Source organism: Falco biarmicus, chromosome 7 (assembly GCF_023638135.1).
Source record: "Falco biarmicus isolate bFalBia1 chromosome 7, bFalBia1.pri, whole genome shotgun sequence".
Classification (NCBI taxonomy): domain Eukaryota; kingdom Metazoa; phylum Chordata; class Aves; order Falconiformes; family Falconidae; genus Falco; species Falco biarmicus.
This window is the reverse complement of record NC_079294.1, coordinates 61,553,687-61,678,208: the sequence shown is the minus strand read 5'-3', so window position 1 is coordinate 61,678,208 and position 124,522 is coordinate 61,553,687. Positions and strand designations below refer to the sequence as shown.

The 124,522-nt window shown below is 49.9% G+C and overlaps 4 protein-coding genes and 1 non-coding gene across 7 annotated transcripts; 3 read left to right on the top strand and 2 right to left on the bottom strand.

Moving 5' to 3' along the window:
- Positions 1-12,296: 12,296 nt before the first annotated feature.
- On the top strand, positions 12,297-53,554 carry ABHD2 (abhydrolase domain containing 2, acylglycerol lipase). The gene is made up of 11 exons (XM_056345537.1): positions 12,297-12,393; positions 22,500-22,586; positions 23,393-23,593; positions 33,331-33,506; positions 35,062-35,229; positions 37,994-38,177; positions 41,834-41,926; positions 43,629-43,739; positions 44,966-45,035; positions 45,936-46,020; positions 47,079-53,554. The coding sequence occupies exons 3-11, from the start codon at positions 23,400-23,402 to the stop codon at positions 47,273-47,275; spliced, it is 1,278 nt and encodes a 425-aa protein (XP_056201512.1). The 5' UTR covers positions 12,297-12,393; positions 22,500-22,586; positions 23,393-23,399; the 3' UTR covers positions 47,276-53,554.
- Positions 53,555-53,668: 114 nt separating this feature from the next.
- RLBP1 (retinaldehyde binding protein 1) lies at positions 53,669-62,465 on the bottom strand. The gene is made up of 8 exons (XM_056345538.1): positions 62,165-62,465; positions 61,270-61,313; positions 60,866-60,994; positions 60,375-60,576; positions 59,095-59,273; positions 58,254-58,412; positions 57,515-57,625; positions 53,669-57,406 (listed from the first exon to the last, which is right to left on the bottom strand). The coding sequence occupies exons 2-8, from the start codon at positions 61,279-61,281 to the stop codon at positions 57,248-57,250; spliced, it is 951 nt and encodes a 316-aa protein (XP_056201513.1). The 5' UTR covers positions 61,282-61,313; positions 62,165-62,465; the 3' UTR covers positions 53,669-57,247.
- A 2,000-nt stretch (positions 62,466-64,465) lies between these two features.
- Positions 64,466-89,954, top strand: FANCI (FA complementation group I). Of its 2 annotated transcripts, none has more exons than XM_056346473.1 (37): positions 64,466-64,626; positions 64,748-64,820; positions 65,387-65,517; positions 65,930-66,086; positions 66,164-66,221; positions 66,654-66,695; positions 67,182-67,305; positions 68,167-68,252; positions 68,429-68,561; positions 68,793-68,885; positions 69,382-69,518; positions 70,341-70,521; positions 71,099-71,186; positions 72,353-72,483; positions 73,140-73,210; positions 74,126-74,240; positions 74,615-74,737; positions 75,851-75,919; positions 77,186-77,287; positions 78,123-78,305; positions 78,400-78,521; positions 78,911-79,075; positions 79,636-79,815; positions 81,144-81,307; positions 81,711-81,787; positions 82,247-82,363; positions 83,066-83,117; positions 83,724-83,851; positions 83,985-84,053; positions 84,177-84,264; positions 84,568-84,749; positions 85,371-85,427; positions 85,510-85,569; positions 86,275-86,358; positions 87,415-87,510; positions 88,039-88,164; positions 89,002-89,954. In XM_056346473.1, exons 1-37 carry the CDS (start codon positions 64,543-64,545, stop codon positions 89,065-89,067), a joined length of 4,014 nt encoding a protein of 1,337 aa, XP_056202448.1. In that variant the 5' UTR covers positions 64,466-64,542; the 3' UTR covers positions 89,068-89,954. The 2 variants fall into 2 exon arrangements, with proteins under 2 accessions (XP_056202448.1, XP_056202447.1); XM_056346472.1 differs by having other exon boundaries at positions 84,565-84,749.
- On the bottom strand, positions 88,669-100,150 carry POLG (DNA polymerase gamma, catalytic subunit). 2 transcript variants are annotated; one of them, XM_056346474.1, is made up of 23 exons: positions 99,473-100,150; positions 98,541-99,147; positions 98,033-98,228; positions 97,413-97,580; positions 96,974-97,120; positions 96,684-96,763; positions 96,029-96,211; positions 95,729-95,889; positions 95,429-95,552; positions 95,134-95,358; positions 94,898-95,018; positions 94,635-94,706; positions 94,400-94,558; positions 93,988-94,148; positions 93,816-93,869; positions 93,599-93,716; positions 93,006-93,141; positions 92,657-92,903; positions 92,442-92,564; positions 91,967-92,138; positions 91,504-91,712; positions 90,297-90,457; positions 88,669-89,506 (listed from the first exon to the last, which is right to left on the bottom strand). In XM_056346474.1, the coding sequence occupies exons 1-23, from the start codon at positions 99,591-99,593 to the stop codon at positions 89,445-89,447; spliced, it is 3,807 nt and encodes a 1,268-aa protein (XP_056202449.1). In that variant the 5' UTR covers positions 99,594-100,150; the 3' UTR covers positions 88,669-89,444. The 2 variants fall into 2 exon arrangements, with proteins under 2 accessions (XP_056202449.1, XP_056202450.1); XM_056346475.1 differs by lacking the exons at positions 88,669-89,506; positions 90,297-90,457 and having other exon boundaries at positions 91,570-91,786; positions 99,473-99,608.
- TRNAR-UCG (transfer RNA arginine (anticodon UCG)) lies at positions 99,651-99,723 on the top strand. The gene has a single exon. It is a non-coding gene; the product is annotated as a tRNA-Arg (tRNA).
- Positions 100,151-124,522: the final 24,372 nt, after the last annotated feature.

Here is a 124,522-nt window from a genome sequence, read left to right as displayed (position 1 = left end):
TGCTACATTTCTGGCTTTGGCAATGCGGCCACCTCAGCCAACAGCAAGCTGGGCAGCCCAGCCTAGTGCCATGCACTTTGACCAGGCTTTCCATCTCCTTTTCCACCTCCACTCCAGCATCCTGCTAATGCTTTTCTTGGACATGGTCAACCAGTGCCCCAACTGGTTGAGAGCACCCCAGGGAAAGACTCACTGGCAGGTCCAGCTGTCCCAGTGTGCCGGCGATTTGCTTGGTGGTGGTGGTGTTGCCAGAGCACCAGGGCATGAGGAACACAGGGAGCAGGACATGGATTTCCACCCAGATCCACCACCCTCGCTGGTGGTGTTTCCTTAGATTAATAGCAGCATAAAGGAAACTCCAGGCAGAGTTTAACTCCAGTGTAGCAAGAAACAGCAGCTGGAAAGGCGGGAGCAGACAAGACACAGTACTTGCTTTCGAATAACCCTTCAACCTCAGAGTAATTACTGCTGTGGTGTTCAGAGGAAAACAAGGTCAGGAGGAAGAAAGAACAGGGCAAGATTCCCAGGCCTGTGCACAAGCAACTAGGACAAGGGTGTTTGTTCAGCCTCTTCGAGGGGCTGCTGCCTGGACTGGTCTCGGAGAGGATACAAGACCCAGAGGGAGCAGCAGAAAAATCATCAGCCTCTCTAAAAACAGAAAGCAAAATGTTTTTCTTCTGTCCCCAGGGGCATGAATGCCGATGTCCCGAGGAACGTGCATGGGAAAGGATATTAAAAAGCAACTGGTGGAAGCCAGGCGGAGCTGTGCTTTCCATAGGGATAGCACTTCCTGGAGGCATCAGTGGCTCTTTGAATGGAGACCTGGGATGGAGCAGAATGAGAAACTGGAGTTGGGAAAAGCCTGTGCAGTCCCAGCTGGAGGAGGGAAGATCTGGCTATGGGAGACACAGAAGAGAGAGGAGCAACCTGTCAAGGACAGGAAAGCAGCAAGGAAAGGAGACAGCCCCCACCCAGGCGAACACCACACCCCGGGTTCATACAGCCGCCAAGTTTTCACAAGGGATGGCTCTACTTGAAAGAGTTGGGTAGGTCGAAGGTCAGGCATAATTTCACTCCCTTCTGCAGGGACTACTTAGGCCTTGTTATAGCAGGATTTACCACTGGGTTTGGTTTCTTCTGCACAGAGATCTGCAGGCTTTGTTGTGCCGTAACCCTTTCTGAGCCGTGCAGATAGCTGATATCCTGGTTTCCATAGCTGAAGTGGGGCTGCGCAATCTCTGACGCAATCCCCTTTATTTCCAAGCTCATACAAAGGTGTTTTCCTGTGAACAAGGGCGGTGAACAATACACAGCCTGCCCCTTGCTCAAGCATAAAGCCCCCATCTGCCCTAAAACTGGCCAGGGTGTGTCTCATGGCGGATGATTTTGCAGTGATGGCTCGGGTATCGTGATGGTTTCGTGCTCCTTCACTCCCTCTCAAGACACTCACCTCTGACCCACGGGATCTCTCCCTCCACCATCAGGTAGCAATGACACCCCCTCACACCCAGCAAAGTCCTGCTCAGCCCCTGCATGGATTTTTTTTGGTGGTAGCCGCTATTGTTTCAGCTATCTGTTCTATAAAGGAGTTCACATGCTTTAAGGTTTATCTCAAAAGAAAGGCAGCCTTTACACCCCAGAGGGATTCCCCACCCGAAACCCTCCCACAACCCTCTCTGAAACATGGTTTTCCTCCCTCACCCCAGCACTGACAACCCCCAAAAAAACAACCCTGGCAGAGGCAGCCAGCCCCATTCCTCACAGGCACGGCTCTTTCCTAGAGCCCAAAGTTGTGATTTAGGCCACAGCACAGGTCCTGGGAAGGTTTCCTGCCCTGTAGGATCAAGCCTCCCATCCTGCCACACGTGCCAACCACTCTGAGTGGGAAGGAGAAGCGATCTGCAGCACAGCCACAGATTAAGCCCCAGTCTGCTCCTAATCCCTCTAACAGGATAACCAAGTGCTCAGTGCCAGCATCTCTAACCTCCTGCAGCCCTGGCCAGCGTCACTGCCTGCTGTGTGCCAGCTCGTGGTTTCTAACGGCTGCAGAACACATCCACTGGCCAGGACAATCCTTGCACGCAGCTGGGCTTCTCTGTTTATTTTCTAGAGAAAAAAAAAGCTTTCCACACTCTCTGCCCGTTCCACCAAAAGGGCGACAGTTTCTTTAAACTCAGGCTTTACGTTTAGGGATGCTAATGTTTAGGTACCAGGAACTTTAGGACTATCTGAAGAAACCTAGATATTGAATATCCTCTGGGCATGGAAACCTCATACAGCTACCGAGTGCCCTTCAGGGTATGTAAAACTTTGTAATTTAAAAGAAGGCTGCAAAGGGCAGCACCAGCCCCCAGTTTTGCTCCATTCCCACTGCTGATCATGTCAAGAGCTCAGATGAGATTCCATTCAGTTTAACTTCAAGTCCTTTGCTCTAACCTCAATAAACAAGATTATATCCAGCTTAAAGCTGTTGTGTCTGTGTAAGGTGCTTAATGTAAGCACCTTTATATAACCCCCTTCTCTGAACTGGAATGCTTTGCAGTCTTTAGGAATTTATCTATGCATATCTCCAACAGAAAAGGTGTTGCCTTCATCTTCATTTGACAGATGGGAAACCAAGGGCTGGAGGGGCTTGAGGGAAGGACATGTGTCCCTTTATTTTGTCCATCTAAAAGGTAGACACGCAGGCCTGGCCTCTTACACACACCTCCTCAGCAGCCAGCAGTAACAGCAAGATTTCCAAAGGTCATTCACATCTACTACAGGAGGAATCACCCTGGGAAATAGCTGTCTCCCCACTGACAGTGGATCAGCACTGACCACTGGCCAGGACTAAACCGCTGCGTTGTGGTGGTTCCCCGCAGTGCCCATCTCCAAGGGCTGCCCAGGACGGATGGAGCAGAGCCCCCATCCCAGGCTTGCCTTTGCCCCTCTCTAGCCTGTGGGTTGGAAGCACCCATCCGGTGACAGGAGCTGACACCCCGTCGTACACTGTGATGCAGAATCGAAACCGCTCACGGATTAGCAGCAGAGAGCAGCCTGACCATGCCCCAGCACTGAGCAGATGCTGTAGGCAGATAAGCTGTGGCTCTTTTGTTCTTTTTCAGGAAGCTCTTGGCAAGCTCCTGCCTTGACACAAAGCACTAAATTGTGTACTTGATAACTTTATCGTCGAGGTTCCTCTGATAACCCAGGTTTCTGTGGCAAAGGACAGACCCTTGTCATGTTATCAAGCTCACAAGACCCCTCCTTACTCAAGCCATCAATTTGGCGTGTGTGTTTCTGGCATACACTTGGTGGAAGGTCCTCCACGACCTGTAGGGCTCAAAGGCAAGCTTGCAGCCTGATTAAACATCAGGGGCCTGATGGCACTAATGCTATATGAATATGTAACAACACTAATGAACTCTAACGAGCTGGGCTACGGGGCTTTGCAAGGAGCCCAGAACCTGTCTTACCGGCTGGTGAAGAAGAGGCAGTTTGCTCATTACGGCAGGCTCCCCTCCCGCCCATCCGTGCCAGGGAGAGGCTCTGCCCAGGTGGGGGCCCTATTAATTTGTGAAGTTGCCTTTTGATCTCTGTATCTCAAAGCATAATGAGAAGATTTGAACTCTTCCTGTCCCTCCCCCTCTGTGCCTCCCACATGCTCTGATCCCCCAGAGCCTGGCAAGCAAGGGGAGATCTGCACACAGCTCTGGGATTTGTTTCTTCCTGAAGAGAAGCATATTTGGGGCCTTTTAAGGCACACGTCAGTAGCCACATCTATGGCTGGTTGTAGCAGGAAGGCACAGGTCCCTGCACACCTCCCTCTCTCTCGCGTGATCCCGTGGGGGCATCCAGGGTGATCCCGTGGGGGCATCCAGGGTGATCACACCTCAGAGACAGTTCCTTATTCCCTTGGTTCCTGCAGCCTAAAGTGGCTCTTGGAGGCCACCTGGAGCCAGTTGTACCACTGTGTGGGGTGGCTGGGGACCACCGATGCAGGACATTGGCTCCTGAGGGACCTCTGCTCTGGGAGAAAGGTCCTGGTGCCCAGTGCCTTCAGGGGCAGCTGCTGCAGGAGCTCCTCTGCTGGCAGAGCCACACATCCCGCCCACCCTGAGACCCGTCAGAGCCTCCCCCCTAGTGATTCAGTTTCTCTCTCATCCTGGGCAGATCCTGCACCGCTGGCACACTGGTTGAAGCTCCTCCACCGCTTCCTGCCCCTTGGGCTGCAGCCTCCAGAGCTGCAGCAGAAACCACAGCAGGAGCTTGTTGGGCACCACAGTCCGTGTCCAGGAGAGAGGCTCAGCTGCTCAGTTACTCCTCTCCCCATGACTCCTCCTTTCCTCAAAAGGAAACGAAAACAAGCTCCCAACCAGATGTGTCGCCATCTGTGAGAGCCATTGACACAGCACAACCGGGGCTGTTGCCTGGTCAGGTGTCCAGACCCACCACAGAGGTGTGCACGTAGCCAGCCCCATAGGCAGCATGCACCTAAGGGGCCACAAGGCTGGAGCAGGGGATGCCGTGGGACTGCCAGCGTGGCTGTGTCCTCCCCGAGCACTCTGCCTGAGGCTGCACTACCTCCTGTCTCAGCAGCAACAACTCCCAGGCAAGAAGCCAGCTGATAGCTCTGCACACCCACTGACGTCTCCATGCAGTTTCCATACACACCATTTGGAGTGGTGAAGACCTCCTTAGCAGGAACAGGAGTGTCCTGAGGGACAGGGGTATCCACCCGTCCCCTGGCTGCTTCACAAATTTCCTCCAAAGGAAATTTCCTACAGCTTAGTTTTGTATCAAACCCTTGTAAAGTCTCCCAAGTGTTTTTCCCTCCCTGCCAGGAAGTTTACACTAATGGGTTTTTAAGACATCCATTCTGTTAGTCATACCCCATATGTCCTCTGCATTCACTCCTCCTTCTCAGTGGGATCTCCCATCACGCCAATTACCTTGTCCAGCCTCTGCCAGAGCCTTTATTACAGCATGAGCCAATTTGTCTTCTGCCACCAAACCCCCACCAGGCATTTCATGATTCACTGTTCCCTCTCACCTCCTTGCCCTGCCCCACAGCCCTGTCGATACTGGATGCAAATCCCACCTATTCTGCATCTTCCCAGTGGCTCCTGGAGAGTTAAACAGCCACAGCTCCAGTGCTGAGCCCCCAGTTGTCCCCAGGGGACAATGAGCTGCTGCCCTGACAGCCCCTGCCCCGTAGGATCCAGTAGCAGTAAAACCAGTGGCCCTTGCCGGAGACATGCAGAGTAGATACAGTGAGTGAGAACACGTGGGCTTTGCATCCTCCCAGAGCATTTCCTTTGGTCCATGTTCTAGTCCAGACTTGTTTGTGCCTCCTGGACATGTTCCTCAGGGACCTACGGACGCAGCCCCCAGCAACCCCCTTTGGCACACATGGTGGGTCCAGGGCAGTTACTGTGGGCTTGTGTGGTAACCTGTGTCCAGTTTAGGATGCTCCCTTCCAGTCCTTGCTATACCATCTCAGGCTCGAGGTGGAAAGTAGGAGGTCACCTACATCAGGACCGTGGGTCATTTCTGTGAGCAGGGTTGGCTTCACAGGCACAGCATGCTGTATGGATGCTGCTCACCCAAAAGAACACCAGAACCTCCCCATGACCCAGAGATAGGTACAGTCCCTTTAGGGCAGATGTGAAATGGGGCTCCTTTGTAGTCTTCCTCCTCCTTTGTCATGTCTGTATCTTCTCATTTTTGGTAGGTTGTCTTCTGCAAGACCTAGGAATGTAAGAAAACTTCTGCCTATGCTCCTCCTCTTCTAGCTATGCCTGCACATTTGCCTCACCTGCTGCTCGAAGCCAGACAGAGCAGATTTGCCAGCAGTGAGGACAGTGGCCCCACCACCGCAGCTTTGGGGTGGCAGGGCTGTGTTTTGCAGAGCACGTGCAGCCCCACCCGGGAGGCACGTTCGCTCTGGCTGCCTGTGGTTAGCTGGCAAGCTTTCCAGGGAATAGTGATCTGCTCAGAGAGCTGCTTGTTTGGGAGCATGTTGTGTTTTTGCCTGGTCTTGCAGCTGCCTGTCAGCTACTGTACAAACACAGTCCTGTCTCCCAGCTTGCCTGTTCTGCCTCTCCTCAGCTCTGCTCCTGCTGGGCTCAGGATTAGCCACACCTCAGCTGGGTAAACAGGAGCTGATCTTGCCCCATTAGCCAAGGGCTTTTCAGCCTCAGCCACTGTAAGCAAGAAGTGCTCCTTGATTTTCCCCAAAGCAAATCTCCCTTTTCATCATTCAGCAGGTCTGAAGCCCTTAACTGGACACAGCAGCTGATGTGATCCTCTGCACTGGTTTCATCTTCTGGTTTTTTTCTTTATTCTTCTCTGCTTTTATTCCACTCAGCTTCCTTATCTTCTGATCTGTTCCTCATTTTCTCATTCCTTTTCCCCACTCCTGTCTCTGTCCCCTCCTTTTTGCTTTCTCACCCATCTGAGAAAAACCATCCTTTCTGCATGTCACTTTCTGGGTGCTAACTAATGAGCTAGACGGGGCTGCTATTTTAGTCTGAAAAAGCCTTGGAGGTTGTTAGCAACTACAGCCAGCACCTTAGTCTTCAGCTCAAAGGCAGCGTTTCCTGAATTTTTTTACCTGCCTTTGAAGGGACGCTGAGCAGGGAGGGAGGAGGACACCCATTCCCTGCAGCACAGCACCCTCTAGCCTCCGCCGGGGCAGCAGCTCTTTGCTGATCTGGAAGGAGGACCTTCACCACCATCATTCAGCCCTGCATCCTCCCAGTCCTGCAACACTCCATACATGTCCAGCCCTGAGTAACTCCAGCAGAATCCTCCTGCAGCATTACTGCCAAACCCAAGGATGGATTTCATGGGAACTTCGGGGACCAGGATCGTAAAGCTAGTCTGTTCTGAGCAGATGAGATAAATCAGGTGGCATTTCCAAAAGGCTGAGACACCAGCTTTGCAAGGTGGAGCCTGTGGTGAGCCAAGGTAGTGTCAGCCTGGAGAAGCGATCATTAGACACGTCAGCAGCCCTGTTTATTTCCTCCAGCCCATGCAATAATTTGCCTCGGTGGTGGTACAGGCAGAGTTTTCAAAGGGGTAGTGCTGCAAAGCCCAGTTAGGTCAGCTGGAGGAGTGGCATGGGGTCAGTGACGGCAATAGATCTGCAGTTGCTGTGTTCTCCTGGGAGGCTGATCTGCAGCCTGCCAGGTCCTTGTGCGTGGAAGAGGGTGATCACCTCCGGCTCACCTCTGGACGTGGCAGCAGACCTTCCCTGCTTGGCTGTGATTGCCAGTGCATCTCCAGGAAAGCATCTGGCAGATGGGGATACTCTGGATTAGCCTTTCATCCCGGCCATCCACTGCTCCTTGCTGCCTCCTCCCCACCTGCCTACCCCCTGACCACACTCCTGTGGTCCCCACCAGCCTCATCACAACCCACCCACCTCCCCACACCAGCATCAAGCCTGTTACACCCCTGCTTTCCTTCTACACCTTCAGGAAACAGAGCTCTGGCTGTCTGCACCCTAACACCATCACCCTTTCCCCCAAAGCACAACATAACCATCTCCTTTGTACTCACTCTCATCCAAACACAGTTGTGTGCTCCCTACCTCCCAGACCCACCCCAATTCCCACTATTTTGGCACAAGGTCGTAGCTTTCACCTCCATTCACTTAATTTCTATAAATATTGCTCTCTAGGAAGACTCTCCTCCCCATTCCTTAGGTGATAATCCCACTGTTCAGTTCACTAAGCATTTCAGTTTGCAGGATTGCAACCGTTCGTTCTCCTCATGCATCACTACTTCTATGGCAAATTTTCCAGAGAAAGTATTTCACAAGCAGCTACTGAAAAAAACGTGGCTTTAGCAGTCTCCCTGGCTGGCTTTCTGGGGCTGGATAATCATAGTCTTTCCAAACTACAGCCTCAGGAACACAGTATAATGGCAAATGTCAGACATACCACTCAGAATTAAACACAAGACAAACAGTTTCCTTTATTCCATATGACCTTGGAAATGCTCCAGAAGCTCATACATCCTTCTGGCTTTACTACATTCATTGTTCCAATCCATCCTGCTTTCCACCAGAGGTACCTCCTCTCCCTACTCTTGCTGCCTGCCAGATACCTGCTGCTCTCGTGCAGCCTCCCCTGCACATAACTGCCCTGCTAGTGCAGATGGCTTTAGGGACAGGTGCCACATCAAAGCACCACTTGGCTCCTGCAGCTGTGTCTTGATTTACCAAAATGTGTGATAAAGGGGCAGAAATGACTGTGAGTAAACAAGAGGTGGGATTTGAGGTAGCTTCAGGCAACAGGTCTGCTCAGCCTGACAGCTTTTGGTGCAGGAGGTAGGAATTTCACATAACTCAACTCCCTGAAAAATTCAGGAGTGTGGCGGCACAGATTCATCTCAGGGAGATACAGACGGATCCTTCCCCTAGAGTACTGAGCCTGCTTGTGGAGCAAGGCAGTGTCCAAGTGCCATGGAGCATCCAGAGGCAGGACCAGCAGCACTGATGATGCCAGGGAGTAGTTTTCAAAGCCTCTTCCTCTAGCCAGCAGCTGTGGCTGGACATGTGGTAAAAGGAGTGAGCTGGCTGTTGGGAATCCATGGACAGAGGTGGAGGAGCACAGCCTGGTAAAGTGCTCAGCTCAGTGGCATTTCTCTTCTAACCTAAAGAATTTGGGAATGCAATAGCCCATCTGCTCTGAAATAATCAGTGAAGCTCCCTATATTAGCAGTCAGAGCCCTCGGGTTTGGTAGAAAAACAAGAGTCAGGAAGTCTCTAGCAATTGCCTTCAGCAATGAGACCAGGGCCTCTCGTCTACAGGGCAGAAAAAGGTGAACAGCAGTAACTCAGCAGGGCTGAGGTTAGTCAGTTAAGTTCTATAATTAGGAAATAAATAGCATACTAAATAAACCCAGAGCAGAAGCTTTTAAGGAGGGTGACAGAGCTGGAAGTTGGCAAGGAACAGCTGAATGAGATGGAAAAATACTGAGCAGGTGGGCCACGTGCCACCTCCCTGGCTGGTTTGTATGATGCAGCCGTTCTCCCATCCCTGGCACTTGTCTCCTTCATCGTCAGCTCCTCAGGACAGAGGCTGGTCTATTTAGAGATCTGCAAAGTGCTCATTATGCTTTTAGACACCATTTTCAGAAAATACGTAAGAGTCCAAAGAGCACTGTGCATCCAGATCCAACAGGCTCCCAAAGAGCACGGCTCTGCAGCCTGCAAGCCAGTGCCTACTGGCACTGCAGGGAAGACAGAGCAGGCAAAGAGGAAAAAGCATTGCCTTTATTTCCATCTGCAAAGCTTTTTTGTGCTCGCATGTCCCTGACAGGCACTTCACTTGTTTTCAGCTGGCAATCAGACCCTGTCATAAAAGATGTTTTCCTTTTTGGTCCTGCTACACTAGCAGAGATCAACACCCTGATGCTTCCTGCAGCAAAAAGGTTTCCTCAGAGGTTCAAAGTCCCCACCAGTCCTTCAGGGCACGGTGAGTTTGCTGAGCATGAGGAAAGCTGGGCCAGGGGAAATGAAGCAGAAAAAGAGTTTCAGTTTTTTGTGGCAGCAACAGCCAGAAGAGACAGGGATGTGAAGAAAAGGTGACTATCACCATGGTGTTGCATGGGGGTGTCTCAGGCTGGCTCAGCACCGTATCGAGTTCTCTCTGCCTGCTACCTTTCCAGTTGCTGGGTTTAAAAAGGTAAAATTATCATCAGCCTTTTTTTGGCTTCATTGTACAGAGGTAAGTGCCTGCCCAAAGCACAAGGCAAAGCTGTGTTTTTCCTGTGCCTACAGTTTCCAGCACATATATTTGACTTCTTTTGCAGTAGTCATGCTACTCAAAGAGGGATCCTCCTGTCTCCAAGGCATTAGGGTGTTCCTGGACACCCCCATCCCACTTCTCTGCAGTAACCTCAGACCAAAACATCCACTGGGCTCGAGTTGCCAAATCCCTCCCTACAAGGCTGGGAATGAAGCTTAGTTCTTCCCAGCACCCTTCCTTTATGGGATGGTTTGGGCTACTGCTCAGATGACATTTCCTGAGCGTGAGCTGTTTGCTGCGAGCGGTACAGTGTCGCTTCTGGCTCTGGGCCAGAGCACTCCACCTACTGCACACACCACCGCTCCCAACACCAACCAACCCTGTGGTGCTCATCGTCACACCGGTAGAAGCGTCAGCTTCACACACACTCAGAGGGAGGGCAACTTCCTTTACAAGCCACAGCGCGCAAGCTGTTTTGATAGCCCAAAGCTGGGTTTGGATTCACAAAACACTCTTGCTTCCTCCGGCCATCTTTGCTCCCACACCAGTAGGTGTGGCTGAAACCCCCCAACATTGTCCAGAGTAAAATGCCAACTGAAACTAACTTGCACTGGTTCCTCCTGCCCTTTCTGGAGACACATCACCTTTTCCATCACATCCTTTCTTCTTGCAATAAGCACAGCTCAGGAGTTTGGCTCCCGTTGCCACAGCCACCTGTGAATTCGTGCCACCACCTCTTCAGTATTAGTCCCCTCTGGTCCTCGGCTCTCATTCCTCATGGATGTATCTGAGCACCCCTGGTGTGAAAGAGCACCCTGCGTTTCACTTCTCCTCAGCAAGAAGGGGGCAGCTAAGAGTTTGGTTTGCTTTGCTTTGTTTTGTGATGGTGTGCTTAAAAAAGCTCTCTTCTAATAGCTGAGCTTCTCTCAGGTCTGGGAAGTATCCAACAGCCTCGGGATTTAAAATAAAAGCCTTGCCTGGAGGCTCAGCTCCAGTTTGTGGTGTGTTTTCTTGCCTGGATCTGTTTTCCTGCCTGGATCGATGGTAAGGAACCAAGGTATACCTGGAATCAACTGGACTGCAATTTTCTGTAATCAAATTCAAACACATTCTTCAAATAGTTAGTTAAGAGGTTGATACCGGAAGTTTATCTACTAAGCCTATCTCGTAGCTTGATCACAGGCATAACTCAGCTGCCTTCAGACATACCAAACCTCAGCCCATCTGAGTCACTGACAAGTTTAGCAACCACCGTAAGCCCTGGGTATTTTCACAAGGTTAATTAAAAGCTGAAGATAAGGAATACGGCTCTCATGTTTGAGTGGTGTGGGATCACATCTGTAGCAAGTGAGGAGGACCGCTCACTGTGGGGCTGCTGCTGTTTCTGTTCCACCAGCATCATTCCAGCAGCTCCCTCTCTGCCCTTCCTCAGAGCTCTCTTCTGCATCGTGACTTAGTCTATAGCAGTTAGTCATCTCTCCAGATACATAACTCTCTGGAAAATGTGACTTGCTCCTTGAGAGCTTTCTCTACGTAGGAAGCTCCAGCTCCCAGTAAACAGAGGAAACAAAATGTCTGAAATCAGGGAAAGGATTTTTCCATCCAGTTATATAAAGCAGCCATTAACATAGCTAGGAACAGTTGATGTCACCAGCAATGCAACACGTGGCTCTTCTGGGAGGCTACAAGAAAACCAAGTTTATAAACATCGCATTGCAGACATTTTTTATTTGATTATTCATTTTCCTCCAGTGCCTTCCAGATGTGGCAGGCTCCATCGACCTCCAGATTTTGCTGTCCCTGTCACACAACCCACTTGGTGGGAAAACACCTGGGGGGCACTGCTGTACCCCTGCGGGGCTGGGGAAGGGCCCTTTGCTGCTGCGGGCCAAGCCCAGGAGGCCACCCCAGCGCCAGGTCTGCCACACGGAGGTGGCCTGGGGGCCACGGGAAGCAAAACCAGCATGCTGAAGGCCCAGCCACCACTTAAGACACCGTTCCTATGCAATCTGGTACCGCAGTGTAACGCTGTGTGACCAGCATGCAGCACCTGGGAACGCTCAGATGGATCAGCAGCAGCCTGTGCCGCACTGGAGGGGTTTTAGCCCATCTGTCCCTCACGATCACCAAGCTCCAGGGCACCGAGGCGCACCTCAGCTGGAGCAGATCCCCAGGCTGCCCCCCCCGACCCCGCGGCAGGGGTGTCGGCTCCCGCAGCAGGAGGGGGCAGCGGCGAGGCTGATGCTTCACCCTCGCGTCACCTCACCCCTCCGCCCTGCCCCGGCCGCGCTCTCTCATGGCGGCGGCAACCGCGGCTCCCCACAGGCGCCGGGAGCCCCGCCCCGCCCGCGGACGCCAATCACCGCCCCCCACCTGACTGACAGGTGTCCAGGCCAACAGAACCCCAGAGTCCAGCCCCGCTGCGTCTCCACCAGCCAATGGCACCAGTGAAGGCCGGCTGGAGCTCCCTTCCACCCTCAGCTCGTCTTTCAGCCAATCGGCGCGCAGGCTCTGGCGGAAGCGGCACGGCGGGCTGCCAATGGGAGGGCGAGGGCGGTTACTAGGCGGCCGCAGGTAGCGGGGCTGGTGCAGACGGTTCGGAGCGGTGGTCGGAGCTGTTGGTGGCCCCGCGGCTGAGCCGGGCCTGCAGGTGAGGTGGTGGCTCGGGAGCCCCTTCCCCGCATGGCTGAGGGAGTGACGGCCAGGCCTCCCTCCCTCCCTGCCTCTCAGCCTCTCAGCGGTACGGGGCCCGAGGGGGCGTGGGGCGTCCGCTGGCCGTTCCCCCGCGGCCGGCTCTGGCAGGCGCTGGGCGGTCTGAGCTGCTCCTCTCTCTCCGGTCTTAGGCTCCTCCGTGCCTGCCCCGCCGCCTCCTTTCTGTTTATTTTCTGCGGCAGGCATGTCCGATGTGTGTATTCCCTGGGGTGGGGGTGGCCCTGCGGTGGGATTTGGCCTGGTTGTGGTGGTCTGGGTGCGGCGCCTCTCCCGCCGGGGCCGGGCGGTGTGGTGGCGGCCTCACCGTCGCTTTGTGGCGGTGTGAGGTTGTGCAGGGCAAGGAAAGCGGTGGTGCCGACGCAGGGAGAGACGGCTGAGGTGGGAAGCAATCGGGAGCTGAGCGCGGAGCAGCGGTCCTGAGTGCGATAGCTGTGTGAGTTAGAGCCGGGTGGGTTCTAGCTGAGATGTCCATCAGGTCACACTGCTCCCCCTAAATGATGCTTTTCTCCTCTGTTACTCCTGCTCCAAGGTCCTGACACTGCTGCTAACGTTTTATAACAATTTTAGACTTCCTTTGGTTGGTGAGTGCTATATACACCTGCTTGTCAGCCTGTGTGACAGGACTCTGCTCCGTTCTGCAGTTTCATATATAACAGTCTATCGCAGTTGATGTTTTACAGCTGGTAAATCCCTTACCTGATGCTTAACTTCTTTAAGGAGGTATGTTAGCAGCAGCTAACAGTTACGGCTGGAGGGGTTGCATTCTTACACAGGTCTTTTCAGAGAATTCATAACAGTTTCCTCTTACTGTTGATGTACCGTTGTCACTGGTGTGGCAAGTAATAAAAATTCCTGTCTGCCTCTTATAGATTGCTGTTTGGCTTCTGCAACGCTGGTGCCTCCTTCTGTAACAAATGTTTGTGGCTTATTAAACAGCGAACTGGTACAGTGTGTTCATCTTAACATGCCTTGTCAATGATGATCATGCTCAGCCATGTTCGTAATGCTTGGGTTGACAAGTTGTAGTCTTCTACAAACACCGTATCAGTGGAACACAGTTCAGCCATTTGTGTCTGTCATATCTCATTTCCAGACCTTTGATAATGTGCATTTCCTGTGCAGGGAGTCTTGTTATTGACAGCTAGTCTCCGGTTGTTCTGTTGGTGTGTCTGTTTCACCTTCTTTCCTAGATGCTTGCTTAGTTCCCATATCAAAGAAGTTTGCATAAATTCTCTTGTCTCTTCTTGGATTAGTGGGTATGCAGTGTTTCTTATTATCCTAGCCATCATTTATTTCAGTCTCAAAGCCAAGAGTAAACAGGAAAGATCTTAAAGAACTTTAGAGTTAATGTTTGGGGGGTTCTATTCTTCTGTCTTATTTTTTAAGAATGCTTTTATTTCAGCTTTTTCGTGGGAGGTTCTCTGTGTTACTGAGTGATTTACTTGCATAGAGGATGAGGCTCACCTAAGATTGTGCCAGAATATCTTCTCTAGGGGTGGAAGAGATGTGGAGGTTTGGGATAAAACCTACCATCTTGCAAAACTGTTTCTGAAGAAGTTAAACTTAAAAAATAATTTGTTCTTCTTGTAAAAGCCTTTTTTCTATTCAGGGAATGAATAGCAGCTTAGGCTCTTAGTGTTTCATAAAGCTGCATTATTAAACTTGTCATGTGAAAGCCCAGAGATTAACATGCTGAAATAGTCACTGTTCTGAGATGTGGTACTAGGAAGGAAAGATGACAAAATACCATCATTTGTCCTTGACAAAGACATATGGAGAGGTTATCCAAATCTACTCAGTTCCAACTGTACATCTAGATGTAACTTGATGTACTATAGAAAATGGTGGCTTTAGGGCAGTGATTCAAACAGTCTGTAGTTGTAGTTTGACCTCGCTTGATAATGGAAATGTTGTGGGCGCTGCTGGATTCACATTGCTCTGTTACTCCCCTTTCTTGCTCTGTATCTCTGGCCTCTTCATCCTCACTTTAATGCCACCAGCTCTGGCAGTGCCAGAACTTAGGTTAACAAAGAGGATTTAGTAAAGTCTGTAGTAGGGGTGTACATGCCAGGGTCTGTGCTGCTAATTCCTGTTGAAAGGTGCAGGCATCAGCCTGAAACTGGTGTTTTTGACTTCTCAGCTAAAGCCTAAATCATCATAGTTCTGCTAGTGTATTGGAGACTTCATCTACACTTTCGAGTTTCTCTGGCAGACCATATTTCATGAGGTGTTAAACCTCTGAATTGCTATTCTTAATGTGCACTATAGATCAACTGAACTTCTGGGCAAGTATTTGCCCTTCACCCTAAATAGCTTGCAAAGATTAAGCTTAGATACAGTTAAAAAAATCTGATCAAACTCAGTTGATTGAGTTCAGTACCAAACAATTGATTTAACTTTAGTGTGCTAGGGCAGTCTGTCCTTATGGAGAAGCAAAATTCCACTTGCCCAACGTGTGGGTGGCGGTGATGCTAATACTCAGGCAGCTATCTTAGCCTCTCCTAGCTCTGGGAAGGCTTGTGTGCCTGAGGGTTTGTCTTTTCTCCAGCTACATCAGTTGACTTGATAATAAAGATTGTTTCATACTGCCAGCCTTACCCTGCCAGCATCAGCCAGCAGTAGTTCAGAATGCTTTGCAGAGCAGTTCTGTACAAACCAGGTCCTTGAAACATCTTTTTGCTTGTGCTCTGTTAGAGGTAATGGCAGTGGAAGGAAGCATCATACTTGGCAATGTGCAGACTTTCATCTGTATTTGTAGGTCGACCAAGAAGTGTAGTTGCCTAGCACTTACTCTACTGTTGAAAAATACTTGAGTTTCCCATCATCATGGGTTGTCTGGCTAAAATAAATGGCAATGGCAACTTCCTCTAATATGGACTGAGCTTCTGCAGACACAAAATCCTTCTGAGACTTCTGATGTACTAGTTACTAATCTTTGAGCTACAGCCCTGTTCAGGGTATCGAGTACTCCAATAGCATAATATGGGCTCCTGATGGAAAGGGTCAGCTAGGACAAGTGACTGCCTAGTAGTGGGGAGTTCACTGTTCCGCAGTGTGTCCTGCTTCTAAACTTATTTATATCTCTTTGAAGATGCTTTTGTGTAGAGATGCAGGTTCCAGAAATGTTGTGCTGAGGGTGTTCAAGCTGGCTGTCTCTTAACTGGAACACCCAGTTCTGTGGAGTGTTGCTTGTGCATATGTGAATATGAAAGATTGTACAAAGTGAGCTAAACAGACGCACAGTCACTTACAGGGGACACCCTTGGAAGAAGGAGAAAAGATTCTGACACATGTGCCTGTAATATCCCTAACCTCCCACTCAGATTCAGCAGGAGAGTGGGCAGTGTAGCTCCTTGGACTTTGAGTTGCTGGTGACTGCTCTAGTGCTCCAAAACCTCTGTTTGTTTTAATTGTCATTCTGGTAAAACTTGAGTATTCTGCAGTAGTGGTAGCTGTGTGTTGGTCACGTCCTGTCTCTTTGTATTTTGTTCTTTTGTCCTGAAGTGTTGCTGCTTCATTTCAATATAATTTTGTGAATTAAACTTCTCTAGCATGAGCCTTTTATCTTAATGGACATACTCTAAGGGAATGACTCTGCAAATCTTCTGTACTGCTGTGGAACAGAGCTGCCCATCAGGGGGGCAGTGGGAGCAGGAATAAACAAGGTCTTTAAAGACCTAAGAGTGAAGTGGCACCTCAGCTTTTGATCATGTTCAGATATAGGTGTTTTCAGACTGCTTGAACTGGACCAGTCTTGAACAAAGTTTACTTAGCTTTCTTAACTTGGGCTTTGGTGATAGTCTTTCCCTGCTGTGCAGCTAGTTGGTGTGGAGCATGCTTCCCATGTATTAGGGTGTGCACCCTGTAGCTGAGCAAACAGCTCTGAGGTGCTTGGACTTCGGACTTCGTGATACTGTGGGGACAGAGGGGTTGGAGTCTAAAGGTAAATGAGGCTTTAACAATATGATGGTACATTTCAAAATACAGTAAAGGAATAGAGCAGACTCCTTTGGGGGGGTTAGTCTGTAATGCAGTTTTTATTACCTCATTTTGCTATGTGTGGCTTCATGTTAGTAGCATTCCCTCAGCTGCTGATCATGGATTGTGGAGTTTTCTGCAATATGTTTATCCTGCTTCTTCCCTTGAGCTTAATGCTGCCTGCTGACAGTAAGCAAGTGACATCTGCTAATGCTGTAAGACTGGAAAGGTGTCAGCCCGTATTTCTTCTCTCTCAGTGCCTAAAAGTACACTTGACCTCTTCTAGGAGTAGCTGAAGCTCTGCCCTGTAGTTCCTTAGGGCAGAGGTTAGGGTGTGACAAAGTCCTGTCTCTGCAGTAATTGAATAATTGCTTGTTTAAATAACATGAGCCTTTCATTTAAGATAAGATGTGATTAGTTGATCTCTGTGGAGTCATCAGAGCCATGTCTTAGTTTAATCTTGTACATCAGGTGTGTGTGATAAAAGCTAGTGCAGTGTTTTTTCCATCAGAGACAAGCAGGAACCAGATAAGGTGACATACAGAGAGTCTATGTAGCAGCCTTATTAGATAATATACAAAAGCTGCCTGTCATGCAGTGGAACCATTTTGATCAGTTAAAATGATACTATGAAGAAACAAAAGCAGTTCATGTAGTTGGAAGGAAGTGAAATTCAAGGCTCATTTGACTGACTGTCAATTAACCTTCTCGGGGAAGTGAAAGACTTGTGAGTCTTTGGCCCTGTTGGCTATAGACTTATTCTTGGGTGCTTTCTTAAGCAAGCTGCCTTGGTGTGTATACCCAGCCCTCCTAGGTGCTTGGCTTGTGCTCTGGAGGTGTAGGACTTTCTCAAAGACAAAAAAAAGAAAAAAGCTCTAGTTAAAGGCACCTGTCTTTCTGGCTGTACTGATGGTGCCTTGTGCTGTGAACTTTGTCCCTGTAACCTCACAGTACCTCTAAATTTAGTGTATGAGCCAAGTATTGTATCTGATGAAAAGGTCAAATTCCATTAAAGGCAGCAGTCAAATTCTTGTTAGAACATGGTGTAAACAGTACGTGCTGCTTTGTATACTCGCCAGCCAGCCGAACCCTGGCCTGGGTGCTGGTTCTCGCACAAGGTGGAGGGATTTGCATCAAGGACTTCCATGTGCTGTCCAAGTAATGTTCTTTTAAACATCCTTGTGATCGGATGTGTCAGTGTGCCCTCTATTTGGAGATAAAATGTCAGATGTCTGACAACAAAACTGTGATGGGCTTTGCCAGACTCCTGATGACTCTGGTGGAGGACTGCACTTCTCATGGCCACATCTAAACTGAACCTTAAGAGCTTGAAGTGCTCAGCTAATTCTTAATTATACCCTCTACGCTTTGAGGTCTGAGACTTAGTTGGCTCTTAAACGGCCAGAAGTACTGAGTGATACATCAAGATGATCTCAGCATTTGCTTCTGACATGTTCTCTTCTGAGCTACCACTAAAGATAATAGGAGGTTCTGCATGGGGTAAGCTTGGGCTGGTTAGATGCCAGTCTCAAGATAAGTGGTGTAATGCCTTGCTTTGTGTGTTAAGCTGAGGCATAGTACTGGTGTGGCCCTAAAATATAACTATAATTTTTTGGAGATCTTAAAGTACCAGTTTAAGCTTAACGCTTTTCTGTAAAAATAAAATCTCCTTTTATGAAAGTGCCTGGTAAAAGGCAGGATACAGGACTGTGCAATAAATCTTGTGGTTTTCTTCTTGATTCCTTTTGCACAGGTTCCTGTACTCGTGTAGCTTGTGTGACCTCAGACTGTCCTTCAGCGCTTTATAAAAACTTGATCTGGCAGCCTTTCCCATTCACACACCTTGCTTCAGAGCCTTTCCCAGGTGTATATGTTCCCTATGTACATTTTCATCTGGATGGTGTCTAAACAATCTTTCTCTGCATTTAAACCATTGGAAGCTCAGCAGTGTGACACATTTCTGTACATTTCTTGGAGTGAGATTTGAATAATATGCTGGCATAAAACTTGGCTTTGTTTAAAAACCTTTGTAGTGCTCTGACTTTCTGCCCTTTTCTTAATAAAGTTCCCTTCTCCACGATGTGGTTCTAAGTATCTTACCTGGTAGTGACAGGCCTGTAACTTCTGGTTTTGCGGTGTAACTTTCAGAAGAGGCATTAGCTTTGGTTGATATTAAAAGTGCTTAATTTCCTGGAAACATTCCCTAAAGAACTAATTTCAGTGGAATAGCCTTCTTTCTTCCCCCTTCAAAGAGGTGTGTGTGTGGGAGGAACTTATTTCTGATCTGAATCTGCCTGGGCACAACTCTTTAAAGTAGGATGTCTTGCTTTCCTCTTGTCTAGCAGAATTGCGTCAGTTTTGTTCCTCAAGCAGGCACCACAGATAACTTATCAGATGTTTCTTGGACTGGTTTTATTTAACAAAGTCTGTCTGCTTAATGTGTCTAGAAACAGCCTGTGGCTCTTCTGAATCTTAGTGGGGAAGAGTGCTATGCAACTTGGTAGAAGCTGTAAAAGGACAGGAAAGGGGACTTTTAAAGGCTTTCAGTGCTGGTCAGGCATGCTCCAGTGTTGTGGTGTCCGGCTGAGCTCTCACAGCACTAGTGTGCCAAAAGATGACTGGTGGGAGGGCATCTAGGAGGATTTTCTATCGAACTTAACGTTTCTGGAAATGTGATTCCTTCAAGATTCTTCAGTGAATGTAATGGGGCATAAAATCTCTTGCTAGTGGAGCTGCTATTAAAGAGGCTGCTTTTACTGATGTCTGGGCAGTTGCACACAGCTGCATCTTTGCTTTAGCCCAAAGCATTTCATAATACCTCAGTGAAGTGAGTCTGCCAGGCTTTCAGTTGCTCATTAGAAGGCCTGAGGGAAGGGTCCTATGGGAGTGGCTTCCTTTAATGTCTTTGCTTTTTTTAATGTTGGCTTTCCAGTATGCTGAGTCAGGCCCAGCCTCGGCATGGGTGGGGAGCTGTAATACCTGGTACTTAGCAAATCCTGTGTGTGCCCCATTGAGTCACAGGGTGAAGTGACTTCTGTCCCTGGAAGTCTCCTCTCCCTGGGAAACCTGGAACAGAAATGTATACAGGTCTCAGATTTGTTGTCAATTGTGAAATCATTTACTATACAAGTCAATATCTTGATGATAGCTTTCCCAAAACCCAGTGCCTTTGAAAGGGTACATAAGAAATTTGCTGTAACTCTACTGGTGTTGGTTGTATCTTTTATTCCTGTCTGGAAAGGGGAAACATGGGGGGTATGTGTGTGTGTCTCATACTTGCACAGGTGAGGTACGCTCTTAACAGTAATGCTGAAGTGTTTCCTGTAACAGGATTTTCATCTTTTTATTCTGTGATGAAAGGGCAAATAAAAAGGCTTTACAAATCCAGCACTTGCTTTCTAGTGGTTGATTTTAGTTAGTCTTCAGTCACAAATGGGATGCAAGAATATTGCTTGAAAAGACTCAATCTTTGGGGTTGTCATGGCTTTATTTTAAAAAAGAATTGTACACTTAAGGTGCTTCAAATAACATCCTTGGCTCTAAGAGCTTCAGCTTCTTTGTGTTCCTCAATGTGGTTCTCAAACCCTGTGATGGATGAAAAGGCAGCCCTGACTGCTTCCACTGATATACTTACTGCCTTTTGCTAATTTTGTCTAGCCTGCTAAAAGTTAATCTTGTGTTCTGTGTGCAGAAAAGGCCAAATGTTTGTCTGTTTATATTAATGCTGACCCATTTAGAGGAGATACTAGATTAAAATTTGACTGGCTCAACACTGTGGTTGTCTGTCCTTTTTCGTCAACAGACAAGTTTATTGGGTCATTACAAAAAGGGTTTAACAAAACAGAAGCAAGGTGACCTCATCCCTGCTTTTAAATAGGGAGGCATTTGTCCTATGTGATTAGAGGCAGAGCTCTCAAATACATTTCAGTAAACTAAACCCTTAAAATCTTAGAGCACAGTGCTTTGGCTCAGCCCCTGCAAATCTGCTTTGGCTGAGATCAGGTCTGCTTAGGTCTTCAGAAATAACATATTCTAGAGGAAGTACCTGAAGTGCCACAGCTGGATCCACAGGGCATGGAGTTTATCAATCTAGTCTTCATGTACTCGATCATTACTTAGTTAATCACTGCAGACCAGACAGCTGTGCAACTGCAGCAACAGTGCCAACTTTGTTAGCTATGCACAGACTGATCTGAGCTTTTACATAAAGATTCTGACAAAACCATGAACCTCTAGCACATCTGAAGTGTGTAAATTCATTGAATGTGTATTTAGACTGTGTAAAATGGAAAAATACTAGTTCACAGTTGTTAAAGCATAATCCTGCCTACCAACAGCTGACTTTTCTGAAAGTAACTCCAAGTTAGTGTACTTTCTTTTAAGGTAGTGACAGGCTAAAATGAGATGTAGAAGTATCAGAAAAGATGTGGTGTGTCTGTAATCTGAAGATTATGTAGGAGAGGAGAGAAGCTCTCTCTTGGAGATAAAGCTTAGTTGGATCAGTTATATTGAGTCATGAGTACAAAATGCTAATGACTAACTGTGCCCAGTTTTCTTTTTTTACTAATTCACTAATAATGTGAAAGCTGTAAACAAACTAGCTTCAAATCCCAGTGGCAGGAAGGCCTTGGGTAACTTTTCTACTAGTATCTGTATTTTCTAAACAAAACAATGAAACAGAGATGCCAGCATAATTTCTGGGATTTCCAGCTGGGGAAGATTTGCTCAAGCAAGCACTTGGTTGTCTTGGAGTTCAGGAATTTGGTCTACTCTTCTGCCAGTTGTACCTTCCCTGAAGAAGCAATTGCTGTAGCTTGCCTGTTGTCTCCTACACAGCTGGCAGTAGTGTTGGTGAAAGTCTACTAAGTATGGAAGTGAGGTAACATATTACAACTTGGCACTGTACTCAAACTCTTCACTGAGACACATAATACCAATGTAATCTTCTGATTAGAAGAATAAATGGCTTTTTGTAACCCACTCCTTTCCCTTCTACTGTGAAGCTCAGAACTGGAAAATAGAAGCTTCAAAGTAGTCCAGTATTAAGTCTGCTCTCCTGCAATGCACATGATTATGGTGGCAAAAACTTGCAGCTTTCCAGCTGTTGATCAGTAGCTGTCAGACTTGTTTTCTTCCAAGGGGTTTTGGTGCAACTGCATTGAGTACAGAAAGTACTTCTGCAGTTTTGCCTTCCTGCTAGGAAGAAGGGTAAGGCTTTAGTATGGCCTGTCCTGTTGGGGTGTTTTCAAAGGTAGAAGCAACAGCCATGGTAGAGAGTAGACTGTTCTGGGGCTTTTTCCTGGAAGCTCCAATTCCCCAGTGGTTTGCTGTGTCTGTAGGGAATCCAGTTCTAATTGTAAATGCCATTTAATGTTTTTATGGTTACAGACTGAAAGCTATCTCTCTTCTAGTGCCATCATCAAATTCTTGCAACAAGCCTTGTGCATGTGCACTAGTGTTAATTAGGTGGCTGTATCTAAGCCTCCTGGTGGCTCTCAGTCTTGTTGAAGTGTGATGTGTTGTAATGTCTCAAAAAGCAAGTGTGGGAATGAGCAGAGACTTGTTTACAAGCTTCCATCTGTAGGAGTGAGCTGCCTTGCTAAGCCTTGTAGAAGTAGCAGGAAACTTCTTTCAGACTGGCTTCACACTTCAGTAACAGTGTTCCCTCTAGCCTTTTAAACATGAAGGGGTTTGGGTAGCTTTTGTAACTGGGGGCAATGTCAATGTCTTGCAAAGATAGTGACTGTGATCTTCTGGAAGTTCATAGCTTGGCTTTCCTCTGAAGTTGTGCTAGTTCTCATTATTGCTTCTGTGTGTCTCTGCTCATGAAGGTGTATTTCCATACTGCAGATGAATTAATATGCTCTAGGCAACTGATCTAGTCTGGAAACTGTCCACAAGCAAAAGATTTCTGATGCAAATGGATCACAGTTGAAGCGGTTGTGACTGAATACACAAAACTGCAATATCTGTGATGGGACCTTTGCATAGTTTGTGCTCTTCCCTGGCAGCTGGGAGATGCAGCCTTATCAAGTAATAATCAATTTGCTTTTCCTCTCCTCATAGGGTAACTCGGGTAGCACGTGGATCCAGGTGGTGACAATTCTGCTGTGGACTGGCAATTATTTCTGGCTTGGATAAAAAGTGAAATTGGTAAGACTTGTTAGTCGGGGTTAACTTACTGGGGTTAACCATGTGACTGAGGAAAAATGCAGGGAAAAATCTGCCCCTTCAGCATGAATGATATGTCCCTGTAATAACTGCAGCCAGCTGTTAGAAATGTATCTTCAAACTGACCCAGCTTCTTTTAAGAATCTGATTTCAAGAATGAAGGATACTGTTATATCTTGAGATTTTTAATTCTCTCCCCCATTTCCTTTACTGTGAAGCCCTTGAAAGACTAGATGTTAATCTAGTGCTCCTTCAGCTGCAGAACTACAGTGAATTAAAAGAAATGCTGAAGTCACTGGTACATAGTGACCACCTTGAATACCTGGAGTTAGTACTAGTATTCTCATGGAGTTGCAAAATTCAGGCTAAGGAACTAAACCAGTAGTTCTTTCAGAAACACCCACCCAAAGCTGCTGATGTGCCTTTATAGCCTGGCTCTTCATTCAGCTTCCATTTGAGCTGGGTAGTCCTTGCCAAGATCCTGTAGGTATTGACTGGCTGCAGACTGTAGGGTTTGACACCTGAGACACTGTTGCAGTTCTAGTGCAGCACTGATCAGGAATAAATTTCCTTCTCAGTTGATCATCCAGCTTCTGTTTCTTGTGGTGGTTGATCAAAGTAAACTTCCTTTCATCTTAGAAGTTGCTAGTCTGAGTTGATATGCTAGGACTTTTGTAGCAGTGTTAACTGGCAAATTTAGGTGGTTAGCACAGTCTTAACGTGGCAGTTGATATTTGTATCCAATGCTATATTGCAAAAGCTTTACTGTTTTTTTTTTTAATCTCCAGGCTCAAAATGAGTGCGATGTTGGAAACCCCTGAGCTGCCAGCAGTGTTTGATGGGGTGAAGCTAGCTGCAGTTGCTGCTGTTCTGTATGTCATTGTTCGCTGCTTGAATTTAAAAAGCCCAACTGCCCCTCCTGAACTCATTTACCAGGACTCTGCTTTGGCCCGCTTTCTACTCAAATCCTGCCCACTTTTGACCAAAGAGTAAGTAGTGTGTCTTTTCCTGTTGACCTGTGTTACAGGGAGAAGAGCTGCACTTAACCATTCTTCTGCCTAGTGTGTTTCTTAAACCTGGGTGCAAATGAATGTCAGGGTATTGTCTTAACTTGAAGCAGGTTTATTTTATTAAGCATTTCACTATTGTTGGTGTCTTGGGTACCTGGGTTTAGGACCGAGCCTTGTGCAGGGCTCTTCATAGTCGTATAGAAAAAGCCATCCGTGTCCCTCTGCTGTATGCTGATACTGTACTGTGTAGCCCGCTGTTTCTGGGAATGGGGGGGTGGGGGTGGATGCAGTCAGCACTTGTTCCTCTTCATGTACTCCCCTTTCTGTTAGGGAAGAAATCTCTTTGGGCTCACAAGAAGGAAACACTGTCGTGGTGTGGCTGTATACTTACAGTGAACACAGGGATGGCAGCTTTAGCGTGCCTACTCTTATCTGAAGTGCCTTAACTTGATTGAAGACTAATGAAATTTATTACTGGGTAGAGCACGTCATCATAACTAGTTTAATAAAGTAATGACATACTGTAGAACTCGTAAGTCTGTTGAATGCACTTTCAAAATGACCTTATGTCAACTATGTGTTTGAGCGGGTTGATCCTTGACCTTCCATTCTAGGACCTCCAGAGTTAGTGCAGCTGCCCTTACTTTCACCAATAATATGAAGCATTTGCTACAATTTCATGAGGCTTTGGAGGGACAAGGACTTTGATTATGGTATTTCTCTTCTGCAATCATTTTGAAAACTTGCAAGTCCTATTTAGGAGCCCTAAATACATCAATTATCTAGTAAGTGCTGAGTGCAGCTGCATGAACCTTCCTTTTGGATCTCAAAAGTCAAGCTGGCTTAATGATAGTCATTCTAGGGGAGATGTGAAGCTTTTAGCAGTGCTGTTAGGTGCCTTGATTACATAAGATGTAAGATCTTAGCCATAGGATCTGTAAACTCCTAGAGGAAGCAAAGCATTATCCATTTAAAATTGGAGCCCCGAGAGGGTTCCCTGCTGCCCTCTGAGTTTGGTAGTAACATAAGTGTGTGTGTTAAAGCTGAGCAATGAAATTGGATTCTTGATTATGTCTAGTGCCTTAACTGCAAAGCAGTTGCTTCCGTAAAAAATACACTAATGAGGTTCTAGTTACTTGGTGCCTTGTCATCTCAGTGTTGGCGCTCCAGATTGACATGTCCCTAGTTGCTGAAAGAGCAAGCATGAAGCTGTGCTGATTACCAGTCTTGAAGGCATATTAGTATCAGGCTAGTCTTTGAAATAGATTGTAAGTCAATTCAGAGTTGGTTTTGCTCCTGTTTCAGCTCTGTTCTTACAGCACAAGCTCCTAGGGCTACTGTATTAGAGCCATGTTTTTGACTTTCACTCAGCTGGAGAACATAGCATTCCCCAAGGAGTGAAAACACAGAACGTTGTCTAAATTGCAGTACATCTGCTGTGCATTAATTGCAGGAGTGAAGAGCTTCTTGTGGAATCCTAGTGGTGTTATGTGCAGTCTTGGGTTATTTGCTTTCTCTGGATCGACTGAGCTCAGGCTTGCCAACTTCTCTGAGAGCTGTAGCAGTGATTACCAACACATGGTTCTTGGGTAGAACACTGTCTGAAAGGCTTGTGTGACCCCAGGAAATACACTCAGCTGAAACAAACTAGAAAAAAAAGTGTCAATAGGTGGTAGTTCAGTCTTGTTAGCTCTATACCTATGCTAGGGAAGACAGGAATATAATTGCTGTCAGGGACTGAAAAGAGGTAAGTCAATGTGTATGTGGTTATTTTTTTCTATACTAGTGATGTTATCACAGACCCTTTTTTAATACAGAAATTTTAAAAAATCAAATAAATCCTGTCTTTAGGCATGAAAGTCACCTGGAGGCTGAAGGGGAACAAATATATTTCAATTCCTGCAATTATGCATGAAACAGTTTGTAGGATTAATTAGCAAAAACCTATGTGAAAACAGATTGTGCCATACTCCACTGGAAAAAATCTTGCAAGGCTTTGATTACTTGCTAATTATTCTGAGTGTTAGGAAAGCTGATTAAGCAGCTCTTTTCAAATTCTACCATGAAAGCAAAATAAGTAGCCCAGCAATCCCTCCTGCTATATCAATACTAGGTTTGTTGCAAGATCTGCTATAAGACCAGCTCTTCTGTACCATTGGGAACTGGCTTTCAGAGCTAGTTTGTTCAGCTCCCTTATGCTTAAGGGAGGAAGGGGTGAGAGAGTATTGCTGGAAAAACCGAGGTGGCAGGCAGAAAGCAGAAATAAGCAAAGTTACTTTATCTGTGCAGCTGTTCAAAAATACTTGGAAAAAACACTTTTGGATTTTTTTCCCCTTTGTGGCACCATCTTCACCTATGGACTTAATCAATATATTGTAACCATAGCATCATTCTGTAAGCCAAGTGGTGGTGGACGAATTATTTAAGAACTTTGGATATAAAATTGCCTGAGATGGCTGTGTGCCAGGTACCTTGTGCTTGCAGATGTTAGTACTGCTTTTTACAGTTCTCTAAGCTGCTAGAAGCTTTCTACGTACCTGTTAAACACTGGTAAGCAAAAGACTGTCTTCCTAGTCTTCTTTTTCTGTCTTACTTCTATTTCCCTTCCTCTACTACCCTGTGGCCAGCTCTGTACTTCGGTTTACCAAGTGGAGTAGCATAATCAGGCCATTTTTCATTCAAAGAACTGCTTATTGCATAGAAGTTCTTGCAGATCAGCACAGCTGTTGGTGCCCTCAAGCACCTGGGCCTAGCCCCTGGCTGCAGCTGTCTCTTTTTCCTGTCTTTCAGATTGGTACAGAAAGTATGCCATTTGCTCTTATTCCTGTAGAAATGCAGCATTGGCTCTTTGATTCATGGGGACAGATTTTTGGCGAGTGCTTGTGGTACTGGACTGGACATTTTTTTGGCTGATGCCAATTTCCTCTACCATCAAGAGTGCGTGTGTATCTTTATGTAGAGGCAAGGCACAAGTGTCATCCTTATTGAAAATAATTACCCTTGCTGTCTGCATGCTTTTATCTATTAGTAAAGGCAAGCTTTGCAAAGACTGAGGCAAATGACTGTCAAGCCTGTTAGTAAACACTGTCAAAGATCCAGCCTAGATCCTTCTTATCCTTTGTTTGCACGGTGACCTATACTGGATAAGCAGGCTGCCTGGTACCAGAAGACTCTTTTGCGCTGTCATTGCTGTTCTCCTAGATGCAAGGAGACAAGTAGTCAGAAAAACTGTCTTCAAGCTTTTCAGTGTTCCTTTTCTTCCACCTAATAGCAAACAGTGTTTGATTCCTGTCAACTCCTTGGTGTTTTACCCTGGGAGGAACACTTCCAGGAGAATAATAAACTAGAAGAGCAGTATTACTCCTGAAGCTTTGGCAGGTGAACATGTTGAGAGGTAGAGAAGAATGGCAGCTCCCTACTGATAAGCTGGAACATTGACCCTGGGGGGAGAAGCCCCCTCGGCAGGTATTAGTCCTTGCTGGGTGCTCTGCTGGGGCATTGGCAGCAGCCTGCTGTTCTCCAGCTGTTCCCAGCAGGGAAGATGTGCTGTAATACTTGTGCCCTGTTTTGACTAGAAGACTTCTTGTAGACGCTGAAGGCTGAGGAAGGGTGTGATGGGCACTTTACTAAATAAAAGCTGCCTAAATTGGGAAGGAGGTAGTTTAACCCAGGAGGCCAGCCTGTACTTTTAAGTAATTCTGACTTCACACAGTTTCCAGGGGCAGCAGATACTTCTCCGCTTACGTTAGCCTCTTTTTCAGAGACTCATGGGACATGGAAGCTCTTGTAAGCTGCTTTAAATTTTTGCTCTTGCATATTTGTGTCTTCATCACATAGAACAGTCTGAGCTGATGCAGAAAAACCTGTTTTCTACATATTTGGGGAGGGGGCTGAACCCTGCAGACTTGGAGGTGCTTTCTTGATTGCAACTAAAATTGCATTCTCTAGAATCAAACAAGGGTCAAGGTTTGGTTTGCAAAGCATCCTTTAAATACCTTCAAACTGCTCTGTAAAGGGGGGAAAATAACCTGTCACCTGCTGTAATACGGGTGGCTGTTCTTGGGGTGTCCCCTGACACAGACAAACTGTAGGCTCTGCTTTCTTGCCATCAGTATCCAGTGCACATCAAAGTGATGTAAGAGTTAATCTTTAAAGTGTTAATCTCCTCAGATGAAATGAAGTAATGCTCCAGAAATAAGCCTGTTGCTGAACTTCCATTGCAGTTCTTTGAGGACCTGAATGCTGATGCTTGCTAATAAAAATAGCACAGTTTTCATGTGCTTTGTGTGAGCTGCTTATACAGCTGCTGCTTTCCTAAATTCCTGCATACTGGGCATGTACATGTTCTAAAATTATAATCTGCTACCTAAGACCCACTAAAACAATCTACAATCATGTGTTGGAAGTCTTTTAAGTATTAAAATGCTAGGAGGATGTTTGTGAAATGCTTAGGAATTCTCTTGCTCTCGGGCACTGTTGTGGACCTATCAGGATCTCGGGCTGTGCTGCACAGCTGAAACACAGCATTTGGAGCTAAAACATTAGCATTTTTGAGCAGATTTATGTAACTGGCTGTGAATTCATTTAGCCAGTTAAGGCTGATGAGCTCTGTACTTGTTGTGCCATTGTAAGTCAGCTTCCATAGTGACTGTCATCCCCAGACCTGTTCTCGTCTGCCTTCTGTTGCAGAATCCTGTTACTGGAAGTTATAGGACTGGCTACTGGAAGCCATAACTAACTGTCAAATATTTATCTTTACTTAAATTGCTTGGTATCTGTGGTGCAGCTGACCAAATCAAAACAGGAAAGTGAGTCAGCTAAAAGCCTTTGGGTCTGGAGCAAACTAGGAAGCTTTTTTTTTACCTCCTAAGTTATCAGTACTTGCTTGTCTGTGGTATTGTAGTACATCATTCTTGTCCTGATGTGGACATGTATATACATTTTTAGTAAGAGGTCTTCCTGATGACTGCTCAGCTCCTGTCATTTGTAAACTGCTACAGTGGAAATGCTGCTTATAGACATGGTGTCTGTGCCTGGGTGCTCATACATCTGTGACAGCTGTTCTGGAACAGGGTACACAGAGGAATACGTAGTGACTCATCTCAGTACAGTGACATTTGCCGTGCTGGGGTAGTCTTTACAGTATACCGCTTTGGTTTATAGCAGGCGTTATAGAGAAGCTGAAGTCTGTCATGTCCTTGAACACTTTCACTGTTTCTACTTAATATCAATGCCAGAGGGAAGCCACCTGCTTTAGGAGTGAGGGCCCCTTGTTTGGCAGACATGGTTAAATTTAGCAGTAGTGATAGTTTTAGCAGAAATCTGAAGGGCAACGCTTGAATGCTCCTTAAACTGAATACTACTTAGTTGCTCAGTCTGTATGGTATCTAGCTTGTGTTTCCATGTGTTACACCCTGCTGAGCTTGTTTTGTTAAGGTAAGCCATAAGAAAAATACCCTGAGTACACGTTCTCCTGCCTACAAGGATGATTGTTTTAAAGGAGCATCTCTTTTCAGCTGTTTGCCATGAGGAATGTTGGCTTAGCTACAAAACAGTCTGTGCTGGCTATTACTATCAGCACTGGACAGTTAGGTTTTTTCCAGCTGAGTTGAGGATGAAAATGTCTCAAACGTTTTTTACATAACCTAGATTTTATTTAACCCTATTATCAGATTTGCACTTTAAGAGGGTGAAGTCTTGCACAATTCCTGGCAAGCTTTTTTCCCTCACCAGTGTGGTGTCATGCACCTTCATGATAGAGTTCTTTGTGCTCTCTTCTTTGAATAGTTTTACTAAAAGCAAGCTGAAAGTCCAGGTGTCTTGTCCTTCAAAACTGTACAGTCTTGCACTGTTATGCTCAGTACTTGGTCTTATACACTTTGTCTCACTGAAATATGTAGATAGAAGTCACTTATAGGAAGAGTTTCAAAAAAAGATTTGTGCATTGCTGAAATAGTGTCAGCAGCAATAGTCTGACAGGCAGATCATATGCCTGATTCTGCTATAGATTATAAGGATGCCTTGCAAAGTCAAACTTGGCCCTCAGCTGAGGACAGCTTTTACTGGAACGCAATGATGCAGAGGCATCACTTTGTTACTGTCAAGGCTTTATAGGGTTTTGTAGTAGTTTAGGTTGGCAACTTGTCATGGTAAATGAAGGTCTAATATTTTTAATAGCTGCTTGCTTTTGCATCAGTCTGGTAAAGTGAGTTATCTGTCTTAGCTTTTCACTGATCATGCAGGATGTATGCAATCTGGCCAACTTCTTTATCCTTCCCTGTTGAGGTCTTGTGATGTTTAGTCTCCCAGAGTCTGGATACTTAAAGAATTTTAGGGTATATATGTCACCACAAGCCTATTGCTTGAAGGCTGATGTGCAGTAGTAAAAGAAAAGTGAGAATAAAGCCCTGAAATACATGCAAGTGTTAAAACAGTTCACAAGCTGCTGCTCTATTTTTAAATGCAAACATAACATGTTTAAGTATGACTAACTGGGAGTAACAAATCTCTGCATCGGAGTACTGTCCTATGCACATTACTCATGCTGGAATGACCTTTGAATATTTTTCTAGAGGAGTGTAGTTACATGTAGACTGACTAATGCTAATGCGTCTTTGCAGGCAGTGTGACGCCTAAACAACTTACTGGAGTTAATATAGAAAATAAACTGAGCATTTATTTGCTTGGTCTATAGGCTGCTCAGAAACACAAGGTTCTGCACTCTGAAGGGAGCAAGCAGTGAATGCACCCATGTCTGTAAGGCTTCACACAGTTTTAACTTTGAGGGAAATGTGGATCCTACAGGTATAATTTGTCCATCAGTATGGATGGAATCACAGGGGATTCCTGCCTTGGTTTTACTATTTCCTTTAATGAAGAGCATACCAATGAAACTGTATATGCTGTTTGGCTATGTGTAGTGTAAAGGTTTGACTTACTGAAGATCAGTACTTCAGGTAACTTCCAGATGAGTTATCTGAAGGCAGGCCGGGTTTGTTTTTTTTCCCCAGAGGAACCAGCTGTGACCTGAGGAGGTAGGCTGTGGTAGCAGTGCACTTGGTAAGCAATATGCTTGAAGCCATTTATCTTCATTTAAATGCCAGCAGTAGTGGTGAGGCTTTGAAGACTCTTCTAATTTCCTAACAACATCCTGTGGTATATGCTGCTGCGTCTATTCTGCTGGATGACTGTGACTTATGTTTACCTACAATTCAGTGCCCAGATACAAGGAGAGGCTTGGTGCTTGCAGAGATTCCTGATATTTTTTTTATCAATGTGGTAGTGGTAATCAGTCACAGCTGTATAACTTGGTTGCTGTAGCTGGAGAAATTGCTTTCCTGTTAGCCCTTTTGGGTAAGACTTTGGTTATGTCTTTGAAAAGCACTGTATAGAAGCAGAATCACCAAAACTTTCCAATGCATGTGCTTAGCCTAAGATTAGAAACAATGCAGCAATATTGATGCCTTGAGTGTCTTCTATAATAAGCATTTGCAGATCTTTCATGTTGTATTTGACAGCTCTCCTCAAAAGCTGCTAGCAAAACCTCGGCAAAGGACTTGCGTGAAAGAAGGCAAAGAGGCAGTCAAGCATAGTCTAGTGTGGGGATGGCTGCTGACCTGGACTGGTAGTAAATGACTGGGGTGAACCTAGCTGTTTGTTCTTGTGCTAGAAGAGCAGTGTCTCTTCCATCTGGCATAATAGTTGCTGTTCAAAACCCTCTGCAGTGAGCTGTATGTGACTTGAGCAGGACCATCTGTAGCTCTTCTTGTGCAGCCTCGTTTAAATTGACTGCACAATCCTGATGGATACCTACTTTGAATTGTGAGAACATAATCTGCTCTGACAACTTTCCATCTCTACCAGCAATTGCAGAGGATGAGTTTGTATGGTCCCCATCATTGCTGGGGATCTCGGCACAGCTGGCGTGCTGCACCTTGCATCTGGCAAGACCCACGTGCAGTGCATATCTTCCAGTGCAGATGCTGGGCTGGTGATAAATAGTGCTATTAGTCTGACATAGATTCTTTGAAAAGTTTTATAGTTGAGTGATCAAATCCAGGATGCACTGAGGGCTAATTAACAAGGCTGCAAGGATGAGCTGGCAGCTTTTGCAGCCTTTATTGAAGTGGTATCTTCTTCTACGGGAATCTGTTTTGGGTCTTTGGGAAGTACATTTGCAGAAACTGAGTGAAACTGTACAATGAACTGCTGTGTTACTTTGATTGTAAGAAGTCTCCCTCATAGATGAGAGAACAGAACAGGGAGAAAGCGCATACTGCTGCCTTTGTCTTGCTAAACAAGCACAGATAGTTCTTATTTTTGTAGGAAGTCTTTCAAAAGTGTAGGGGGGAGAAGGAAGTTGTGGCCATGACACGTGAGAGCTGGCATGGGGAAGAAGGTCCAGCTGTGTGGGTAGGTAGTGTCAGAGCACAAAGGCAAGGTTTCTGTCACATTCTAGTGGATTATGGGCTTAAGCAGGAAATCTGAGTCCTGAGCTGCCTAGTTTTCTGTAAACGGGGAAGAACATGATCTCTACTTCATGTGGTGTCAAGCAGTCAAAGGGAATAACTGCAGGAAGCCCTAAAAATTGCAATAGGGAGGGAGCTGCTAATCTCTTGGGATCCCAAGGTGGTGTAAGTAGCTCTCGGGCTTCTTCTGGGTATCCTGCTCTGTGCAACAGAGACTGCAGCTCCTTAATTGGAAACATGCCCCCTGGGACTGTTCTTCTAGACAAGAAGTCAGTTGTGCTTTCCTGTTGAGAGCTGAAGTAACTATCTTTTTTCAAGGCATCAGCTCAGTCTCTCCTTTGTGGAGTGGCCAGGTGACTTCCCTGCCACCACTGTGTATGCAACAGTATGCTTCCTGTTAAACCACTTGCAGCTCTTCTTGTACTGAAAAAAACCCAGTAGCTAAGCCTTTAATGCGTTTGGGCCCATAGCTGTGTTTCCCCTATGTCCTTTTTTGAGGGCCAGGAAGCCAGGGAAAAAGACAGTCTGCTTTGTCACTTAGTTTTAATGTGCCCTTGGTAAAGATAATTGCTAGACTCCCCTCTTATGTTGAGAGGGATTTATTATTCAGTGGAGTTTAGCCAGTTCCAACAAATCCTTTTAAAACTGTCCCAGCTTTACCTAACTCTGCTTGTGAGGCAATATCACTCTGTACCATGCCTTTGCTTAACTGAGAAAAACAGTTCTGTGTAAGTGTGTCCTTGCTAGCAAGTCTTGGGGCTTTTGGTCTTCCAAAACTTGCTATGGATCCTATGATTTCTGCCACTGGCTTGTACAGTCAAGTGCTTACACAAGTTCCTGTGGTTCAACCCAGCAGGCTTCAGTGTTTCAATTAAAACAGATTTACAATGCTTTACAGGTTCTGGAGGTCAGTTTGGTTGGCTAGCAACATGCTGTCCCAATCTGAGGCACAAGGCTGCTGTGTATTTGGTGTTAAACATATGTGCATGTAACACTTCAGTATAGAAGAATGTCTGGTTTCTGACTTCTGCTGCTGTTATCAGTGCTGATTTCTCAGCTTTGAGAACTTCAGTCTCTCCTCTTGGGTAAGGCTGCAAAGGTCAACGTTGCCAGTTCAGTCAAAGCAAAAACAATTTATTTGTTACTATAGTTGGTAGTGAAGGGAAGATTTGTTGTGGGAGTGCTTATCTGTTTGCAAAGGCTTGTTAACTCAGCAGGGGTAAGCAATTAAATTACTGCCTCTTCCAGGTACATTCCACCCCTGATCTGGGGAAAGAGTGGACATATTCAGACTGCCCTTTATGGAAAAATGGGGAGAGTGAGATCGCCACATCCGTATGGACTTCGCAAGTACCTCACAATGCCAGATGGAGCAACAGCCACCTTTGATCTCTTTGAGCCACAGTCTGAACACTGCATTGGAGGTCAGTCAAACAGCTGCTGGCTGCAGCTAGCTGCTAACCTTGATTCTCTGCTCTGGGGGATGGGTGAGGACACTGCTACCTGATTTGTCAGCAAGGTTAGATGTTAAATCTGATGATGGAAGGGGGCTGTTAAGCAATACTAACCAATGTGTGGAAGTTATGAGGCCATCTTGCTGTATGCTTATCTCTGACAGCAGGAGAGACCCTATTGGATTAAGTAACTGTTTGTGGCACGGGGCGGGGAGTTATGGAATGTTTCTTCTGTTCCTTAACTTGTGCCTCAGGTGAGAGGCTGGCAAAGAGAACGTGTTGGTAAGCCTTGTTTGGAGTGTCCTTTGCCTGTTAAGACTGTGAGATCATAGACCAGAAGCTAACTGTATGATGTTCTTCATGGCCTGGTGCGTATGGAAAAGAAACTCAGCTTTCTCTCCCCTTTAGAAACAGATTCTTGGTAGACTTAACTAACAATAGATGTTTGAAGGTCTGCATGAAAACAGACTCTGTGCACAGTGTATGAAGGAGTCCAGACATGAAGAGAATTCTGTGGAAAAAGTAGAATACCATGGTGATTCCTTATGTATTCAGAGTGAATGTCAGCTTTCAAACTCACTGTTACTGCTAGTATCAGCAATGCTTAAAAATGAGTTACTGTGGCTTAACTTCACAATTACAACTTACAATAAAATCAGCTACTGCAGGGGTAAGCCCATGACTAGTACTTAGGCCCTCAGAAAAAGCAGAGGTTTTTTCCGAACTGTCAGTGAGGTCCTCATGGTATAATGCTGCATGAGAACAGTTACTGTTATCTTTATTGCTGAAGAGAATCTGAGCAGTGCTTTCCTAATGAGGGAAAACTCAGTAGATAGAGCTGCTAATGTTGGAGCTTTGCATGTAGGAGTCTGATAGCTAATTTGAAGCACATATGCTAATCCTAAATTTAATTTACTGTGGTTACTTGAATACAACAATTACTTCCTTAGTTGATGAAATATCTTGTTAAACTAGCAGTCATCTGCTTTGTGGCTAATCTAATGACATTTGATCTGCTGACACTGTTCACTAATGTCAGCTGATGAGAATATCTGTGTTTAGCAAAGCTTCATTTCAAAAATCTATTACACCCAGCTCTGGATGGGAAATGAGGGAAAAATAGCGCAGCCAGTACACTTGGTGCATGAACAAGCAGGGGGCTCCAGAGCTTACATACATTTAGCAGTCACAACAGGCTGTCAGAAGGCAGAACATGTGTAATGTCAAAAACATCCTTCAAAGGGAAGAATTTACTCTTGGTCTCTAGGCAGTGCCTGCAGAACTGTTTGGGCAGCTTTCCCTGAAGTTAGAAAACTGTTAGTCTCCTGTAACATGAATTACTTTTTTACATCTGTAGCACCAGAGCCACTAGTCTTCTGTCCCATACTGGATTTTTGGCAGAGTAGTAGGATTTTTAGCTTGCTTCTGGTAGATGGTTTCCCACGGATCTGAAATGGAAACCTTCTGAATCTCTTAATTTGCATAAAGTGACATTTACTTAACTTTCCTCTCTTTCTGTGCACAGAGGATGTCACAATGGTAATCTGCCCCGGGATTGCTAACCACAGTGAAAAGCAGTATATCCGCACTTTTGTTGACTATGCGCAAAAAAATGGGTACAGATGTGCTGTCCTGAATCACTTGGGAGCTTTACCAAATATTGAGCTCACTTCTCCACGAATGTTCACATACGGTAGGTACTTTATGGCAGCTGGGGACTTATTTTCAAGCTTGTCTTGTGGAATTTCTAGGGCTTGATCAGTCTCCTTCAGCATAACACAACTGCTGTATCTGAATGTGGATAACAAGTTTGTACTATTTCTTGGGAACTAAACTGAACTTACATGTGAGGAAGAGGGGAGCCTAATACTGGGATTCACTTCTCTGTTCTTACATGTGTATCCTAATAAAGGAGGCAGTTTTCCGGAAAGAACTACTGGGGAAAAAATCTCTGGTGGCTACTAAAGGCCTGCTCAGATGATTTTTAGAGATGCTGAAATGTCAGTTTAGTGGAGTGTGAAACAAACCTGGCTCTGAAGGATAAACACTACTTCTGAGGCTTTGTAAAATGTAATGAGAGAGGAGTTTTTACCGGCCTATGCAGAAAGTACGTTTCTGTCCTAGGAGGGACAGGTAAAGATTGGCCTCTGAAGTGCTAGTGCTTAACTGTTGTGACTTTGAGCTTCCACCTTGAGTATAAGGAAGTCTGTCTTAACCTAGAAATTAAAAGGAATAAAGGATTTGGAACTGTTAAGGGTGACTCCAGCTATTCTGAACTGCCCTGCTAGTGAGTAACATGATATTTGTAGAATGTGGCTGCCTTGCCTGTGACCTGATCTGCTTCTTGAGCCTTCATGTCCCTCATCACTGCAAATGTCTATAGGTACATCATGTTGGGAGTCGATTGTGGGTTTAGCAGACTGGTATTAGGTTTCTTTTAAAAAGATGACTAAGATACTGCTAAAAGTTTGGATTAACAGTTTGAATGTTTATCTTGAACAGCTGAATTGCCAAAACATTGTGCTTTGAGATTCTGAGTCTGGCAGGCAAATGGGTTGTAATATTATGTTGCTTGTTTTATAGTTATTAAATCCACTCCTTGGTGGAAAACATTTCAGCAATACCAAGTACCTCAGTTTGTATTAAGGCCCTAGGCTGTTAATGGATTTAGGCCTCTGTGTCTTGGGAATTAAGCTTGTCCTCCTTAAAGGATTTGGGTTTTTTATAAAAGTTGAAGGCTTTCTTCCATGGAGTTTTACTTTAGACCTTAGGGAGTTAGCCTGTAGTGCATCTCTTGAGACATACCTTTCTGAGTCTTTTATAGCCTTGGAAAGGGCAAGGAATGCCTAGCACTTTGAGTAAGACAGTAAATCACTTGGCAGAGTTGCTTATTAAGTGGAGTGCCAGCAAACCATGAGCAGACTTTACTCTGCCTCCAACCCAAATATCCCAGTGTCCTTTCAGCTTTTGCTGGATTCCTGACATATTTGTTGAGGAGCAAGTAGCCTAAATGTGGGATTTGCCAAATCCTCCTGCCTTTAAATCAGGCTTGACCTGTAGCTACTCTAGTTTCAGATTTCTGAAATAAGTACCAGCTGACCTCAAATCATTAGGGTCAAACACTAAAATATTCTGACTGCTGGGTTTTTCTAGAGGGAACTAGAGCAATGCAGTACTGGCTATCTTGAGGAGAGTTGCTCATTAAGAATGCTCACAAGTTAGTGCCCAACTGTGCTGAAATGCTCAGCCAGAAGCTTGCTGTTTCACTGAAGTAAATAGCTACCTCTGGAGCAGACTGAGCACCAGGGTTGCTAAAACCACAGTCTGTCTAGCAAGGATGATACAGTTGGGGGGGGGGGGCCACACTGGAGCAGTGCTGGGGTTCTACCCTGTGCCAACCTAACTCTTAGGGCTTATCTCCCTGGACAAGTTCCACAGGATAGAGCTGAGTTTCTGACTTTAGGCAGGAATAGCTGGAGATTTATTTCTTTTGTTCATGGGATGCCTCCTGTGTGGTTTGCAGTCTTAAATTCAATGGGAGGGTTAACAAAGTGCATAGACAGTCAATAGCAGTGTACTAATGCCATCAGTTTTGCAGCTGCTTCTCTTGATGTTTCCTTTTCCCAAAGTCAGAGGCAGGAGAAATAGCTGTAGGTACTCAGATACTGCGTGTGTGGAGGCCTTCAAGTCTGTCAAATGTTCTGAGGACTCCAGTACTGCCAGAAACTGGACCCCTTGGTGCCTGCAGCCTGTGGGTGCAAGTTGGGGTTAGCTGAGAGCAGAACAGATCTGTATAGAGGCACTTCTCTCTTGAAGAGGGGATACCTATATGTCTTCTAGGAAGCTGCAGTACCTTTACCTCTCTGGTGGTTAAAAAGGGCTAGCTGCCTCTGCTTAAATGCTTCCCTCTGATTCCAGAGAGCACCTGCTTAGTCAGGCTCTGCAACAGTCCACCGAGAGCTCTGTCCTGACAAGCCAGCTCTGCATTTCCATCCCTTCCCTACATCAGCATGGACTTAAGGATCCATAACAGTCTTGCTAAAAGCAAAGGAGCAAGCTGCTTTCCAGACACCCCACTGGAGTTTAGAAGTGGCAGACTGCCTCAGGAATGTAGTGATGTGTGCTGTTCTTAGATAGTAATGTCAAGCCCAGAGTTGTTGGACTTTTCTTAAGCTGCTTTAGAAAGGAGGAGTTCAGATTGTCAGAGTAGCTGTTGCCATGCTTTTTAAGCAAGTTAATTTCATCTTACTTTGGCACTCTGTCAGAACTAAGCATGAGCTAAGGTCCACAGGACTCGTAAAACAGATACACGAATACGTGTGAATCAGCTCTTAAAACCGTAAGGTTATTGGAAAGCCAGAAAGGGTAAGAAGCTGGACTTTAGGCACGCAACTGAAGTGTGAAGTGGTAATCTAGGTATGTTAGAAGATGACTTTTGACTCTTGCCTTTATTTTAGGTTGCACCTGGGAATTTGGTGCCATGGTTAATTACATCAAGAAGACCTACCCTCAGACCCAGCTCGTTGTTGTGGGCTTCAGCCTGGGTGGAAACATAGTGTGCAAATACCTGGGAGAGAGCCAGGCCAACCAGGAGCGAGTCCTGTGCTGCGTCAGCGTGTGCCAGGGGTACAGTGCACTGAGGTAGGTCTAAAACTTCTCTGTGCTGGTCTCTTCTGGGAGTGCAGGAGGGGGCAGATCTTTGGCAGGGTACGTGCGTGGAAGGGCAAGGTGAAGGGTGCAATGTTTTTCTTGCATTGAACTGGTCTGACTGCTCAGTCAGACTGCAGTGTGTGGGATGCCACCTTCCTGAAGGAGCAGCCAAAGCTATGTTGATTTGGAAGTACAAATAAGCTTTCTGTCAGTAATACAAACAAGTTTTCTGTACCTGGCCAGGTGCATGTTGGCAGCTTCTGGTCTGTGCATGTGAGCTGGCCTGTGTTGTTGCTACAGCATCCTAAGAGGAGGCATTCCTCATACCGTGCTGGTCTAATTAACCAGGCAGGCTGGGCAGCATGACAGATGGCTGAGATGATGCCAGGTTTGCAAGCAATAGTTTATGCTGTCTCTTCAGTCTGAGAAGTATCCCTTGGTTCCTAATAGCTTGTCTGCCTTCAGTGTGCAGTTTCATCTGGCAGCTCTTACCTGGGGAGACCAGAAAGAGACACAGCTCATACGCTGTCAGTCCGTGCTCCCCTCTTGGTGCATGTCACTGAAACAGTGTTGTGGGCTGATGAGAAGATGGAGAGGGACTTGCAACTATGTTACACAATTTGGAGGGTGAGGAGGCTTACAGCCCTGAAGTCTAAAACGTTAACCTGTGGTTCCCCACCTAAAAGCCAAGGCTATCAAGAGCTGTAACGGCTCCACCTAGTGCTAACACTTCCACTTCACTGATGGAGGATCTAGGTACAGTACTGGTGGCTTAACTAATGTGCAGTAACTTTCCATGAGTACATAGGTAATGAAGTTTAAGACAGTGTAACTGGCTAAGCTACTGCTTTCAGTTTTTACTGTTGGTACATAGCTACATCTCAGTAGCTGTCCATGACTTTACGGTAACATAACGGCACTTTTGAGCCCTGAGACTATCTGCAAGGCGAAAGAAGCTGTTGAGACGAGAGTAATTTGGGTTAAGATCCTTTGGGCAGATAAAAATGGTGAAATTGACAGCCCTGTGAGGGGTTTGCGATGGAATTTGGCTTCCCAGTGTGGTCAGGGTAGGAGGAACTCTCTTGATGCTGCTGATGCTCTGCCTGTATAGGGACCAGTTTGATATTTAGCAGTCTAAAGACACATTTAATGAGTTAACTCTTACAGGTAGAAGAAAAGCTTTTCTGGAAGCATTAGGATGTGACTAAAAGTTTGATGTGCATGTCAATAATATTGTCATACCTAACCCCTTCTGAGATCAGATGTGACTACTGCTAAAAGTGTGTGTAATCTACTGCTAGGTCCCCATGAGTTCACACCCTTAAAATCTGAACAGATGCTTTCAGGAGCAGGTTTTTTCCTGTTTTGTTTCAAGTAAAATGTTCTTAGTTGTATTAAGGTTCTGGCATGGAGCACAGAGCATCCTTTTGAAGCCAGCTCCTCAATTGCAGCTGTCAGACAAGGTTTGCAAGGATCACATCTGGCTGTGGTGCACTTGGTTCATCTGCAGTTACGCAATATTGTTTTTCTGGTCTCCAAAGTGATGGTGCAAGTAATGCTGTTCTCTAAGCTGATTTCTGTAGTAGTATGTCATGATGCAGAACAGCAGGGAACAGACAACCTGTTTAACAATACCACAGTTGAATATCCGTGTGGAAAAATAACAGCTGCTTGTCTGAGTTAATTCAAGTCTTCAGTGGGTTATGTAGATTACTGAGCTCTTGACTCCACCTGCTGGGTAAACATCTACTAGCAAATCTTCGGTCTCTTCAGTCACAAAACATCTGCTATGCCTTACTGGGCAATCAGCAGGAAGGCTTTTCAGAGCTTGTCTCCCTACCTAATATCTACTTCTGCTTTAAATGCTAATTAGCTGAAGAGCTAGGGGAAAGCAACATCAGTAAATATCTTCTAAGCAAAAGAGAAGGTAAGGAGGGCATTGTGCCCTCATTTTAAAAGGAGGAGGGATGGGGTACAAAGCCCCTCCAGGTAGAATGGTTAAGCCTTAGCCTTCCTGGGCTTGGTCTGGTAGGTTAAAATAACTGGCCTCATCCCTCTGGGCTACATGAAAGTGGATTACCTTGGTAGGCATGACCAGTTAGTTTACAATTCCATTTTATTTTTATATTAGCTTGTACAGCCTTTATAACCCAAATAACTTTAGGAGATGTGGGGGGAAAAAAGTGGTGGTGAGCAAGGTGAAGCAGGGAGCTGAAATATGAAAGCGTTTCCAGAGCATTAAGCATGAATCCCATAGATGGGCATAATAAAGTAGCAGTAATACTAGGATCTGCCAGAAGAAAATGAGACTCTTAATTTAATGAATTAACACGGAGTCTGGGGAATGTGTTCCCTGAGGCTAGATGGGGACATGTTTCTGTATTCCTTAATCTCTGCCTGCACAGGCTTGATTCTGCTGCTTGATCTTGTGGAATGCATCTACACCATAGCTACAGGCTTTGTGGAGAGGCCTCAGCTTTGAAACCTCTGCAGTCCTCAATGGAAGCAGCCTCTTCTAGTGTTGCACCCCTTCATTTTAGGAGTACTACTGTACACCACAGAAACTGCAGGGAAATATAGTAGTTTTAACTTCACATGTCTTGTAGTAACTTAGTAGGTTTGCTTAGAAAATATTTTGTGAGGAAAGAAATACACATTTTCCTGTCTTCATTCCCCTGCCCTGACATAAACATGGTAGGTGTAGTAGCCAGCTAGGCAAGAAGATATGGAAAGACTTTCATGCTTTTTTGTTTTTAATTCTGTACTCCAGCATTGCTTACTATGAGAAAACATAGCTTGCATCTGCTCTGATAGGGGACTTGCAGGTTGTGGCCTGGGAGGTCATGCTAAATCTAAATCTGCTGCAGTTCTTACGGTATGTTAATGTTTAAACGGTAGGAGTACTTCAGTAGCTGAAACTGCTCCCAGCATTCTTAAGTTGCTCAGTAAATGATAGTTTGTTTCCTCAGTAACAGCAAACCCTGCAAAGAGTAAAGCTATAACCTGCCCATGACCCTTGCATAGCAAAGGAGCGCTGGTATCTGGCAGAGCTCACAGAAGTCTGGATGACTTTAATTCTGTTTTAACAACAGATAAGCTCTAAAGTGCTGTTCTGCTTTGAGAATAGGTAAAGACTTCAACTCAGATGCCACTTGCAGCTGCAGCTAGTATTTATTCCTATAGCTCCTGCCAATGAAGCTGAAACAGTAATGGTATCTGTACATATTGGAAACATCTGCACAAATTATCTCCTCTGCAGAGCTATATACACAATAGACAACAGTTTGTTCAGCAACAGGTTTTATTCCTTTCCTTGGTAGTCCCATTTAGGTAAATTGCACTCAACTTACACAAAGGGATACTAAAACTCTTGTCAGTGTTGCAGATCTTGATTGATAGCTCTTAAATGCTCTGATCAAAACTGCTAATTGCATTGTGCAAAATGAGACTGCAGATCTGTTTTCTGATACTAACAAACTTCATCAAAGGGGAAGTAATTTCCTGGAAAAGGTTAAGCTGTGGCAAGGAGGGCCTGGAGATTTGTTTTCGTAGCCTCTAGGCTGCCATAAGGTGTTACACTGTATTAAATCTGATCTTTCAAGATCTCCATTAACAGCTTTGATTGTTCTGCACTGTGGTTTTTCTAGGGCACAGGAAACCTTTATGCAGTGGGATCAATGTAGAAGATTTTATAACTTCCTCATGGCAGACAACATGAAGAAGATCATCCTTTCTCACAGGTACTGCAGTACATCACTTACACTGATAGTACTGATTCAGTCAATTGCTATATTGGATATGTCATCATGGTCCTTTAAAATAGCACTCCTGAAAGATGATGCGCCAGTTCCTTGCTTGGTGGTCTTTAGGTGAACCAACAGAGAAGGGGAGCACATGTCAATCTCATTCATGTACTGTAAGATATACAAATAAGCTTTGGTGATCTTGTTAGAAGAAAGCAGGCTTTGTTTTCTTTTTGCCTTTTGAGAAAACTTGCTTAACAAATAAACTAGATGTTCACAGGAAAACATTGCAATTAGACTTCAAAGTGGAGTATTCTGCATCTGTTTCACTTCTAGCCAAAGAATTCCATACTCAAGAAGCCTCTTGTTCTGCCATCTATCTGAGGTAGGACTAATCTTCAAGATCTGCTGTACGGGGCTGCTGCTTATCAAATAAGCAAATAGTCAAGCTGTAGCTCTGGCTTCTAGCTGTTCCTCTAGAAAGAGCCTGTAGCCAGCAAAATACTTAATGTTGCTGTTCCTGGAGTGCAAGTGTACTTGTAGGATCCCTGTGCTGCTGTTGTGGTCCATAGTTCTTGCAAAATAAAGGAATGTGTGTGTTAAATGGGTGACATACTCAGTGTTGCTTCCTTCATCAAAGTTTTCAGGGTGCTTTTTTCTAGGGCAGTAAACATGTAAGTACCTCATCTGTGTATATTTGAAGCTGTCTGACTCAAGGGAAAAGGAGGGGAGTATCTACGACCTGTTCCGATTAAGAGCATATGTCACTTGCAAACTTCTGGTTCATTGTTTACATTCCTGTGCAGTACGAAACACTTGTAGAAGGAATTAGGGCAGCTGACATGTAGGGTGATCCACATAATTCATTCCAGATTGACAAATATTTAGACAACTTGACAAAATTTAATGTGAAGTTAGGTAGGCCCCCATTAAAAGGTACTTAAATTCATAACCCAGAAAAAGCCAGTGCTGGCTCGAAGGCAAGTCTGTTAAGTAAACTTTTTTCCATAATCACTTGTGCTCTAAGGTAACTCCCCCAAATCAAATCTAGCCTCCCTCCTACTCTCTCCTGCAGCTGCCTCTGAAAGGGAATAAAGACCCCTTTCCAACTTGTGGCTTTTGTTATGTTTGTTAGGGGAGCAGTTTGTTCTGGTAAAGAAACACATCTTCTCCTGAGGGCAATAACTAATTATGACAAGTGTCCGTGGTAAATAGCTTTCTGCTAAGGTAATGCCCCAAGTAACTTCTGCTGTGTGAGCCAACCTCGTATCTGTGCTGGGGAGACTTTAGGACCAGATGGTAAAGGAGATGCTATGCCCAGGACTGCTAGTACTCTCACCCAAGCCACCCACAAGTTTGGTCTGAAGCCAAAGGACCCTCCCTCTAACATGCAGCCTCTGTTCTAAATAATTTTACTGCTGTCTGTTCTGGGAAGATTCTTCAGAGGCCCCTCATGCAGTTTCTAGTACAACAGGAAAACATCTTTTTTTCTGTAAAGGGGCTGCTAGGGTTTCTGTTATGCCTTGCTGCAGAGGGAAGTGGATTAATAAACTGTGCTTGTTCCCAAGAAAGCCTCGTGTATATTGTAGGCCACTTCTGGTCTTATCTTGACAGACCTGGTGAACTCGGTTATCCTTGAATAGGTCATGGCTTTGCTGCCCCTGTTATTTGGATGTTTTTCTTGATGTTACTCTTTCAGGCAAGTTCTTTTTGGAGATAACGTGAAGAAGCCACAAAGCCTGTCAGATGCTGATCTGAGCAAACTCTATACAGCAACATCCCTTATGCAGATTGATGACAACGTTATGAGGTATGAAGGGCAATTCTCTGATCCTTTGCAGAAGTCTGAAAGTACCTTCTCTTTCAAGTGTTGCTCTTGCGTGCCCCTTGCTGTGCCTGTAGGAATCTGAAATACAGTGCTGACAACCTCAAATTCTTCCTTGCCTTCACATTGAACAAAATGTACCAGGAAAAAAACTTGCTATTGACAGTCAGCTTCTGTACGTAAATGCCTCCTGGGTGATTTTATCAGTAACATCTGAACCTGCAGCCCTCAATAATGTGGGAAGAGGCCAACTCTGCCTGCAAGCTCTAGCAAAAAAAGTGAGGAATGTGGAAAACAGCTCAGAACTGCTCATGGATGTCCTTAGCCCTGCTTGAATTTTCAAAAAAACCTTCTCCCCAAAAAACACTGTTCTCAATAAACATTAGGGTTGGCTGACAACATAACCTTTTTTACTTGTCGTGCTAACACCTAAATTAAGCTTTCTGCTTTACTAAGCCTGTTACTGCCTGTGCCCTTGAAAACACATAGCACTTTTTTCAGTGGCAGTGTTCATACCATGGCATGTTCTGTATCAGGCATTGACACCTTCCCAAGATGAACCTGTAAACTGTCAGTTATATACCTGTAACGCTTCTGGCAGACTGGGAGTATTGCTAGCTGCTTTGTTTTTTTTTTTAAAAGCCATGGAAGAGAAACCTTCCTACTTGTCCCTCATCCCTGAGGCTTTCCTAATTTGGGCCAACAGCTATGTCATCTCTTATGTTTTTTGGTTTTTTTTTTTACAAACAAGGCACTTGAGTATGGGTTTACTGAATTCTTAGTTTGGGATGGAGTACAAATGCTTTAGCAAGGCACTGAAATGACAGTGAATTCTAGGTGGCTTGTAGGCAGACCCTGTTACTAGTATGTTTGACATTCGTAAACTGTGGTGGTCTTGTATTTGAAAAGGCTTTCAGGTAAAGATGAACAACACTATAACTGTTTCATATGTACAATTAACTGGAGTGGAATACTTAAGAAAATGCCCTGAAGGCTGCTGTAGACTTCAGCTTGCATATTTAACTTGCCCATGCTGTCATGGGTTTAAGCGCAGAAAGCATAAAGGCATGTGCTGCCGAAGGTGAGTTTGCAGAGACACTGGGTAGAAAAAAAATTGCCAGTGAAAATTGAGGCATCATTCCTGTCGCTGCGTATGTGTCCTCATGGGTACTAGAAGCAGACTATTGCAATGAGGGTCTTCTCTATTTCAGGAAGTTCCATGGCTACAGTTCCTTGAAGGAATACTATGAAGAAGAAAGCTGCCTGCATTACTTGCACAGGGTAAGCTATTGCGATAGCGATTGCTCTTCTACCTTCATTTTCCTACTGGAGGGAAAACACTCTGTGGTTTCTTTTGTTGATACCTTGACATAGCTGTCTTAGCTGGGATTTTCAGATATAATTGAGCGCAGTATATTGGAGTGGGATTTCAATTCCTGCTACCTCTAATACTGGGGCTAAATGCTCTAGACTATAAAGAGCTTACAACTGACAAGTAGTAACATGCAAGTGATCTAGATAAAGCCGTGCATTCAGCTGAACTGCACTTGAGTGTATGAAGATAAGGTGAGAAAGGTATGGTGACGTAGAGCCTGCAGTTTTAAGGAAGAAAGGTTTGCTAGATACTGTGAAAGAGACTTAGGATGTTATCTGGCAGGCAAGATGCTTAGCAGACCAAAGTTTTGCAGAAATGGAACTGGAAGACTAATTCCTTCTTGATGTACCGAGCCAGAGGATGGAGACGTTCCAAGGGAGTTTCCTGGACTTTACCCAAGGTGTCCATAACAGAGCTGGCACTAACTGCCTGATGTGCAGAGCAATGCAGAGCAAAAAAGGGTGTAGCTATCTGAATTCTGAGAATGGGTAAGATCTGTGACTCAGTCTGTATTTGCTGTCATGCACCTCTGGCCCTTTCATACAATTGAGTTGGGGGGGGGGGGCAGTGTGTGTAACACAAAAAAATAAAGTACTGCAGAGTAGCCCATTGGTAGGAAAACCACCAGTCTTAATTTCTGACTCTGCTTTTCTGATGCTTTTCATGCTGCCATGTACCTGGAGAAACTCTGAAAAAAGATACCATAATTGAGTGAAGCTAAGATGCTTTTACCATTTGTAGACTGAAATTCAAATGCCTCTTACTAGTGATTTTTTTTTCCTTTTCTGCCATGTTTCTTGATGCAGATCTATGTTCCTCTTCTGTTGGTTAATGCTGCTGATGATCCTCTTGTGCATGAGAGTCTTCTATCAATTCCAAGAGCTCTTTCAGGTATGTTGAAGCAGTCTCCTCAGCTGTGTATGCTTGTATACCTGCAGCTTCCTTATCACATCATGATCTGATTTCAGAGCAGGTTGACTTGCTTCCTTACACCTGTAAACCTGTGGGATGTGTACTAGGCCTCTTTAAATCATCAGTTACTAGAACTAGCAAGGCTAACCTTGAGCAGGGAGAACTTGAGTCCTTTCAGGCACGTTTTGCTGTTTTGGCTTGCGTTGATAGCCAGCAGATTACGTTCTTGGATGAAAAAATGCTTCCTTGTGTCTTCATTCCTCATTGGGATTTAGTAGAAAAGTGGGTTGTTATATTGATGGTCTTCATCAAGTACACCTGAGTGGCCCCCTTTGCTGATGAAGGCAGGGAGCACATGCATAGCTGTATCATTTGGCACTGAACTAGGATCTCTCCCTTGAAAGAAGTCCTGCGAGCTGTCTATCTTGAGCTAAGAAAAAGGGCAGATGACCTCTAGAAGCTCAGAAGAGAGAGCTGGCTGCTGCTTCATCACACAGATAGCAGGTGCATAGGGCGGGAAAGCAGGGTTCGTTCTTTTCCTAGTTCAAAGCTGTGAGCAGACTATTTGTCTACAGCTGCTTACAGACAGAAGCAAGCATGGGGGCGTTCTCACTATATGTGGAACAAGGTGGCTGATCTACTGTCAGAGCTTAGGACAACTCAACATGATGCTTAACAGTTCTAATTCCAGTGTATGTGTGTTAAAGATGTTCACTCCTTCACGAATGAGTGTTCTTGTGGCGATACAGATATTGCTGTAAGGGCTCAGCCAGCAGCATTTCTTTCAGCAGCCTTCTCGTACTGGCTGGGGCTGGTTCTCATGGACTGTCCTGATCTGTGAAGCAACAAGTTTGTGCTTTGGACTTCAAAGTAGCTGTGACCTTTTGTCAGTGCACTTCTGCTTCCTACACATGACTGCTCCTTTGGTTCAGATGCTATGCCAGAGGTTGAGTTTAATTATCACAACTTAAGATGGTTTCATTCTCAGCTTGAAGATGTTAACCTTCTGGAACTTTCTGCCTCCTTTTGTTTTACAGAGAAAAAGGAGAATGTCATGCATGTGCTGCCCCTTCATGGAGGCCATCTGGGATTTTTTGAAGGGTCTGTACTATTCCCAGAACCTCTTACCTGGATGGATAAGCTTGTGGTACAGTATGCCAATGCCATCTGCCAGTGGGAAAAGACAAAGTCTCAGTGCTCGGACACAGAGCAGGCTGTATCTGGCCAGGAGTAATTGACCCAAAGACTCTGGATCACTTTAGTGTATCTCCCCCTTTGGGAACACATTGTTCCCTCACCTGCTGCTTCAGGTTTCCATTCTCTTTGGTATCCTATGGCTGGGGTCTGATCACAATGTTTTCTTCCAAAGTGGAGTTAAAGCAGAGATTAGTATCTGGTCAGAGCATCTTTGCATATATAGTCACTTGGGTTTGTAATTTACTGCTCTGCTTGAAGAGTTAGGTTGCTGACTGTGACTTGCTACAGGATTACTGAGCTAAAGACTGCTTGCTTTAATATAGCAGAAGTTTCAAATGTCACAATCTCTTCACCTGTGGGTCAAAAACTTGATTTGCAGTGTTTGTTTAGGTGTAGATGACAGGGTAACAGTTGACTGTTTTCAGCTGACCTGGTGCTGGAAAAATCCTGTACCAAGCCACAAGCCAGTGAGCAGTTCAGTCCAGGCCACTGAAATGTGGGCTGGAAAAACAGATGCTTGACTACAAATGGAGTTCCAGCCTTGCACCATCTCAAGGGAAGCCTTTTAGTTCCTAGGAATGCACTTACATAATTGAATCAGTTTTAAAATACTTTTCCATGCTTCAGCTGTCTGTGGATTGAGGTGTCTTTATGCTGGGAGTCCAAGTAGAGAAAAGCTGCAGGCTGGTAATAACAGTTAAAGTTTCTGTCTGAACATGTTCTTGCACCAAGACCAGATCAGTCACCTTCTCATGATCTTTGCCTCTTTTTAAATGTAGTCATCTTCTTAGTACTAGATTTTTTTTTTTTGTTTGACCCAGGGCTTTTTAAAGCTGGCTGTGGCTTCCAAATGGAAACCAGGGATTCGGAATCTGCAGGATCTTTGTGATGTTGATCTGCTTTAAAGAATATTTTGTAAAGAATTAGGTACTCTGTTAAGGGTTAATTTGGTTTTGGTGGTGAGGTAGGGTATTTAGATTTATTCCCCTAATATTAGGGTAAATAATACAAGAATTCTTCCCCTTAGCTTTCAAAGCATCAAATGGTTTTCAGACACATGAGTTGCCTTATATTTGGTGGGGAACTGGATGTCTCTAGCCCTGTGCAACTACAGTGATATCTTTGCATGGCTAACTACTCCCATATCGATGTAAATGTCGTAGGATTACTGGCTCCAGTAAGACACTGGGCTCTTCCTCACTTGAATTGCTTTTCCACACCCAGACATCCTCTTCTAGTTTTAATGTGCAAAGTGAAGTCTGAAAGCTGTTTGCAGGAAAGATGCCTACTCACTTGTGCTTTTCCCTCAAGTGGCTGTTATGGTCTGTGCAGAGATGGTTATTAAAGACCATAGTCTACCCCCTGGAAGGAAAGCAGTCCCATGGCAATCTGGAGACTGAAACTTTGAGGTCAAAATCTTTTAGTTTGTTCTGTCAGTGGTGTTGTCTCACTAATTCATCCTTAGGACTTCTTTATCAGTGTCAGTGAGGTTCTTTTCCTGCCACACTTCCCACTCTATTAGCACTTTACTGCTTCAGCCTTGGTCTGTGTTCCAGGCACTTCAGTTTATAGCTTAAGGGTGAAACAAGCAGCAAGACTTCAGTCTGGTAATACAGGGGAACAAGCCTTCTGGACTGTCCTGTCCCAAAACCTTCAGTAGGTTGGAGAGGTGGGTTTTTGTTTTAATAAAGCAATAATTAACTATTGTAGCAAAGGTGCATTATTGTATCAGGAAACTCCTTTCATTTGCCTTAGGCCAGACACCTTGGCCTGTTACAACAAACTGTGGGTATCTACACATTCTCCTTATTAGTAAATACAGGTTTCCTTTTTTTCTTCGAAGAAAAGATGTGACCAAGTAAAGCTATAGCAAGACTTGGCCATGGTTGTGGCTGTTCCTTTAGAACTATTTTAGGGCATCAGTTAGCAAGGATATTCTTGGCTGATGGATATCTTGTCTCTATGTTGTTATAGTCTTATTCATACTGCATCTGTATATCACTAAAATCTGTCATAAAAGACACTTCAGATTTTTGCTTAAGTAGATGTCCATGTAATAATCATTGGATATGACTTAAATACCTTCTCACTTTAACAGAAGTGGAGTGTAAACAACACTTGTAAGCATCAAATAGATACAGGATAAATTTAGACATGTAGAGGTATATGGTTTTTATCTCCAATGGGTTACAACTTTCGAAGTGTTTCAGATTTCACAGTATACTACAGCTGTAGCTTACACAGGTCATGGCTGTCTGCCTTGAGGAAACAAAACTGCCCTTCGTGTGCTTCGTGTGTCATTCCTCAATCGACCTTTACTATGCTGAGGTGAGCATCAACTTCAGATGGCTCTAGGGGAGCAGAGGTTGTCCTTGGTACCAATACTGCTGTTGAGGTGAAGAGCCAGCCATATGACCCAACATGTGGTTACCTATGAATGAAAGGTCAGCGTGCGTCTGACCTCCTTTTGAGAGTAAAGTGTCTGCCTTCCTCAACTGGAGAGCCTTATCAAAAGCAGAGGCACTCTGGCCAGCTCCCCAGGTCGCTGAAGCTCTGTCATCTTCCCCAGGACTCCAGGCTGGCAGAGCAGTTCAGTGGTTGACTGGCCCAGAACATGAGTCAGGAGGGTGAGAACTGGCTGGGTGCTGCCTGGGGAGGTTAGTGCTGAGGCTAAGCAAGTGTTTTAGCTCTGCTTTTTGACCGCATCATGCCAGTTGCTCCTGAATGCACAGCTTTGTCCTGGGAAGCTTTTCCTTGGGAAAAAAATCTTCTTTACAAAATGGAATGAAGAAAACTATTCTTGGCGGACCAGACTTTCAAATGTTTTTTTCCATTTCTGAGATATGAGGAAGCTGCCACCTTGTCCAATGTACCCTTGTTTCAAACAAATTTCACCACAGCAGGTGGCCAGTCAATGACTGGTTTTTAAGCAAGTCTTCTAAAATGAGGTGAGCAACTAGGCAGTTCTCAAAGCAGCAGGAGCTGTAGCTTTGTCTGATCAAATAGAGATTTTTTTTTTTTCCCCTCCCTTGAAAAGACTTTAAAGAATCTCCTTCCTGCCCCACAACCCAAGCCTTCATACTTCGGAAGTGCTGATGCTGTGGACTTTCTGAAACTCTTAACTACAGAAGTAATAGGGGTTTCTTGCTCATTTGAACTGTTTCTGCACTTGCATCTACAGCTGTTCAGACCACTTGTGGCTTGACAAACCAATTCTAGCCTGTTTGGGGAAGAGAAGCTTTTGTTTATAGCTTATTTGTGCAAGGTTTCTGGAGCCTGAGGTTCATCTTAACCAAGCTTCTTGTAGATGGAAGCAGTTAGGAGGAAAAACATTCCATCTCACCCAATGTGATGCTGCTTTCAAAGCAAGACTAGTGGTGTCAGACTCACAGCAGTAACTTAAAGAGATCTTAAGGATGAGGGAGAGGAGAAAGTTAAGCTGCAGTGCTCTAAAGACCTTCAAATAAGAGAATTCTATATTAAATCTTGCTGCTAAGAGTGATGGGCAACCCCAAGATGTGTGGGACTTTGTCCAATCAGAAATACTCTTCTCTCAAAAAATACTAGTCTTGTGACATGGGCAAGTGGCTTTCATCTGCCCAGCGAACTCAACCTTAAGTGGATTCTGAATTTTTAAGTCTCAGAGGTCAAGCTGTCTTTTTTTCATCTTTTGTCAAGACACGTGAGGCTGAAGTGTACACTTGTAGATCATTACAGTATAGTCTGATAGTGCAGGTCAAGATTACAGCATGATGAATCTGTCATGCTCTGTTTAGTTTCAAACTGGGCTTAGAAAAAGCATTAGCAGAGCTCTTCCACAGGTAGTCTCATGTGGTATACACCCCTCTTTCCTGTCACTGCACTTGAACATAAACCCCAAGGACTCTCAATCGGATAGCAAGTTACAAAGCTATTACTCTTTGGTTAGGCTGGTCCAACCATCACCTTTGCTAGTGTCTGGAGAGACCTGAAGATTGAAGGTGGGCAGCTGGGAATTGCTCTTACTGAATAAAAGGAACTTGTGGGTTCTGCTACATCAGATCTGCCAGCATTTGTAATGTCCCTTGGTTAGCTTCTAAATTGGAGGTGCTTTCAGATGGGTCTGGCAGTGTTGTAGTTGCACTATGAAGACTGAAGTTTGAACTTCCCTGCAGTCTTTCCTGAGTGTTTTTCTGCAGTTGCTGTATATGAAAAGATAGGTTACAAAGACAGGGCATTAATCAAAGAATGTTGGGAACTGTTAGCTCCAGTACTGAACTTAGCCAAGTTATCTGTGTGTCATCTGTTCTGGGTCTGTCACAATTTCCTAGACCACAGCCCTTTGACACGTGGTGCCTTGCCCTTCTCCTCCCTTGACATCAGCATATCTAGAGATTTCAGTTAACAGCTCTGCCAGAGCTTTTGAGGCTTTGCTTTTTAGTAAATTAATTTTCAGACGCTAGGTAGTGAGACAGTTCTGGCAATGCATACTGTAGAAGCGTGTGCTGACTTAAAGGACCTCTGTGGGCAGCCTACAACTAGCTACAGTCTATTTTGAGGCTTAAAATAACAATGTACATAAGCAGTGGAGATCACTTTCAGCTCTCTGCTCCTCTAGCAGGGATTGAGTCATAGAAGGAGGGTTTGCTTTGCTTAATATGTGACTTGTTAACTTAGAATCCCAAGGCTCTTGTGTCTGTTAATGCTCCAGCAGCATAGCTGGAGGTGGATTGCCTAACTGCCTACATCTTAAAAGACAGTGCAGAGAGTAGCAACTTCAGGATTTAATTGCCAAACAGTTTAGTGACCTGGATTGCTTCCAGGTTTTTCTAGAAATACTATGCCAGTCTGGAGCTCATTGAAATTCTTCAGTCTTCTTCCAGGAGATCAGAAAAGACCCTAGCCTTGTGCTGCATGTATAAGTCACTTTTGTGAAGAGCATCTTGTTTCTGGCTTGTCATGCTCCATATGTCCTTACTCTTTAGGTAGGTCTGTTGGTTGATTAGGTCGTGGAGCCACAGTGACTCAAAGCAGTGTCTCCTTCATGGCTTCTAGCTGAAAAGCAAACAGCCCTTCTTGGCATGAGGACTTCCTGAGTTTTCTCCAAGCTTAGAATGCCTCAGAGCAACACCAGCCCAAGGGGAGGGTGCCTTGTAATTGTACCCCTTTTATCACCTGGACCTTTTCAGCTGCTGGGGTAGCTTAGGTGTAAGTGCCATCAATGAGTTAAAGCAGTTGCCAGCTTTCCACACTGTGGTAGAAGGGTTTCTAGGGTTATCCTGAACCGTTGCATTCTGAATATCTGTATTCTTGGTTTTGCTGGTTAATCAATGAACACAAACACTGCAGTCCAGGGCAGCATTTATCAGGTTGGCTCTGCTAGTATTGAACAGCCTTTTTCACATCTATCTGATAACACACTAAAAGCTCCAACCCATCATTTGTGGGTAAAGGCTTTTCTTTCTTTCCCACCCAATGGCCTTGCCTAACCCAGGTAGTTGAAATGCAGTAAGGAGCCTGATCCTGCAGAGTGGCTCTACACAAAGCCTTTTTGCTTCTGTCTGAATGACAAGCTTGCATTGTCTCTCTGGTCATGCAAGAGCTTTGATTAGGTACAGAACTTCCTTCTAGGATCTATACTATAGTTCTGTTGGGATGTTGACCCTCATGGCTCCTGCTAACTGGGAAGTCTTTTTTTAAAAAAAAGCCAAACAAAACCCAGTTGTAGTTAATATAACCAAAGTCTACTGCCCAAGTCAGCAGCTTTCCAAAGAAGTATGATTTCTCATTGTGTTACTTGACAGCTTGATCGTAATGTCTAGTGACAGATCACTAAATATTCTTCTTGAGAAAACGTAACCTCTTTCTCTGACAATCCCAAGCTGAGGTGGTGTGCAGGGAGCCTAGGAAGAACAGACCTGTGCCCTTGTTTTGCCCATGCAGCTGTGCTAGAACAGGCTGAGTGACTTTTAGTGATCTTGGTGAGTAGTTAACTATGAAAATGTTTTCAAATTGGCAAAATTATACTTTGCAACCATCTCTAAATGCTGCCCTGCAAAAAGCTTGTATACTGAGACACTCTCCCCGCTGCCATGTTCTGAGTCAGATTCTCTGGAGCTGAGAGCTGCAGGGAAGATGATTTGCAACTAGCAATGCAATTTTTCTATATCTGCTGATGTTTACCTTTGAAATTATATATATAAAACAATGTCTGATTTTTTCTTTAATTTTTGTTTGTGTGGTGTAAAATGGAGGTCATTGCAAAACAAAATGTAATTTTGTTATCTTTGATTCAGTGAGATTTCTTTATTTAAAAATAAAGGACTTATTGAAGTCAGTGATAATGTGTAGTGTGTGCAATGTTGTTGGGTGGTGAAGGCCAGCTGTCACTTGACAGGCACAGCAGCCATGCCTTCTTATTCAGTTCCTCTGCAGCAGGGAGAGGATAATTTGATATGGGAATATATTGGGCCAACAAGGTAATATTGATTAAAATGCAACTGGGTATCTGAACATGTTCCCTCGGTTGCAAGATTCGGATTAGCTAAGAGGGGAACACAAGGAGTCATTTAGACCCAGCCTTTACACATGCGAAAGATGTTAGTTTCTGTTCACTAGTGCTGCCTAAAGCAGGACTGCCTTAGGGGAAGGCTATCCCTACATCTCTGCAGTATTACACCAAGGCAGCAGTTAGCTTGTTGACAAGACAACTTTTGCAAGTAACTCCTGTTTCTGGTGTTGCCTTTACACTTTGATGCACTAGTTTGCTGTTCTAGGGGTAAATGCAAGAACTCGGATTGTTCTAGGAAATGTGAATGAACTGGTCCTTCGAGGGAGAAGGCTCAAGTTTGTACTCCTTCTGCACTGCCGAGGTGGGGAGGATGGGAAGAGTGACAGTTGGGAGTATCTTCACCTTTCGCTTGTTGCAGCTTCTGTGCCCACCTCTCAAAGACCTGGCTCTGCTGCCCACTGAAAGCTGAAGCAAGTGTCAAGTAGATAAATGGGAAGACTGCACAGGGGCCTTATGCAGCAACACATGGGTGGTGTGCCAGCCCCTGCCACCGCTGTCATCTTCAGCTGGAGCCTTCCTTTGCCTCTGTTGTGTTTCAGAGAGCAGAACAAGGACAGAGCTGCTACAGAAAGGCTCTAGAGAGAAGGCAGTCTTAGCAATTCCTGCGATATGTAGGAGCATCCAATAGTTGCCCTGGCTCTTGAATCTGATGGGGCTGGGCTTGGTGGCTAAGCATGGGGTGTCTAGCAGGTTCTTGAGTGGAGGAGCGCATGGCTTTCTTGGCAGTTGGCAGAGGCCTTCCCTGAGGCCCAACTTTGGGAGCTAGCTGGGGGCTGACTTTATCTTCTCCCCTTTTTCCCTTGCAGCATGAGTGATGCTTGAGCCTTTTGTAGTTGCTTTGTTTCTGGCCAAAAGGTATTCAGTACTGCTCTGTTGGAGAGTGGAGTTGGTATCAGCTTAAAAAGCTTAATGCCTGCCCTGAAGATACTGAAGAAGGGCTATTTTTGCTATTGGATGAGAGAGCAGGTTGTGACAGTCCTGTGTCAGCTGCTGGGTTCTCCTGGGATTATGAGGTTGCTAGCTGGAGGAATCCTCCAGAGGCAGACCTGCAGCTGTGCCAGGACTAAGCTGAAGCAGGATACAGACAGGGTTTAACTGTGGCCCTTCCTGCAGCATGACAGAACTCTCCTCTGGGACAAGAGCTTCCCTGGAGGGTGCGCAAAGCTTTTGGCTGTGTTTCTGCAGAATCATCATGTGTTATTCTTCCCTATTTAAGAGTGAGTGGGTTTCTTAATCTTTCAGCTGCTGGCAGAAAAAACCACATAACAGCATCTCTGGCCAGGACACTGACATCTTTGAGCCTAGGGCACAGAAGAGCACTACCTGACTGATGCTAAGAGCTCACTAGTGTGTGTGGGGGGGGTTTAACTACAGACCAAGTGAGGCATGCAGACGGTAACTGGGACTGGTGAGCCATCAGGGTGACTGGGCTGGACCAGGACTGTTGCTGCTTTTCCCCTGTAATAAGAATTGCACTGTGGGAGGCAGTGTTTTGGGCTCCATTTCTAGTTTATTGGCCATTGCAATTTGCTGTTTTATCTACTTCAGAACTCCTTCCTGGCTTGGTCAGAGTCACTCCGGGGGGGGAAACAGGCCAGCATGGACCATGCTCCTTGCTCCATTTGCTGTGCTGTTCTATGCCTCCCCATCAAAACAAGCTACTGGCTGACAATTTGTCCCAGCAGTGCTGATCAGCCACAGGGACCTCCTGAGAGCTGTGACTGTCCCAGTCCAAATCCCAGAGGGCAGCAGTGTGGGGCTCCCATGTCTGTATGGGGGGTGGGGGGTGTTTGTCTTTTTTTTGTTTGTTTTTTTTTTTTTGTTTACAAGAGAGCTGCAATTGCTCTGTCTCCCAAGCAAGCTGTGCTGTTGTGTGCACTGGTTGTAGGGCTGTTGTATGTGGTTTCCCTGGGACAGCTCCAGATGCTTCCCAGGCCCTTGGAGAGTACTGCACAGTAAGGAGCCAAACGCAGCAGAGAGGTGCCTTTCGCTCTCCCTCTGGGCTGTCACGCAAGGCTGGCGCAGGCGTGGGCTGGGACTGGCCATACGTGGGCTAGCTGTGCGGCTGAGGCTGGAGAAAACAGATCTAACCCCAGTCGCCTCTGCCCAGACAGGCCCCATCCTTCCCGCAGCTTTGGAGCCGATGTCCTGTTTGGTTTGAGCCTGAGCCAGCGCCCTGATGAATGTGGCTCTTGTCAGTGCCCTCCACCTCGGCCGGCTTCGGGTGGGAGTCTGGTCTTCTGGCTGATGAAGGGCACCCGTGTGGAGCTGAGAGGGAAGTGGGGGGGGGGGGGGGGGGGGGCAGGGCATGCTGCAGGACCAGCTTGACAGAGAAGAAGGTAACTTGGGCAGAGACCAGCAACTTGCTCTTCTCCAAGCCTTACTGCTGGCCAAGGGAGGAGAAGATGGTCTGGAAATGGGTATCCGATCAGCTCTTTGGAGATGCCTGGTTCATGGGCCAGAACGGAGTGCCTTGCCTGGGACACAGCTACTTCTGCCTCCTCCTCCCCACCCAGGTCTTGCTGACTCCACATCAGCAAGGGCTAATTAGCATTATCATCGGGCACGGTTTGCTGGGCAAGGACCCTTCTCTGCCCTCCACAGTGGCTTTTGGTGGGACTTCCCTGACTGAGCTCCCTCTCCCAGTGCAGTGCTGGGGGAAACAGCTGCACTGCTGACACTTGTGAAGGATTTAGGAGAGTATATTTTGCTTGTCTTTCACTGTCCTGTGGTTAAAATCTTTTTCCTGGTCTTAGGGGTTGCTACAGCCTCCGTTCCTCCTCCCTGCCTGCCTGGCTGAGCAGGAATTAGGCAGAGCCAGCTCCCCCCGGGCCCCTGGTCGGGTTCTTGTTTGCATCTTTTGGGCTATTTTTCCTGGTTAGAGCAGTTGGCTGAGGATAGGGTCTCTGCTTGGGCAGGGGTGGCGCTCCTTCTGGGATGCAGGGAGGATGGAGACGGCTGGTTCCTTGGCCCCTGTGCCAAAGGGCAGTCTGTAACGGGGGGACAGGGATCTCCCACCAAGCACTGACACTCCTTAGAACCAGCAGTGCAACCAGTGCCTGTGACCAAAAAGCTGCATCCCTGTTCCTTGCCACATGCCACAAGGGACCCTGGAGCTCTGCTGTTAAATGCTTTATTTCTCCCTTGCTGTAGCCCTCCCTTCCCAGAGCAGACACTCTCCTGTCCTCCCCCCCGCAGTGCCAGGGCATGCTGTGGGAGAGGGCTGGTGGCCTCCTTCCTCTGCTGGCTCCCAAGGGAAGGATGCTCTGCCTGGGAGGGGCAGAGCTGCTGGGCAGCCCGCTGCCTCATTTGGGGAGAGGAGGGACAGGCATGGAGCAATACGGCCAGAATGCCTCATCACAAGCAGTCATTAAACCAGTGCTACAGTAAGGAGGTGGCTGGGGTTAGAAGGCCACCTCTGATCCTATTGTACAGGGGAGAGGAGGATCAGACCCTGGTTTAGAGAGCCGTGTCTTCAGCCTCGATGCGGGGCCCAAAGAGTTTCTCTGCTGTTGCTTTGCCATCATACTTGGGCAGGTTGCCACCAAAGTCTGCTGGCAAGATGTCAGCATCAATCTCCTGGTAGAAAGACTCCAGCTCCTCCCCATGCACAAAGACCTGGAGGGACATGGGAGCAACCCTCAGCAGTGGCCTGAGGCGACTCTTCCCAGCTGCTCTTTCACCCAGGGAAGTGCCTTTGCCTCCGGGTCCCTTTCCCAAACTCACCCTCTCCAGCAGTTTGCTCTTCAGGAACGGTTTGACCACGTTGTAGGTGGTGGTGAAGTACCAAGGCTGGTGGATGAAGTGGACAGCCTTGAAACGTGCTGGGAAGGAGTCCTAGGATCCCAAAGCCAGACATAGGTGATTACAGATGTTGCTGTCCGTGTGGAGCTGGGCAAGCAGCAATGAACACCCCAGCGCTGCCTCAGCTCTCCTCACCCAATCTCCCCTTATTTCTTTGATTGCCCCTTTCTGTCCTGACCCAGAGAATTGGATGTCCTAGCACCAGGGAAGCTGCAGAGCCTCCCAGATGGCTCATTGCTCCCACTCCATGAGAAGGACCACATCTCTGCTGTCCTTCCCTGAGGGGAGCCGAGAGCCTTTGGCCTCTGGTCCAAGAGCAGAAATCCTGGAGTGCCTGTGGGTGTCTGTCCAGCATGGACCAAGCTGGGCTGAGATGTTAGTGAGGAAAGGCCGCCATGCCATGCCATAGGATGCTGCAAGGAGTGGTGCTACTGCTTCTGGTCCAGCTTTTGAGAGGGCAGGGAGATGGGGCGGGGAAAATAGGATCCATTTTGCAGGATGAAGCCGATTCACAAGCAAGGCAAGGAGCATGTGATGGGGAACAGCCTCTCCACAATGCTTTCTCACTGTATCAGTGTGGTGGCAATCCCAAACCCTGCTAGTCCTGCTGCCTTCCTTCCCTGGGCTCTCGGCTCCCCCAGGGCCCTCTCTGCTACCTCACCTGCAGCATGTCCACCATCTTCTTGAGCTCGGAGGGTTTGATCCCTGATGCCTGCTGCATGGTGAAGCCCTTGAAGTTCTCAATGATGCAGAACCCATTGATCTGGGTCTCTTCATTTTCCAGCAGCTTCTCCAAGATAATGCAATAGGCACGAAGGATCTGATGGAGAGGAGAGACAGCAGGGTTTGGTATTAGGTCTTACTTTCCGTAGACCCCAGGAGGGTCCCAGGAAGAGTCCCATGGACCATTAGACAGGGCAGGGTCTGCTTGACTTCAGCCTGCTTGTCACAGGCAACCCCAGGACTTCAGAGCAGGGAGGGCATTTCTGGGGATGCTCAACAACCACCACATTCCCCTTTCAAGTCAGGTACATCTCAGATCTGGATCAGTGTTATGTTGCGACCAAATTCAGAGCTGAGCAGAAAATGGGGCTAGGAGAAGCTGTGAGTTACATGCCTGGAAACTTCATTGCCAAGAAGCCCTTTCTGTGCCCTGTGCCTCAGTTTCCTCCTCTGCCCTGCACATCCCTCCTTTCTGAAGTGCCTTCCTTTAATGGCGTGGTGCCTTTTTTCACCCTGTCTTACCTGGGCAGGGGGATGCACACCCCAGATTCGGCCTGCACTTTGCACCACATCAGGGGGAAGGAAGGGGGGGACCCTTTGGGATGGACCACACTCTCCCACACTCCCTCGAAAGATAAACTCAAAGGGCTGCAGTTTTCCTTCAGCCTGGATGGCTGAAGGCTGCGTGTGGACATATGTTGATGTGTTAAGGGATGCTGCGCTCAGACGTGCTGAGCAGGACCGCTCTGCTCCGGGAGCAACAGCTGAGCTGGGCTGACCTCATCAAAGGTGATCTCTTCATAATCCCAGTTCTCGATGTTGAAGAGCATCACCACCCGGCCGTACTTGTCCCTGCTGGCCAGGATGCCAGGGTAGCCAGCTTCGATGGTGCTGCGCACAGCCTCGGGGGTCAGGTTGTCGAAGAGCTCGGGGTACTGCTGGCGGAAGTTCACGTAGCCTGGAGGGAGGCAGAAATCGAGGGCAATGGCTGCTTGCCTGGCCTCGGGAAGCTGCGCGAGCCACCAGAGCCAGGATGGACTGGCAACGGTGAGAGGGTCCTGAGCCCAAGAGCTACGAACCAGCTGTGCCTGAGCTCAACATGGGTCAGGTCTCCTCCAGCAAAGCAGGGAGAAAGGAGCTCGGCACTAGATCAGCTCCAGCCCCAGCCCCAGCATGTTGTGTTACCCACCCCATGCTGGGGGCTTCCCGTGCCTGCCGCCTTTCCAAAACCCCAACAAGCAGATAAAGTAAATTTCCCCCTCATTTCCCTTCTCCTCTTCCTCCCTGTTTGGGTGACATCCTCTAGCTCCCCTGCCTTGGCACCCTGCAGGCATGAAATAAGGAACCTTGTCCTGGGAAAATGCAGGCAAACAAAACAGCTCGCCTGGGAGCCAGCACTGATAATTACAACTCATTATGCCCGAAGCTGACACAAAGAAGAGTGGAGCAGGAGCCAGGCAGGTCCTCACCAGCGGCCGCCCCCCAGGCTGCCCTCCCACTCCCCCTCCATCCCTAAGGATCACTCTCGGTGTGGGGAGGGGGTGCCACAAACCCCCCAACCTAGCCCCCAGCCCTCAAGGGGTCCCAGGAGCGCTGAGCCCACCAGGCATCATGCACAGAAGCATCAGGGTGGGTGCAGGGCTGGCTCTTTACAGGATTACAAAGGGGCATGTATAGGACATGGGGCTCTTGAGGGAGTGCAGCCCAAACCAGCTGGGTTTGCTGTACAAATGAAACAGCCTGCCACCATTAAATGCACTTTTTTCCCATTTTTCCCAGTAAATTAGCAAGGAATGGGATTGTCCTGGTGTTGCAGGATGCCTGGCATCACCCTCATTCATTTCCTTCCCCATCCCAACTCTTTCCCCTACATCCCAAGCCCCCCAGCCCTGCCTGTTTCTATTTATCTTCTCTCCTCATCCCCTTCCCATGCCAGGGTCCTGCTGTGCCAGCACCACGCGGATTAGGGGATGAGGAGGCCCCAGCACAGGACTGGGAGCTGCTGGTGGATGTGTACCCCTGTCCTCACCCAGCGTCACAGCCTGGGACCCCTCCCCACCTTTCAGCAGGTCATATGCCCTGTGGACGTCAAACTTGCGGGCACGAATGAAGCGGAGGAAGAAAGAGTCGTCCTTCCCCTGCACCTTCTCAGCCACCGCCTTGCACACCTCCTCGCCGCCCGCCCTCTCCTGCACCAGCTCCCGCAGCGCCTTCACCGCCACCTCCCTCTGCTCCTCTGTCTCGTTCAGCTCATCCTTCGCCTGGGGGGGGGCAAGCAGAGAGGGGACCCAGCTCAGTGATGCCGCACACACACCCCAAAACACCCCGGGGTTCATTTAGGCACCCTGGGTGCTGGGGGAGTGCAGTGATGCTCCTTGCAGCATCCCAGCACAGGGAGGGGAGTGTCACCCACGTCCCCTGCTTGGAGACCCTTTGCGGTAAAGTACATGCCTCCAACACAGGAGCTCAGTGATGGTCTCCTCCGGCCCCTGGGAAGGAGCAGAATCCCTGGGCTGTGCCTGCCCCACCACTCCCCATGGCCGCCCTCACCTTCTGCAGGGTGTGCGGGGGGATCTTCTCACACTTCCCGAAGACGGGGCCGTGGTCCTTGGTGGTGAGGCGCTCCAGCTTGGTGCGCAGGGCCTGCTCCTCCTCCGAAACGATGCGGAAGGTGCCCGTCTGGGGGTGAGGAGAGGATGTGGGATCTCCCCAGGCAGCCCCCCCACCCCCTGCAGGTCTCCTGGGATAGGGGACTGTGGGGAAGGGCAGAGCCTCCACGCATGCACCCAAGGGGGTGCAATGGGATGGGGGTGGGCTGTGTGCTGCCCAGGCTCCCCGCAACAGGCTGAGAGCAGCCGGAGAGGCAAGGAGTGTGCGGGGTGCACCCCATCCCGACACTGCAGGGACAGGATGCTCGGAGCGCAGGGGAAGGGTGGCATGGGGGCAGTACTCACAACCGCAGACATGTTGTCCTCTGTCCTCCGTTGGCTGCAGGACACTGGGAGAGGGAAAGAGGGATCAGCAGCAGTGGGATCCTGGTGGCTTCTGCAGGACTCCTATGCCCCATCACCTGCCCCTCTTGCTCAGGCAGGGGTGGAGGTGGGTGCCCAGAGGACACCCCCAACCCTCCCCAGTGCCATCATGCAATGCCTGCATCTCTGCCTACCTGCCGGAGGCTGAGCAGCCTTGAGAAACACTAGGGGTGTTCGCAAAAGCAGCTTAAAAATCTACGTATTGATCGTCTGACCCCTTCGTCCTTTTTTGCTGGCTCTGCCTTTCCGCTGGAGGTTGGGAGCATCTCCTGGGGACCCCTGACCCCATGAGCTCATCCAGTGCTGTTTTGTCTCAGACCACCTTCATACAGGCAGAGGCTAAGCACCCAGCCTCGGCCAGGCAGCCAGCCAGCTTGTGCTTTTATTGCCTTTAATTTCCACTGCCCTGTTATTCCCAAAGTTTTTCCGGAACCATCAAGCCCTGCTGCTCCAGCCCAGAGCCCATTGATGGCTGCAGGGCTGCACCGTGAGCTTCTCGGCATCCTTCCAACACGGTTTGGGTGAAACACCTTGTTCCTATGCATGGGAAGGAGGAAGAGGGCTGCCTTCATCCTACCTCCAGCACCTGACCCTACCCAGCTGTAGCACTGGCTCCAAGCCCAGGCTGTGCGAGGGATGCTTGGCTCCAGCTCAGCCACTTCCCAGGGGCATCCTCTTCCCCAACAGCTCCAGGGGAAGGGATGGGCATCCCCCTTTTCCAGGCACTAAAACCAGTCCCAGTCCCGGAGGTTAAGGGAAGACTGGATGATGGTCTCCAACACAGTTATTTCAGGTGGAAAAAGTCCTGGATACTCACCAGGGAGAGGAAAAGCTGAACCGTCCACAGAGGGTCAGTGCCTGGGGCTGAGATGGATGCACGAACGGCGAGGCCGGAGTGGAGCAGCACGATCACCGTGCAAAAGCTTTGTAGAGTCACCGGGTTGGGATTAGACCGTCACAAGGCATCAACTCACTGCAGCTTTGTAATTAAGTCAGCAAAACCCAGGCAAGAAACCCCATTAAAACATTACAAAAGGCAGCTGAGGAGAGGGAAGGAGGGAGTCAGGGCTCCGCCAGCCAGCCGGAGCGTGCGTGGAGGGGCAGGCTGGGATGCCGGACCCGATTAATGAAGTATAAAAGCTTCTAGTTGTGTAACTTGCTCATTAGCACGGGGCAGGGGCAGAGGCAGGGGGTGGGCAGCCTGCCATCCTGGCCTGCTCCCCCAGGGTGAGCGGGCCAGGTCTCTTCCCCAGCTTCTGCCCCCAAAAGCCTGGCAAGGTCCTACTTTGACTTGGCCGCATGGTTGCAGGGATGGGTCCACAGCAGAGGATGCTCCCACAGCTGATCTCTCCAACGCTTCCCCAATGAGGCCACCCGAACCAGCATCCCTATGGGGCCCCTTTCAGCTTTTAAAATAAAAAAACCACGGGCAGATTATTTATTTTACAGTGCCCCCAAGTGATGATTGCCTGCTTGGGAGCTTTTGGAACTGGGCACCAGTCCACCCCTGGGGCGATGCCCTGGACCCGTGAGGGAGGGGAGCCCCGGGTTGCAGCAAGGACTGCACTAAGCCTGCGTGTGGGTGCACTGGGATGGAAAAATGGGGTTTTTGGAACATTCCAGCATGCTGAGGCCACATGGGGCAGGGGAGCCCCTGCAGCCTTAACCTTTTTTGAGCCCAGAGTAGTGGGAGCCGGGTGAGAACGCGGTGAGGATAAGGCTGTGCACGGCTCTTTCCCCAAGCCCAGGAGAAGAGCTCGGGCAGGCTCATACCACAACAGGGATTTTGGGGAGGTGGTGGGGCTGGGCTAAGTACCAGCGCAGGACTGAAGGGGCTTACACAAGGCATGTTTTGTAATGCCATCGGGATTTACGGATTTGGTTTCCACAGGGCTGCCCTGCAAATGGAGCTGAGACCCCGCTGTGAGGGAGGGAGGAGGAGGGAGGCACGAGATTCCAGATGAAGGGCAGGGAGGAGCCAGGAGGGAAAGCTCGGTCCTGTGCCAAGACCCCAAGTGATGCCATCATGTCCAGGGGCACTGCATGCTGGTTTTCATGGGAGACCCCGTGCCACCTCCTCCTCCTCTTCCCACACCAGCCCTGGTGCCAGGCTCAGCTTCTTACTAGAGCTCATTGGACCTTTGCCTGCAGCCCAGTGAGCAAGACAGTGTGTGACGGGGGGACACCGTCAGCATGGGGGTTCCCAAACAGCCCCAAGAGCCCCGTATGGGGATGGCAGAAGGGACCTGTGCTCCCCAGACCACCTGGGCGTCGTGCCTATTGCAGATGAAAGTTTTGCAGACTCATGCACAACCCATGGCATCACCAAGTGGGTGGTTTTTCCTGGGAAAATTAGCCCTGGGAGGGGTGGCAGTCCCAAGGGGGACCCACCTCAAGGGGGAACCCACCCCAAAGGGGGACCCACCCCCAGGAGCTGTGGCCAGAGCCCTCAGGGATCTCGTGGCCAGGTCAGGTGATCCCCCCCTCCCCGGCCCCTGGCCCTGGGCGAACCCGCTCCCCCCAGCCCCGCAGCATCAGCTCCAGCTCCCCGGGAGCACGGGGCTTGCGAAAGCCCCCAGGCCGCGCTGGCACCGGCTCCTCCGGCTAAATCCGGGTGCTTACGGCGGGCTAAACCGCCTGGTGCACCCCGGGCCACCCCTCCTGCCCCCGGACGTAAGGGGTTTACTCGAAGGTATCCGCACCCCACGTGGGTGGCACGCGCGGGGGCCGGGTGCTGCTGCTGTAGGGTGGCCCTGAATGGGCACTTTGTGCCAGGCACCCCAGTGCCACCCCACCCCCACCCCCGGCTGCCTGCCCCACGTGCCTGCGTCCCACATGCCTGCACCCCACGTGCCTGCACCCCACGCTGTCCTGCGTCCCACGTGCCTGCACCCCACGCTGCTTTGCACTAGATACCGCCCGGCACCCCACGCCGCCCTGCACCGCATGCCGCCCTGCGCTGCACCCCGCGCCGCCCTGCACCCCACGCTGTCCGCACCCCGCGGGACTCGAACCGGCGACCCCCGGGCGGCCGGAGCAGCCGGCGGCGCGGAAGGGAAGTGAGCGCTGGGGGCGGGAGCTGTTGCCCAGGTGACGGGCGGGCACTTCCGGGCGGGAATTTCGGGGAGACGGGGCTGAGACCCGGGGGGCGGCGGCAGCCGGCAGCGCGTCCCGGGCCGGGTGCTCCGCGGCCCCATGGCCCAGCGCATCCTGGCGCTGGCGGCCGAGGAGGTCCCCGAGCGGCTGCAGGAGGCCCTGCAGAGCCTGGAGGAGGGCGAGGTGCGCGGGTGTCCCGCGGGTGGGCCCTGTGTGCGGCGGGGGCGCGCCGCCGGGCCTGTCAGGCTGGCGGAGGCGGCTTCTCAGGTGAAGTGCAGCTCACGGCGTCCCCTTCTCTTTGCAGCTGGGCGACATGGTGACAAAGCAGGCCCTGAAGGGGAGGGAGACGGCAGCTTTGCTAAGAGGGATCTTCAAAGGTGGGTGATCGCCGAGGAGGGCTGTGGCCCCAGCCCGGCTGGTTGCCGAGGGGCCGGTGGGTTACAGGCCGGCTGGGTGAGGGGGGTGGTCAGCAGCACAAGGAAGAATCACTTTTGGTAAAAACCAGCTAGTCAGGGCTGTCACAGGGAAACATGACAGCCAAAAATAGACGTGGGGAAACAGGAAATGGGACTAATGTATTTTTAATGAACTTGCTGTGAGTGGGCTTTAATTTTGGGAGCCTTTAGGTGCCTTGAAGTAGGACTGAGCTGGTCAGCTGAGACTTAATTGCCAAACTGATTCTGCTTAACATTGTGACACTTCCTGATCTCCAGCAGCAGGCTGAGTGAACCGTAGGGTGTGATAACAGAGTTGAGTGCTTCTGCTATTCTATCCAAGAGGTTCTTAATTTCTGTGCTGTTTATTTTATCTGTTTTGCCAGATAACATAGGGAGTTGTAGTCAGGTGACAGTTTAGCCCTGCTAATTCCCTGCTGTTTCGCAACACGTTGTTACTTGATTAACTTTTTTTCCATTCTTTGTTTTCCTTATTTTCTTGTTATAAGGCTCCCCCTGTTCCCAGCAAAATGGTGTTCTCAGGAGGCTTCAGGTTTACAAGCACTGCATCCCACTAGTGGAGTCAGGGGACCTGCATTTGGGCAAGGTGTCTGAAATCATAGGACTTCTGATGCTGGAGGTAGAAGCTCCTTTGGGCTGGCTTTCCTGGGCTCTGCTGGGTATCATTTAATGTGTAGATTGAGATGCTTCAGAACTAGGCCACTGAGGAAAATGAGTTGTGTCCTTTCCCTGGATCTGCCCTGGACTAAGTTAGCTCGTGTGGGAATTTGTGGTGTGTGTAAATATGATTATCTTTGGATATTTACACTTGGACTTGAAACTCCAAACCTGTAATTACATTATCTTTATTTATTGCTCTGTTCTATAAAGGACGGTATAAAATAGAGAGCTCGGGGCTGAATTTCCCTTTTAAGGGCACATTTAACTTTAAGAAATGTTGTCCTTTGCTATTTGTTGGTAATGGTTTGAACGTGTGTGTGTAATTCTGTGCACTGCCTCAGGCTCTTTCACATTTTTATATCTTCTCCCAGTCTCGCCAGCTGCCAGGCCATGCATTGGCTGAGCTTGCCACCCTGTTTGTTGATGTTATTAAAGGCGGCAGCCTGTCTAACGGGAAATCCTTGGAGTTGTTTTCCACTGTTCTCACTGCGTTGGCCAGTTCGAATGAGAGCCTAGCTTATGGGAAAGGTAACACCTCTCAGTTTCTTCATAGCCTGACCTTCCTTCCTCTGGAATCAGGTCCTAAAAGACTGTTGCTTTTTCAGGTGAACTGAATGGGGAAGACTTTAAGAAACAGCTGATAAATACCCTCTGCTCCAGCAAGTACGTACGTTGCATGGCAAAACAGTGTGCTTCATGCTATGCTTTGAAAAAGACATGATGATGAGCTGGATGTCACTGTCTGTGTCCTGTTCTATCATCTTTGAACCTGTGCCCTCTGTGACAGTGTCTTCTCTGGCTGGGAAGGCAAGGCAACACCCTGTTCCCAGATCTTGTAAGAGTTGCATGAACTGGTCTCAGGAAGTGCCTATTTGTACTCGTTTCTTAGTTTTTGTGGGGGCTGGGACAGTTCAGAACCATTGTAAGTCTGGGTGGTTAGGGTGGCAGTGGTGATTTCTGGTGGAAATCTGGCTTCTAGTCTTAATATCAGAACATAACGGAAATGGTGACATTGAATGATTTTGTAGGAGGAAGGAAGGGCTAAGCGATAATTCTGCTCGCTTTCAATTTTCTGACATATTTTTGTATTACTAGGTGGGATCCTCGGAGCGTAATACATCTTGCCAACATGTTCAGGTAATTCTTTTTCCCTTCAATGTCAACACTTTCTTGTGCTGTGGTCATGTCCATGTCCTGTCTCACATGTAGTTTGGGGCAGGTATGAATAGAAGGTCTGACCATACCAGGCACAGCCCCATGGATGGCTGGTCAGTGAACACCACATTGGATCCACTGGGATACAAAACACAGCTGAGCAGGCGTTCCCCAAAGACTGAGCATGGCATCATGTTTTTTATTCCCTGTGTGGGTGAGCTTTAGCAAATCAACAATACATTAATGAGCAAGCATAATGTGGAGAATGTCTAAGCACCGAAAGTTGAAGAATATCCTGGGACAGTGGTAGGGTATTGAGGGATCTGTGGCAACCGCTTCTGGTGAGGAATTTGGGAGCGCTCGCTGCCTGTCTGCACTAGGACCCTCTGTCTAGTTATGGGTTGAATCTGCTGTGGGATTCTGAAGGAAATCAGTAAAAGTGATTAGGCTGCATCTTTGTTTCAACAGGGATATTCCATTATCAGGAGAGGAGCTGCAGTTTGTGGTGGAAAAGATCCTCAGGATGTTCTCCAAGTTAGACCTGCAGGAAATTCCCCCTCTGGTCTATCAGCTGTTGCTGCTTTCTGCAAAGGTAAAAGCTTACAGGAGCTGGCCTCCCCCCAAGGATATACCATGAGAAAAAAACATGTATAGGATGAATTTTAGCAGGGATTCTGATTGTTCCTAAACTGTGCTGTGGGGAGCAGGACACAACAGGACATCTGCAGGGTTTTTTTTTCTCTAAATCCTGAAGCTGACTGCTGAGAGAAAGGTACAATCTTGACCTTCATTGTGAGGAAAGAAGGAAAGCTTTGGGAAATAAGGGATGAGCACAGACCTAACAGACAGCAGAGAAGATTGTTTTTTTCAGTGTTCTGAAGTGTGAGTTTGCTTACTCTCTGGTCTACACGCTGTAATAATAGCTCATGCAGTATGACTGTCTTCAGGGTCGTAGTCTGACTTGTACTAGAAATGTGTCAGCTCCTGTGCTCTTCCTGCAAGCAGTCTGCCAATCACCTTTGACAGGGTGATCTGGCTCTTGCTTGCTTCATTTGTGACTGAGACAATGCCAGAATGATCCAGCCAAAGACAAATAGTATGTGTGTTACAGGAGGTCATTTGGGTACACTGGCCAAAATGTATTGTTAGATTTAAGGTTAGGAGTTTGAAAGCCTTCCCAATTGATTATAACATAAAGGATCCTTTCTAATTAATAACAACTTCAAAAAAACCCAGAACATCTGAGAGCTTCAGCTCCTTCCAGCTTTTCAATAAGTGCGGTCAAAAGAAATATGCAAACTAGACTAGAGTCACTTCATCTGGAAATGAGCCACACAGGAGCTCTCTCCCATCCCACCTCGGTGATTTATGAAGGGAAATGAAGGATACCATAACATTTGTAATTGGTGTGGGATTAGAGTGTAGTGGCTTAATGTAATGTCCTGCCTTGCAGGGCAGTAAGAAGACTGTTTTAGAAGGAATCATCAGTTTTTTCGATCAGTTGGATAAGAGACAAAAGGAAGAACAGAGGGTTCCACAGTAAGTTCTTTCTCTGTCATCCCCTTTCTTTACTACCGGGGTATTTGTAGTTACCTTGGTCCTGCCCAGGGTTCCTTGAGTTTGAATTGTTAAACCTTGTACACGTATGTCCTTCTTGATACATAATAAATTATTTATGGCTTTGCATGGCTTTTTTTTCCTGATAAAACTTACAGATCAGTGGACCTTGAGGTCACCACAATGCCCCTAGACCAACTCCGCCATGTGGAAGGCACCGTTATTCTCCATATTGTCTCTGTTATGAACCTGGATCAGGACCTAGGAGAGGAACTAATCAGACACCTAAAGGTAGGACAGAGATGGAGCAGGCACTGTTCTTGAAGATGCTGTAGCAGGGTGTTTAAAACTGAATTGGCTATCTGTAGAAGGGATTTAATAATTTTTATGATTGCAGTCATGTTCTCTTTAATAAATGCTATGGTATGTTTGAAAAGGCATGTGACTGATAGCTTCCCTGAACTTGCAGGATGCTGCAGTTGAAGATAACAAGCTTTCTGACTGTTGCTTGCTGTTTTCTAGGCTGAGCAACAGAAGGACCCTGCTAGAGCCCTGTGTCCCTTCAGCGTGGCTCTTTTGCTATCAGTTGCAGTAAAACACAGACTGCAAGAGCAGGTATGTGGGTGATAAGCTTGCAGAGAATTTCCATGGGGATGTACACTGCGCTCCTTCTGAAGGAAATAAAGCATGGTTAGTTCATAGTCCCATCGGAATTAGACTTAAAACGGTTTCAGGATGCTTGTGGGGAGGCAGTTAGATCACTGTACACTGTAGTTTACTGAAGACTATAAAGATCCCAGAGCAATATCAGGATTTTCCAGAGTTGTGATCCCTATGGGTTGGTATTGTAGGATTGGAGAAAAGCAATGTCTTCTTTTTCTAAAGTTTTGGCTATGTGGTGGCCACCTGAAGAGCATCTGGCAGCAAGTTACGCTCCGTGAAGCACTTAATGAGGTTGGTGTATTTGTCCTGAGAAAGAAGTGAGTTAAGATTTTTGGCAGGCTATACTCGAACTTGTGGTCTGGCTGGTCCTCTTACTGGAGCATACCCAACACTGTGCGGGACCCATTTCAAAGATCATTTCCTCACACTCAATTATTTTATGTTCCAGATATTTAATTTCTTGAAAACATCAATCACAAGAAGCTGCAAGGACCTGCAGTTCCTTCAGGCCTCCAAGTTTCTGCAGGATTTGTTTCCTCAACAATATGATGTAACCACTGTAATTCTGGAAGTGGTGAAAAATAGGTGAGTTGTTGCCATGTGCTGCAGAACACTCAATGGGCTTTGCCGGGGGGAGAATTTCAGCCTTGCTGGAATGCCCTGGGATGCTAAATACTGCTGACCAGGTGCCGACAGAGAACAGCGTCAAAATCCAAAGTTTTTATCTCAGTTTCATATTGGTGAATTAAAAAAGCAACAAAATGCAGCTGTATAAATCTGCCCCCTCTACCCCAGATCTCAGCATCTGGTGGTACAAAGGACTAAATTGATCAGGATCCTATCTTTCTTACCGGTGGAGCAGCTGATGGTATGAGCCATGCTGCTGCTGTAGTTTATGTTCTGATCAAGTGATAGGTTGAGTGATAGGCTCACTGTTTTCTTCCCCAACATGGTTAGTCCTTTTAACATCCTGTGGGATAGCTGTGTGATCTGTCACCAGTTGTCCTTCAGCTTGATGAGAGGCATTCCTCTTCTGCCTTCCTCTCTGACTTGAAGATCTCAGGATCAGTAGGATATTTGTGCATCAGACTGTAGCCTGCTGTCATGTTCAGATCAGACTTGAGAGCACGTCATTTTCTATAGCAAGGAAACCTTTGGACTGGAAAGGAAGCCTGATGGTTGGAGAACCAGGACTACGAGATGTATTGTGCTGAGCACCTGTCCCTCAGCTTAAAGACAGTCATGGGGTTGTGAGGGATGTCATCTTCCCTGACATGATCAAGCATTTCTCATTGCTGCTTTGGACCCTGGAATGACTGCAGAAGATTTTACTTTAGATTGCTCTGATCTAAACCTGTTCTGTGACTTAAGTTGTTTCTTTCCTGGTCTGTTTAATGTTTTCCTTAGTGCATTTGGCTGGGACCATGTTACTCAGGGCCTGGTGGATCTTGGCTTCAGCCTAATGGAATCATATGAACCAAAAAAGCTCTTTGGAGGAAAAGCTGCTGATACCAGTTATGGCCTTTCAAAAATGCCAGCCCAGCAGGCTGGCAGACTGGGAGCAAGTATCCTGCTGGAAACGTTTAAGGTAGTGTATGTTTTGGAGAGAGTTTTTCTTGGGTGGGGAGGGAACTCCATTCTTATTCTCTCTTGGTAAATGATTTCAAAATCTTGCCTGCTGTATCCATCATGAGTGTTTTACAAACAATACTAGATTTAGTCTCCTGTTTGCCCCTGTCCAGATGGAAGAGGCGATCCTCATAAAGACCTAACCCTGATCTGTTCCAGTCACCACAATACTTGTGTAATCCCTATTACAGTTTCCAAGAAACTGCAGAGAAGGTAGAGAAATTCAGAGGTACAAAGAAAATCTCAGAGGTGGGATTGAAACCAGCATCTGCACTGAAGTGGTAAATTTGCATCCCACAGACAATTTGACCCATTATGTTCCAAGTGTACTGTGTGTGCTGGTTCTGACTGGCCTGGGATGAAATCTGAATCAACCTGTGTGAATTCAGCTGAAAGGGGACTTCTGGCAACCACTCCCAGCTAACCTGTCGGATCTGGATTTGCTTTGTACTGCATGATACCTGTGCTGTGAGGTACAGGAATATTTTAAATATATGCAGGTTTTGATTTTTGTTTATTGTTCTTTCTCATTTCAGGTTCATGAGCCCATCAGAAGTGATATTCTTGAGCAGGTCTTGAACAGAGTCCTCACAAAAGCAGCATCTCCTGTCAGCCACTACATAGGTAACAAGGAAGAGAAAGACATGTGTCCTGCTCTGTGGACACTCAGAACGTAGCTTCTCAGAACAAGTTATAGAATCATAGAATAGTTTGGGTTGGAAGGGACCTTTAAAGGTCATCTAGTCCAACCCCCCTGCAGTGAGCAGGGACATCTTCACTAGATCAGGTTGCTCAGAGCCCTATCCAGGCTGACCTTGAATGTTTCCAGGGTTGGGGAATCTACCACCTCTCTGGGCAACCCGTTCCAGTGTTTCACCACCCTCATTGTAAAATATTTCTTCTTTACGTCTAGTCTAAATCTACCTTCTTTTAGTTTAAAACCATTGTCTCTTGTCCTGTTGCAACACCCTGCTGAAAAGGTTTGTCCCCATCTTTCTTATAAATAACCCCCTTGAAGTATGGAAAGGCCATAAGGTCTCCCAGGAACCTTCTCTTCTCCAGACTGAACAACCCTAACTCTCTCAGCCTGTCTTCATAGGAAAGGTGTTCCATCCCTCTGATCATTTTTGTGGCCCTCCTCTGGACCCACTCCCACAGGTCCATGTTTTTTTTCTGTGCTGAGGATCCCAGAGCTGGATGTAGTACTCCAGGTGGGGTGTCACCAGAGCAGAGTGGAGGGACAGAATCACCTCCCTTGACCTGCTGGTCATGCTTTTGATACCACCCAGGGTGTGGTTCGCTTTCTGAAGTTCCTGCTGAAGTGACCTGAAGCCAAAAAAAATCAGTTGTTCCTTCCCCTCTTACTGAGATGTCTGCTGCAGTGATTCATTGCAGGTGAAAAATATGTTTGCAGGCAGTTGCCATGGAACAGCTGACACGCGGAAAGTTGGTATCTGTCAGTCAGTAACTTCTTACACATTCCTAGCCTTGTCCTCCTCATCCTTGGGTAGGCGCTTGAGAGTCACTGGGGCTGCTAAGGTGCCTGTGCTGCCACCTCTTCTTTTACACCTCAGTGCCCTCTGGTGGGGTGAGGCCCTTCAGCAGGGTTGTGAGCGTTTTGCACTGTGCCTGCGGCAGAAGTAGGTTTGCGATGCTCATCCTACCGCGACCTCTCTGTGTAATGGAAGTGCTTTGATTATTCTGTAATTGTTATCTCTATAAGACATCTCTTGCTCAGAATTTTCTGGCCCCTTGGCAGCAGCTGTTCTTTTTGTCCTTTTATTTTACAGACTTGCTGTCCAATATCGTTGTGTCTGCTCCTCTTGTGCTTCAGACTTCATCCTCCAAAGTCACAGAGACCTTTGACAATTTGTCCTTTCTGCCCATTGATACAGTGCAAGGGCTCCTCCGGGCAGTACAGGTAAAGCTTTGCATTTCTCCATGAATATCCTTGCTAGTTTAGTTCCAGTGACAGCTCTAGGCCACAATTATATGCATGATCTAATAACCCTCCTTGTAAAATAAACCTTCATACTCTGCTGTAGGTTGTTCAGTGTAGCGTGGGACTGTTCTTCAAGCATGGATTTGCATGTGCCCTCTAGCAGAAAGCATATGGTGTGGTCTGGAATAGTACCAAAACTGTTCCGTGCTGACCTTTCATCTGGAAGATGCCCAGATGCTGCACACTGTAGAAAACTAAGTATACAGGGTTTAGCTGAACAGCTGTAGCTGTCATGATGATTTTTCTCCTTCCAAGCTACAAGTCAGTATTTCTCTTTGCCTGGGCTGAGATATTGAGCCTGGCGTTAAACTCTTGCCTGCTTTGTCCAGTCTGGAGATAACAGTTCTTTCCCCAAACCTTTGCACTGTGTCCTCACTAACCTGCTAAGGTGTCTCGCTGCTACAGCTCTCTTGGTTTAATTTTGTATTGTTTTAACATGTTTTGGTTCTCCTACTGTACTGATGACAGTATTAGAAATGCAGGGCCAGATGGGCCTGAGGAAGATGAGCTCATATGCCCCAAGGGCTTGGCATGCCTTAGTGCTTTTCTCTCCAAACTGTTACCTTCCTTTCCAGCCTCTGCTCAAAGTCAGCATGTCAGTGAGGGACTCCCTGATACTTGTTCTCCAAAAAGCTATCTTTTCCAGGTAAGCTGGGAAGGGGATTCTTCGAAAAGATTTCTACAAATCATTTATGTTTTTGGAGCAGAAATATTTTTTGTTTATTTTGGCTGTCATCTTACTATATTCTTCCCGTAACAAGGTGGTGATGTCTCCTACCCCTTTAGCATAGGACTGGAATACAGTCACAGCTCTACTGAACTGAGACACAAATTCCAGCCCCCAGCTGAATGAGCTTTGGAAATTCAGAAAGCTGTTGGGAACTCCAAATAAGGAGGCAAAATTAAAACCAATTCCAACATGTGTCTACACAGCTGAGTACCTCCAGATGCTAGGAAGGAACCACTGATCAGAATGCTGAGCTGCCACCTTCCCTCTGATCCCTTACAAGGTGGTAGAGAAGCAGGCTTGTTGTCTTGGTAATGCTTTGAGCAAACCATCCTTCTGTCTTCATAATGTTGTGATCGTAGGCTGGATTTTGTTGGGCAGTGGCTGCCTGGCTATGAATACGGAATTCATAATTTAGGATTATTATTCAAGGCAAGGCATGTGGTCCTGGGAAAGACCCAGGGTTTCAGCGAGCAAAGCAAAACACCAGGTTTTTGCGAGGAACTTTCCAACTCTGAACTCCGTGAGACTGTCCCATTCCAGTTTTCAGGGGACATTTAATGCTTGGCTTGGGCTGGGGTTCTCCCTCAGTGTGAGCATTGCAAGGATAGAAAGGAAATCAAATGTTGTAAGAGTATTGAGCAAGGGAGTTCCCAGCAAACTGTCAAACTTAACTACTTGGGACTGCGCTGCCCTCTTGGGGAATACAGTTCCACTGGGCCCAGTCACTGTATTTGTGGACCCTTTTTCATTGCTGAGTTGATCTTGTATTTATTTCTGAGCTTCTTGCTTCCATTTTTCCTTAAGCTTCTCTTTTCTCCCTCTGACTTGCAGGCAGCTCGATGCTCGTAAAGCTGCGGTTGCTGGCTTTTTGCTTCTGTTAAGAAATTTTAAGGTTCTGGGCAGCTTGTCCTCTTCCCAGTGCAGCCAGGCCATTGGTGCCTCTCAGGTAAGTGCTGTTCTGCAGTCCCTGGTGTGCACGTATGAGGCAGTCTTGTGTCTCATATGCACTGTTTGCAACAACTCAGGAGTGGAGTGCTTCCCCAAAATGGAAATAAAACTTCAGTAAGGATTAGTCCTGGAAGGAAAAGTTTGGAAAATACAGTGTGTGAGAAGCTGGCCTAGGGATGTTGCTTCTCAGAGTCATTTTCTCTTACAGCACCAATATTGTGGGGAGCGTTCACACTGCTCCGTGATGATGATAAAGAGCCTGGCAGCACACTAAGGACTATTTCGGTGATGGTTTAGGGGACAGGACCCTTATCATCTCGCTTCTGTGTTGTGATATTTGAGAATCGTAATGTGACTAATATTCCCTCTCAGGTCCAGGCAGATGTTCATGCCTGCTATAATTCTGCAGCTAATGAGGCCTTCTGCCTTGAAATCCTGGGCAGCCTGAGGCGATGTTTGAGCCAGCAAGCGGATGTTCGTCTCATGTTATATGAGGTAAACACAGTTTCTTCAATCTCCTTTTAAACAGCCACTAGCTCTTCTGCAGTCTGGTTCTACTGTAGCCCCAGGTAAATAATGATCACATTATTGTGGAAAACAACCTATCATGTCAGTTATGTTCTTCATGGGACACATGTACCAAGGACTATATGTTGAGGTTTTTTCAATCCTTCTGCTTCTTTTTATTTTGGACCACTATAAGCCCAAAGACACGTCGATGTATCTTCCTCATCTCGTATGTTGCTTAAGAACAAAAATGTGTCAAGGTCTCTCTTCCTGCAGTGGCCTAGGAAATGGGAAGTGTGTTTGGTGCCCTGTGAATGTTATGACAGGCATTGGACAGATGCAGAGTTGCTGGGAGTTAATGATGGGCTACAGAGAAAACCTTGACCGGATAGTATGGGGAAACTTCCTTAGAGACTGCATCAGGAATCTGGCTTTTCTCCTCTTCCTTTTGCAAGTTTCTATAAAGGCTTGTCTGTCCCTTAGATTTCGTGTGACAAATGGCCTAATATAAAGAGCCATTTCTGGGTGCGTATCTTAGCTCCTGAGGTAACTGTGGGGTGCCACCTCGAGAAAAAACACCAGCTGAGGTCAGAGAGATTTTGTTTCCTTATTGACTTGGTTGGACTTGACCTTTGGTGAACTGCAAGTTTTGGGTGTGCTCGTCACTGTTGCTATAAGACTTGTGCTTGCTTTATCCGTCCACTGAGTTTTCTCAGTTTGAAGGATTTTTTTGCCTCCTACAGTTTCCCCACTGGCTTGTTTTGCCTTTGAAGCAGGATTTCACAGTTTGAAGTTGGATCTAGTGTTAGTGTTAAATAGCAGTGAAAGTCACTCTGGGCCTGATGCCACCGCTGCTAGGGAGATACAGCTTGTGAGAGGGCCCCTGTGAGGAAATTCATACGCTTTCTGATTCATACCTTCTTTCTGTGGTGCCTTTGCTTTGCCAGGTATGGGGGTTTACACTGAGCACATTGTTACTTCCTCATGGTTCCTTGCAGTGCCAAAGGGTCATTGCTGTCTTACGAGACCAACTTATTATGCATGTGGTTCGTTTTCTTTGTTGTGTAAGCCAACTTGTCCGTCCTTCCTTCCTGTCTTCAGGGTTTTTATGACGTCCTTCGGAGGAACTCCCAGCTGGCCAGCTCTATAATGGAAACGCTCTTGTCCCAGGTAAATGCTATGTGGCATGGCTGCAGAGACTAAGAATTCTGCACTGCGACCAGTATAGCAAGCAATTCAGTTTAAATATTGGGGAAATAGTTCTCGCTTACACTGGAAATATGTTTAAGCACTGTGGCACCTCTCCAAGGTGTTCAGATCCCTGCTATGTTGAGAGAGCAGACTAGGTAAACATCTGGAGACAGGTTCATATCCTATCACAGGGTGGAAGAGAAAGAATCTCTTGGAGCCCTTTCCAACCCTTCAGTTCTGAGATGTTGCGAGAAGTGTGAGCCCAGAAAAGTGCTTTGTGCACTCCCGGTTCCTTAGCAGTGCACAGCAGTTACCCTCCCATGCTTCCCCAAGGATGTGTGCTGACACAGTAATTATTATTGCTGTCCTCCCATCAGGAGAATACCCAAGTCCATGTAGGATCTGGGAGGATTAACTCATCCCCCAACACTGTTGCTCATGGCAACAAGACAATCACATTTCTTCAATCCATTGGACAGGCAGTGCTTTCTTTGAGACAAGTAATTTTCTTCCCTTTAATCATCCGTAGAGTTCATGCTGACTAATTCCAGCTTTCCCATGACAGTATAGGGTCTGAGAAAGGAACACGAACAGAGCCAAGACAGCTTTTGGGTAGCAGAGGGCACTTAATGGGAACTTGGTGTAAATGTATAAATTTTTATAGCATCATTATATATATATATATATCTCTCAATATATATCACTTTCCTTTGGTTCTGATCCTATATCAGTACTTGGAGCATATCTCCTTCCTGTGATGTGGCAAACAGCCAGGAATTGGTGCAAGCATGGTCTCTCATGCATTTGTTTTAGTGCCAAGTGTAGCCTCCATAACTGCCTGCATCCTTAGGCCAGGAGGCTGGGTGCCATAACAGGACCTAGCGCTCAGTACAGGTGGCGGGTAGCAGAAGCCATTTTTCTCACCATTTAAAGGATGTGTAACACTGCAGGTGAAGTGCAAGTGGTGCTGCATGTTGAGGCAAGACAGCAGCAAGTAGTCAGATAAACTTGTTTTAGGGCAGGGACGTGTCCTGGCTGTGAGGTACATCAGCAACTCAAGAGGGGATTTTAATCACTAATAGAGCAGGTGATGTGGCTAATGTACATGTACAGTGCCATTATTATAGTGCCAATTTTCGCTCTGTAGAATGGAGTACAAAGATTATCGTATTCCGTTTTCAAACAACCTAAGAGGCTCAGTTACCAAGTAACTGGTTATTTTTATTTCTTGTTTTTTTGTGACAGCTAAAGCAATATTACTTGCCCCAGCCAGACCTCCTGCCTCCACTGAAACTTGAGGGATGTATTATGGCTCAAGGAGATCAAATCTTTCTGCAAGAACCACTGGTGAGAGCTATACTGGCTGGCCACAGCTGCAAGCTTGTCTGTTACATAGCATTTTGGTTGTGCTGCTATGAACTGAATACCTTGTGTTTCTTCAGCCTTTTCTAGCCTGGAGCAATTCTTTTAATGACAGTAGAGCTGGGCATCTCACCCCTGCCTCAGGCTGTCTATTAGAGCTCTACTAGCATAGTGGTTTAGGGGGACCTGTGTGAAAATTGCTCTAGGAATAGTATAGTTCTGTTATCCTCTGTTGAGCTCACCCTGTGTGGTTTTTTTTCTCTCCTTCAACTTAATTCCACATAAAATAGTCTTGCAGTGTGTGTGTGTAGCACGGGGAAGAATCTGCCCTTTGGTTTTGCTCCTTTGAAATTGTTGGAGATGAGACCTCAACGATTAATTGCATTTCTGAGGGAACAAATTCAAATTAATCACTTTGTTTTCCCCTAAGGAAGCTTCCATGCTGTCCTGCAGTAGGAAACATGTCCCTCTTCCCAGAAAGAGAGCAGACACTTCAGCTAGAGTGAGAACCCTTTTGGAAATTCCCTTTCCGTCTCCTTCAGCAGCTGAGGTAGCTGTGTTGAGGGAGCAGTGGGAGTTACGTTTTTCCCATATAGACGAGCTGAGGCAAACAGCGTTGTCTGAAGCTAGAAGTGGGTCGCTGTGTATAGGATTACAGATCCCCTCATTCTGGGAGTGAGGCATATTCTTGAGACTCGCGCGAACCTCCAAAGGCAGCTATGGCTCTTTGCATCCAACTGTAGTAGTATGGCCTGTGTCCACTTCTGCCAGCAACCTGCAACTAGAAGGCTGAGTGTGACGGTGTGGCTGCTTTTTTCAGGCCCATCTGCTCTGCTGTATCCAACACTGTCTTGCCTGGTATAAGAGCACTGTGCGTCTATGCCAAGGAGCTGAAGATGACGAGGAGGAGAAGGAGGATGTGGGATTTGAGCAAAACTTTGAAGATATGCTAGAATCTGTCACACGACGAATGATCAAGAGCGAGTTGGAAGACTTTGAACTGGTAAATCAGATTTTCAGTTTGACTCAGTGGAAGAAGACACTGAGTTCTTGTCAGGTTTTGAAAAGATTTTTCACTTGTTTCCTTTACCACCTAGGATAAATCGGCAGATTTTTCTCTGTCTTCTGGTGTCGGTGTGAAGAATAACATCTATGCCATTCAGGTGATGGGAATTTGTGAGGTCCTGATTGAGTACAATTTCAGCGTAGGGAATTTCAGGTAAAACACCAAAACTTACCCTCCAGCCTTAGCTGTGCTATACTGTGCCTAGCTCTTCGGAGTGCAGCCTCATTGCAAGCACAGGATAATAGTGCCAACACAGAATCAGAATGATATTTTCTGAGTGTGAGTGCCTTGTGGCAGAGGCATTCACAGAACCATGAGGAGTGTCTTCCTTTTCAATGTTTTGTATTGTGGGAGATGGGATGTGGCATTCTGTAGAAGATCAGGTCAAAGAGGAGTGTTACTGTTAGGAAGGTGGGGAGATGTCGTAGGTCACGGTTTTACCATTTAGAAAGTGCCATTGTGTAATTTGGCAACTGAAGCTTCAAATGGGAAACTGTAAGACTGGATTTTCTCCATTAATGCTTTCTACTACTTTCTTGCAGTAAGAACAAGTTTGAGGATGTCCTAGGCCTGTTTACATGTTACAACAAACTCTCTGAAATCCTGAAGGAGAAAGCTGGAAAGAACAAATCTACCTTGGGCAACAAAACTGCACGGAGCTTCCTGTCCATGGGTTTTGTATCTACTCTGCTCACAGCTCTGTTCAGGTGAGAAGCTGTCACATCTGGAGTAGCTTTAAGGCCTATTCACAAGCTGCTTTTGTGGTGTCTGAATGCTGGCTGTCTTGGGCACTGCGTACACAGTACACAGGCATTTTCATTTCTGTACAAAGCATGTGTGGTAACAGCACTTGTTGTCTAGAAAGCATCATAGTCCAAGCAGGAAACAGAGCTGTGCAACTCCTGGTACTGACAAAGCAGCTTTTCTGGACCTTGCTTATGACTTGTAAGACCTCAGAGAGTCTCTGCTCTTCTAGTCCTGGGCTGTTCCCCAGACAACAAACTCCAGTGTTTGAGCTCCAGTCCTCTATGGAACAGAGCCAGACATCAATCCAAGCCATGTTTGTTAGTGTATTTGGAAAGGCTGGTGGAACTTTATCCTCTGAGTGGTCACTACAAGCTACCAAAACAAAGGGTCTTTTCCACCCTGAATTCAGTCAGGTAATTATTTTAGTTGTAAATGTGTATTTAGATTTTGAATCTTATAGGCCATCGCTGCATTTTATCAGTGCATCCTTAATTCTGTGACAGTGCTCTTGATTCTTCAGGGACAATGCCCAAAGCCATGAGGAGAGCCTGGCAGTTCTGCGCTCCAGCACAGAGTTCCTGCGCTATGCTGTCAGTGTAGCTCTGCAGAAGGTGCAGCAGCTGGAGGAGACAGGACAAACTGATGGACCAGATGGACAAAATCCTGAGAAGATGTTTCAGAACCTCTGCAAAATCACACGGTGGGTCACTGTGGCACATGAAGACATCAGCCCTAAAAAGCAGCAATGCATTTTGGGGATTTTGGATTCTCAGCTAGGGTTTTGAAAGAAGAATGCTGTCTATAACTGTTCCAAACAGTTATTATTACTGGGTTGAGATCATTGCCTTTCTTTGCTCCTGAGAAATCAAGTGGAGGCACTACAGTTTCTGTGCCGGAGTGAGTGATACAGCTCTAATAATGGTACTTGGCCTGGAAGAATCAAACACCATCAAACTCTCATTTTCAGCCTCTTTCTGACTTTTGGTTCATCGCTTATTGTCACAGAGGAGGTAGGATAGTTACAGGCTGGATTCTTGAGGCCTCTGGGATGCAATGAAGTTAAAATTCACTTCTAGCTACAGTATAAAACAGATAAGAGGGAAACAAGCTTTAGAAAATGTTTGTTTAGGACTTTTGCAAGATGCTTGAAGACATTCATGCATCTAATTCTTTGGAAATCCAAGAATGTTAACCACGTAAATGTCTTTTGGGATCTAGGTCATATCTGCATGGGGTCTTTTCAGATCCCAGTCAGTAGAGAGCACAAAATGCAAATTACCCCTGCCATGAATAATGCCTGTTTTGTGTCTCGCCCCAAATAATAGTGGCTATTTTTGTTGCAGTCATTAGGACTACATGTGAGCTACATGTTTTGCGTGATTGGACACTGAAGTAGAATAAGATCATCTGTGCAGGCGACAGAACTAATGAGAAGAAAGGAGAGGGAACAAAAAAGGGAAGGAGTGGGCTTAGGGGAGCAGGAGAAAGATGTTTGCCTACAAATAGAAGTGTCTCTTTTGGGCCAAACAATTTTGCTTTCTTCAAAGCTTTTCACTTTGCTTTGCCTGCCTTTACCTTTCTGATTTTATTTATGTAAAGCTCTATAGTGATAATCTGACATTTCACAGATTCAAACTGCCAAAATAAAAGCTGTTTTTGTCACTGACGGATTTGACACCAGTGGTCAGTGTTTGGGTAGTCTGAGACAAAAGGAAAGCCGGGTGGAAGAAAAGAGTGTATAAAGACAGACTTGAAATGGGATTGGAAGGTCCCTTGGCACCTGGAAAGAATTAAATTATTTAGCTGTGCAGGAAGAATGCAGTAGCTGTTTTGCTGACACTGAAACAAAATCTTCTTAAAAATAAATCTTTTCTCCCTCCACTTTCCTATAGGAAAAACCCTTCCAATTTAGTTACATTAAAAATACAATCCTAAGAGTAGAATCTGTGATTAGCCCTGTTCTAGTTCTTGCACTGTGCAGCCAGCTTAACTGGAGCATGTGATGTTAACTTCTCTCCCATCCCATAGGGTTCTGCTTTGGAAGTACACTACAATTCCTACTGTTTTTGAAGAACCAGGGAAGAAGAAGGGCAAAAGCATTTCACTTCTGTGCTTGGAAGGTTTGCTGCGGATCTTCAACACAGTGCAGCAGCTGTACACTGCCAGGATCCCCCAGTTTCTACAAGCACTAGGTAGGCACACGGTACAATTCTGCTCTGGTTTCTAGCCTTCATGTTCCTGTCCACATGGGCGCAGTTATGGACCCAGTGCCCTCTATCCATAACTAGGGAGAGGTGGTGGTCTGGTCCTTGTTTCTCAGTAACAAGGTGGGCTTAACAGCATTGATTTGCACACCCGAGGCAAGTTTCAGAGTTATCTTTACCTGCTTTTATAGACCCCTCAGTCTGTCAGCAGAGGGTATAGCATTTGTCTATTTGAAGTTTGCCTTTAACGGATTTTTGTGCTCACCATGGTTTTGCACTCTGTAGTCCTCCTCTAGCTGTGAGCAGTTGCAATCTTTCCCACTTTTGGAAATAAATCCTGTACTCTGCTCTTGGCATTTAGCTTTTTTCTGCACCTCTCTGTCTCTGCCAGATATTACTGATGGTGACGCAGAAGAAACGGATATTAATGTCACAGAGAAAGCTGCCTTCCAGATCCGACAGTTTCAGGTAGGTACCACTGTGTGCTGCAAGTGTTCCAAAGCGCTGATAATTCTGGCAGAAAATGCTGCTAGCTCTCTGTTGCTTGACCACAGCATGAGTATGTGGTAGCAGCTGTGACACTGATTCACTGACAGTTCAGAAAAGTTTCTGATCCCTAAGGAAAGCTCCTTCAGGGTGCTGTGCAGAACTGGATCAAAGTGTGCATGTATTTACAGAGCTATACGGTCCTCCAGTGCGGCATAAATGTACCCGAGTATTATGAAAGGCACATACCTGGGCTTCTGTGTAAGCACTCATCACAAAACCCAGCATTTGCTTTTTAGAAAAGTCCCCTTTTTGTATTCTTTGTCATTCTCCTTGTTGCCAGTTCCTTTATCTGCTGCAGCTTGTAGTTATTTGCTTCTTAAAATGGCCCTGCAACAAGCATGCATGCTCAGGGACTCTGTCTTTCCTTCTCGTGATCAGAGGTCCCTGGTGAACCAGTTCAGCAGTCCTGAAGATGACTTCAACTCCAAGGAAGCACAGTCACTCATCACAGTTCTCTCCACTTTGTCCAAACTCCTGGATCCGGCTTCTCAGCAGGTACTTCACGACCTTTATGGAGTGGCAGGAATGGGTGTCATGGCCATAGGTGTGGGAAGATTACCAGATTCGGTTGACATCTGAGGGCTCTGACATGTGTGCATGTTCTGCCTTCTGCAGACCACACCATGTCATTTGTTACATTGTCAAGCATTCTCCTGTCACACACCCGCAAGGATAGTTAAGAACAAGTTGTCTTTGCACCCTACTTCTGCACATTCTGGCCTGCCTTAGGGCACCCGGAGTCTGAATGACTTGTTCACCTGAGCTATGGTATGGCTTCCACATGGGAGTAGAAGCAAAAAAAGCCAGCAGACTCGTGACCAGCCCAAACTAGCTGAGTGCCTAATTCCTTCCATGCAAGGAGGCATTTTCTCAACTGCCCCGATTTTACAAGCTAGGGACTGCACTAAGAGTGTGCCAGAAGTCTGGAGTCATCATTTACCTTAAATTAAATGGAGCTGTTATTCTGTCCAAGGGAATGTATAGGTGTTCCCCTGTCCTGGATCTCAGCTTTTCACTTCTTAGTAGGTTAAGTGTCCCTTGTGGAACTTCGCAGAGCATGGCTGGGTGCCTTTCTGCCAGAAGGGGACTCTGCCCATCTTCCTTTGCTGTGATTCATTGTCTTGAATTTTATTTATTAGTAGTTTTGTGCTTCAAATTCTGTTTCAAAACCATGATCTCTTTTCTCCCCTTATACAGTTCCTTCAATTCCTGACTTGGACAGCCAAAGTTTGCAAAGAAAATGCTCTCGGTAAGTAAGCTTTGGGGAGCATGTTTAGATGTGGTGTGTCAGGTCTGATATTAGAATCTGAGATGATCTGCTCTTGTCTGTCCTGGTTTTACCTTTTCGTTACAGATAGCAGGTCCTGTTCGGTGGCAGAACGCCATGACATTGTGGTTATTAGCACAAGTATTAGGGAAGAAACTTCATCTCTCTAAATATTAGTGTTGCTGAAGAAAGAGAAGCCACTTACTTACTTACTTGACTTTTCTCCCTTGTTATTTAGCACATCTGTTGCTCAGATCTGGATTTACACTCTGGAAAGAGCGCACTGTGGCAAGAGTTTGTATTGCGCTTCCTCAGTGCCTCTGGTCATCATTTTTCTATGAGCTGAGGGCTCCCGTGAGCCGTACTTCCTCTTGCAGTATTATATGGGATGCCCGATGTTGTAAACTCAGCTTCTGTGGCTGTGGTATTTTGATAGGATTTTCACCTACTGTGTATCATTTCTGGGAATGCAGCCTGTTAAATCCGTATTGAATCTGAGTCTTTCCCTCACTGGATGTCTGATGTTCCTAAATAGCTAGGGGAGCTGTGCTCCTAGTAATGTGTTGTTTTCTTTTCCCTTCCCCACAGAGGATATCGCTTGCTGTAAGGGTTTGCTGTCTCTGCTCTTCAGTCTCCATATTCTATACAAGAGTCCTGTCAGTCTGCTGCGTGAACTCGCGCAAGACATCCATGCTTGCCTGGGAGACATAGATCAGGTATGATGCAGAAGCAGCCTAATTCTTCATCATTTAGTGCTGTCAGGGCAGAATTGAGCACATCTCCAGCACAAACTATGTGACAGCAGCTGAAGTTTTACTCATCAGAATTTGTTTTCTCTCCTCTGACCAGGACATAGAAGTGGAGAGTCAGTCCCATTTTGCCATAGTGAATGCCAAGACTGCAGCCCCTACTGTCTGTGTGAGTCCAAATATTGTGTATGGAAAAACCTGTAGTGTCCAGGGCTACTCTGCCATGAGTGGCTTGTAGGTTCCTGTTCTGCCAAACTCCAAAGACCTCTTGTTATTGATATTTCTGTCTTAGCTGCTGGTTCTGAGTCAGGCGGATAAGGTCCTTGAAGAGGTGGATTGGCTTATCAAGAAACTCACCAGTCTGGGATCAGACACATCAGGTAATAAAAGTGGTCCACTTCTTACTGTTACACCTTTTTCAAAAACAGATGAAGACAGAGAGCAAAAAGATCTTTTGGGATTTTGAGGTAGCATCATCTGAGGGCAGGTTAAACCCTCCCTTGAGCTGGTTCCACACGAACAATGTAAGACAGAGCGTGTTGTCACAAAATCCCTCCAGCGATTATTTTCCCTGTGCCACGCTGGTGCTTTGTGCACCAGACAAAGGTGGTCTTTTGTGCCTCCCACCTGCATAATTGGATTCATTAGACATACATTCACCAGGTATTCATCTCTTCTAGAAGACTCTTCTCAAGCATCAAACCAAACTCAGGCTCTGGAGAAAGGTGTAATTCTGCAGCTGGGAACTCTGCTGACAGTTTATCATGAGCTGGTACAGACAGCACTCCCTGCAGGGAGCTGTGTGGACACGCTGCTGAGAAGCCTCAGCAAGACATACGCAATTCTCACCTCCCTCATCAAACATGTGAGTGCTGCTGTGCTGACAGGGGACTGGCTAGGATCTAAAAACTTTTCCCCCATCTGCTACAGCAAGCTCACAGTGACCCCTGGCAGCAGCTGTGCTCAGGACTGGCTGTTGATCTCTTGCAGGAGTTGAGTCATTCCTTTAGCTTTCGTGCCCTCAATTTTGTGACCTTTCTGAGCAGTGATAGTTGTGCCAGTGGAGGTAAAGGAAAGCTGCTCTCCAGCTGAATTTGGCTGTGCGTGTCTTGGACTGGCTCTTTCCAGTGTACCTTGTCGGTTCCCCTGTATGCAGCAGTGTGCCATGATGGACAGCACTAGCAGGGTTCTCGCAGTGCTCCGCAATCCTGCCCTAGCCACTCATTCCTATCTAAGGCTTGAAGCATCAGACCTGGCCACTGGGAGCTCGTTTGAGACAAGGTGGTGAATACCCCAGAGGGCTCTCAGCTCTAGGAATGCAGACATGGCATCTGGGATGTAGCAGGCCACTGGGGAGGATAATTCTCGCAAATTCTGCCCTTGCCACTGTGCCATTGGATAAGCTGCTTTGAGCCCTGCCTGGAAGTACATGTTGCAGGATGGGAACAGTGTACCTAGAAGAGACTCTGTCATGTTTTCCTTGCAGTATATCCAAGCTTGTCGCAGTACCTCCAATACGATTCCCGGAAGGCTGGAAAAGCTGGTGAGTGTGAGCAAATTGCTGGAGGGGGAATGGCTCATTGCCTTAAGTTAGGAGTAACGCCAACCTCTCTGCTTCTTCGCAGGTGAAGCTCTCGGGTTCCCATTTGACCCCACAGTGTTACTCATTCATTACTTATGTACAGGTAAGGCCTACATTAACTGGCAAAATCACAGTCAATCTGAAGCTGAGTGCTGTATCAACTGCAGGATATGGGCACCTTTGGGGATTATTAATCTTCTTGACATGACTTGAGTTTCCTACAGTTCAAGCTTTACCATGTCAAATAATAGCATAAGACATTTCAGCACCATTGGGACCGAGCAAGCTGCTTTCTGCTTGAGCAGGGAAGGAAGAGTGTTTGAGGAGCTGGTTTTTAGTTGGTTTTTTTTTCCCCTCTGTTCATGTGGCGGTTTTTTGGATGACATTAGTACTGCTGTTAACCACAATGGCAAATAAAGGTCAACAACACTGCAGTCACCACAGTGTAAAATAATGTGGGTGCCAAAGACTGCAGTGCCAGAGATGGGGATTTAGCTGCTTGGAGAGGAATTGGATGCTGGAGTGAGGACCACAAGAACTGTACAAGAGGGGTAGCATATTGGGGAGGGTGTAGGGGTGTGCAGAGCTAGCATTCCTGGCGACTTCTCACACATTTCTGAATGTATAAATTACGACGTTCATTTTATTTTCCTTCTTTTTTTGAGATTACTTCCAGTTCCATCCTTCTTGTATCACTACCTTTCTGTCATCTAGCTGGTAATGCTGTTAGCTGGCCAGAGCAAAGACTTCTCTGGCTTTTCTTCCCTGCTTATCCTCTAATACCACATCTTTTGGCATCCTCCTCCAGAACATCCACAGTGAGAGCTTAAGCTTTGCAGAAGAGAAGAAAAGGAAGAAAGAGGATGAAGCTGCTGCAATCTCCACAGTCATGGTAAGATTGACTCGCTCTCTATTAGAATATGGGCTGTATTTGAACTTGGGATCATACCTCAAGGCTTGTGTTACCTGGTGGCTTCTTACAAATCACCAATGGCAAATTGTCATTTGGGCCCTTAAGTAAAAATCAAATTTAATCTGCCTTAACTTCAGAGAGAAGTATAAAAAACCTCAAACAAACAAATAAAAAACAACCAGAAAAAGCCAAGAAAAATGCCACCTTCGCTAAATGCACCCTAAAAGCTCACAGACCTGAAACAAAGATCAAGTCTGGATAGTCTGTCTTGCCTGGTATTTTATCATTTGGGGTAAGCTATGAAATTACAGAAATGGGCTAACTTACTGGAACCAATAGTGCACTCTGTTTCAGTGTTTCTTAATTTTCTTAGTACATTTAAAGATGAAGTAGTGGATTCTGCTAAAGCAAGGCAGTTGAGAATAACTGGATGATTTGGTTGGGAACAATTGAGCCAGCTGGTAGGTTCCGGGTCTTTTACGTCCTTCGTGCTCCCAGCCAGCGTTTCCTCTGTCTCATCAGTTGTCCCAGACATTCCTGTGATCTTAAGGGTTTAAAAGCCACAAGCATGATCTTCCCAGTAATTCCCTGAGTGTATAGAAATGGGCTGAAATGCTGCATGTACTTTTTTTTTACCACTGTCGCCATGGGAAACAAACATTAGTGGTGGTGAATAAACAGGACAAAAATATGGTGAAACATCAACGTGCTCGTTGCATGGAAGGTATATGCTTGTGACGCCTTTGCAGAGCTGGAGCAGAGAACTCTTGCCCTGATGGCTGTCAGGCGTATCAGGGCTGCGGACTGCAGGCAAAGTACAAAACAATAGATGGGAGAGCCTTGCTGCAGAACCATCGTGAGAGCCAACTTTAGAACCAGTAACAACACTGGCAGGGCTTGCTGGGACAGGATTGGTATGGAGCAAGGCTACTGAAGACACTTTTCTAAACTGGGAGTGTTGTGGTCTTCATGTCATGCTACAGTGTCATTGTTCACTTCCAAACCTGCTCTGTCACACTTCCTTCTGCGTTCCAGGCTAAGGTGCTTCGGGACACCAAGCCAATCCCAAACCTGATTTTTGCAATAGAGCAGTATGAGAAGTTCCTTATCCATCTCTCCAAGAAATCAAAGGTAACATAAAGCAGAGCTCTTCTGTGACCTAAACTCAGTGGAACAGTGGGATCAATGGCATGGTGGGGGGCTATTGCTGGTCCACCTTTCAAAGTTTCTGTTAATGCTCAGATTAAGAAGGTGTAAGGACTTTGCACCTCTGTCAGCCTTTGCCCAAGCTCGTGGCCCAACACTACTGAATTACCGCCATGCTGATGCCAGCAGGTGCCAATGGCAGTACTGCCGGTGACCTAACATCATGTGGTTTCTGGCTGAGCAAAAACTTGCCCACTTAACGCCAGCTGCCTAGAGACATGTACCATGATGAGGTACATCATGAGAGTGAGAGACACTGGCAATCACTTGGCTTTTAGGAAAACAAAAATGGGCCGCTGGATTGTGTGGAGGCAGGTGCTTTGTCACCTACCTTTTGCTTCAGTCCTGCATTATCACTGTGATGGGTTCTGTTCCAGTGCTGTGCAAAGGACTAGGCAGTGTAGAAAACTAAGATGCTAATAGCATTATGTCCTCTCCCGCTGGTTGCTGCAGGTGAACTTGATGCAATACATGAAGCTAAGCACCTCCCGGGACTTCCGCATCAACGCATCCATGCTAGACAGCGCGTTACGAGAGCATAACACAAGGGATGCTGAAAACGAGCCAGACAACGACCAGGTTAGAACTCATTTAGCTGCTTTTACTGATAGGTTTCCTCCTCTTCTGAGGCCAGCTGTGTTTGTGAGCTGCGCAGGCATATGTGAAGTTAGGACAGTTTGTCTTCCCTGGATTAGCTCTAACGCCTAACCTGATACAAAGGAGTAAACAGTTAGTCTGGCTAACACCCCCCTGCCTTGAGTAACCTCTATTTCCATGCACCAGTTGTCTGTATCTCTGGTCTTAGGGAAGTGAGACTGCTCTTAAGACCTTGTTGTTTGCCTTAGCAAGCAGAGTGGTCTATCAGCGTTACCTCTGAGGACCTACTGGCTTGCCGGGACCAGACCTTTGCAGCGTGGTGGTGTTTTGCACCATGGAAAGTGGTTTTGCATCCAGGCTGACTTTTGTAAATCAACACCTGGCAGAGCAAACTCTGCAGCGTATAATTCTCCTCAGACCCACCTCCTCTACCAGATAGTGCTGGCGAAAGTAGCGCAACCTGTGCTGGATAAAAAAAATAAACAATTTACTTTGCTGATTGTCCAGGTTTTTATTGGTGCTTCTGTCCATATTTTCCTGAGTGTTTCAACAACCCAAACCCCAGCACAAACGGTCCCTCTCCTGTGCCATTGATAATCTGTGGTCTTAAGTTCCAGTATTAATTGGGGTGGGGTGGGGGTTCTACAGGGAAAGTCTCAGTGGGTGAGATGAGTTGCATAGTCAGGTCATTTTGTTAAGGAGGAAAAGAGTCAAATCCTGTTCTGTACATCTGGTTTCTTGCTTTACGTAAACATTGCTTAGACTAATCACACAAAACCAATCACACCGTGTACTGCTGCTGTCTCCCACCCCCTCCAGAGCAGCACAGCGGAGCAGACAGATGAGAACCAGGAACCCAAAAAGAAGAGACAGCGAAAAAAGTAAAGCTGGGGTTGCTGCTGCCGCCTCCTCCCACAGCGCCTGTGGCAGACTCGCCTTGGTCTTGGGACAACTGCGTGTACAGAGCTGATGGCTGGTTGTTTCTCTTGCCAAGTACTCGTATGGCTTCCTCCTTTGTGCCCACGGGTGTGCAAGCAGCGCTTCTGGCCCCGTCTTGGATTTTACAGCTGGCTGCTGCCCTCGGAAGCACCTCTGCTCTTCGAAGGTGCTGCTATCAAAATCTTCCCCACCAACATCCCTTCTTACAGCAAAAAGGAAACGGAGTGACCGGGATCAGCCCTTGCCAAAATATCACCTTCTGAAAGGACAGCCAGGCCCTGGCACGCAATCTGGACAATTGTCATTCTGGCACTCTAGCGTCATTATTTCTTCTCCAGTGAACCTTTGGTTATTTCAATTAGCTGGTATATATCCAGAGCTTCTCCTGGAAGACAATGGGACAATCAGTTCCCTGCATTCTGCAGTACAAAGACTGCGTAACATAAGAGAGTGACGGTCATGATTTGCTTTAGTTCAGAGCGCATAGCACAAAAAGCCCTAAATTTATTCAAAGTTCTGCTTTGTGTGGTGGTGTGAACGCAACAGCCAGCACCAGTAGGAAGCTGGAAACACGAGCTGTTCTGCCTTGGAGTCGAAGCTGCCTGCTGGGGGCAGCTCCTGAGAAGCAGAGAGGCAACAGCTTCCTGGGGCGAGGCTGGTTTTGCTGTTGTGTTTTTGCTGACCTTGATGCAATGCACTTGTTTAATTTGCCTTGTTCTTGGTGAAAACAGAAGTGCCTTTTTTGCCCGCAGAACAAAAGTCCTGTTTCTAAAAGCACCCTTTGTCTGTAACCTTCTAATAAAAGTTCCCTAAGGGTGGGCAATATATACAAAGTTGTTGAGGTGCCTCATTTTGGAAAGGCAGCAATGCGACCTGGTGCACAGGAGGGCTCAAAGCAAAGGTGCGGGGGGGGGTAACCGAGCCAGGCCCAGCTCGTCACTCAGGTATGTGGAAGCTGCAGCACAAACTCAGAGGATCAAGAAGGGGAAGAGGGTAGAGAGGGGCTGGCACCAGGGGAGCGGCTGCGATGGGCCAGAAGCAAGGGGCTCTCGAGGTACCTCTGCCCTCGGGGAACGACTGCTCAGGCCACATGTTCCACCTAAGCTGGGGAGCCCTGTGCAGCGGGGATTGCAGCGGGGATTGCAGCGGGGTTAGCTCGCGCCGGCGTCGCTCACCTTGGGGGATGCCGTACTTCTTCTCCATCCCGGTTGGGTTTGATGGCGTCACGCAGTTCATGGTCACCTCTTTCCTTAAGCACTGGTCAACATCCACTGCGCTGAAGAAAGCCACCGACTGCGGCAGATCCTGGAGGCCGAGTTTGTAGGCGAACATGCACCTGGAAGAACGAAAGACCAGGTGGGAAGGTGCTACATCACCCTTAGCCTTGTCACACCTGGGTGTGATCAGCCGCAGCCTCACAAAGCACTGGCCAGCCAGCGGTGACAGGTCACCTCGCACCCACGTCACTCAGCAGCTGGGAGACAAGGTGCTTTTTAAGTACCACGTGGCACAAGGGTCAGGTATTGCCAAAGTGGATGTGGGAGGAACAGCGTAGGGGTACACTGAGCCTCCTCGGAAGAAAGGAAGAACCCAGCCCCTCGCAGCTGGCTAATCCAGGCAGAGCAGGTGCTGGATTTTCCCAGCAGGAAGCCCTGTGCTTGCAGGAGCCGGCACAAAGCCACAAACCAGCACAGAGAGGCTGTTTGCTGTATCCCTGCCTCAGCGCAGCAGAAAACCTCCACTTCAGCCGGCTCCCAGATAACCGAACGCCCCACAGTAGGGGAAGGGGACCTGGCAAAGCTGGCTGTGCCAGAGCCGGAGCGAAGGGACCCCGTGAGGTCAGGAGCTTTCTAGGCTGAGCTTCACTTTGCTGGGGCAGGGAAGCAGCAAGAACAGCCCCTGCTGCGGGAGGGGCAGCTGCGCTGGTGCTCGCAGCAGCAGGAGCCATGCCCCTTTGCTGTCCCCTGAGGGCGGGGGGGAGACAAGGGATGGGGACAGTTGCAGGCTCCCGGCTGCTCCATCGAGCCCAAGGGCTGCTGCCACGCCACGGCTGCAGACCCGAAGGGAGCAGGACGCAACGCGCTGGCATCTCAGCAGAGCTGAACAATTGGGACCAGCGCTGCAGGAGCCAAAAGCTGATGAGATCCCCCTCTTGCCAGCACGTTATCCCTGGAAACCAAAGCCCAGCTCCATTTATAGCCACCCGGGTCACACCTGAAGGAACTGCAACCTCCAGCACTGCCAACTGCCCTTGAGCAGAAAACGGCTCTGCACCAGCCCGCTGCGGGCAAAGCTAACGCCTCTGCTGTCACCCCAGTCCCTTGAGCCTGCCCTGTCCCACCCCAGAGGCAGTGGTGTTTGTCCCCAGGAGTCACATCTCACCGTGTGAGGAGGTTGGTGATCTGCAGGGCCAGGGCTGCCCGGTAACGATCTTGCTGCTGGACCAGGTAGCGCACCTCATCGTGGATGCTGATGCAGAAGCGCCCATTGATGTCAAACTCCTCGAAGAGCCACTTCATGGCAACGAGCATGAGGTGCAGATAGTCAACGGCCGAGCTCTGCACCACCCAGTTCACTCTGCTGGTCAGAAACTGGGGAAAGGAAACACGGACGGACGCTGAGAGAGCACTGGGGTCCAGGGCCTGGTCCCAGGACAGGAGAGCTCCTGGAAGAAGTGTTACGCTCAGGGCGGTTGGGTTTTCTTGACGGCATGCAGATCAAGAAAAGGGGCAACGGGCTTCTTGCATGGCTCCAAGAGCCTACTGGGTCTCCAGCCTATAAGGGCTGAACATGGGGTTGCCCTTTTGGAGAAGACAAGCGCAGCAGCACAGAGCCATGTCCTTACCTCCCCCTTGGCCACGGCGGGCTCCAGGGCCCTGCTGATGTGGCAGCCCAGCACCGGTGTCTGGGGGGAGGGGGATAAGGCGATGCTCTCCAGCTTGTTGAACATCTCAGACTCAGTGCCTCCAGACCACACACGGTGCTCCACCACATTCCACTTCTTCTTCCTCCGGGAGCTGGTGGGGCAGAGGGGAGGTTTGCTAGAAGTGGGGGAGGAGGCTGCTGGCCCCGTTTGAGAATCTCAAACACCCTCTCCTGGTTTTGGGGCAGCTGGATGAACCCCTGTAGCCTTCTACTGGTAACTGCTCACTGGGAGAGACCAAGAGCCCCCGGATCAAACCTACTCAGCCCTGGGGGAGCTGGAAGGGACTGAACTACCCAGCCCCATCTCCCTTCTCTGCCCACTGCATGTGGGGCTGCAGCTCCCTCCACCTCGCATCCTGATGCCACCAGAGACATGCGGGGTTGGAGCATCTCACCATTTCATGGCTTCTCTCTGGAGCTGCTGGACATCCTGGGCTGACACTGATCCATCCTCCGCCCTGTCCACAGTCAGGCCCAGCTCCCTCACCAGCCACTCTCCCTCCTCAGAGAGATGAAACCTGGAGGGGAGAGTGACCCATGCCAAGGTCCCGTGGGACACTGCCACCATCCCTGTGCCCGCTCACCCTCCACCTCCCCAGGCACCGCCTACCTCCGGACACCCTTGGTGACCGCATACATCCGCTGAGCCTTCTCACGAGCCTGCTCCTGTGTCAGCCGATGGTTGAACTGCATCAGCAGCCGCTCAGCGAAGGGCTGCCCAGCCCCGTAGATGCGCCCGTAGTTGAAGATTTTGGCGTGCTCCCGGCTGATGCCCACCGTGGTGGCCGTCTTGCTGTGCAGGTCTGTCGCGTTGCTCTTCTTCCCCTGCAGAGTCATCCAGCCGAAGGCCGTACAGCCTGCGGGAGAGCATCAGGGGTCAGACACCAAACGGGACCAGGCTCAGGGGATCATCCCACTACCCACTAAAGCCATTCCCCTGCAGCGCAGCCCCAGCTCACCGTGCATGCCAGCAAAGTGCGCCTCGCCAAGGACAGCAGCTATCCAGAGCTCCTGGGAATCCACATCCGCGCCCACCAGGGAGTAGCCGGGTGGAACCTGGACCATGGCTTTCAGCTCACTGCCCACCCGGTCGGCCTGTGGGACACAACGCCCAGCTCAGCCCGCGCCTCACCTCTTCAGCGGCAGAGGAGCAGCCTTCCTCCCGCAGCTGTGGCTGGCCAGCATGGCGCTCCCTATGCCCCTAAATTTTGCTCCGAAAGTCAAAACCAGGTTTAACGTATACATGGGGCATCACCCACTTGGTTACTCCCCCTGGGCTCCTCCGGCGTGGAAGATGGGGAGCTTAGGGAAGGTCAGAAACCAGTGCTTCAGCGTTTTCTCCTTTCACCAAATTTTGAAGCTCAGGAGCCTCTGCTGACTCCTTCCCTTCTCCCAAGCACGTCAGCAAGAGAAGGGTCCCAGCACCAGCCCTGCCCCCTCAAACCCAGCACCCAGCCTCAACTCCTACTTCCAACCCAGCCTGCTCCCACAAGCCCAAAGCACACAGAGGGTGCCCCCAAACACCCCCACAGGGACCCAAGGGTGGCCATACCCGGGCGTTGCTGGCCGTCAGCCATGTGGGCTCCACCGCCCGCCGGGTGATGGTGCCTGCGGTCACCACCTGCGGCAGGATGGCTCCGTAATCATCCTCCTCATTGTAGTCAGGGTGCCTGGGACAGAGGTGAGCGTGAGAGCATCATCCTGCGAGAGCCCTCCCGGTGTGGCACAGAGGAGACCACAGTCCCAGCTGGGGCCATTCCCCGCCATACCTGGTCACCACACGAGGCAGCTCCCCCTTCTTCAGCCACACCACCATCTGGGAACTGGGGGGAACATGCAGCAGGTGAGATGCTGAGCCCCCGACATCTGCACAACCTCCCCCAGCTGCAACGCAGCCTCTACCTGCAGGATGTCACGATTCAGCTGAAAGCAGCTGCTCACCTGATCCGCTTGTGAGCATTCCTCCAAAATGAGATCATTTTGTTAATCTCAAGGGCTCTGGTCCCGTGGGTGCGGCCCACGGCAGCCCGCAGGGTGCCATCCTCCATCTGAGGCAGGAAATCCTTGGCAAAAGGGCTTCCCACATTGTTATCGTTCCCGTCCTTTAGCAGCAAAAGAGGTGCCAGAGCTCAGTGTGCCACCACTAAATCTCAGTAAAGCTCTGTGCCTCCTGCCCCAGCTAGTGATGTATCTCCACCACCCGGTCCCATGGAACAAGATCCCAGGGGTCCCAGGAGTGCTGCAGCACTCAGGTGACAGGCAAGGTAACACAGCTGTGCAGCAGGACCAGGGGAACTGGGATGCAGGGTGACTGGGAAGCCCTCAGGAAGAGCCCCAGGAGCACCCAACTCGCCTTGTGGGGCAGCTTGAAGAACCAGCACCCAGGGATGTTGACATCATTGTAGGGACCATTGCCGTGGTGGTATGAGGGCTGGCTCCTCACTTCTGGCAGCTTAGGCAGCTCCTCCATCCCTTCTTGTGACCAGCCATGCGAGGTGATGCCAGGAACACCCTGGGCATGGTGGGAGAGGGAAGTTACGGGAAGAGTGACCAACCCACCACTCCATCCCGCAGGAAACCCCTCTCACCTGTGCCAGGCTCGGCTCTGCTCTGCCTATTTTGTCCTCCACGTCCCCCTCCAGCTGGCCCAGCTCCTCCACCTGCAGCAGAGAGGGACAGCGGAGGAAGCCAGGTCAAACGCTAATTCTCCAGCGCTTTAACACTTATTACAGGAAATTTCTTACTTCCAGCCCCTGGAGCCACACGTGGGGCTGGTTTTCACATGCACACGGGAAGAAGTGCAGCCCGTATCTCTCTCTCCCACCGAGAGACCCTCCATCCCTTTCTTCACCTTCTGCCACATTGTGCTGCTGTCCATCACCAGCAGCTCGTCCTCCACAGCAGCCTCCGGCGCCGGGGGCTGCTCCTTGCCTTTCTCCAGGCAGTGCTGCCTGTACAGGTACTCGATCACCCTGGCAGGGGAGAGGAGAGGGCTCTGTGTGTCACCACCTGGACAAGGTCCCAGGGAGCTCCCAAACCGCACCGCGGGGCAGCCCCCAGTGGGGCACCCCACTATATTCCTCTCACCTGTGTGGGCAGGGGGAGCCCTCTGTCTCCGAGGAGGCTGCCAGCAAATTGTCCTGCCGCCCTGGCACCAGGTAGCCCCAGCCATGCTTCTCTGAGTAATGAAGGGGGAAGCCATCCCAGGCCAGGCGCATCAGCTTTGGGGTCACCCTCATCTGCAGGCTGATGAGGCTGGGTCCTGGCACCCACCCCGCCTCCTCCAGGCGCGGGCACAGCTTGCGGTACCAGCTGGGGAGCAGCAGGGACGGGTCAGAGAGGGCAGGGCAAGCCCCAGGGACACCCAGGGTCCCCAACTCACCCCGGATGGCCTGGCAGGTGCTGGAGTCTCTTGGGCTGCAGCGCGACCGTCTCCTTCAGATGCTCCAAGCAGACCTGGCTTGCTGGGGCTTTCAGCTCCTCATCCTCACTGGGGGGACCAGGATCTGGTGAGGCAAGGAAGACGGGCTGTCAAAGAGCCCTCCGTGCCACCCCACTGTATGCCCCAGCAGAGGGACACAGGTCAGAGATGCTTCACCCTGCCAGCACATCCCTTCACCTGGGTGCCCACGGGAAGGCATCCCTCAAGCATCCCTCATCCCTGGGGACCAGCTGCACTCACCTTCCTGCCACTCCTGCGTGGACCCATCTGTGCCTGTCGCTGCCAGGGGGGCTTTGCTGTTCCCATCCTGATCCTTCTTCTTCGTCTTCTTCGGATTCTTCTTCTGCTTAAACTCCTGCGTGTCCCACTCAAGATCCCAGAGCCAAGGGTCATCCTTGTACCTACCAATACACTGTTGTCACACCACAGCTTTGTGATGTGCTCCCATCCCCAGCACCCACCCACAGACCCCCAAGGACCACCCAGTGTCTGGTCTCTGTCCTGCAAGCAGCTGGACCAGCACTTCCAGCCCATGGGTACCTGTCCTCATGTAGCAGCTGGCAGGCATCATTGGCCAGGTTCATCAGGGACTTCTTCATTTCCTTCTGCAGCTCCTCATAGATTCCCTGAGCATCATCCAGGTACCTCTTCCAGTTCCCATTAACTGGCAGGTAGGACACCCCCATCTCCAGCATCCCTGCAAACGTCACAGGGTGGGGACACCTAGAGCCCAAAGCAGCAAGGAATTAGAGGTCTACTGGAGGGGATTTGCCCTAGAAGCACCAGACTACGACATCAATGTATCTTCACCTATGGTTTCCCAGACTCATTCAACCCTCGATGCTCTTCCCCTAAACCCGTGAGGATCCCTGTACCTTCTGCCTGCCCTGCACAAAAACTGCTGCCCTAAAACCCTGTGCAATAACCCCTGAGTTGTATCACTGATCTGCCTCCAAGTCTGCTCGCCTCCTCCAGCCACACTGTGCTGTCTATTCCTTCTCAGCTACAGGGGCAGGGTGGTGGTGGTGGTGTCTGAAGTCTCTCCTGAAAAGGTGTTCAGGGCCCCCCAACTTCCCACCACCAGCCTAAGGACAAGAGGAGCCACATCCCATCCCCAGAGGGACCAGGATCTTCCCTGCTGCTGGCCAAGCTTGCTGCCCCCTTGGCCAACACCAGCCAGCTTGGCGTCTCTCACCTCTCCATGAAGAGTGGCAGCTGCTCCTGAAACACCTCGTGGGTGGCCTGGACATCGTGGGCACAGTACGACATCAGGTCCTGGGAGCAGAGGGAGGTGAGAGCAGGCAAAGCAGCCACCCCTCTGCCAGCGCAGGGCAAGGCACCGGGGCTGCGGGAGGATGGGGGACACCACAGCCCCACACACACCCAAAGCCCTCGCAAGAAAAGGCAGCAAAATGGAAACCACACCAGCAGCTACTCCCACCCCACTCCCACCGCCCGTCAGGATGCTGGGATGGCCATACACACCTGGAAGTGACTCCTGACGTCGGCCATGGTCCCCTTCACAAAGAGCTGCCGCGCCTCCTTCTCCAGGGGCTCCCCCCCGACATACAGCGCGTGCACGTCTGCCAGGTTGTTGATGCTGCTGACGTGCACCCAGTCCCAGGAAGTAATCTGCAAACAACACAGGGTCAGACAGCGTGGGACAAGGACAGGCCACGGCCGAGATCAGGAGAGGTAAACGATGCTGCTGCCCCGTTTTAAACCAGCGCCACCTCATCTGCAAGGTACTGGGAGAGCTTCACCCAGCAGAGCTGCTCCAACAGCTCCTACTCTGCCAGTAGAGCAGCAGGTGGTCCCAGTACAGGAGCAAACAGTTCCATTAAAGAATCAAGCAGTCCTGTTACAGAATCAAATGGTCCCCTGCCACCCACGCCACTGGCAGCGGCTCAGCTCCCTTACTCACAGCTGGCCCCTCCATCTTGCTGCATGTTTTCTTCATGTGTTGCTTGACCTCCTGCAGCCCCTTCCTCTTGCCATGCTTGGCAGCCATCCAGAGGCTGCGCTGGAAGCCCGTCAGCCCCGAGATGGCCATGTGCATGCTCATGGTGTCCAGGAAACGTAACCGGGAGCCCTGGGACAGGCCAAGAGAGAGAAAAGAGATGGTCTGGGACATGCTGGAAGAGAAATGTGCTGCCAAATCTCCTGTAGCTGCCAGCAAGCACTGCCCTGTGTTACAGAGCTGCAAGTCCTCTGCTCAGACTGCTTTTGTCAAGGCAAAGCTTTGCCTCCCGGCAGCCCTCCTTTGAGAGCCAAGAGCACCCCCAGCACAGGCTGTCAGCTGCTTAAAGGCTACTGCCACATCCCCAGCTGCAACCCTGCAAGCTCCAGCAACCTTACGGGCTGCAAGAATATCTCCCTCTAAAGGGATCCAACCTCAACCTGTTCCGCAAGACAAGGCGAGCACAGCCCTGGTGTTTCTGTGGACAACAGCATCTGCCGAAATGAGCCCGAAGAACCAATGCAAATTATCATCTGAGTAACAAACTGCAGCTGCCGGCATGAAGCAATGGCACTGTGGATTACCTGGATGAGGTACTGCTCCTTGATGAATGCCCGATCGAAGGCCACATTGTGTCCCACCACCACTCTCTCCAGCCAGTCCTGCTTGCCAGCACAGCCAGCACCTGCCGGGCTCTCCAGAGGAATGAGGTCGGCCAGGGTGAGGTGGCTGGACCAGGAATACCGCTGCTCCAGCAGCCGCTTGCTGCACCATGAGTACCTGCAGAGGGACATGCGGGACCCCACAGCTGTAAAAATCAAAGTACGGGTTCCCAGCACCAAAAGCCCCTGCTGTGCCATGGGGTGTCGAGCAGGAGCCCCTCTGAGGGAGGCGATCGACCCCGGGGAGCACTGTGCTGGCTAACCAGGACACACGTCCCACAGCCATGCTTTAGAGCTCCGCTCTTTTCCCCCCAAGCCAGCAGCGGTTTGCTGGAAAAGGCTCCACTCAGAAGCATCCCCATCCTTCCCAAAGCTGTCCCCCTGCCTGCCACAACCCCCCGCCTGCGTCACTGCTGGCATTGCATCTCACCAGGCATGCGGTGAGACTGCCACGGCCAGCGTCGGGCAGTGGCCATCAGCCACGCACACCTCCACATCCAGCACCATCGCTCGCTCCTTGGGGAAGTCAACAGCTTCTGCCCGGCCGTCGGGGCTGTAGCGGGTCCAGCCCAGCTGCCAGGCCCACTGGGCGGGCATGGGGGGCAGCGTGCACTGCAGCAGCTCATGAGCCGCCTCCAGGTAGGGCAAGCTCTGCTTCTGCGCCAGAAGGCGAAAGTGCTCATCGATGTTATCCCCGTACATGTGGGGCAGCTGCAGGTCCACGTCGGGCAGCATGGAGGTCTCCTTGCCCCACAGGTCATGGCGCTGCAGGTGCTCCACGCTCCTCTGGATCTCCGCCTCCGAGTGGTGGACCTGGGCCCCCCGGAAGATCTGCTCGTGGAGGGTCCTGGACAGCATCTGGATGTTGAGGGGGTTCACGCGCCGCTGGCCCTTGGCGGGCTCCTGGCTCGGGCTCTCCGGCTGCGGGCGGCTGGCGGAGGAGCTGGAGGTGCATCGCTGGGGCTTGGTGGCCACTGGCCTCCTCCAGAGCAAGCGCCTCATCGCTGCCCGCCCCGGGATGCGCTGCCAGCACGGAGCTGCACGGAGAGAATAACAGCGTGGGGCAGGCTGGGCACAGCCGGGGCCCGCGGCACCGCACGGCGGGGGAGGCCGGGCTGCCGAGCCGTGCAAGCCCCCCGCAGCCGTGCAACACCCCCCCTTCGCGGCCGTGCAACACCCGCCCCCCTCGCGGCCGTGCAACACGCCCCCCCGGCCATGCAACAACCCCCCCCCGCGGCCGTGCAACACCCTCCGCAGTCGTGCAACACCCCTGCAGCCACGTACACACACCCTCGCAGCTGTGCAAGGCAGGCAGCCGTACACCCCCGTGCACCCCCACCCCACCTCGCCCCGGGCACCCACCTGCTGCCGGCGCGCGCAGCCCGGGCCTGGGCCGGGGGGCGGCTCCGAACAGGGGCGCCCGGGGGAGCTTCCGGCCGCGCTGACGTCCCATCCCGCCCCGCCACCCCCCCCCGGCGGTCATGGTACGGTCCACCGGCGGTTGGCTCAGTAGGCCGCGCGGGAAACCAGCAGCAGCGGCGGCCGCGTGGCCTAATGGATAAGGCGTCTGACTTCGGATCAGAAGATTGCAGGTTCGAGTCCTGCCGCGGTCGGCGTGGGGCACCGCGCTCGGCAATGCCCGTTTTGCTCCTTCCGCCCGCCCCGTGGCCTGTGGGCGGAAACCGGCGCTGCTGCCGGCCCGGTACCGGGTCACCGCGCGCACCCTTCGCGTTTTGCTCGTGCCTTTCGCGGGAGGCGGGGAAACAGGCGGCGGGCGGCTGCGTGCGCGGAGCCTAGGATTGACCGCGCCTGTGACACGCGTGGGGCCGGGCGGCCCCTGGGGCACGGCGGCGGTGACCCGCCCCGCACCGGGGGGGTGCCAAGCCCGGTGCGGGGTGCAGTCGCTCCGCCCGCCTTCGGGGCCACGGGACCCCCAGCGCGAAGCCCCGGGGCGGCGGGGGCGGCTCACCGCGGCCGGGGCAGCTGGGTACGGCGGGGGCGTGGGACAAAAGGAGCCGGGTAACGGTGTGGGCAAGGGGATTTAGGGTGCCATAGGGCGCAGGGAAGGGGCTGTAGGGGGCGGGGGAGGAGATGTGGGCTGCCGTGGGGTGCAGGACAGGGGGTGTGGGGTGCCACAGGGTGCAGGGAAGGGGCTGTAGGGTGCGGGGAAAGGGATCAGGAGGTGCCGCGGTCCGGGCGGGTGGGTGTAGGGCCCCTGGCCGCCGCAGAGGCTCTTCTGGCCGGGAAGGTGGCTCCTGACAGAAGCCAACCTGGCCTTGGCATTGTAGGGTGCCGTGCCGCGCCGAGCCATGCCAGACCACACCATGCCGTGCCGCGCCGAGCCGCCAGGTGGCGCTGCGGCCCCGCCGCTGCCGGCCGGGTCGGGCCGGTTCCCACGGGTCCGGGGCCGTCGGGGCGCGGGTACTGCCGCGGCCCCGTCCCGCCCTGCGCTCCCGCGGGGGCACCGCGCACTGTGACTCGCCCCTTCGCCCCTCCTGGTCCCCGCGCAGCTCCAAACCCGATGTGTGCCCCCCCCTCCCAATCCTCCGGCCGCACAGCTCCCTCCCCTCGAGTGTGCAGGACCAGAGCGGGGGAGGTCACCTATGCCCCCTCCTCTCCGAAAAGGTAGCACCAGCATGCGGGGGGGGGGGGGCGGGGGGAAAGGCACACACACACGCCGAGACGCTGTTTTCTGCCGCTCTGAATGCATTTCACAGCCCTCCGATGTTCCCCAAAATACCCACCGCCCCCCAGCCTGGGGTTCCATGCAGGGGCAGGGCTTCAGCGTTTCACCCAGCAGCGGAGGGCCCCGCTGCCTGAGCCGGGCAGCATCCAGCCCCACGGCCCGTGCTCAGCCCCCGCAGCCATACCGGGGGTTTGAGGTTTCCCGATCCTTTCACAGGCACGGCGGGGAGCTGGGGGGGCGCGGGGTGCCGAGCCGCCGCGGAGGGATGCTGCGGGGCTCGGGGTGCTCTGGGCGGGAGAGTTTGGGCACCCCCCCTGCTACGGAGCGGCTCTGGGGGAGGACCTGGGTGTGGGTGACTTGCTCTCCCCTCCGATGCATTGTGTTAACGCCGATGTCCTCTTATTTGGGGTCTTTGATCTACCTACTTTTATCGTGGTCGCAAAATAAATAAAAATAAAATAAAAATCTAAACCCGCCTGGCCAAAAAAATCTTCCCCCCCTAAACAACAGAAAAAATTAATTCTCTCCGAAATTATTCTGGCGGCAGCTCTCTGCAGGGCTGACAACGAGCCCCGCAGCCGTGCCCGCAGGCAGGACTGGGCCGGGGCTGCCTGTACCTCACCCGGCTGCGGGCAGGGAGGTTCGGCAGTGCGCGGCACCACTATAAAAAAAAAAATCACCACCGTAAAAAAAAAAAAAAAAACAAAAAAACACGAAATAAACCCCAAAACCCACTGTTTCAGCAGGGCTGATGGCAACGCAGAAGTCGGGATGGGGTGTGTAGGGTCCCTCTTTTTTTTTAACCCCCTAGGCTTTTTGTCTCTCTGTCGGGAAAGCATCCCCATCCCGGTGTGCCCCGTCGGGGTCAGGTACAGGCGGTGAGAGATGCGAATCTCCCCCCGCCCCTCCCCCACCTTGGAGACCCTGCTCCCCGCCGGGGGCTCGATGCTGTCGGTCGGATAATGGGGCGGTGGGACTTTGTTTAACCCCGTTGCCCCCGGGGCCAGGGGTCAAGGGCTTCCTCTTCCCCCGGGGCACGGCGGAGAGGCCGCCGGTCGCGGCGGGGAGCGGAGGAGAGACGGCCGCCGTCCCCCCCTCCCCGCCGCGGTCCTGCCGGTGCGAACGGCGTGGGACCCCGTAAACCTGCATCGCTCCTTGGCATCGAGGGGCTGAGGTGGGCTGCGAGTGGGTGTTTTGGGGGAGCAGGGCGCAGCCAAACATCACCCCGGGGCAGGGGGGAAACGGAGAAGCGGCCCCTGCCCTCCAGCATCCCCCGGCTTTGCCTTCCTCTCCCAGCTGGAGCAAGACGTTTTTAACGGGGTTTTACACCCCCTCCCTCAGCAGGCAGAAGTATCTCAGCCGCCCCCCCGGGAGCCAAGAAACGGGAGAAACGGGCAAATTTTATAGGTGACGTACGGGCTTACGTGGGAATCCGTGCCCAGCACCGCTCTTTCTGTTTTTTTCTCCTGAAATAACCCTTCCCTGCGGCGCGTACCCCCCTTTTCCAGCTCGCACCCCCTTTTACATCTTGGGGCGGGCGGGGGGAAAGGAAGGAAAAGGGAAAAGAAAAGCAGTCCCCCACATCCCGCTGTTTTCCTGCTCGGGAGACGAGTCCCAGAGCTCCCAAAGTGAGCGATGGAGAGGGCGAGGGGAGGCAGGCGGGAGCCGGCTCCAAGGTGGAGGGGTCGGGGGTGGGATGGAGGAAGGGGGGAGGACCCTCCTTTTCGGGATTAAGGGAGAACCAGCGAGGGAGGGAGGCTGGCGGCACCGCGGGCATCCGAGGTAAGTCCCGCTCCTGCCCGCAGCGGTTGTACCGGAGCCCGGGCGCTGCTGGCACGGACGGTGCCGGCGCTGCAGGGGCTGAGGGAGGGGGAGTTCGGGGGTACGAAGGAGCCCGATCCTGGGGGGTACCCAGGCCGGGGCTGCCCCATCCTCACCCCCGGGCCGGGCTCCTGCGGGCCCTACGGGGCCGGGGCTGCTTTGGCGGCTGAGGCCCCGGGGAGATCGGTGCCGGTTACCCCTGGCCGGGGGCTGCAGGCAGCCCCTGCCCAGCGCCCTGCCCGCTCCCTCGGGGCTGGGCCGGGGTCCCCCCGTGCCGAGCAGCCCACGGAGCCCGCTCCCAGCCCCCGGGGCTCCTCCCGTGTGTGTCTCAATTCTCTCAGGCTTGACTTGGCAATAAGCTCTCTCAATAGGGTGACAATAGAGCCCCGGTGGGACCCGAACAAAGAATTTGAAAGTAGTTAAATTGCAGGACACGTCCATCGCCTGGGTGCTTGAAATTAAAAAAAAAAAAAAAAGAAAAAGAAAAAAAGAAAGAAAAAATCGGAGAAAAGAAAAAGGAGAGAGACTTTTCTTTGGGCTGGTGAGAAAATGCTCGGGGTAAAAGTTGGTTTGGCGTCTTCATTTCAGCGACAATGGAGCAGAGCTAATTCAATAGGAAACGCGGGGATATTTTAATGAAAAGACCGCCAGGGTTACACCGAAGTTAAGCTCTTGTGAATTAATTATTAGGGCAAATAAACTGGGGGGGGGGGGGGGGGGCGCTCGGGAGGGAGTGTTGCTATTTCTTAATATTCTCCTTTCCGTGTTTAACGACAATACCATCAGGTTTTCGAGTCTGGGTGAGCAAAAGGATTTCTTACACTCCCCGGGAAGAGGAGAAGACGGGGTTTTTTTTTGGTTGTTTTTTTTTTTTTAAATGGTGTTAATTGCTTTTAAAATAAAATACTACGGAATTTGGCAACGACCTCCGGTTTCTGCTGGCAGTGGCATTTGGGGTTATATTTCCTTTCGTGGCAACTCGCAGATGCAAAAAGGAAAATAACGGGGGAATTTAAAAACACGAATGTAAAGGCGAGGCGGCGTGTTCGGCTGTTGCAGATCTCTGGGGCTCGATCGGTTTATTTGCTCCTACATAGAAAACCTGTCTGGGGATACCTGGGTATTCATCGGGGCGCCGAGAGACTCCCCAGAGCCGCTCCGGGGCATCGGTGGAGTGAATCGGAGATAAAAAATATGAGCCAGGTTAAACGCAGGAAGGAAGAGGAGGAGAGGTCGTAAGCGAAGCAAAGGTGTGCCAGTAGGGGCTCAGTGGGGGGGTGGGGGGCTTTGGGGGGCTTTTTTTGCCTTACTGCAAAGGCTGCAGGCGATGCAGTGTATGTCTAATTCTGTGAAGAAGATAAGGAAGATAGAAATGGAGGGGGGAGCAGAGGAGGGATGCGCAGGCGGTACCTGCGTGCCCGCGCCCCGGTTCCAGCTCGCTGCGGCCGCCGGGAGCTGCGCTGCGGCTGTCGGGGAGAAGCGGTCTCCGGGGCTCGGCCTGCCCGTCGGGGCGGGGATGGCCCGGCACGGCACGGCACAGCCCGGCACGGCTCCAGAAGGGACCCCTACCTCCAGGGCCGTGGCCTCAGCTCGGGGGCAGCTGGTGCCCCGGCTCTGGCCGACGGCTGCGGGCGGGCCGGGCCGGGCCGGGCGGCGGCGGGGCCTTTCAGCAGTTGGACAGCGGTGCGGGGCCGCGCCTGGCCGGGCCGGGGCAGCGGGGACGGTGGCCGGGGGCGGTGGGGAGCTGCCCCGGGCAGTGGAGAGCAGGGGGCGGCTGTAGCTCCTTTCCCTGCTCTCCGTGGGGGGGGGTCGGGGGGTCCTTGAGGGAACGGGCACAGCGCCGAAGGGGTTCCCGGGCTGCAGCGGGGGGGCCTGGCCACGGCTGTCCCCTCGGAGAAGGGCTGCCCGGGGCCGCGGGCAGCACGGGATGCCCGGCGGGCCCGCCAGGTGAGCGGCGGTGGCCCCGAGGGAGCGGGCGGCACCGGGTCTCACCAGGGAGGGGGGGGGGGGGGCGGACGGACATGACAGGGCCCCCCTCCCCCGAGCAGCCCCATCCTCGGAGGGTAATTAAGGGGTGAGGCGGAGCGGCTGCGCTTTCTGCTCCGCGATGCCTGCCAGCCACCAACCCCCGCCGCCACCGCCGCCTTCCTCCCGTCCTCCCCCTCTCCCCCTCCCTCCCCCCGCCTCCTCCCCTCCCCCTCTCCCTCCTCCTCCTCCTCTCCGCCATGGTTGGAGTGAATAGGAGGCTGCCGGGCTGACGTCAGTGCGGGCAGAGCTTGCCGGCGGCGGCAGCTCCTGGCCAGCAACCAGAGCCGGCACCGGCAGCAGCCGGGAAGACGCAAGGAGCCCGGGCAGAGCCACCCCCGCCGCCCCCGCCGGCCCGCATCCGGGGCTGGGGGCCGCTGCTCGGCCGGGGGCAGCCCTGCCCGCCCCTCTGCCCGCCCGCCCGCCAGCGGGGGGGGTGGCCCCCCGCCGCCCGCTTCTCCCGGGGACCGCCGTCCTGCCCTCGGCACGGCAGCCAGAGTGAGTGTCGCGGCCGGGCATCGCCGCCTCGGCGGGGCGGCCCCGGGGAGGCGGGAGGGCGCGGGAGGACTTTTGCCCCTGGGCGGGAGGACACGACAGACCAGCTGCCGGTGGGGCGGGAGAGAGCGGGGAGACGAAGTCGGGCCGGTTCCCGCCGGGAAGTTGGGTGCCTCCCGGGTACCGGCACCACGCGGGACCGGGACCAACACCGGGGCGGCCCGGGAGACACGAGGGACCTTTTGCTGCCGGGGACGTGTTTGTTCCTGCAGCCTCTCCCAGGCTGCCCGGGACGGTGCAGCTCGGCAGTGGGACCTGGGGCGGGCTGAGCCCCGACGGGTCGGCGGGGAGCCGGGGCCGAGCGCTGCCGGCGGGCTGCCAAGGTGCCATTAAACGTCCCCGCTCGCCGCCGGAGAGGCGGCACCGGACAAAACGCCTGGACGAGGCCGAGCCTTCCGGGGCACCCAGGCTTTAGGCCGCGGGAGAAATCCCGGGCTCCTGGGGAAGTTCTTCCTCCCGGCGCAGCGGGTGCTGCTGCGGGGCCCCATTTAGCGGGGGGGGAGGGGGGGGGGCACCGAGGAGACCCGCTTCCCTTCTCGGATTTACCGCCGAGGAGCAGCAGCGGGGCCACCGCTGCCCGTGCCCTGTTCCGCCACTGGCTTCTGGTGCAGGAGGATATTTTATTCTTCATTTGCTGTGTCTCTTTTCTTTGCTTTTTTTTTAAAAAATATTTTATTTTATTTCATTTCATCCTTTTTTGCTATTTTTCTCTTTTCTTTTTTTTTGGTTTCTTTTTTTCTTTCCCCCCTTTTTTTTTCTCCCATTCATGCTTCCCTTCTGCTCCCTCCCCGCGAACGCTTATTTCCTTGGGGTTTGTGGTTGGTGTTTTTTTTTTTTCCTCCCCCCCTGTGTCTTCCTGGAAGCAAAATGCATTTTAGGCCTCAGCCTTAAGGAAACCCGATTCATAGCAGTGCAGGTGGCCTGAGAGCCTGCACCTGGCCGGATCCCCTCGACGTTCTTCCACCCCCTGCCCCCGGCCGGGCAGCACCTCGCCCCACCGAGCGAGGAGGCTCCGGGACTGTCCCCACCTGAGTCCCGGCCCCCGACGGCCGGAGAGAAAAAAGAGCAGCCGGGGGCTGGGACGCTGCCGCTTTGCCTTTTCTGCGCCGGGGCTTGCTCAGAGGAGGCTTTTAATTGCTAAACAAAGCGACGCGTTTCCTTCACGCCCGTCGAGAGCTGCCGCTTGTGTGCGAAGCCGGCGAAGCCCCGATTGTAGAAGGATAATATATTTTTTAAAAAACCAACCAAACCAAACCCAACCGAACCAAACCCACAACAATTAAGAAAAGATGCAGCTCGAGGCTGCGAGGCGCGGGGGGTTACTCCAGGTTGGCTAAAAATAACTTCTCCTAATTAAAGAAAAGTGACGTCAGACGTGCAGGACGTAGAAGAGGGGAAGGCAGCGGACTCGTTACTGGGCGATCACGTTAAATAATTCAGGGACGGCCCGGTGACCGGGCGGGCGCTGGGCAGCGGGGCTCTTCCGAGGTGCGGCCGGCCGGGCCGCCCGCCCTGCTGGGCGCCGGGGTCACCCGGGGAGGGAGCGGGCGGCGGGGGCCGTGCCACCCGCGGTGGGCGCGGAAGGGCCGTGGTCGCGCCGGGGCCGGGGCGGTGCAGCACCATGGCCAGAGCCGCGCCGGCACCGCCGCCCCTCCCCGCCCCGTCGGGCCGCCCGCAGCCCCGGGTTGTTTTCTCTTGCGAGTGCGGGCAGGGAAAAAGGACGGTCCCACAGTCCCCGCGGCCCCCGAGGGCGGCCCAGGTGAGGCAGGACGCGGGTTACCTCCCGGCGCTGCCCGCTGCGACCGCCGGAGCTCCGGAGCCCAGGCAGCCCCCGCCGGTTCCTCCCCAGGCTGCTCGCTGGTGCTTTGAGCTGTGCCAAGGAGCCATTTTGTACGTATCCTCCTAAAATTGCTCCAAACACCCTCCACCCCCCAAAAAAAAAAAACCAAACAACCAGACAAAACCAACCCCAACCCAACCCTTCCCCAAAATAAAATAACACAAAATCACCAAAGCCTAAAATATACCAAAATACCCAAAGCACAAGGTGCAATTTTCTCCCAGGTGCTGGGGCTCTGCCTCTGTACAGAGCAGGGCGAGGCGAGAGCTCTGAGCAGAGCAAGGCATTGCCAAAAAGGAGCAGGGGGGAAAAATATATTATATGTATTTCTGCCGAGAAAATCGCCTTCTTTGAGCGACAGAGAGGGGGGACCCCGTCCACAGCCCCGAGCAGCCCGGCGACATGCGGTGTTTTACCCACTGCATCCTCGCCCGAGCGACCCGGCGGCCCGGGGGCAAAGCACGGCGGGCGAGAGACCTCGCACGGCGGCAGCCGGGCACAGCTGCGTCTTGGCGGGGCTGGCTCTGCCCTCCCGGTCCCCTTCGCCGCTGCCGCAGGGACAGCGGGGCCGGAGCGGGGCCACATCGCCGCCGGAACGGCCCCGGGAGCTGGGGGGAGGCTGCCGGAGGCGCCCCGCGCCGCTCCCCGCCGCCGGGCCCCCGCGGTGAGTAACGGGGCCACCCCCAGCGGGGGGAAACTGAGGCCGGGCCGTGGCCCAGGCGAGCCCCCCGTGTCCCCATGTCCGCTCGGCACCGCCATCCCCGCACCCCCCGGCTGCCCCTCGGAGGCGGTGGGGCGGGCGGCCGCCTTCTCCCGCCCCAGCCGGGGAGCACACGGGCAGCGATCACACTGACGGCGGCAGCCATAGATGAGGAGAAAATCCAGAGCTGGAAAATTAAGGAGATCCGATTCGTGGCAATTTACCCCCCCTCCGCTCTCTGGGGCAGATCAAAATAAACCTCGGCCGAGCCTCCTCCCGAGCGGCTCCTGGCCGCGGGGAAGACGCCGAGGGGCTGGGGACGGAGCAAAGATTTCTCCTCACCTTCCGCAGACCCGTCGGGGCGGCCGGGGCACCCCAGGGCCCGTTTCTCGTTAGGCGGGAGGCGGCAGGGAGCCGGCGGTTCCCGGGAACCGGGCCGCCCGGCCGGGCTCGCCTGGGCGCCGGGAGCAGAGCCGGCTCGCAGAGGGGCTGGCAGCGCTGATCCTGTAGCTTTTAGCCTAATTGAGCTCGTAGGTTTTATTTATTTCATTTTTAATTTTTTTTTCATGTTTTATTTTAAGGGGATGGCAGGGAGGGGGGAGGCGAGGAGAGGAAGGAATAAATAACCCGAGCGGCGCTCGCCAAGAGCCGGAGCCGGCGGGACCGGCAGGCTGCGTTCAGCCGCGGCTGCTCCCGCCGCGATCGCTTCGTTTCGCAGATCCCTCGTTTTGCAGCAGGTCACATTGTACCCTCGCCTCGGACTTAAAGGAAGGCGATATTTCAAGCAGTGAGGGGTTACAATTTTTATCTTTAATTTTTAAAATATTTTTTTAATGAGGAGTAGGTCAGATAGGCACCCCAGATAATCATATTTGCCTCCTGGCATTTTATTATTATTATTGTTGTTGTTGTTATCATTTGTATGTGCTGGATTCGCCGCTACAGGCATACCGCGTTAGGAACCTGTGCGGGAAATAGCAGAATCTGGAGGAGAGATAATTAAAACGAGGGGGGAAAGGGGAGCAGAGAGGATCGATGCGGAATCGCGGGTGTGCCCCCAGCCCCCGGGTGCGGCTCAGGACGGGCGGGCCCCGCGTCTGGCTGCGGGGAAAGGGGCCCTCCGGGCTGCCCCCGGGTACAGAGGCCGGACGGGGCGAGCGCTGCTGGAGGAGGAGAAGGTGTGAGAGGGGTGCGTTGGATAGGAGGGGGGGGCATGGCGTGGAGGGGACCAGGGAAACGCAGAAGCAAAGGGGTGGGGAAAGGGGAAGGGAAATGGACGGAAATGGAAAAGGAAGGGAAAAAGGAAAGGCCGGGGAAAGGGAGAGAGGAAAGTGAAGAGAGGAAGGGGAGAGGGAAAAGGCAGAAGGAAAAGAGAAAGGGGAAAGGGAGAGAGGGGAATGCCGAGGGCAGGGAGAGGCAAGTTAGTCGCAGGCGCGTCCCCCCGCGCCCGGCCGTGCAGGGGTGCTGTCCGCCTCTCCCCCGTCTCTGCCGGCCCGGCGGAGCTGCCGCGGGGGCACGGCGGAGCGGGAGGAGGCGGGGGATGACAGAACGACCCTCTAGCACAGGCCGGGAGGCGAAGCGGGCGGAGGGAGGCCGGTGCCGGGGAGCCGCAGGGGGGGCCGATCCCGCCCGGTGCCGTGCCGTGCCGTGCCGTGCCGTGCCGCCCCGTCCCGCCGCGGGGGCGCGGCGCGACCCGCCGCTCTCCCGGTCGGGCCGGGGCTAGAAAGCGCGGGAAAGGGGGCGCTGATTTAAATGCGGGCCCGGGGATTGGCTGTGCGTGGCGTGACGTCACTTCCCAAAGGGGGCGATTACCATGCGAGGGGAGTAGAAGTTGGGCAGCGGGGCGGGAGCGCGAGTGCCGTGCGCCCGGGCCGGTACCGCGACGGGCTGGGCACGGCTCGTCACGGCACTGTATGGCTCGGCTCTGTTCAGCTCGGTATGGCTCTGTTCGGCTCTGTTCGCCTCTCCGCGGCCCGCCCCGAGCCCCCGTGGCAGCCCCGCAGCCGGCGGTGCCGCCTGCCTGCCGAGCGCCCGTGGCTCTGCCCCGGCTCGTTCTCTCCGTCCTGTATTTATCTCTTCCTCTATTTTTTTTTTTTTTTTTTTTTAAATGTGCGTGTGTGTGGTTCCCGGTGGCAGCTCCCGGCCGCCCTGCCCCGGCCCTGACCGCACCCTGGAGCGGACGGACGGACAGATGGATGGACGGACGGATGGATGGCCGGCATCCCCGACGGAGGGATGTTTCTGTCTTTGGTTATCTAGCTGTATGAGTGTTGTGGAGCCATCATAAAGCTAGATAACCGAAAGTAGAAATGACTTCCAGACCTGCTCGCCCGGGGGAAGCGGCCGCACCAGGACCGGCGGTGCAGAGACGGCCCGACCCGCCGCCCTCGGGGCTCCAGGTAAGGGCTGCGGCTCCGCGCCTTCCCCGTCGTGCCGCTCCGGGCAGCGGCAGCCCGGGGCTCCGCGGCAGCAGGCGGGAGGGCCGGGGAAAGGGAGGCGAGCCCTGCACGAATGCTTCCATTGCCAAAGAAATCTGGGGTTTAACACTCGGTTAAACGCACCTCGAAATTTTCTCTTAGGCTGTGGGCTCTAAGGCTCTGGGAGGGTGGAGGGAGCGAGCGCCCTCCCCGAATAAATTCCTTCCCCCCCTTCCCCAGCCTGTGGGTCAGACCTCGAAAAACCCCGGCTTTTGGATGTTTTCCCTTTTCTCCTCTTTTCCTCTCTTTATTTTTTCGGCTTTGGGTTTGATCCTGGCCTCCCTTTGGAAGGTCAAGTTGGTGATAATGTGATCTACTTTGCTTGTGCGGTGGCTGTTGCTTTTGTCCGTAGCTGGGGGGTGTGTGTGTGTGTGTCTCCGGGGAGGGGGGTGCCCAGGGAAGGGGTCCTGCGGCTGGGTGCACCCCTTTGGCGTGCAGCCACCCCGGCCCTGGGGCTTCTGTGGGAGCCGAGCAAGGCACAAAGCCTCCCTCACCTCCGCTGCAAGCCCCAGAAGTTGAAACATAATATGTATTACAATGTCTGGCAAATAATAATAAAAAAAAAAAGGAAAGAAAGAAAGAAAAAAAAGCAATTGGCAAATCTGCATTCCGTTCCCATGGCGACACAAAGCACCGCGCGCTCTGCCGAGCCGCCCCGGCACGTTTCCCCAGCTGGCGTGGGGCGAGCGCCCCTGGCCCGGGCCGGGCTCCCCCGCGCCCCCCCGGCACCCAGGGGCCGGGCGTGGGGCATCGCCGCCAGCCCCTCGCCCGGCGCTGGCCGTTTGCATCCTGCGGGGATGATCCCCGCGCCGCCACGGACCCACGCGGGCCGTGACAGCGCCGGGGAGGCTGCAGAGGAAAAGCTTCCCGGGGTGGCTGGGATTGTGAGTGGGCTGTTTGCTGGCGCTCTGCCCCCCCGGGAGGCGCTGCAGGGAGGTGAGGAGCGGTGGGAAGATGCTGCCAGCTCCCACCGCTCGGAGCGAGGCTACCTGCCCTGTGCCTCTTCCCCGGCTGGGGGGAGAGGGCAGCCTGGCCGTGCCCACCGGTGTGCGGGCACGGCGAGAGGTGGGAGCCCCGCGCACCTCGGAGGCAGGTTTTCCACCTTCCCTTGCACGGGGTAATGGCGTCAGATGCCACGTAGGCCCACAAAGCTAAATATGCCTGTGCACCCTTCCAGGGCCAGCAAAGCACCGCCATAACCACAGTAAGGAAAAAGGATCTCAGCCTGAATTTGGCTATACCGGGAGAAAGAAAAGTTCTGAGGAGCTGTTGTTATTATGTATTCTAATGAGAAGTCATTGGAGAAATTAAAAAGGGCAGAGAAAGACGAAGATGCCAGCACTAATTCCGCAGGAAGCCTCCCAGGGAAGAGGCTGTGTGAGTGTGAACGCTGAAAAGCATGAAGGCCTGGAATTAGACTATCATTTAGAAAGCGTTACTAATCCGAAGTTACAGCAGTAATTCCATGATTTGCTGGGTCCCACACGCAGCGCCAGAATTAAAGATACGGATTTTCTAGAAATGTAACTCAACTGTGGCACCAAGTCTCGGCGAGATCCGAATGAATCATTCATTCCAAAGGCAACGAAAGACGTGTCATTAAGAACCAACCTCCTTCTCTCCAGCCCATCTGGAATATGTACGCTCGATGCAATCCCAGAAATTGTGGAAGAGATCGGAGGTGGGGAGGAGAGAATGTAGTCCTTTCCCCCCTTTATTATGTTGGTTATTTTTAAGAAATAATTTTCCAATTATTTCCACAATATTGTGAGTGGCACTCAGTTCTTCTCCTATTCTTTTTTTTTTTTTCTCCCCTCCCTACACTAGCATCGAGTCAGGTGCAAACGGTTTCAGTGGAGATGCTTTAAAACTAGACTGAACAAAGCAGGAGGCAACTGAGCAAGGTGGTTGATGAATGCATTTATTCCGGAGTAATGATTTGATGGGGGATGGAGGAAAGAAACATTCAAATTCCTAATGAATATAATTCAGGAGGAATCATTCGACCAGCGTGTTAAAGAAAATCTGTTTGGTGGGAGTGTTTCTGCACTGGCAGAACCCAGGAGGTATTTCTGTTCCTGGCTTTTGTAATTGCAAAAGGTGAAAATATAAAAAGAGGATCTGAGGAAAAAAAAAATATATACACATATAATAAATGTCTTTGTGTGTATATATAAAAACATATATATATATAAAAAATTCATGAAATAAAATGGAAGTGTGGAAATCCGTGTCTACATGTGAACTCTTACAAAGGATTGAGGCAAGCTTTTTCACCTTGCTGTTCGATCAGCTGGTCAGAAACCACCCTTGACTCCTAAATAATTTTTCTCCTCAAAATTGTCTGTTCTGAACTGATTTTTCAAGTATTTTTTCAGGCCGTGGTTTTGGTTTGCTTATCCCAGAGCAGTTCGCCCCAGAGGGGATTGAGACAGGGACTGAGTAATTTGGCCTTTAGTTTCCAGGAGAGAAAAATCATGGTTGAATTTTTACTTGCGTTTAAATTCTTCATTTTCACCCCTGTTGTCGGCATGAGCCCATGGGTGTTTTGGGGAGGCGTGGAGGTGACCCCTCCCTCAATTAATGAGGGAGGTGGCAGTGAACGATGGGGGATGGTGGTATGAGCATCCCCAGCTCGTGTGTACATGGGTGGGGGGAAAGGAGGTGGATAAAGCCCCCCAGTAAATCCCTGCTTGTGAAATACCCGCTGCATTTAGAGAGCCCCTGGCAGCCCACTGTCAGGTCTCTGCTTTCTGTCCTTTTGAAGTGCCGCGGCAGAAAGAGGTTCTCCAAGAGTCCATCTTTGGGCAAGGAGTGGATTTTGGCTACACACGGGTCCCTTTGTGGCTTCACCCTTTGCCCTGTTTGCGTGGCTGTTGGCTTTGGATGGATCTTTTCCCCTGCGCAGCCCAAACCCGGAAGGGAAGATGTCTTTTTTTTTGGCTGTGCTGGGACAAGACCCCAGGTCCCGGCATTCCTGGCCCTTGCTGGCAGCTTTCTCTTCTCTGTGGGACTCTGCTGGCAAAGCGATAGGATGCAGCATAGGCCAGACGTGGGTGAGGTTTCTGGAGCTGGGCCGTGATGTCTTTGTTCTTCAGGCAGAGCTGGAGATGGGCAGAGGGAGCCAGAAAGGGAAGAATCAGTGTGTGCCGTTGGGGGGTAAATGGAAAATACCATTTGTGGGTTTCACCCCAGGGAAATGATGCCCTGGGACATTGTGTGCTCCAACTCATTATTTCCCATCTTTTCCTGAAACTTGTCTGTCATGCCATGCATTTGGCTTGAGGCACAAGGTGATGGGGAGTTGTTACCAGATACCTAGGGAAGCCAAACCCACCCAGACTCAGGGGTAGGTGGAGAAGGGGCTCTTTGGTCCCAGCCATTCAAAGGAGCTGCCTCGGGAGCTGGGCCGTGTGAGCCCTCCTGCTTGGTTATGGATGAAATCCCATCAATGGGCATTTTTGCAGAATTGCCTGGCAATGGCAGGTTTGATGCTTGAGGCTGGCCTCAGCCATTTCTTTTGTGTCTCTCTGCTCCCACCCCCTCCCTGCACCCTTGATGCAGGCGGCCGGTGCCTCCCTTTACCTGCTGCTCTGCCCTGGCTTTGTCCATGCTGCTGGAGAAGGGGCAGAGCTCAGGGGCTTGGAAGGTTGATCACACTTGTGGCTGTGGATGGGTGCTGCTCATGCACCAGGGAGGGATCATGGCTGTGTGCTGGAAGCATGCTTCCTCGTGTCTTGGTGGAAGGAAGGTGCTAATTTGGCATCTGTGCAGGTGATAGGAGTCTCCCCCAGCTGCAAGTGTCAAGGTGCTGGTGCCTGGTATGTGGCAATGCACACATGCCATTCATGATGTGGGTACCACGTGTCACCTCTGCCACCGGTGCTGCTGCATCACAGCCCCTCGGTCAGCCTAAGCCCCTGGAAGTCCTCAGGAGTCACGAGTACAAGATGGCCGCGTGGCTGCCCACGCTGGCTTCCCCACCACATGATGCTGGAAGTCACCCTTTTTAGGTTTAGGATTTTGGTTTTTCATGCCCACGAGCCCACTCACCTCGAGAAGGTGTTTGCCAAAAGCCCAGCTGGAAAAGCATCATCTCGGGCTTCTTACCCTCCTTCCCTGCCTTCATGCCTCCAGGCACACGTGTCTGGGACCAGAGCTTGTGCCGGTACGAGGCTCAGCCATCATGCTGACGGGCTCCCAGCATCCACACATAGCCAGGGCTCTGGCTTTCACGTTTTCAGGTGCCATCTAATATTTATTCAGGGGCCCAGGTTTGGTTAGGAGCATTTGCCTTGAAAGCTCAGGAGTAGGAGTAAAAAAAAAGAAAATGGGGGGGAGCAAAAGAACACAATCTCCGGCAGTTAGCTGTCTCTTGGAAACTCAGCTTGCTGTTCCTATAGAGGCTTTCTCTTTTCCTTCACCCTGGTCTGGCCTTAAGTACCACTTTAAGTGGGCTTTGCTCATTCACATCCAGGCTCCTTAGAGCAATTGAGCCCGCGGGGGTTTGAAAAGAAGGGACAGTCCTTCAATGGCAGGACCTTGGGCCAGGCTAATTGGTTTTGGTTCAAGGGGATACTGGATTTGTGAAAAGCCCAAAGACATCTTTCCCACGCCAAATCCCAGCTCTTCAGAGGGGGAAGTAAGGGGTGCCGGGTGGGGAAGGGAGCTTGAAAGAATGATGGTTTAGTTGAGGAACCTTCCTAATGACCTAGATGCCCACCAGCCTCTGCAGGGATGGATGCAGCGGGGGGCTGCACCCAGGGTGGCACGGCAGCCGGGGGATGGGGTCCCTCCTCCTCAGGGCAGGTGGATGGCGGTGACTGGCTCCCGGTGGCATGCTGGCAGCGGTGGCCTGGTTTCATTAAAACCAGGCTTTTTCTGTGCATGCCAGACTCCCGTGGAGACGCCGGGAGTGAAGGAAGCATGGGACTTGAGTCCAAAAACCAAACCGCTTCTGTGTGCTTGCCTGTGCAGCCGTGGGGGGAATTTGCTAAGGGCTCTTGTATCTCATTTTGATTTAGGAATTTATTTATTTTTAAACACTGACTCTCTGGCACTGTTCCAACAGTCCCACGACCTTTACTCTCCCTGATCCATAAAAATCACTTAATTATTGGGCCGAAAATCAAGGCTTGGAAACAAAGCCAGCTTATGGGACCATCATTTCTTGATATATTTCCTGAGAGGACATATTTCTGGGCACCTTCAGAGCAGAGCACGCAGCTTGTTGGATATGAGATATCAAGGCATTATTTATTGAGGAAGTCTTCACACTCTCTCATCTGTTATAATTAACTGATGACATTTTTTCTTAGGTTCAAAATATGGTGAAAAAGTATAATTAGCACGAAGCTGAGGCACTGCATTAAAATGTCTCCTATAGTTAATGTAGGATGGTCGTGCTATTTATTATAGGAGGGGCTGGCTCTGACCTCTGTGTTGCCTAACACTTTTTATTGTAAAGATTCTTGAACTTTTTTTTCTTTTTGAGCACCTCTGACACTCCCATTGTTTGCTGCAGGCCCTTGAAATTCGGCCGGGGGAAACTCTTCAGCTTGAGAAATGCCTATTCTTTGTCCCTTTAATTCCTTTCAGGTTTAGCTGAATTATGAATTGTTTGGAATCACGATTTCCCTTCAGTTGCCTCTTGGGAGAAAAAGAAAAATTGTTGTTTCCCTGGAATAATAATAATAACAGACCATGAGCAGGGTGAAACCCTGGTCTCCCACCACTGTATTGCGGAGCTCTGGACCAGCCAGGGAAGGTGGGAGGACAGTCACGGGCAACTCCATGACCCCCTTCCACCTCTAGCTCATATTCTTCCAGCACGGCCCCATCTCCTGGGAGAAAACTCCTCCGGGTCCTGGCGCCAGAAGGAAAAAGCGTAGATAGGTGTGGGTATGTTGGCCTGGGCACTGCCAGCCCCAGCAGTCCCCCTTCCCCACCGGCCCCGGGAGAGCAGCCTTCTGCCGCTGCCAGATAACATTAGTCCTGTATTTCATAGTGGCAGAAATCTGTGCCGAGGCTCGGGGCTTGAAATCGCTCTGCCCGTGCAGGACGAAGGCAGGGGTGGGTGCGGGGTGGAGGGAGAGGAATTTGTTACACTTGCCTACAATTGTTTTTCTTTTTGCTTATATAAACAATCTATTATTTATTAGCTATAAATAATGCATTTTTCTGTATGTTTGGAATGCACGTGATTTCTGTATATTAAAAATGTACATGGTTGAAGGCACCAAAGCAAGCGCTGGCAAGTCGGGGGGTACCCGATTTCAGTTTGACCATGAGACGTTAATTCAGCCTCTCCCTGCCATTGCCCTTACGTGGCTGTAATGACACGGTCACAGCCTATTTTTAGCTCGCTCCCTCTTTCCCTGGCCAGGATGGCTGCACAGTGAGGTGGAATTAAGGTTGTGCAGACAGCCATAAATTGGACACTTCCTAACTTTGAAGTGCTTGACCACGCAATCTAAACGAGGGCTCTTCAGGGCAGTATTTCTGCATGTGGTATTAGCTGCATTGGTCAGGGGTGGCAAATACAGGGGTAGAGAAGCCATAGAACAGAAAAGACTTATCAGACTATTGAAAGTGCTTGTTTGAATAGATGGGGGAGTCAACAGAGCCTACACTTGATCTGAGCTAAATGGCCAAGAAGATGTCTCCAAGCTGAGAGGGGGAAGCCTTTGTTCCTTCAGCCCCAGCCTTGATGTTTTCTTTGCCTTTAGCTTTGCCTCGTTCACTCCTAGGGAAGTTTGGGCTCCTGCTCTTGAAGAACCTTTGGCTTGTGTATTTGTGTGCTTGTGAAAGCAAGGGTTCCCCTAGGAATGTGCACACCCACACACGTTCCCATCATTGCACCAGCAGGTGTGTGCTACCAGCTCACAGATACCTGCTGATTGGCATCCTGGCCTTGCCTTGCACACTCCCCCTTCCCAGTGTCACTAACAGGAGCCGTTGCATGTGTTGGAGGGAAAGGAGAGGCCTTTGTGTATTACCAGGAGGTCTAATCTCTTTTTTTAACTGCTGGAAGAATTACTTCGGAGGTGATTACATGCAATGCAGATATATCTTTGCTTGAAATGGCTTTTTTGTTGTTTTCTTTTTTCTTTGTTTACTGCGGGGTTTCTCCATTCTGGCTTTCGATAAGACTTTTGGCTGTCTGTTTTCTAGCGGAGTAGACTCTGGTTGAGCAAATTTGTCTGGGGGATTAAGCAGTCTTTTGTTTTACTTTCCTGGGCGTAATGCAGTCATGGCCCCTTGCACATACCTTGTGCTGACACTGGAGTATTTTCCCCCAGCCAGCCGTGTATTTGCCCTGGGTTATAATTATTTGACCTAGCGTTTTTGCGTTGTGGACTCCTGGAGCCTGATACCTGCCTGGGGCTGTTCCTGCATTGGTACAGGTATCGAAGTGTCCTACATTTAGGCTTCCATCGTGTGGGTATGGGCCTGTGTTTCACAAGCATCTGTTTCATAACTTTCCCCCTCTCTCCTGCATCTCAGTTCAGCAAAGGGCCTGTCTATCTGGATGCAGGCAATAAACATCTGTTCTCACCCTGACTTCTGTTAATGAGATAGAGACAGGTAAGCATCACACATACCAACTTTCCTGCTCTCAGCAACATCAAGGAAACGGTGACAAGCTATTAATGGAAAGTGATGGTCTGGGTGCTAATTAGTGCTTCCTTTTCAACTTTTACCTACATGTCTGCTGAGATGCCCATCCCAGCCTCTCCTCTTTCCTCGCATCCCTTTGTCTCCAGCACGTTCCTTGTTCACCGCACACATCCCATATCGAAGAGGCTTCTCTCTTTATTTTTGCTCTACCAATTGCTTTCTGCATCTCCTCATTCCCTTTTTGTGCCCTTTTCCCCTGGGTAATTGCTACCTGCGCCCTCATTCTTTTGTGGTTGTTCCCAGAAAAGAAGTAGTATGATATTGTAGCAGGATCTGAAAGCTCGGGGATGGGGCACATAAAGTTGTTTAGGAGTTTCTTGTCTTCATCACCGGGTAGCAATATTCAGTTGTGGCACTGGTGCACAGGGTCAAATTACCCTGGGGACATGAGGTCAGAGATCTGTCCCCTCTTCCTGCAGGTGATGATGTAGGGAGGCTCCTAGCAGCTCACAGGTCTTGGTCATGGAGCAATTAGTATTTAAAGCAGATCCTCTGGTGATGCCCAGAGACCAAGTAGAATGGGCCTCTGTGGTGTGAGCCTGCCCCAGAGAGCTTGCAGTCTAAACCCTAAATGATTTTTGCTGTCCACCAGACCCCATTAGTGGCGAGGTTTTGAGCTCCACCCCAATTTACGCTGCTGTGGCAACATGATGCCTGGTTCAGCTTGGTGCTAGGTCTCTCCTGTTTCTCTTTTTCCTGGTCCCTGGGTTCTCCCCCTTCCCCAAGGACCCTAATTGTCCCCTTCTCACTTTTTTTTGCATGGGCTGTGGGTTTCTCGCTGCCAGGCTTGTGTCCCAAGGAGCTGCCTAATCTGCCCCTGTCATTCCCAGTCACAGGTTCTGCACACACCATAGCTTTATGGGGAATGCTTGCAGGGCAGTGGGAAGAGGCAGCCATGGTTTGCACATTAGCTAATTAATTTTCATGACTGAACGATGCTGCCTGGTCTCTTGTTTATATTCCTCGCCTCTCCCCTTCTCCCCCCTCCTCGCTGACACACACACAAGACGACACCTCTCGTACGAACGTCAGCATCCTTCCACAGCCTTGAGACGCGAGCAGTTATTCTGTTGGCTTGTCAAACGCGGGTTTCCCTGCTTCATGGTACACAGGGGCCCCCTGTTTCACATTTGCTGATTCTTATTAGACCCAGCGCGCCAGGGCCCTGTCTCTCCCTGCAAAGCAATGCGCCGCATCCCATCCATAAATCCAACCCTGGAACAAAGCCTCCTCTACCCTGCCCCATATTTCTACCCAGCCTGCCCGCTTTCCCCTCTCTCTCTCTCTCTCTCTCTCTCTCTCCCCCCCTCTCCCGTGCTGAAGGTTTCCTAGTGCCAGGGAGATATGATAATTCTTGTGAAGAGAGCATGAAATGCCTCTGCTCTTTGTGTCTGTTTAATTCAATGAGAATCCCAGCCCCAGATGTCATGAATGGTGGGCTTTGTGCTGGCCCTTCCTAAGCCCTAACCGCCAGCCCTGCTCTCTGTCTTTCTTGTTTCCCACCACTGGATACTGATTAACAAACTAAATTATTTTTCCTCCCTAATGATGTTTTCCCACTTTGCCCACCAGGCTGGAAGAAGCCACGGGGAGGAAAGAGTTTGTGCAAAGGATGAGATAGCCAGGGAGAAAATTAAAGAGACAGTGTTGCTCTCTGGGCTCTGGCAACACAGGTCCACTTGGCTTTATTTCCTTATTAGAGAACAGGGTCGTGCCTGGCTGTATTTTATGTGGCTGGGTGTATTTCAGCTGAGGGGACGGGCTTGAAAGCATCTGCACAAGGTATGCTCTGAAGCATGCCAAGGTCTGTAACTCACTCACAATTGTGTATGCGAGTTTGCAAGGTCCCAAATTTAAAGTCTTTTTTTTCAGCCATGAGTGGCATGCGGTAATTACTTGACATTCGTCCATGCATATGGGAGCCTCTTTCTAATTGAGACAAATTCTCTTTTCCTTAATCAGACATGACTGCAAGTTCGTGGAGTGGGATGCCTTGAGAAGGGCTGGGTCGTCTCCACCTGAGCAAGGAGAGGTGAGTCCCTGGGAGTTTTGCCGAAGGATTGAGTTCAACTCATGCATGGGAGACCAGCTCTTTTACCTGATCCCTCCCTCCCTCCCACAGCCAAATTTCACAGCCAAGCTTTTGAAACGGGGCCAGTTGTTAGCTGCTGCTAGAGAAGGCCAGCAGCGATAATCCAGGGAGCCTGGATAGAGCTGGAGGCAGGTGGCCAAGGCAGGTCCATGCAAAGCCACCTGCTTCCCAGAGCCCAGCAGTGCCCCCTTGCTGGGCACCAACAAAGCTGTGGCCAGCAAACACCCTCCTGGGGGAGGAAGAGAGGATGGGTGTCAACCTTGTGAGTAGAAAAGGTGGTAGGGAGGGAGAGAGCCTTTCAGCAACAACCTGGGGGTCTGAGTTTGCAGTTGGGAGTCATTGAAAGGGGGGGTTGGGTTGGCGTTTCGAGGGTGGTTTTTTTGTTTTTAAAAAGTAGAGGAGCCCCTGGTCTGGTGGTATGTGCTCCTGTCAGCTAGGACGTGGGCAGGGGCAGGTCTGATGGACAGGGCATGTCAAGGAACAGGGAGTGCTCGGGGAGGCTCTACGTCAGTGCAGGACTCGGCCCTGTTTTTATCAGACACTGTGAGAGCTCTGGTCAGAGAGGGCCAGAGCCTTGCCCTTCCCTGTGCAGAGAAGGGGGGCTTGTGCAGGCTCAGCTTGTAGAGCGGCTGCTCCCCTCAGGGCCACGCCGGTGCTGCAGTAACCAGCCATGGTTCCCCTTTTCCTCAGCTGAGGCTAAAAGGGGGAATGAACAGAGAAAAGGGGTTGCTTGGCTGCACCCACTGAGCCCCTGCCAGCACACCCACTGCATCCAGCAAAGTACCGCCTTGCGTACGGCCTTTGCTTCCCACTGCAGTCACATCTGACCCTTATTACTTCTGCAAGGTAGAACAAGGCAGGAAAAATGGCTGTGCAGCGAGTTTCTTCATGCGCCAGGATTTATTAAGAACAATAGGGGAAATCAATCCATCTATGTAGAATACATCGCAGCCTGCAATGGGATAAAGCATTTATTCCGCTCTTGAAGGGTAGAGCTATAACTCATGGGAGGCAAAACCCTTAGTGCTCTGGAGTCCCTTCCCTTCATGTGTGCAAAGAAATGCTTTAGCCCATGGCAACCTACCAGCTATTGAATTTGTGTGGAGAATCTGCTGTCCTTCCCCTCCGCCGGCCCCTTTTTGGAAGGCGAGTCACTCATTAAAACACACCTCTGGAAAAATGAAGGGGCTGTCTGTTCGAAGGCATCTCTGCATCTCAGTTTTACTTGAAACAGAGAGACCATAGAAATGACTCAGTCATGTAAAAGCAACCCCCCACCAATTTTGAACGGACAGATCATGCTTAAACCAATGCAGGATTTGCTGTAACTTTCTGCTGATGCCCAAGGACAATGAGGCGTTGCAATTACAGCAGAGAGGGACTGGTTGGGGTGTCGTGACAAGGCGAGATGCCGTGCAGGGAGATCTGTGTTCTGCAGCTGAACGCTTCCAGTGCTGACTAGATGTGTGTGTGTATATATATAAGTACTACCCTGTGCCCGGCTCTCTGCTCAAGCTACAAGGCATGCAGTGCAAAGACTGGAGCAGTAGTTAGCAGGGGCAAAAGGTGATTGGGATTTGTTATAATCTTTCTGGGTGTGAGAGGGTGTGAAGGCGGGGGGGCAGGGGGGGCATTAATAGTGAAACAGTACTTTCACTAAGCCTATTTTCACTGGGTCTAATCTACGTTGTGGGAAGAGGATCTCTTCAATAGGGCAGACCCAGCGAAGCTGGTGAACTGTTTGGAGGGGGTCTGGAGAGCCGAGGAGCGTGGGCAGGGGGAAGCGTAGCAATTGAGTGGACACGTCAGACGGCCTTCCTCAGCAGAGATGACTTGGTAGGTAGTGTGCTGTTGGGCAGATGGGGTTAATTCTTACACCCAAATCAAAAGACAACTGAGGGGGGAATGTTTTATTAATGAAAGCAGCCCTTTGTGAGTATTCCTCCTGAGGCACGTTCCCTCCACCCGCTGCCTTCCCCCCTGGCTGCTGTCTGGCCCCATGTCTTGCTCGGTACCTGCTCAGCTGCCACTCACCCACTGATAGGTTTCATCAAGAAATTTCTCCATACGTCTGAGTCCTGGACCTGGGCGAGTGGGATGGGACAAGGAGGAGGGATGGGTCCTTGGCTATGCTGGAGAGAGGGATGTACCACAGGCAGGCAGAGCTTGGGCTGTCACAAGTTGCATGTCAGCCCATCAATTGCTGCGGTGGTGCTGCGGGGGTCACCTCTTGCTGGTATCAAACAGTGAGAGAAGCAACGGTTTGCAGTGCACGAGGTAAAATGCAGGTCAAAAGTGGGCACCTCAGTGGGCTGGGGATGAAGGGGCCCGCTGGAGAGTGGGATGGGGAAGTTGCGAGTGCCTTACCCGCCCTCAAGCCCCTTTCACATCGTGCTGCCTTGCCGCTTGCCAGGTAGTGGGCCTAGGAGAGGAGGAGCATATTTCTGTGCACCAGAAAGCACCCTTGCCCCCTTGTTTTTTATTCCCGCTGTCTTCCCATGCCCGTGTCCTCGGGGGGCCCTGGGCAGCTTGTTGTGCCAAAGGATGGGGCTGTGGGAGCAGCAAGGGCTGTGTGTGGAGCTTATTTCTGTCGCTTTGTTAAAAATAAAACAAAAGCTGGTTTATGACAATTGGTTTAGAAGAAGGAGGAAGCGGAGCTCAATTCCCAGAGCGCCTTTTAGAAAGGCTCTGCATGCGCGCGCGTGTGTCGTATGCGTGTCAGAACAGAGCACCCAAGGAAGGCCGGGTCGGGAAACCTCGCATGGAAGCGGGGAAAAGACCCCAGTGCGTGGCTGCTTCCCTGAGGGAACCCCCGCAGGGCTAATGTTTGATCTGAAGCTCGGTTGTACTCCTCTGAAACCTTGGGATGTCAGGAGCTCGAAGGGAGCCTGGGACGGAAGAGGATGCTATTTGCATTTTCCTATGAATGCATCTATTTGTATAAATCTGGTGTCTCTGTGCATGCGCACACTCCCTTACGCATGCATTTGTTTGAAGAGCAACACGCTGTCCCCATGGTGTTCTCTGCTCAGGGCCAGAACTGGTTAGTCTGAATTTCAGACTCTTCCTGGAGGAACCATAACTCCCCTCCCCACTTCAAATCTAGCGATGGCTACGGATGTAGGAGTCCCGAGATGTTTCACCGTGTGATAGCCGAGTTTCATTGTGCAGGATGAAGGCTCCCCCTTTCAAATTTGCACAGACATCAAAAGAGTCTGGAAGGTTCAAACAGATCATAACGTAATCAAAATGCCAAGCCACCGTCTGCTTCTGCCTTTGGGTTGACAAGCAGGATTAGCACCCAAGGGAAGCAGGGTGTAATAGTGTTTCACGGGCACTGTGAACAGCCCAGAAGTGTGCGGAGTACAGAAGGGTTAGCCGAAGGGCAGGTCTAGCTACAGACGTACGGGTGTGGGGGGGTGGATTTTAAAGCAAGGAGCTGTACACGTACAACCTCCGTGGTTATTTCCTTTAGCAGAAGGCAGGACTCCTGTATACCAGTTATGTCATGCTGGAAGCAGTTTAAGCTAAACTGGAGAAAGCCAGTTTAAGAGTGGAGATGTGCACCAGCGTGGCGAGGAGCAGCAGCAGTTGACCTATAGTGCTGTCATTATAATGGTGTGGTTTTCAGTGTAGACAACCCCGGAGTGGAGCAGCTAGCCTGCCATCCCTTATGTTTCACTGTCTAACAGAGATGTATAACATGGCCCTGTCTGCGTGCGGTTGCAATCACCCTCGTGCTCTAGTTTTCCACAGAGTACTGGAGCAGATGCCGAATTTTCAGTGTGCGTCGTGTGCCTATTGCACCATGTTTAATAGCCCTATCGTGGCTAAAGACACATGAAACACTTCCCAAAGACTGCTTTAATGTCAGTAATTGCTGTAGCTGTCCTGAGGACAGCCCGGGACCAAGGATGAGGGTTCCTTTGTTAGTATTTGGTACTGCTCGTTTGGAGAACTGAACAACACTGATGTTTCCGCTGTAAAGCTCCCATGGAGCAGGAAATGCAGATGTAGCTTTGTCTGTGTTACTGTGTCTTTTCCTTCTATAACTGACCTTATTTTAAATGTATGTTAAATTAAGATTTAGGAAGCTCACATCTTCTTTACTGCTATCTCTGCAGTTTGAGTTTGGAATTTATTTTGTTTTGGCCAGGAGAAAGGTAGAATTTGCCCATAGCTCGCTCTCTGATGGCTGGTCAGGTGACGTTTTCCCTCGTAGCTCTTTAACCACTGACCTGTATTGCTATACCTGTTCAGGCTGCATCTTCCAGTGCCCAGCAGCTCATGGGAGTCACTGGGGCACATTTGGGCAGGCAGCTGCACCTCAAAAGTGGCTGCCCACGTGGGGCTAACCCTGCCTTTGCTCCTGCACTGCTTGTGTCTGAGAGGAAAGCCTCGGCAAAGACACAGCTGCCGCCGTGGCCACGAGCAGGCCCCTGGCAATGTGTGCTGCCTTGTGAAGAAGTGTTATTTGTGATTTTTCCAGTCAAGACGGCTGGGGTAAAGGCTGTGGAAGTGCTGCATGCCCAGCGC

What these genes read in the sequence shown, in the direction of transcription:
- ABHD2 (XM_056345537.1), top strand. Translation starts at nt 23,400, where the DNA reads ATGAGTGCGATGTTGGAAACCCCTGAGCTGCCAGCAGTGTTTGATGGG. An exon ending in CAGGGGTACAGTGCACTGAG is followed by an intron (nt 38,178 to 41,833) that starts GTAGGTCTAAAA and finishes TGGTTTTTCTAG; the next exon opens with GGCACAGGAAACCTTTATGC. An exon ending in GCCTGCATTACTTGCACAGG is followed by an intron (nt 45,036 to 45,935) that starts GTAAGCTATTGC and finishes TTCTTGATGCAG; the next exon opens with ATCTATGTTCCTCTTCTGTT.
- RLBP1 (XM_056345538.1), bottom strand. An exon ending in AAGAGATCACCTTTGATGAG is followed by an intron (nt 58,413 to 59,094) that starts GTCAGCCCAGCT and finishes CCTCTCCATCAG; the next exon opens with ATCCTTCGTGCCTATTGCAT. An exon ending in AGATGGTGGACATGCTGCAG is followed by an intron (nt 57,626 to 58,253) that starts GTGAGGTAGCAG and finishes TTGGGATCCTAG; the next exon opens with GACTCCTTCCCAGCACGTTT.
- POLG (XM_056346474.1), bottom strand. Translation starts at nt 99,593, where the DNA reads ATGACCGCCGGGGGGGGGTGGCGGGGCGGGATGGGACGTCAGCGCGGC. An exon ending in GTCACCAAGGGTGTCCGGAG is followed by an intron (nt 92,565 to 92,656) that starts GTAGGCGGTGCC and finishes TCTCCCCTCCAG; the next exon opens with GTTTCATCTCTCTGAGGAGG. An exon ending in ATCACCAACCTCCTCACACG is followed by an intron (nt 90,458 to 91,503) that starts GTGAGATGTGAC and finishes TCGTTCTTCCAG; the next exon opens with GTGCATGTTCGCCTACAAAC.
- FANCI (XM_056346472.1), top strand. Translation starts at nt 64,543, where the DNA reads ATGGCCCAGCGCATCCTGGCGCTGGCGGCCGAGGAGGTCCCCGAGCGG. An exon ending in GAGCCTAGCTTATGGGAAAG is followed by an intron (nt 66,087 to 66,163) that starts GTAACACCTCTC and finishes TTGCTTTTTCAG; the next exon opens with GTGAACTGAATGGGGAAGAC. An exon ending in CCGGAAGGCTGGAAAAGCTG is followed by an intron (nt 85,428 to 85,509) that starts GTGAGTGTGAGC and finishes GCTTCTTCGCAG; the next exon opens with GTGAAGCTCTCGGGTTCCCA.